The following is a 121896-nucleotide window of genomic DNA, read 5'->3' as shown; positions in this document are numbered from 1 at the left end:
CACACTAACCACCCCATTGATATTATATTAAGAAGGGAAGGACCCCATTGATATTATATTAAGAAGGGAGGGAGGAGAGGTCAGCTCCATGGCCTCACATCCTCGGTGATTCGGGGAAGGGGGGGGGGGGGGGGAGGGGGAAGAGGGGGGGGCGGGCGGGGGATGCCGAGTGAGCCTGTGGGCCAGGCTTATGCGGTCAAGATGGTGCGTACGACATCAAGACGCTGCGTACGACATCAAGACGCTGCGTACGACATCAAGATGCTGCGTATGCCCGTCGAGACGCTGCGTACGCCCTTAATGCGACTGTGGGCCGACAGGCCATGGACGCACGGGATTTTCGGACAGTGCAAGCATGCGGTCCGCCAGCGACGACGGCGTAAAGCAGCAGGGGAAGAGCCGTTGTTTGCCTTCCGCCAGCGTGACAGCCGGGCCGGGGGGGGGGGGGGGGGGGGGGGGGGGGGGGGGGGGGATGTGGTGGAGGAGAGTCGGGCGGGGCAGCAGCCGTTATGGTCGTGCGTGAGGCGAAAAAATTAGTGAGGGGGGGGGATGGGGGGGGGGAGGATTTTATGAAAAATGTGTACAGAAATATGACTACATTTAATGAGGAGTGGATGAGCGAATGTAAAAGTGAAATCGCTAGCGAAATGGTAAAAATCTCGACGTTTTAGCGTCTGGTTTTGGCGGAGTAACGAATCAAAGGCCAAAAATATGATAAGGATATCAAACCATCCTGTTCTTTAGTTTATGATCCAGGTAATAAAGGAAAGCGCCCTATGTAATAGGTGTTAAATAAAGACAAATCTTCCTTTCCACCAAAATTTCTCCTCTTTTCATCCATCACTTTATTTTGAGCATTGTTCACTACCTTGGTATATAATAGGCAAGCCATAACCAATCAAATAAAACTGGAATGAAGGCACTATCTTTGTCTTCTGGGTGAATTCACCGTTAATATTTGGTAATATCCTCAATTAACTGTCGGTCAAACCACATTTTGGAAATATTCCACACCATTTCAGTGACATTCCAAGTTAAGTGAAAAAGGTAGGTAGACATAAAATGCTGGAGTAACTCAGTAGGACAGGCAGCATCACTGGATAGAAGGAATGGGTGACGTTTTGGGTCGAGACCCATCTTCCATGCCCTAAGTGAAAAGATGTTCATTGGATATCTGCACTTCAGCTGCAGCAAGTAATTCAAAGCCAATTCACTTGTTAGCAGATCTCCACAGTGCTGCTCAATGTCATTTGGACATGACACCATCACAAGGGATATCCAACTAGGAGTGGAGTGTGCATTCCCGGTGGTGCGGTAAACCCGTCAGGAGCAGATCACTCGATATTTAAACTTTAATTAAGACTTAATTTAGAGATACAGCACAGAAACCGGCCCTTTATCCCACCGAGCCCGCACCAACCAACTATCACACCACACACTGCATTATCCTACATGCTGGGACAATTTACAATTTCTAGAAGCCAATTAACCTACAAGCCTATATGTCCTTGGATTGTGGGAGGAAACCGGAGCACTGGGAGAAAACCCATGCGGTCACAAACCAAACAGGTCACAAACTCCGTACAGGCGACACCATTAGTCAGGATCTAACCCGGACCTCTGGCACGGTAAAGCAGTAACTTTACTGCTGCACCACTGTGCCACACAATTTATTCAACTCACTTATTGCCTGTACTTTTACTGGGATTTAACATAGAATCTTTTACAATACAAATGTAGAGGTGACTATTTTTGTAAATTTATTGCACAGTATAACAAGAACACCTTCAGCATACAAAAGCATCCTGACATGTAATATACTGTCTCTCCATGTACGACACAGCGAGGCAGTATATTGAGCCTTTGAGCAAACATATTGTGGTCCTGCAGATCTGATTGCCTTGATCAGCAGATGCCTCCGTGGACTAGTTTCTTGTGAATTAACAAAGGCCATGATTGCAATCAGCAAAGATAAAAATAGAAGCCGATGGAAGATTGTCTTTTCATAAAGCAAAGGAAAGAATGTAAAGACAATGAAAAGCAGAAACTGAAAAGCACCAAATGATTTCCTTCAGCTAAGCAGATGGGAGCAATCAGACTGGCGGCAGATGAAGAGTGCATTTGAAGAAAGTGGGAAGTATCTGAAGCAACTGAAACAATTTAATAAACTGTTAACAATATCAACTGGTCATGTTTCCAATAACGGCCTGGCCTGTGTTGGGAATGTAGTTAGACAAACCTGCATCAGAAGAGCTCCAGTCACAGATGCAAAGAAATGATGCCTCCTTTTGCTGAAAATAAAATGATTGTTTTTCTGAGACTGATTCAACCTGGCTTTGAAAATCAGCACCTGATTGGAGAAGAATTCTTCATCATTAAATATCCAACCTGCTGTCTCAACCCGAAACATCACTCATTCCTTCTCTCCAGAGATGCAGCCTGTCCCACAGAGTTACTCCAGCATTTTGTGTCTATCTCCAACCTACTGCCTGTGGATTCAGCGGGATTTAACTTACATAGATACATAGACAATATGTGCAGAAGTAGGCCATTCGGCCCTTCGAGCCAGCACCACCATTCAATATGATCATGGCACAGCATCCACAATCCGTACTCCGTTCTTGCCTTCTCCCCATACCCCTTGATTCTGGTAGCCCTAAGTGCTCCATCTAACTCTCTTTTGAATGCATACAGTGAATCGGCCTCCAGTGCCTTCTGTGGCAGAGAAATCTACAAATTCACACCTCTCTGTGTGAAAAGGTTTTTCCTCATCTCACTTCTAAATGGCCCACCTCTTATTCTTAAACTGTGGCCCTTGGTTCTGGACTCCCCGAACATCAGGAACATGTTTCCTGCATCTAGCATGTCCGATCCCTTAATAATTTTATATGTTTCTATAAGATATCCTCTCATCCTTCTAAATTCCAGCGAATATAAGCCCAGTCGCTCCATTCTTTCATCATATGACAGTCCCGCCATCCCGGGAATTAACCTTGAGAAACCTACGCTGTACTCCCTCAATAGCAAGAATGTCCTTCCTCAAATTAGGAGACCAAAATCGCACAATGCTTTAGGTGTGGTCTCACCAGGACCCTGCACAACTGCAGAAGGACCTCTTTGCTCCCATACTCAACTCCTAATTCAATACCATAATCCCAACCAAACTCATCTCCAAACTCCTGGACCTAGGAGTCAGCACTCCCCTCTGCAACTGGATCCTCGACTTCCTGACCTATAGACCCAAATCAGTGAGGATAGGTGACAAATAATAATTCTCAATACCAGGTGCCCTGCAATGGTTTGTCCTCAGCCCTATACTATCCTTCCTATGGACTCATGACCATAGAAACATAGAAACATAGAAAATAGGTGCAGGAGGAGGCCATTCGGCCCTTCGAGCCAGCTCCACCATTCATTGTGATCATGGCTGATCATCTCCTATCAATAACCCGTGCCTGCCGTCTCCCCTTATCCCTTGACTCCACTAGCCCCTAGAGCTCTATCTAACTCTCTCTTAAATCAATCCAGTGACTTGGCCTCCACTGCCCTCTGTGGCAGGGAATTCTATAAATTCACAACTCTCTGGGTGAAAACGGTTTTTCTCACCTCAATCTTAAATGACCTTCCCTTTATTCTAAGACTGTGGCCCCTGGTTCTGGACTCACCCAACATTGGGAACATTTTTCCTATATCTAGCTTGTCCAGTCCTTTTATAATTTTATATGTTTCTATAAGATATCCCCTCATCCTTCTAAACTCCAGTGAATACAAGCCTTGTCTTTTCAATCTTTCCTCATATTCAGTATTCAGTATTTAATTTAATGTCATTTTAACTTACATATACAGATGAGTACTTACATATACAGATGAAACAAAAAAAAAGTTTCTCAATCAGTTCCTGTCAGTGCAGTTAATAAAAACAGAATAAATACATATAGCTTTAAAAATTAAAATTACCATATCTAAAATAGGCCTAAAAATTGAAATAAAACAGACATTCAGACCGAACAGTGGCTTTGCTTTGACAGGTGCCTAGCTGTCAAAGTATGGGCGAGGTTAGATGTGTTGGTGTATGATATATGGGGAGGGGACACAGTCCGTTAACCAGTCTTATTGCCTGTGGGAAGAAGCTGTGTAGCATCCTGCTGGTTTTGCAGCTGATGCTCCTGTACCTCTTCCCAGATGGCAGAATGGAGAAGATGTGGTGTGATGGATGATAGGGGTCCTTAATAATGGAGTTGGCTTTGTTGATGCTCCACTTCTGATAGATCTCCAACAGGAAAGGGAGTGGGGCACCAATGATCCTACTGGCTGTGTTCACTATCCTGTTGAGTTGGTTTTGCTCATAAGCCTTGCAGCTCCCAAATCAGGAAGTGATGCCGTAGGTCAATATACTCACGATGGTGCCCCTGTAGAAGGTCCTGAGATGAACAGTAGGGAGACCTGCTTTCCTTAGTCTCCGGAGAGGGTGGAGCCGCTGCTGAGCACTTTTGATCACTGCTGTGGTGTTGTCGTTGAGGTCAGGTCATCCGCCAGGTGAAGTCCCAAGAACTTCACACTGCTGACTTCACACAGCAGCACCATCAATATGCAGCGGAGTGTGATGTTGTTTTCCAGCCCTCCTGAAATCGATCACCATTTCCTTTGTCTTTTCCACATTGAGGGTGCGATTGTGAGATCTGCACCACTCCGTAAGCAGCTCCACCTCCATCCTGTATGTCGACTCATTGTTGTCACTGATGAGACACATATGACAGTCCCTCCATCCCAGGGATCAATCTCGTGAACCTGCGCTGCACTGCTTCAATCACAAGGATGTCCTTCCTGAAATTAGGAGACCAAAACTGTACACGATACTCCAGAGGTGGTCTCACCAGAGCCCTATACGACTGCAGAAGAACCTCTTTACTCCTAAACTAAAATCCTCTTGTTACGTCGGCCAACATTCCATTAGCTCTCTTCACTGCCTGCTGTACCTGCATGCCAACTTTCAGTGACAGGTGTACAAGGATGCCCAGGTCTCACTGCACCTCCACCTTACCTAACCTAACCCCATTGAGATAATAATCTGCCCCCTTGTTTTTGCCGCCAACGAGGCCAAATTCTGCTCTAACTCCACTTAAAGATTTGCAGATGGCACCAATGGGTCAGATCTTGAATGATGAGCTGGAGTACAAGAAGGAGATAAGAACATGGTAACATGATGTCAAGGCACCAACCTCACCCTCAATATCATCAAGATGTAGAAACCAGTTATTGACTTCAGGAAGTCATGTATACATGAAGAAAAACATTTTTCACCCAGAGAGTTGTGAATCTGTGGAATTCTCTGCCATTGAAGGTAGTGGAGGCAATCCACTGGATGTATTCAAGAGAGAGTTATATATTGCTCTTAGGGCTAACGGAATCAAGGGATATGGGGAGAAAGCAGGAACTGGGTACTGATTTTGGATGATTAGCTATGATCATATTGAAAGGCGGTGCTGGCTCGAAGGGCTGAATGGCCTACTCCTGCATCTATTTTCTATGTTTCTAAACATTTTTCTATTTGTTAGAGCTTCCTTCTGCCTATCAGGACTAGATGCCGGACTGTTGGTCATGTGCTTTTCATTCTCATTACTCAAGATTTCAGGATGAAAAATAAGTATGAACCTATCTTGCGTCTGTTAATCAACTCTGGAGTAATTTCTTGACAACTTGTCTGGAGATTGAGTTTTTGAATAAGAATGGACTCTCACCTCACTCCCCCACCCACCAGGTGATCCCCACTTCCTTGCCTCCCAGTGTGAGATTTATACAGTCAGTAGTGACCAGTATTATGTCTTTACGTGTGCAGTACATTCTCCGAGTGATGATGAGAATGGAAGTGATCATTTCCTAAATGAAAATAAATGTTAAACTGATGAACACTTTCAAAAGTATGCATTTAAGTGGAGGCCTTAATTGCTTTAGTTCTCAGAGAGGGCATTCAATAATCATTACTCATTCTAAGCACCATAATAGGATTCAGAAACTACTAACATTTGAAGGGTGAGGCCACCTGCTGTCTCATTCCCAACACATTAATAAATATATAGGCACTGGAGTTCTGCATGTGATTTAGCACACTGTAAGCCCAATTACATAACCATCCATGTCATCCGTGTTATGATCTTAATTTCAAACTTCTCAAAGCAGTTTAACACTCAGTAATGTAGACCAAGGTAAACTGGCCTTCAAACAGAGTGGTTAAATGTGCTTCTCGGAAATCCGTGTTCATGGTAAAGTGCGGAAGAAGGGAAGTCAGTGAGATGAAAGGAAGTCAGTGAGATCTTTAGTTTTTAGAGGTACAGCATGGAACCAGGTCCTTTGACGCACTAGGTCCACGCCGACCATCAATCACCCATTTGCACCAGTTCTATGTTATTGCACTTTCTCATCCACTCCGTACACACTAGTGGCAATGTACAAAAGCCAATTAACCTACAAACCTGCACGTCTTTGGGATGTGGGAGGAAATGGGTGCACCAGGTGGTAACCCACCCGATCATAGGGAGAACGTGCAAAAACTCCACACAGACAACAATCGAGGTCAGGATCGAATTCGGGTCTCCGAATGGCTGTACCACTGTGCCATTCTAAAGGGTTGCCTGCGATGAGTTAAATGGAAGTGAGCACCCAGCCTCCCTACAGGTTCTGGAGAAATCCCATGAGAAACCCCTGTTCACTTCAGAAGTGCCTACAAATCAGACAGCAATCTCTTCAGTAGACAACTGCAACATATCTGGACAGTTCCCCACTCAGACAGAGAGGGAATCCTCACACAGACCACTCCACTCCCCACACACACCTCCTGGTGCCCATTTGATACACAAACTTATCACTTTTTTGGTCCCACACTACTAACCTGTTCAGAACATAGAACAGAGAACAATACATCACAGGAACAGGCCCTTCGGCCCACAATGTCCATGCCGAATCTGGAGTCAAGTTACACTGATCTCCTCCACCTGCCCACGATCCATATCCCTCCGTTCCCTACAATCCCCGTGCCTGTCCAAAAGCCACTTCGCTTTTAGTTTCTTGAATATTTTTCACTTGACATTTCTATACGGGGTTACAAACGGATGGACAGAAGGCAGCAGCTTTACAGGCACTGGGAGCCAATATAAATACATCCTTGTCCGGCAAGGAATCTGTGGACATCTGTAGTGTTTCCTCAGATCACAAGGTCATAGGACAATAGCAGGAGTAGGCCACAGAACCCTCAACCTGCCCCACCATTCAATATGGTCGAGGCTGATCTATCCCAAGCCTCAATTGTTAGCCCACTAATCAAGGACTTCCAATTGTTTAAACTGCTTTGTTGACTTAGAAATTCCAAAATGCTTCAGAGAATTGCGAATGAAAATTTATCAATCCTTATTTTGTAAAGATTTGCTTACTAAACCATGGCACATGGAAGGGTGTAGGAAAGAACTGCATATGCTGGTTTAAACCGAAGATGGATACAAAAAGCTGGAGTAACTCAGCAGGACAAGCAGCATCTCTGGAGAGAAGGAATGGGTGACGTTTCGGGTCAAGACCCTTTTTGGACACATGGAAGTTAGATTTAGCTCTTAGGGCTAAAGGAATCGAGGAATATGGGGAAAAAGCAGAAATGGGGTACTGATTTTAGATGATCAACCATGATCATATTGAATGGCGGTACTGGCTCGCAGGGCTGCATGGCCTACTGCACCTATTTTTCTATGTTTCTGTTTCCAAGTACTCAGTGTATGCTATTGTGAGCACTGATTTCTCTCCTGTGATAAGGTGTTTTGCCCGTCTCAGCCTCATTGAGATCTTTCTGTGAGAAATCCGCTCCCATATTACTTTCATGCCAAGGGCTTGCAAAATTCATCTGCAATTGGAAGGGGCTGCACACACCTCCCCTGCATCCACCTATTACTTGAGATAGACACAAGTGCTGGAGTAACTCCGCTGGTCAGGCAGCTTCTCTGGAGGAAGAGGATGGCTGTCGTTTCGGGTCGGGTTGGCTGCTCCACCTATCATCACTTTGTCAACTCCCCACCTCTTTTCCAGCTTTCTTTTCCCACTACAATTAGTGTGAAGAAGGGTCCTGACCAGAATGCCGGCTATAATGTCAGCATCTTCTCGAGATACTGCCTGGCACGCTGGGTCACTCCAGCAATTTGTGGGGTTTTTTTGTAAACTAGTGTCTGCTGTTCCTTGTGTCTGCTAGTGCTTTATCACAAGCTTTGTTTTCAAATTCAGCTGCTGGTGCATAGTGGGTCTGTGTACGCAGAGACGGTGTCAATGCAGGGAAAAGCAACCTCTTCCCCGGTTGGTTTGGAATTGTTTTGGGCACTTTGCCAGCTTGTTCAGACCAGTTACAGGCCGGTGCATGTAATCACTGTAGATAACACGGAACTGAGCATGGATTATTCTGCACCAGACCTGACAGAATTGCCAGGGATTAGGCCCCCCATTCACTGTAATAAAAAGCTGCTCTCGATTCTGAACAAGCTGGAAGTGCACAAGGGAGACTTAAGAATTCCAAAATGCATTAGACGAATTGATAAAATGTAAATTTATCAATCCTTATTTCATAATGACATGCTTACTGAACCAGAACACATGGGAATACTCAGTACGTGCTATTATCGACACTATGACTTCCCCATCTGTGATAATTTTTGATTCTGTGGCTCAGTCTGTGGAAATCTCTGTGAGAAATTCATTCCCAAATCACATTCATGTCAAGGGTTTGCAGAATTCATCTGCAGTTGGTTGGGGCTGACACTACATAGACTCTGTCTCACGACACATGGTTGTGGGGCTGTCAGAGACCACTCTAGAACACTGCCTGCAACCTTTTGCAAGTGATACTTGGTTCAGTTCAGCCCATTACAGGTGCACCTCACCAGCCCACTTTATCAGCTGCTCCCTGCTCCACCACCACCCCAGATTCCCCCTTCCCACACCCCACCGGCAGACTATTGTAGGCACAGAAGATAGACACAAAGTGTCAGGCAGCATCTCCGGAGAAAAGGATGGGTGATGTTTCTTCTTCACAGGGCCGATTTGCTACATTATCCAGTCCTCCCCTATCCATCTTCCTCTCTCAGCTCACTAACAGCCCCCTCTGTCAGACGCACCTCTAAGCCAACAGAGCCAGATAAAGTTCACCACAACCTGATATCCCTGCAGAATAGGCAGGCTTGTTAATGCCAACAGCTGCAGGGCAAAGGCTGGCACAGAATGACCAGCACTGTGATGTCTAGTGGAATTCCTCCCCGACTCCTCCAGGTTAATCTTCAGCGATCACCACAGCTGTCTGCAGTTAAAGAGGACTTGAGCCCCTCAATCCCTAATTCAGGCAGAGACCTTCCTTCTTACAACAGTCTGACGTCGCACCATGGAGACTCCCCTGTGCTAGTCTGCCATCTAGTGAAGATATTAAAAGGTACTCAATAAAATGTACAAAGCGTTGGTTCCGGGACTGAAGCAAACTCACACAGCAACAAACACTCTTATACTAGCCTTAAACCACCACCAACATTAAACAATTAACTACAGTTTCATTGGCTACAATTGACTTGGGTTCTGCTAAGCTTTAATATTTTGAGTGTAGACAAGTATTTAGTTTAGTTTAATTTAGAGACTTAGTAACTTTACAGAACTTTACAAACTTTACAGAAGGATCTGCAGTGGGAGTGCATTGTAGCTGTCAAGGCATCTCTGAGTAACATTGCTGGGGCAAGGGAATTAATACAGATGGTCTAGAAACCTCTAAGGTCAGAGATCTCAGGCACCCACAAATAACATTGTGACAGCTGACTCTCGAGTACAAAAATACCCCAATTATTGATAGACATATATACCATTGGCCATGTTTAATGAGCCAAGTAACAAAATAACAAAATGAAGCTTCCTTCATCTTTATCACAACGGTATGAACTAATTTAAACAGAATATTTCTGGTTTCATACAGGCCAACCAATGTACCCCACTGTTAGCCAATGCAGACGAGAACATGGTCACCCCTGTAGACACCCTGTAGAAACAAGGAATTGCAGATGCTGGTTTACACATAAAGACACAAAGTGCCGTGAGTAGCTCAGCGGGTTAAGCAGCATCTTTAGATAACAGGAATAGGTGACGTTTCAGGTGGGAACCTTCTTCAATCTGAAGAAGAGACCTGACCCGAAACGTCACATATCCATGTTCTCCAAAGATGCTGCTTGACTCACTGAGTTACTCCAGCATCTTGTTTCCTTTCCCTTAGTCTCTGCAAAGATACCCTTTTAATTTCAAAAAGATAACTGTTGCCAATATGCAATAGAACAAGTTTTCTCAAGACCTGGTCTTGTTTTGAATTAATGGCTGCTACTTTCACATAACTTTATAACCCCTGAATAATCCCAATCAATGGGTATCCCTGCATTGGTCCACAACCTGTGTACCTCTTGTGAAGACGTTGATGTGCAAACTTCTTGAACTTTAGTAGTCTGTTTGCTGAAGTAGCTCCAATGTACCTGTCGAGGAGGGGAGTTTGAGGACTTTGGCCATTAGCTACTGAACCTATCCTAAAGAGTTTGTGGCACAGTGGTGAAGAAGCAGACTTGTTGCAAGTGTGTACAGGTGAAAATCAAAATAATTTTAAACCCAAAGAAGGTGTTATCCAAAAGCTGCATTTTCTGAAGTGTGGCAATAATTTGTACACTGACTTTTACAGTAATAACAAAAATAAGGGATTAGAAAGAAATTGGACCCAAACGTAAATGATGGATAGGAGCAATGTTTATTTTGTGAATGAGAAATTGAAGACTACCCATGAACTTATTGATTAGTGGAACAGGTATTCCAGTTTCAATTTCTTATGCCATCATGACCAGATTATGGGATATTTATTTTCATAAATTGATGCCATAGAAACAATATGAGGCCACTTAACCCATTGAGTCGGCTCCGCCATTCAATCATCGTTGATCTTTCTTTCCCTCTCAACCTCAGTCTCCAGCCTTCTCCCTTATTAATCAAGAATCTGTCAATCGCTGTTTTAAAAATACCCAATGACGGCGTCCACAACCGTCTGTGGCAATAAATTCCACAGATTCACTGCCCCCTGACTAGAGAAATTCCACCTCATCTCCTTTCTAAAGATACATAATTTTATTCCGAGGCTGTTGTACTGTTCCTAGACTCCCCCACTAGTGGAAACATCTGCACCAAATCCACTCCAACCAGGCATTTTACTATTCGGTAAGTTTCATTGAGGTTTTCAATGGGAGACTATACCTACTCCTGCTCCTATTTCTTTATGTTCAGCCTAAGAAGATCTAGAGATTCATGTTGCAGGCAATCAAAGCAAAGGGATCCATTTAGACCTGGGAAATGCAATGGTACTCTCCCGACCCAAGGTTGTCTGTAGCCCACTCCAATCTCCTCCCACCAAAACATGCCTATTGGACACCAACAAAAGCCTGAGATGAATGGCTCTGCTTGGGATGACCGACATGTGAGCACCAACAGTCCTTCCAGAGGAGACACAAGAAACTGCAGATGCTGAAATCTTGAACAAAATACAAAGTGCTGGAGGAACTCAGCAGATCAGGGTGAAAGGAATGGACAATGAGTCTGAAGAAGGATCCTGACCCAAAACGTTGTTTGTCCTTTCCTTCCCCAGATGCTCCTTGATCTGCTGAGTTCCTCCAGCACTTTGAGTTTTGCTCACAGAAAGGACCCAGGCCAATTTCCATCATTCCTAATTTTGTGCCTGCCTTGCAACTTACCGCCCTGTCTGGCTTTCAAAATGATCCCCAATTTCTAGTTCATGTGAATTTAATATCAAACCATTCCTTCCTCTGAGCTTGACAGAAAATGGAGAATGGAAGGAATCAAACACCCAGATGAGTTCTCCCTGTTAACAGATGGTTTTCATCCCAGACCATTATTGCATCACTGTCCATGGAAGCTTGCTGTCATTACAATAATATCCACACTTCCAGAGTACTGTAAAGTGTTTGGGATGTCATGAGATTGTGAAAGATGCTGTGAAAGATGATTGTGAAAAAGTCTTTAAAGACCAGTCATTATTTTGGTTCATTGATGTTGAGTGAGGGATATCCACTGCTTGTAGACATATTCTGACCACATTACGTGACATTTAGATGTGGAAAGACATACTCCTCAATTCCTTGCCTTCCTTGGATAAATGATAATGCACCAAACATGTTTAATTTGTTTAAATAAAGTGGGCTGTGGGATGAATATTAACCCAGGATACTTGTTAGAATTTCTGTGAAATTTCTCAAAGTCACTCATTAGTGGGAAAAAATAATCTTTAATACCCAGCTTTTCTTGGATAAAGTACAATGCTACTGATGTTTTCTGCTTTGAAATTTGATCAGTAATTGATGGCTGCTGGTTTTCAATCAATTTGCAATGATCACAGGCTGACCTGCCCTCTCCAATGAGAAGTCTTTAACTCAAATCAGGGTGGAATGGGAAAACTGGGATTGTCGTTGGGAGGTTGTTCTCCCTTTTCCCTTTCCACCTAGCTCCACCTCTAATAGATGAGCTGTTCTTAGCAGCAAAATCAAAACCACCTGCCCCGTGCTATTGTTTGAAGATTTGAACCTGCGGTACACAAGCTGATAAATCATCCCGTTTTATAAACGAGGCAGCATGAGGTTTAAATTCCAGTCGGCACCAGTAGAATTTGACTCAAAGTATATGGAGAGGAGAGAAAAATCAAACAATAATTTAAGGGGTTGGTTCATTGCCATTAACAACAGGCAGTGTTTCGTAGAATATTACACCAACAAATATCTTAAATTGTCACGATCTCAGTATGTCCCAAAGGGCAGTACTGGCAAATAAATTATTTTAAATAGAAGTCACTATTGTACATTGGAAAATGTGACACACAGCAAGATCCCACAAAGGACAATGATGAAATGACTAGGTGATTGGTCAAGTGAGGGACATGGACAAATAACTCACTTGTTCCATTTTTAATGATGCCATGGAGTTTATTCTTATTGACTACCGTGAGGGCAAGTCCATGTTGCATTGAACAGCACCGTCAACAGTACAGCACATCCTCGGTTTCCATGAAGTCTGGCCCCTGGTTAGTGGAGCTGCAAACCCTATGCTGAACGGCAGATTTACGTGAGATTAGGCACGCTGAGCCTAAACTGACTGTCCTCTCAAGGTGGTCTCATAAACAGGGGAGATGTGCAATTGGCATTTCCTTTGGTCGAGTATTCAGAACCACAAAACGGGTAACAATATTCTTCAAGCACAAGTTGATGAATCTCTCGAATTCCCCAGCCAGGATGGCTACGGAGGTTGAGTTGCCAAATGTAATTAAGGAAGAGATTGAGTGACCTTTGGATATTAAGGGATTTAATGTGAGGTTAATGCTGGGGTTAATGCCTCTTGGTAGTTATTAAGTAAAAACTCCATGGCATTGCAGTCAGATCAAGGAACCTGAGGGTGTTTCACAGTTAATAGTGCTGTTCCATGTAACATTAGACCTGCCTTGCTGGTAGTCATGAAGAAAAAACTGGCATTATTCTAAAATAATAGGCGAGTTCATTCCTCATGTCCCTAAACCAACGTCACTTAACCCGAGGTAGAATTTGAGACATCATGATTGTATTGAACGACAGACGGGGTGGCACAGTGGTAGAGTTGCTGCCTTACAGTGCCAGAGACCCAGATTCGATCCTGACTACGGGTACTGTCTGTACGGAGTTTGTACGTTCTCCCTGTGACCACGTGTGTTTTCCGCGGGTGCTCCGATTTTCTCCCATACTCGAAAGACGAACAGGTTTGTTGGTTAATTGACTTTGGGGAAAAATTGTAAATTGTCCCTAGTGTGTAGGATAGTGCTAATGTATAAGGGTTAGGGTCGACACGGACTCGGTGGGCCGAAGGGCCTGTTCCCATGTGGTATCTCTAAACTAAAGAGCAGGTACGTGAGGGGCCAATGGATAAATGGTTCTCTACTGCTTCCACGTCTTGTGTTTCTATGTAATCAACGGAAGAAATCACTAACCACAGCACCGATCGGTCAGGAAATGCGAGGAGATGAGCTCGTGGAGATCTCGTGATGGGGCTCTGATGGTTGCCTGTGACTGTAAGAGTCCTGCACAGGTTGAAGGCAAGGTGCCGCTGCTCTTGCACATTCCAGTCATGGCTTCCTAAGAAGATGCAGCACAGAAACAGGCCCCTTCTGCCCACCTCGTCAATGCCAGCCATGATGCCTGTTTACACTAATCCCATTTGCCCACATTAGGACTATATCTCACTACACGTTTCCTATCCAAGTACATGTTCAAATGCCCTTTTGAACATTGTAATTTCATCTGCTTCTGCTGCCTCCGCTGGCAGCTGGTTCCAGATATACACCACCCTCTGTGCAAATTTGGGTATAATTTGTTCCCTGTGGCAACAGCTCCAAATAATACACGTGCTTAAAATAATGCTTTGCAATTTATTTATTAATTTTACAGACTGAAATAATATTGTTCTTGTACTCATTGTGGTTTGCAAATCCAGACAGAATACTTATTATGCATTTATTAATAACAGTACTGAAGCACTTAGACAGTGAGGGTTGTTTCTATACATGAGAAAACACTTGACAATGCACAGTTATTACCATTGGAAAAGGAGAAATCTATTCATCCTCCCAAGTTTGTTCTGCCTATTAGTAAGCTTACACCTGGTCCGTGCCCCAACCACACCAAGGTACCTTAACACGACATCAAATGTCATCTTCGCAATCCAAAAAATATCATCTCAGCTCATGAAATTGAGAGGTAGGTTTTCAAGGTGGAGTCCCCAGTTCTAGCCAGCCTTTAGTTTCATTCTATGGACTAAAGGTGTAAGGTTTCAGAAGTGAAATCTGTTTCATACCAGACTCATTGTGTATTAAAAATAGGGTCTTAAAGCAAGTAAATAAGAAATAATGCCAGGCTATTTCACCTGTACCTCTGGACTCAGTTTTGTGTAGCAAGCTTTTTGACCTCTGGATTGAAAGCAATCTCGTACAATACTTATCAAAGAAGTATGTACACATTAGCCTATCTGAGTTACATGTAAGAGTTAATCGTCTGAAAGAATCTCTTCATCTTTTGAAGAATCGCAAGAGAAGAAATATTCTTGTGTTACATCAATCACACTGGAGTCACATCAGTTCAGTAGAGAACCAGTATGCAGCAGCTAATTTAATGGAGGACTGAACCACTAACCCAAATTACTCCTGATGAACTGCATTTCCATGAATTTGAGGTCTGGGATCAGTTCTCCAAGATTTATCCTATTTCACGATCAATCAAAGCGACGTGTGACAATTGATTCGCAAATGGCTTTCAGAGAAGCAAACCCGACTCTGTGTATTTAACATGACTTCCATCTCACAGATACGAGGTAATTTAGCAGAAGGTCATTCAGACCATAAGATCCACGCTGACTTCCAGCAGAACAAGCCCATCAGTTCCATTCTCCGTTTATTTCCTTGTAGCTTTGCAACTCTGTCTCCCCCTCACATACCCATCAATTCCCCTCACTGATTCATCCGCCACTTACAAACACTAGGTGTAATATACAATGGCCGGTTCGCCTACCGGAAGGTAGATGGTGGAAATGGAGCACCCAGGGGTAACACATGCAGGGACACTGTACATACTCCTGGTCTCTGGCACTGTGAGGCAGCAGCACTAATGCCCCAGCAAGAGTAAATATATGATGGCTAACAGCACAGGTCTGTCTGAGGGAGACACAAGAGAATGTCGGAAGCTGTGATTAGAAGGTACATGTTGAACATCTACACATATATTAACTCCACACTGGCTGCCAGAGCTTTTGCTGAATTATTAGCCAGTTATTGAGTCTTTTATCGGGTGAGAAAACCGTGCTCTCCTCATTTAAGATGTTCATGATTCTCAAAAACAACCATCAGTGTTATCAGTGTATCTGCATTACTGTTTGGCCAACCTTTTGTCAAATCAAAGTGATGGTCCATAATTCATCACCAAGCACCTTGACTGCCAACAGCAAACAACAGCATCAGGCAGGACCTGGCATTAACTAGAATGCAGAGTGGTCCAACAAAGCACACCAATGATTGCCAGACACGTGTACAAAATGAAATTCCATACCAATTAATCTGGAGTTTTCTTATGCCAATTAGTTTAGAAGAATACGTAGCAGGATGATGCAGTAAATCAGCCCACTGCACATTGCTTAGGCTGTGATCCTGCACAACTGAATGCGTTTCCTAGATCAATATTAAATTAAACATGTCCAGTTGACTCACAACCCCAAGTGACGGCCCAAAGCACTTATCCAAATAATTACACAATAATTACAAATTATTGCACTTTAATCTACAAGCCTGTTTGCAACTGCTGAAAACTGGGCATCTATCTTGTATACAATCTGAATTCTAAGCATCATCAATTTAATCCTGAAACCTTACCAACCATCTACCTCATTGGAGACCTTCAAACTATTTTTAATCAGACTTTATCTTGCACTAAATGTTGTACCCTTTATCCTTTTATCCTGCACTGTGGATGGCTTGATTGTAATCATGTAGAGTCTTTTCTTTGACTGGACAGTACGCAAACAAATATTTAAATGTTAGAGAAATTAAAGCTTATTTTTACATTTAAAATCCTACATAAATTTCACACATTTAAATCAATTTAAAACATATAATTTAAAACAATAAATAATAGTCTCAGCAGCACATGTCTCCAATTCATGGAGGCATACAGCACCAGAACAGCCCATTGGACTATCGTGTCTATGCCAATCGTCATGTACCTAACAAAACTAATCCCCTTTACCAGCATTTGGACTCTAGTCTTTTATGTACTGATGCATCAAGTGTTTGCCTGGTTACATCTTAAATGTAGTGGGATCCTCTGCCTCCACCACCCAGTCAGGGAGTACATTACAAATTACAAATCCCCACTGCTTAGAAGAGTTCATCTCAGATCCTCATCAAAACTCTAAATCCTTACCCGAATCCTATGCCTTCTAGTTCAAGCACCATCCTAATGGATCTCCTTTATATCCTCTCCAGTGCAACATATCGTTCCTATAGTCTGATGACCAGAAGTGTACATCTTATTCCGGCTGTGGCTGAACTAATGTTTTATAACTTTCTGCCAGAGCTTTCCTGATATTATATTCTACACTATCCTGTAAGCCTTCCTCACCACCTTACCAACCTGAACATCCATGTTAACAGGACTGCTGTACTTGCAACATGTTTAGCCATGAAAATATCTAGGTAAGTCACAGCATTATGCCGATGTCTCAGTGGAAGATCTGGCCCTTTCATTCTTGCATCTATCCAGCAATTATGTTGTTGGTCCACTCATCCAATATTATAACCTTAGGAAATCTCAAATTACCTTACAGCCAGCAAGTTTGCTTTAAACAGCATTGACAATATTGAATCAACCAATAGGTGCAGGAATCACAGCAAATATTCCACTGGACAACAAACGTCAATTCACTCAGAAAACAAGTCTAAAGAGTGGAGTTAAAGAAGATACGACTTCTCCCAATAAAAGCCAGAACATTTCTCCAGAAAAATGCAATGAATGGAGGATAGTTATAGACAAATTATTTGCATGAAAGCTCTCAGTCCCCAGCGTGGTTATTAGGCATGATTACCACATCATCTTCACTCTGGCTGTAGAGACATGAAAATGTGACAGCCAAACTTCACATGCAAGCTCACCACGCACAAAGATCTAGCTGATTGGAAACATATCATCTTTTTGTTCTGTGTGTTAATTGAAGGGGAATTGTGGTGGAGGAGATCAGGGTCATTGCATTACTCTTGTTCACTGCAATGATTTGGGATATTTCCAGTTCATCTCAGGAAACAGGCAAGGCCTTGGTTCAGTTTTGCATCCAAAAGAGAAAGCAGCACTCCCTCATTAACACATCTGAAAGTTATCCAGCACTTTGTACTCAAGCCTCTGGAACTGGACTTAAGCCTACAGCCTTCTGATATAAAGCCAAGAATGTTTCTCCTGGTGCCACGGCTGCTGATCCCATCTAGATTTTGACGTTCAAACTGCCTTCGTCCAACTCTGATTTCTGTCAATTTTATACTGAGCTTATTTTGTCTTGCTTTAATATCAAGGATGGGATCTTGAATTTTTTAAGGCTCTATATTTGTTGTTTGAATGCTATTATTTTATGCCTTTTCTGAGAGTTTATTGATCTTGGCATTTTAAATGTAAATCCAGAGCACCATAAACCCTAATGTCATCTCAATTAGGCTTTGAAGCAGGTTAAATAAATCCTTATATTTAATTATCAACTTTTTTGAACCACAACATCCACGCCCTTTCTAACAATACTGGGGTTGGAATTGGACAGCACAATATTGATGGGCATGTCTGTTTCACATGCCTTTTCCCACCATTTTAACAAATGTTTTAAGCAGTTAAAGTAAATGGTTAATCACAAGAGAAAAGACTTTGATAAAGAACACGTCAAAAGTGCACATATTAGAATTAACACAATGTTGTTCGTAATCGAGATTTGTTCGTTGTTAATTAATCTTAGCAATGGAGTGCATTTCTGGTAGAGCTAATGACAGAGGAAATTTCATCAGGCAAGCATACTGTTTACACTCTTGTGCAATGTCACTTGTTTTCTTAGCAGTATATCAGGAAATCCAAATATTCATTGTGGCCTTATTTGATATAATACCCAAAGGATTTTTTTTAAAACATGGTGTTCTGGAAAACTATTCAGAATTGGATAAGGTCCAAGCTTTTTGCAGTAATAAAAAATGCCAGTCTCCTGATTAATGAGACAACATGCAGCATTACCACATAAACCCCAGGATATTCCAGTGCCCCATATTATTCAGAAGGACCATTATTTGATTCATACAACTAAAACACAGGATCTACTTTTGACTATTGGTTGAGTAAATTAGGTGCAGGAATCTTGGTGGTTTGGTGGTTCTTCCCTTCTCCAACATACAACAGTTTGTATTTATGCAGTCCCATTAACATAGTAAGATGGGACATCAGAGGGCACAAAACCACAAAGGCAGGGCAGTTGACTACAAGCTGAAGTTGTTTCAATTAGTGTTTGTGCATGAGAGGGGGAGAGCGAGGGAGAGAGCGAGAGGAAGGGTGGCAGAGGGAGAAGGTGAGAAGTGGGGAGGGAGAGAGAGGTAGGGGACGGGAGGGATGTAAAATCAGATGTGAAAGAGGAAGGAAGATAGATACCTATCAATGTCTTAAATGGTTACACGGTTAGATGGTTGCAGTGCCCAGGGGCTCAGCTGATGTAATGTAACCCATTCAAACCTTGCATCTCTATTGGAGGAGGGTAGTCCACCTGAATAAAATAGCAAGGAAACAGAAAGCCTGAAGGCTACTTTCTTGTAAAAATGTCAAAACATTTACAATTTCCTCAATTTATGTGTATTCTACTGGGATTGTTATGAGGCTACAGTCATTGGGGCAAAGGTTAGAGTCCATTAGGTTGATGCTTACGTTCAGGCACTGTACCTCAGGAAGAAGAGTGCAACAGACATTCACCAAGATGATTTTAAGGATAAAAGTGCTAAGCTGTAATTCCATAGACTAATGTAATAGTTCAACATAGTCGGTGGAGGCTCACTGGTTGGCATGTTTTCTTGCTGTTAATTCTCTTAAATGTTTCGGAAGTTACATCAATTTCACCAGACGTTTTATAAGCTAAATGCCAAATTAAAGTGATGTTTTCAGCACTGATTTCTTATTTTATTTGCAATTAATTCAAATGCACTTGCCAAGGGAATATCATGAGGTACATCAGTCACCAATATTGAAATGTAACGTGCTTATAATTTTACCCCAGCTGAACAAACCTTTTGGACAAAGCTGGCAGTTCAGAGGATAATATAAGATGCAATTGAACACCCAGCCAGGCTTTTCAAACGAGCTGCGATTCCAGCTTCTCCTCCTCTTCTGAGATACTGGGCTGGTCCTCACTGTAGGCCAGTCCCCTTGGCTGACCTGTGCACGGCTACATGTCCATCTCATGAGCAGGCTTGCTGTTCTTGACTCAATGTTCAGTACTGAATTCACTTAAAGGTCACCATGCCCTGAGAGTTCAGCCACACCACTGTCCATTCCCTCCTAAAACAAGAACTTGGCAAGGCTGGCACAATAAGGGGGAGGGTGGGGTGGGGTCAGTTGAACATGATTGACTCAGGGTCCTGATTTGCCATCTGGGCCATGTGCCTTAATACATCCTTTTTCGTTAAGATGCCCAGGAGGCGTCTGTGAAAAGAAGAAAATAAAGAATGTTACAAACCCTGTGATTTCCATCCATGCAGGACTGCATATATTATCTAGGAGGCACAGGGGCACAGCAGCCTTTACATATCGATCACAAATTGTTATTAATTGTAGGTTAATTGTCGCTGTCTGAAAATGGTGACCACAATCTAGGTCATGACCTTTTCTCCCTGCTACAATCGGCAGAAGTTACAGAAGCCTGAAGTTCCACACCACCCGGTTCTGGAACAGCTCCTTTACTACAACTATCAGGTGTTTTAACCAACCTGCACAACTTGAAGAAGGGTTTCGGCCCGAAACGTTGCCTATTTCCTTCGCTCCATAGATGCTGCTGCACCCACTGGGTTTCTCCAGCATTTTTGTGTACCTGCACAACCTTAACCTATCTTGGCAACAGAACACTACATTCCCCTTTTGCACTACCATGGATGTGTTTTTTTTTTCTAATTATGTATTTGTACTTTTTGCAGTCTTCTTTCATTGAAAAAAAAATTGTGATTAATTTATGTATAACATGTGTGTTTGTCTACTGTCTGCTTCACCTCTCCTCCACTCTTAGCTGTTATGTCAAATGGTTACTAATTTTAATGATCATAATGAGCCAACCATATTGCATGCTTATTCACCCACCATGACTTTTGTAAGATATTCTTACATCACCTTTTGGAGAAACACTTTGTACCTGTCAAGGGAACAACTTGTACCTATTGCCTCAAGCAACCTGAAACATTATTTTGCAAAATTTGGCTGATAAATCCCCACTTTTATCTGAAGTCACACAAGCTACTCTAAGAGAGTGGAGCAGGTCTCATTCCCACCACCAATCAAGTGACCATCAAACCAAAAAGTTAAAGTGGAATTAACTAAATGTTTCCACAACTCCATTATACGGGAAACACGTGTTTTTAACTGCAAGAGTATTATATCACAGCAGATTAAAGGTATGATAAAATGAAAACATAAGATGTTTCCAAATAGATTAAAATGCAGAATGTAATTGCAGTTATTTAATAAGCCCAAATAACCTAGACTAGGGTGCCTTGGAAGGTCAGAAGCAATATCCCCTGCACCCTGTAGCTCCCTGAAATGTCTGGCCCTCCAAATGTATGGCTGACATCAACAACTTGCTTTCTGCGCAATAAAACTTCTGACGAAAGTGAAATGGCTTCATAATATGGCATTGGTCTCATGCTAGGAAAGGTGAGCAAAAGTCAGTTCAGCATGATAAGCATCTTGGGGAGGCGGGAGGTGGAGATGGACAGACGGAATTAGACCCAAGCAGTTTAAGAAATGGCTGCTGAATTCAGAACATGTTGGGCCAAAACTGGAGATCTCGGAGAGCTGCAGGAATCGACATGGATTTGAAAATAAAGACAAGCACTTTAAAAAAAATGTTTTAATAATTGTTCAACTTGGAACCGATCGATCGATCGTAGCTATCCCTCGAGGTCGAGGATGATGGTCTATGTTCCGTTGTTTTTATGGACTGTCACGTGGCTTATGAGTCCAATCCTGGCTTTGAAAGTTCTTCAGGCATTCAGGCAGGTAATTCCAGATGGCAGATCGGGCTTTGGTTGTTGCTGCCTCTCTTTCCGTTTTCTTCTCTTTTCTTCTAATTCTGTGCATCTGTTGGCTTCGAAGGTCGCTGTTCCTTTTTGGATGATGGTTCACCAGAGTTTCCTGTCCTTGGCATTGGTTTCCCAATTGTTGATGTCGATTTCACATTTCTTCATGTTGGATTCTAAGACGTTTTTAAATCTCTTGTCCGCCTCTTTTATGTTTGCCTTCTTTAAGCTGGGAGTAGAAGGTTTGCTTTGGTAGACACTCGTCTTCAATCCGAACAACAAGACTGACCCAACTTAGTTGGTTCTTGATGACGACGGCTTTGATGCTAGATGTTTTTGTTTCATTCAGCACGCTGATGTTGGTTCTTCTGTCTTCCCAGCTGATATTTAAGCTGCTTCGAAGACATCGTTGATGGAACTTTTCAAGTGTTTTCAGATGCCATCGGTATGGTGTCCAGGTTTCTGATGCATACAGGAGCGTTGGAATCACCACTGCCTTGTACACTAACATTTTGGTGTCTGTTCGGATGTCACGGTTTTGAAAGACTCTCGTTCGAAGATGTCCAAAAGCTGTTCCTGCACACTTAAGATGATGTTGGATCTCGTCATGAAGGTCGACAATGGAGTTGAGGTGACTTCCAAAGTACGGAAAATGATCCACATTTTCCAGAGTTGATTCACCAAGGTTCTTTCCGATTTGTCTCAGTTGGTGACGATTGGTAGATAACCTAAGTCTTCTTGGAGTTGATGGTAAGTCCAAGTTTTGTGTATGTGTTGATGAAGGCAGTCAGGATCTGTTGCTGATGAGTTTCTGAGAGAGCTGCAACACAGTTGGTGTCTGCTTATTCGAACTCGATGAGGGAGCTCATAGATGTCTTAGTTTTGGATGAGAAGAGCAAGATTGAAATGTTTGCCATCTGTTCTGTAGACAATTTCGATTCCTGGGGGTAGGTCTTCCTTGATGATGTAGATGGTTGTCCCAATGAAGATGGTGAACAGTGTTGGGGCAATCACGCATCTCTGTTTCGCTCCTGATCTAACTTGAAACAGTTCACAGTTGTTGCTGGCCATGACTGTGGCAAGCATGTCATCGTGGAGGAGTCTCAGGATTCAAATGTACTTTTCAGGACATCCATAGATGAATAGGACGTCCCATAAGAGTTCCCTTGATACCGAGTTGAAGGCCTTAGTGAGGTCGATGAATGCCATGTACAAAGGTTGATGTTGTTCACAACATTTTTCTTGTAGTTGACGCATTGTGAAGATCATGTCGGCTGTTTCACGTGATGGTCTAAAAACGGCTTGTGTCTCCTCCGGAAGGATCTTCTCGGCAAAAGGCTCGAGTCGATTGTTCATGATGCGGGCGAGGACCTTGGCTGCCGTTGCTAACAGGGAAATTCCACGATAGTTTCCGCAGTCAGATCGATCACCTTTCCTTTTGTAGATGGTAATGATTGCTGAGTCTCTAAAGTCTCCTGGTGCGTCTTCATTTGTCCAGATCTTGATTAGAAGTTGATACAGTTGGTAACTTACCTGCTTCTGTCCAAAGTTGCGATTGAATCAAGTATTCACCGCTTCCATGCCGGTTCTTGACAAGGAGCTTCCAGCCATCACGTGGCCTGCCTCCATCGCCCTTCCCCGATCACCAAAGCTCTTGAAAAGTTTTGTGCTGCTCAAAGAACGAAGACGCCTGTGCATGTGTTTGTTTAACGTGCACTTGATGTTGCATTCAAAGAAGCACACGGCCCTTCACAAATCAATCAATTAACTCCAATGGCAAGAGAACCAAGATGATTGGAGCTGATAGATCTGTTGCAGCCTTCATCCGTCTTCACAGCCGTTGAGTTCAAGATAACTTTGGTCCGCCGTTGAGGTCTTGTAGGTTGGATCGTTCTTAGTCTGGACCCTCGTCCTCCACCGTACCGCCATATGGGTGGCCCGACCAGAAGCTGGTGCTTCCCACTTCATTGCTCTCGGAATCATGGGGGCACGCAAGCCTCGTCACCTTGACAAGGTAAATGATCCTAAGAGGGTTTGGAACCAACATAGATGGGGTGGGTTGAGGCAATGTTTTGGATAGCCTCATGTTTACAGAGGGTGGAGCGCGGAATCACTGCCAGAGGTGCATTTGTGTCATCAGGTCAGTGTTGGAGAGCAGGAAAGTGTTTTGGGATACCATATTTCTCAGGCCTCACAGAGGTTCTACATGGACTGGGATTATGCCCTAGATTCTTGAATCCTTTCCTGAAGAGGCAACTGTCAAGAATTAACAATTGCCAGATTCATACATTCACAAGAGGCTTTCTGTGCAGTACAGGAATCTAGAAATAAAGAATATGGAATATAGAACATAAAAAGAGGAGCAGGAGAAGGTCAGGCAGCCCTCCAGCCCGCCCACTATTCACCAGTGCATGGCTGATCCAGTCTTAGCCTGAAAACCACTTTCCCATTCTGACTTTCTTTTAAGTTCAAATATGTGTCAATCTCTGTCTTGATTATATTCAACATCAGTGGGAAGAGAATTCTCCAGATTTCTTCCTTCCAAAGCTCACATTGTTCCGCATTATATTCCTTTTGTCAAGTTCCGGCCCCCCTACTCAACCTGTCTATATAATGTTGCATGCTCTTTGTGTCCTCCTTACAACTTGCTAACTCATCAATCTTCATATCATCAGCAAATTTGGCTAGAGCACACTGGGTTATTTCATCCATTGCATCAACATAAGTGATAAATGGGTGAGGTACCAACCCTGATTCCTAGCAGCACCGTCTCCCAGTTACTGATTGCCAAATCAAAATGAACACACATATCTCAGCTTTATGCTTTCTGTTCATTAGCAAGTCTCTCTTCCATGACAAAACATAATCTCCAATCCCATATGTTCTTGACACAAACAGAGAATGCCATGGCACCACACTTTGCAACACCTTAACCTAGATACAAATAACAAAGGCATCAATGAGCAGTCACTTTTAGAAGGACGCTGTGTAGATTCAAACAGGCACCAGTTCACAGACTAACCAGAGGAACACTATGCGTTAAGGATCTGAACTCTAGTGCTCTACCAGAGCAGAAAAAGGTGTTTAATGCAAGTGTACCCAGTTGCACCTAACAACTTCTCAGCCCTCTTTTGACGATCTGTTCCGCTATCCTCCCTGAAGATGAGTCTTTATGTTCTTTACCAAGTCTTTTTCGGGAAAACTTTCTGTGAGACTTGGCCTTAAATTCTCCCAAATGAAGCACCTTGAAATATTTAAGAAAATTGAAGGCATTACATAATTTCAAGCTGTTGAACTTCACAGTCGACTACATTGCCATTTAAAAAATGTGTTTGGAAGCCCTTTCTCAAGGGGACAGTCATTATAAACATGTGGTGAACATAAAGACATTTGAGGCTGCGATTGTTTTGTGGGTGCATTGTGTGCAAAGGCAGTGAGATGATTGACAAAGCTGACTACATGCTATTCATCACCAGACACTTACCCACTACGAGTGACCAGACACTGTCGCAGGCCAAGCTTGCGGAAGATGTCCACCACCGTCTCCATGGGCGTGTGGTCCGTTACCGTGAACGGGCTGAGGTTGAGGATTCTCCGCAGTTTGAGGGGGGAAGGGCTGTTGCCTGGCAACGAGGGAGGTTCTTCCATGAAGTACACAATGGAGTTGCTGACCACACCATCTTGTATTTTTCTTGCATTTTCTGATGGAGAGGGGAAACATCAACATTTGAAACTATCAAAGTCTTGCGATTATTCTTTGGGTTCCCGACACCCCACCCTCACCCACACCTCAAATCTCTTCCTTTCTTTCCAGAATTTCATTCTGGGGAATTTTTCTAATGGGCCTGAGGACCGTCGGAGAGACCGAGGGCATCTAAGGCTGTAGCTACATTGAGGCATTCACACCCAAGGCACAGGCATAAAGTAGATGGGTGACCACCAGGAAGGTTAAAGGGAGTAGGGAGAGAGTGCAGGAGTTCATAAGTTATAGGAGCAGAATTGGACTTGGGTAGAGTGGATGTGGAGAGGATGTTTCCACTAGTGGGAGAGTCTCGGGACATTCTTTCAGGAAGAGATGAGGAGGAATTTCTTTAGTCAGTGGGTGGTGAATCTGTGGATTTCTTTGCCACAGAAGGCTTTGGAGGCCAAGTCGGGGATATATTTAGAGCAGAGATAGATAGATTCTTGATTAGTACCGGTGTCAGAGGTTATGGGGAGACAGGAGAATGGGGTTAGGAGGGAGAGATAGATCAGTCATGATTGAATGGCAGAGTAGACTTAATGAGCCGAATGGCCTCATTCCTTTCCTATCATTAATGAACGTGGCCATACGACCCATCGAGACTACTACGGCATTCAATTATGGCTGATCTATCTTTCTTTCTCAACCCCATTCTCAAGCCTCAAGCCTTCTCCTCGTAACCTTTGTCACCTTTACTAATCAAATACCTGTCAATCTCCGCTTTAAAAATACCCAAAGAGGGGCTTCCACAACTGTCTGGACAACAAACTCCACATATTCACCACCCTCCAATTCTTTTCACCCCTATTTGTATTTTGTCACAATCAGTTGATACTGAGCAAGGCACAAAATTAAATATCCATATCAGAATTGAATGTCATCCACAAATGATGTTGCCATGCTGCCAACTTCCAAGATCAAATCATTTATGCAGATAATGAATGCCAGATGTTGGCTTATTTACAAATCCCATGTAAATATTTCTGACATGTAATTGCCTCGTAAACGGGATATTCTCATGTTGTCGGCTCGTTAGAACCCACGTGTAGCTTCTTTTGAAGTTGCCAGTCACTTTTGCTTATTTTCTGAGTTGGAATTTAGCAAATAACTTTACTGAATTGAAATAGGGTGCAAAGATTTGCAGGCTTATTAATACTCTGACAGACATTGATGAAAACAGTCCCTTTGTGGGCTCCATCCATTTTTATACTTTACAGTCCTGGTGAACAGGAGGGGTTTATAGAGGAGGGGGTTTATCAGGATCCTATAGACATGATACCCCACACTCAAGAGAAGCTGTCAGGCTTCACATTTCCATGACTTCTCACAGAGCAGGAGACTATTTATTGGAGCTATCAAAGCATTCACATTAATCCCCCACAAGCCATCGCCTATCAACTTTCCCCCGATTCACCTGCGACCTACCAACCCTAAGGGCCATTTACAGCAACCAAATAACCCATTCAACAGCACCTGTTTGGGATGTGGGAGGAAAGCCGAGGACCTGGGGAGAAACACACTTAACCACGGGGAGAACTTGCAAACTCCGCAGACAGCACGGAGGTTGGGATCAAACCCAGTCTCTGGAGCTGTGCCATTCTAATGCACACGATATGCAGCTAAATCGACACGTTAACAGCTCGGGACGCACTTATCGCAAGGATGAGATCTCTCCGTTGGACAAAGCCAATGAGCCGCTCCGTTTCCCTGCTGACGACAACTGGGAAGCCATTGTAGTCTGTGTCCTTGATGAGCGTCTCCATATCCTCCACCGTCATGCTGCCTTGGGTCAGAACCGAGAGCGGAGGCTCGGTGCGTCTCGGCCTCATAACGTCCGTCGCCAGCGTCCTGTGCCTGAACTCGTCCTTTGAATCCAGGAAGGGGTAGCCGTTCAGGTGTATGTGCGCCTCGTAGATACCCACTTTCCCAAAGGCATCTGCCACCCACTTGCTGGTCACTGCTGCGGCCATTAGCGGTACAATGTACTCCAAGCCTCCAGTCAGCTCGAACATGATCACCACCAGAGACACTGTCATCCGAGTCACTCCACCTGCAACGACATCATCAACAATGCTCAAGTTTCAGTCAAAACGTGAAACGGAGGGACAATAGCTTAGATATTGGACGAGGGAAAAGTGCCCTTTTTCAATGCATAAACAACACATGACGTGATTTTGGGCATGTTCTGAAGTGTTTCTACTAATTTATTGTTGAAGTCCCACCTTTGTAAAATTGGACTGGGCATTCTAGTTGTGGTTCACCTGAATGACAGCATCATGTCCTGTCCTGTGCTGCCAGTATAAGTGATCACAATGTGGGCAAGTTAGGCTTCAATCTAATGGTAGGGCTCTGGGTAGTGTTGTGGAGCAGGGGATCTAGGAATGCAGGTGCATAGCTCCCTAAAGGTGGATCGGGTGACCAAAAAGACTTTTGGCACATTGGCCTTAATCTGCCAGAGTATTGAGTATAGAAGTTGGGAGGTCATGTTGCAGTTGTATAAGATGTTGGTGAGGCCACATTTAGAGTATTGTGTTCAGTTCTGGGAACTGTGTTATAGTAAAGATGTTGTCAAGCTGGAAAGGGTACAGAGAAGATTTACGAGGATGTTGCCAGGACTAGAGGGTCTGAGCTTTAGGGAGAGGTTGAGTAGGCTGGGACTCTATACCTTGGAGCGCAGGAGGATGAGGGGTGATCTTATAGAGGTGTATAAGATCATGAGAGGAATAGATCGGGTAGATGCACAGTCTCTTGCCCAGAGTAGGTGAATCAAGGACCAGAGGACATAGGTTTAATGTGAAGGGGAACAGATTTAGTAGGAGTCTGAGGGGTAACATTTTCACACAAATGGTGGTGGGTGTATGGAATAAGCTGCCAGAGGAGGTAGTTGAGGCAGGGATGATCGCAACATTTAAGAAGCAGTTAGACAGGTACATGGATAGGACAGGTTTGGAGGGATATGAAACAAATGTTGGCAGGTGAGACTAGTGTAGCTGGGACATAAAAATGCTGGAGGAACTCAGCGGGTGCAGCAGCATCTATGGAGCGAAGGAAATAGGCGACGTTTCGGGCTGAAACCCTTCTTCAGACTGAGCTGGGACATGTTTCGATGTGGGCAAGTTGGGCCCCTGTGTCACTCTATGACTCGATGACATCTTAGTCTTATTAACAGGAGTGAAACATGCCAAAGTGTTAAACCAAAGGCCTGCTGCCCTCTCATATGGACATTAAAGAGCCAAGTTAGTTCTTCTGGGATCTTGGCCAACATTTATCATTCATTCAGCATTATTAAAATACATTATCTAGCTATTTTTCTCTTAACTTTGTGTGCAATCTTGCTACATAGTTAATAACTGAGAAAACTAATAATGCTTCAAAGACCAATGGCCATAAGATGTTTTTTTGTACGATGTCCCCAAAACATCAAAAGAGCATTCATAAGAATATTCTCAGAATTTATAGTAATTTATGATATTTGTTCTCTTCCCCCACTCCCAGATTTTACCCATTTAACTTCTACTTCAACTTTCCACTAAACTCTCTACAGCGCTTCCCAAGGTCCATTCCATTCGCCCCCCAAAATAATATTTGGTAAGAATGCCTTATACAATCCAAAATCAAAATACAATCCAAGTATTAACAAACACTGAGGTAATTTTTGAAGTACAGCCAATAACCAATTTGTCCACATATGTACTCGATTAGGTGTCACATTACAGGCTATGGCATAAAATGGTAACATACTATGTGGGAGGTACCATAAGAATGATTGTATTAACAGATAAACAGGAAAAACTGTAGACATAAGTAAGTCTTTTTCTGTTGGGCAGAGTTTTACATGTTGCGTGCCACAGGGATAAAGCTGGGGCCTCATTTTGTTTTACAATTTATTGAAGTAAATTGAAGGCACTAAAAGAATGGTCACTAAATTCACTGAGGAGCACAATCTGTAAACAGGGCTGCTTATTTACACAAGATTGAATATCTGTTGGATGTCACTCAATTTCTGTTTACTAGACTGAAACCTGGAAGGGATGTTTGTCTTTTGAGGAAAGGTTTATATTCCAGGCAAACCTATATTCATTGGATTTAGAAGAATGAGAGGGGATTTGAATAAAGTACATAAGATCCTCAAGGGGCTTAACAGAGAGTTAACAGTGACTTAGAGAGGATGTTTCCACGTGGGAGAACCCAAAAATAGGGGTCACTGCTTAAAAATAACCATTACCCATTTAAGGCAAGGCAAGTCAAGTCGTCACTTTTATTGATATAGCACATTTAAAAACAACTCTCGTTGGCCAAAGTGCTTTATATTCGTATAAGAATAGTATACCAATATACGTCAGGAAAGGCTTGGGAGTAGAGATGAGTTTTTAGTCTCGACTTAAAGGAGTCGATGGAGGGGGCAGTTCTGATGGGAAGAGGGACGCTGTTCCACAGTCTAGGAGCTGCAACCGCAAAGGCGCGGTCACCCCTGAGCTTATGCCTAGACCGCGGGATATTCAGCAACTCCAAGTCGGCCGATCTGAGGGACCTGGAGGTGGTGTGGTGGGTGAGCAGACTTTTGATGTAGGTGGGGGCAAGCCCATTAAGGGCTTTGTAGACATAAAGGAGGATCTTGAAATTTATTCGGAACCGCACAGGGAGCCAGTGAAGAGAGGCCAGGATCGGGGTGATGTGGTCCATTTTTTGGGCGCCCGTTAGGAGTCTCGCTGCGGCTTGGACCAGTTGCAGGCGGGAAAGGGAAGAATTGGAGTAATTGTTTTATTTTACCTATCGTCCGAAGCTGAAAGAAGCTAGCTTTCACCACGGCATTGACTTGTTTGTCAAATTTCAGTGCTGAGTCAAATATCACGCCAAGGTTTTTGACGTGAGGTTTGAGTAGTGGGGTAAGGCTTCCAAGGCTGCCTGCTATCATTTTGATTGAGTCCGAGGGGCCGAGAAGAATGACCTCAGACTTACTCTCGTTTAGTTGGAGGAAGTTCTGGGCCATCCAACACTTTATATACCTCGAGGCAGCGGGTAAGGTTAAGCAGATTTGATTGTTTTTTGGGCTTCAGGGGGAGATAGAGTTGTGTATCGTCTGCATTGCAATGGTACAAGGCTAAACTTGCTCTCTCAGAGGAATGAATTTCTTCCTCAAAGGATGAATGTAGCAGGCTCTTTAAATCTTTTAATACAGTTATACAAATTCTTGGTGCAAACGGGAGAAAGGTCAATGGGGATGGGGAGGGGTGGGGGGGGGAATGTGAGCTGAGATTGCAACCAGACCAGCCATGATCTTATTAAATAGGAGACTGACTTAATGGGCCAGGTGGCTTACTCTTGCACCTGATTCATACGAGAGTACTCACCAATAAATGTGCTTTAGAGTATAAATATTAAAGTCATTGGCTGGACTGCGGAATAATGTTTCCCTTCAAGGCTATTCCCTGCGTTTCTTTGTGTCCCCTTCTTATCCATTTTTCAGACGTGGTTCACAACAATTGGCACAGATTCAGAAAAGGATGTTTCACAAAAAGGATGTGATGGCTGTGAAGAACCATCACTGTAAAATAGCTTCAGATCAGGATGTTGGAAGATTGCTTCTAATCATTTGGTTGAGAGAATGCAAGCTTTTCTTTTCATGCTATATTGGACTTCACAATCTATTCAAATAAAATAAATGTTATATTCAGCTGTTCAGAGATCAACTATGGAAGGCGGTTCAAATTCCCACGAGTAATGGCATGGACATTTGAACAAGTACAGGGATAGGAAAGGTTTAGAGGCATATGAGCCAAACACAGGCAAGTGGGCAATGTCAATGGGATATCTTGGCAAGTTGGACCAAATGGCTTGTTTCTGTGCTGTGTGACTCTATGCTGCCTGGTGCTGCCTGACCCACCCAGTTACTTCAGCATTTTGTGTCTATCTTCAGTTTAAACCAGCATCTCCAGTTCCTTCCTACACTCTATGACTCTAATAGACAGTCTATCGGTGTTCACTCACCAAGACAGGCTGCCGCGCCGACCATTGCGTAGAGCCCAGGTGTGACGCAGTCGGCTCCAGGCCTACACCAGCTCTTGAAGATGAACCAGTCATGGTGGTGATAGGCCATTTGCTCCACACCAATGCCAACCATTCTACCAGCTATTGCCCCAACAGCCATACTTGGTATAAACAGTCCCGATGGCATCTGCAGGGACATTGGGGAAAAAACATATCACAATACGCCTTGGTGTAACACACAAACCATTAACAAACATCTCCATTCAGTAATACCACATGGACAAATCAGTTCAACCACCATCCAAGATGCCACCATCAGCAGAGCCAATTTTCACTCCACATGACATCATGATCAACTTGAAATGATCAAAAACTACCCCAAATCATCTCGGCCAGAATACTGAGGTCATAGCATTATAAAGAAGTACAGGACGGAAACAGGGCCCTTCAACCCACTAATAACCTGTATACACTAATGCTATATCAATCGTTACTTTGACTGGATAGCACACAAACAATCTTTACTTTGACTGGATAGCCCATGTGCACATGACAATAACAAAACAAAACTCAACTGAATTAAATGTAGTTGGTGTATTCTGCTGAAAACATAATGGAAGTATATTTTTCACTTCCAGTAGCAGTCCTGTGACTTTAGTATATCAAAGTTTAAGATCCCCTGGGTGGTGGACATGGGGATGAGGTGGGAAAGTGGAGAAGGTGCAGGATCTTCGTAAATGGTCAAGGAGGCCATTTGGCTAACTCATGCTCCTGTCTTCTGCACTGTAATGTCCTTACTTGATTCATTCACTGCCTCGTCAAGAAAACAAAGGAAACGTAGCTATACATGCTACTTAGCAATTGCAAATAGTGTTGCTCTAGGGAGAGGTTCAGCAGGCTTGGACTTTGTTCCTTGGAGCGTAGAAGGATGGGGACGTTCCTGGCCAAAGGGTGTGAAGAAGGATTTTGACTCAAAACGTCACCTATTCCTTTTCTTCAGAGATGCTGCCTGACCTGGTGAGTTATCCCAGCATATCTGAGAACTATATTCTGCACATTCCCCTTTTCTGTAACTATTATGCTTCAGTTAGTTTTGATTGTATTTATGTATATACCATTATCTGATCTGAGTGGATAGTTTTTCACAATATTTCGGTACTCGTGACAATTATAAACCTAAAGCTAATGGTTCACCTCTGGTCTGATAGGTTTGATTGGTGAATTCTCCCTGTGCCTGTGAGGATGTTAGCATGAAGTCGGCTCACTAACAGTGGCCGTGTGGCCGTCCTTACCTTCATTCCAAACGTGAATATGGTGATGATGATTTTGAACACAAGGGCGAGAGCCAGCTGCCATATCGCAGCGTAGACCCCAGGGCCGGCTGGACGGTCAGGTATATCGTCCACGGGCCGGGTCATGTTGGGGTCATTGATATAGTCGCAGAGCTGCGAAGATTCCAGCGCCCCGCAGTCGTTGAAGAGCTCAGAGATGAGCTCGCTGGTGCTGCGCCGCGTGTACTGGTTGGGAAAAGCAAAGATGGCGGTGATGGCCGTCACGGCGATCACCTCCAGCACTGGGTACCGGCCCAGGTTCGTGCTCTTGCGCTTCCTGCACCAGGCGATGTTCCCTCGGATGAAGAGCGTCCCCCACAGACCGCCAAAAACCCCCAGGAGGATGAAGGGCACCAGCTCCGCCATGTACCACGGCGTGTGGTACTCCACGTAGAACAGCACCAGCCGACTGTTCCCAAACGGGTTGATTGAGCGGAGAGTGAAAGCGGCCACCAGCGCAGCGAAGAACGACCTCCAGAGAGTCTTCAGTGGGAAGTAGTAACTGACCTGGAAGACAACAGGAGAATCCACCATCACTTACTCTGATTCAACAAGGACCTTGGCGGGGCATGGAGCAGAGAAGTTGTGGTACTCCCCAGCAACTCCCCCCCACCCCAAACAGGCCTTTCAGCCCTGCTCGCCCATGCTGACAAACATGTCACCTCTATACGAGTTCCCACTTACCTGCATTTGTCCATATCCCTCTAAACCATTCCTATCCATGTACCTGTCTAAATGCCTCTTAAATGTTCTTATAGTACCTGCCTCAACTACCTCCTCGGGCAGCTTGTTCCAAATGCCCATGTAAAAGTTGCCCCTCAGGTTCCTATTAAATCTTTCCACTCTCACCCATGTCCCCTGGTTCTTGATTCCCCTATTCTGGGTAAAAGACACCGTATATTTAGCAAATCTATTCCCTTCATGATTTTACGCACACAATTTCCTCTTGCACATTCATGTTATGGGAATTATTGATGTCACTTATTGCCAGGAAACCTGCTGGGCCATTCCAAAGAACCCTCAAGTTTCAGCAGCACTAATGAGTCAGACTGGACAAGGATGGCCGATTTTCATTCCCGAGGTTGATTTAACCAGATGTGATTTTACATCAATCCTGAAATATCAATGCCAGAAACACTCAACCAGTTAGGCAGCATCTGTAGAGAGAGAAACAGAGCTAACCTCTCAGACCAAAGACTTTGCATCAGAACTGAAACGTTGATTCTGTTTCTCTGTCACAAATGCTGCCTCACCTGTATGGTGCATAACATGAGATTTTTAGGCCACTGCTATGAAAAAATGTTGGAAGTATTTTCTGCTTTTATTTCACATATGCAAGAAGAGAGAGCTTAACTCTGCTCAATTTAGAAGCGGGAACACCGGATTCCCAACGGATGCAAATGCGGCCACTGGATGCCACCTGTCTGGAGTAGGGCTGAAACGCATAACCTTCTGTCACCGTTTCACCTCTCAGTCAAGACTCTTTCTGAACTTACTTGGTTGTTATTGATGAAGTTCATTGATAACCATTCAACATTGCGTAAGATTTAGCCCGGGGGTAGCCTCAGTTAGAGTAGGAATATACTTTACCTCTTCCAAGCTGAAAAGCACACCGCCAATGGGTGCGCCAAAGGCAACCGAGACTCCGGCGGCAGCTGCAGCCGACAGCACCTGGAAGGTGGACAAATACTCTGGTTATAAACTTCCTGTCGGCTTCCATGTCACAATAAACATACAATAGAAACCCTTCCCCTTCCATCTTTTTAACCACTTGCTTCCCAAATCACACTAGCAATTCCATCCATCTAAAGTCCAGTTTGGTTTAGTTTAGAGATACAGCATGGAAACTGGCCCTTCGGCCCACCTAGTCCGCATTGACCAATGATTCCCGCACACTAGCACAACGCTACACACACTAGGGACAATTTTACATTGATACCAAGCCAATTAACCTACAAACCTGTACATCTTTGGAATGTGTGAGGAAACTGAAGATCTCGGAGAAAACCCATGCAGGTCATGGGGAGAACGTGCAAACTCTGTACTCTGTACAGACAAGCACCCGTGGTCAGGATCGAACCCAGGCTCAGTATGGCAGTAGCTTTACCGTTATGCCACCGTGCCGTCCTAAACAACGTGATCTTCACTGCAAGACAACTTGAAGAGAAAGATCAACTTCTATAAGCGGCTTTTTTTTTTACCTCCTTAAAGCCTTTGACCAGATGGTGAACTCACCTAAAATTCAGTCGCACACAGAAATATGTCTCCATCTTACAATGGAACCAACCTCAATGAAGACCAGTGACAAGCAATGATGCATCATTGCCCTGAGATTTCTCTCAAGCCTTTTGAGGTGCTGCAGCTCACCTCCAACAAACCTCCTGCAGGAGGAGAGCCAACCTTCAAAACTAATGGGGATCTATGCAACCCTGACCAACATCTATTGCACCTCAGCAGTGGAGCTGCAGTTTGCAGTGGTTGTATTTGCATTTACCCAAAGACAACATACCAAGGCCAACATTATCACCACTGAGGCCTATGAGATGCCGTGTTTTACACTTGAAAGTCCGCAAGACAAAAGGGTCCTCTATAACCTGCCCTGGCTGCTCCACTGCCCTCCAACAACCAACGTTCATGGCACCCTAGAAAACATGGATCACCTCTATATCTTGGAAACCCTCTTGATGAAAGCAGACATCAGTACTGGAATTCACCCTTACTCTCAATGCATCCGCATAACGTTAGGTCAATTGTAGAAAAGGATGTTTGAAGATTAACACCTTGGACCTTGAATGAAACTCATTGTCCACAAGACAGCAGTGATCCATTCCAAAATACTTCTGAGACGCTCAGGCAGCATCTTGAGATATTGGTGAGATACCACCAATGCTGCCTCCATAAAATCTCCATATACACCAGAAGGACAAGTGAACCAGCATCAATGCCCTTTCTAGTATTGACTCAGCTATAGAGCCACATCATTCGCATGCCCGACATGCGATTCTCAAAACCGACACTCGATCCCGAGATCTATCATGGGAAGTGATTGGCAGGAGCTCAGAGGAAAAGGTTCAAGGTCCCACTCACTGCTGAGGATCACTGCCCCAGGGCTGCTCAGTGAGTGAAGAAGGAGCATTCGGGACAATATTGGGAACCTCGACTCCTTGTATCAGGAGCACACAGAATCCACGAGTTACCTATCCTATTATCATCACATCAGCCACCTGCTGCCTCATCTGTGGATGAATCTGCGTTCCCTGCATTAGCCGCAAGACCCACTAAAGCAGAGTGGAAGTGAGTCATCGTTGATCTTCAAAGAGGGTCAAAGAAGAGGGAGTTATCAACTGGCAAAGGACTGTAGTTTGTAAGTTCAACTCCATTTGGGATTGGAATCCCAGGCCCCACCAGTTATTTTTAAGCCACAATACTCTACAGCAATGTCACTTACTTCTCTCCTCTTTCCTTCATTCTTACTGTACTTTGAAAACAAGCAGCAGAAGAGGTTGCCACAACAACAAGCCACGTGCACCAGTGGTCCTTCCTTCCCAAGGCTGAGGCCAGAGGAGACGGCCAACACTAAGGTTACTGTTTTAATCAGTAAAGTCCACTTGCCCAGGTAGCCCCTGATAATGAAGCCACTGAGGATAGTTTTAATCTAGAAAAATAAAATTCAAGCCAAATGAAAGGTTATTTGAGATACATACATCCTTCAGTGAAACACTGGTCAGACCAGAAGAATACTTTACTAAATAAATAATTTGTTAAAATTGTTAAACTTCTCAACTATAGCAGTAGCATGACAGAATATATTATTATACCGAGACACTACGCATGCCTTAACAGTCCTTCGTTTCTTCAGTTTGCAGCTCTGGATTCCTTGTCAACCTCTCACTTATTTCAGTTCACAATTAATGGCTGTGCCCCAAACTAAATCTGGAATTCCCTCCCCAATGCTCTCTTCCTCCCTCCCTGACACCCCCTCCATACCTGACGCTCTCTCACTGTATAACACTCCTTCTTTGCCTGGTGCTTTTTTGTTCTAGACAATCTCCTTCCCTCCCTGATGCTTCTTCTCTCCCCAATTCTTCCTCCCTTTCCATCTGATCCTCCTTTGTGACTCAGCCTAAAATCTCCCACTTTGACCAGGTATATGTCACCTGTCCTAATGTCTTTTGTGTGGCTCAGTATCAACAAGTTTGTCTCTTTAGCCTCCTGTGAGCAGCTTGGCGAGTTGAATGACATTAAAAAGTACAATTTAGAGACAACTTGTTCAACAAAATAAAAGGGGGAAGTTATAAAACAAGTGCGGCGAGTTTGCAGGGAACTACCGAGGTGGATGTTTACAGAGCTGAAAAGTTTACTCCATTGGCCTCTCTCTTGAAAGTCCCTGTCCTGCTGAGTTTTACCAGCATTTTATGCTTTCCTGTGTAATTTCCAGAAGCAATCACAACTTCTGCTGGTAAAGATAAGGTGCATTTTATTACACCAAAGGGGAATGGATGGAGATTATGATAATCAGGAATGCATTGATTTAAAGATGGTGGGAACAGATTATTTCCATGAACTAAACAGGAAATTGAACGGAAGGGGAAAAGAGGATGGGAGTGGGGTGGGCTGCAGAGGGGCCAGGCCACGGAGAGGCAGTTGAGCCGCCAAGAACAAAGAAGGACAAGTTGGGGGGGGCGAGTGGGGGAGGGGGGGGGGGAATGCCAAGAACAAAGTGGGACCATCGGGACTCTAGTGGGTACTTTTGTTATGTAGTCGGTGCCATATACGTGGCGGTTCTTTGCATACTTTGTATATTGTATGCAAAACAAAGAATTTCATTGAACCTAGTTACATGTGACAATAAAGTATTATCTAATTAATTGGAAAAGTATTTCAAAATTGCACCAGACATGATGGGCTGAACAATTTCTTTCTACACTGCATAACACCAATTTTATAAAGGAATGGGATGAGTCATTGTAAAAGTTATGAAGCACGCTTCAGGCTGGGCGCAGTGGGTTGGCTCACCTGATGAAAACATTTCTTAGGAATGCCACACCAGCTCACCACTCACTGCCTGCTGCCCTGTGCAGAGGGGGAGCTTCCGGGGCACAAGAGTGGCCAGTCCTGGGTCACTCGACCAACACTTTCAGAACGTGCTTCCTGAAACACAGATTTAAAGTCTGTTGTTGTGGCATTGCCTTCCTTGGGATTGGGAAATGTGGCCGCTTTCATCTCTTTCAGCAATCCATGATGACGAGGGATTCTTACCCTAGTCTCCTCAACAAAGCCTGTGACTACCTCTGCTCCATTATTTAGCTGGCTCCTCTCCCCTTCCCCCATCCCAAACTCCAGACCTCTCTGCCAATCATCGTGGACCATTCACAAGTGTTCCCCCCCCATCCATAATTTTATCAGAAGCCAGGGGGCATAGATGCAATATTATATGTAACTTGTGTAGGAAGGAACTGCAAATGTTGATTTAAACCGAAGATAGACACAAAAAACTGGAGTAACTCAATGGGTCAGGCAGCGTCTCTGGAGAAAAGAAACCGGTGACGTTTTGGGTTGAGACCCTTCAGACCATGTATTGAGGAATCCATTCAAGAGGGTTTATTGCATGGCGTTTTGAGACAGTAGAGGGCAGCAGAGAACACTCTATACTACCCAAGTCACAGGGACATGGAGTTATACAGCAGACACAGCCATGCTGACAAGCTGCACAACCAAGCGCCAGACCCAGATCCCTCCAAACATTTCTTATCCCTGTACCTGTCCAAGTGTCTTTTAAATGTTGTAATTGTACCCGCCAGTACCACTACCAACTCATCCTAGATATGTACCACTCTCTATGTGGGAAAAGTTGTCCCTCAAGACCCTTTTAAATCTTTCCCCCTTCACATTAAACCTATGCCCTTTAGCTTCAGATGCCCCTACTCTTGGGTAAAGACTGTGGATAAACTGAGAGAGGAACAAAAGACAGATCATATCCAGCCCCTGTAGATGATTAAAACCAGTTCATTAGAACAGGACAAGTTGCCAATCTATCTGTTGTTATTCCTGCACAAGGGGTTCCTGACCATAAGTGGCTTATTGTGTGAGACCCTGAGAAGCGCTCTGCTGCTTCCTAAAGGCGAGAGAGCAAAATGGTGAGTTTAGTTTAGTTTAGAGATACAGTCCACATGGGCCATCGATCACCCGTACACTAGTTCCATGTTATCCTAGTTTTGCATCCTACACATTAGGGGCAATTTATAGAAGTCAACTAACCTACAAATGTGCACGCCGTTGGAATGTGGGAGGAAACCGGAGCACCCAGAAAAATCCCATGTGGTCACGGGGATAACGCCCAAACTCTGTGCAGACAGCACCCGTAGCACGATCAAACCCAGGTCTCTGGCACTGTAAGGCAGCAACTCTATTGCTACGCCACTGTGCCACACAATAGCAGTGAGCTATCTCAACTTTGTACAGGATCATCTCTGGGCCCTGTTGAAATGAAGGACCTTTGTCTCACTACAATACAAAGCATTAAAACCTATGCCATCATCTTGCTGAAGACATTCAGCCAGTGTACAGTGCGCCACCAATTGCTTATCGTTAGTTCTGAGGTAGTACTGTTTATATTCACTAACACAGAGAGTAGAATGTAAAGGGTGCCTGCAGTGAACAGCTTTAACTTCTTGTGACTGGCACCTACCTCAGGAATTCCAGAGCCACAAGCATAGGGGGCAAACACCTTGACCAGCGACACTCCCAGGAAAGCAAAGGTCAAGGCCCACAGAACGTACAAGAAATAGTTCAGAATGTATGCGCTGGCTCCCTAGGGAAATAAAAACACATTACAGTGCTGTTAAATGTTGTAGAATAGTATAGCATGGATGCAGACCCTTCCTGCCCATTGAGTCTGTGCCAACCGTCAAGCACCCATTCACACTAATCCCCTCCCCTTTCCTTCACAGTGTCACTGAGTAATACAAATGCAAAGAGTAGGAGTACTGCTGCAACTGTGTGCAGACTGGGATACTGCATGGGAATTACCAGCTCTTGCTTGGTAGGAGACATGCCCATAAACCTTCATCGTTGTTCTAACCTTGGCAACCACCGCCAGTGAGGTCTTTGTCCCCTCTGCAAACGTGGCTTCAGCAGGACAAAGTAAGAATACCCTTAGTGAAATGTGGGTCACTCATAAACTTTTCGCGCTGAGGTTTCAGTAGATCCATGGACCTTTGTGGTCTAATATGAAGTGTTGTGAGCACTTCTACCCCGCCCCTCTTCCCTTATCCACGTCTGTGAGGTGTCTGCTCGGTCTCCTAGTCATGCTGCCTCATAATATTCAAGCACTTAGGTAGCCAGCAACTGGTTTGTGTCTGCTCCGTCTCCTAGTCATGCTGCCTCATAATATTCAAGCACTTAGGCAGCCAGCAACTGGTTTGTGTCGAAGTATAAAGTCAGCAAAATGATCTTCAGCACCTGACGAATCACTCCCAGTTTATCGTAGTTGATGTTTGCAACTGCCTGAAGAAATCATCACAGTTAGAAAATGGAGCATATGACAGACACCAGCTTCTAAACACCAATGAGATCCAAGTTAATTCCAGAAACTTCAAGGGGGAAATGAAAAAGGACATACTACAGCTAAGAGTCCATGAAAGAAGTTTAGCAGCGGGCATAGAGAGGTGCAGAAACAAATTCTACTGGCATGTGTTGGGGGAAATGATTAGAGGCCAACCAGAGGCTAAAAAGAAGCAGAGGGCACAGCTGAGGTAGCAAATCAGTCTTTAACAAAGGGAAGATGGTGCTGGAGTCTCAACAAGTGAAGATGTATTTGAGATTCTGAATGAGATAAAATTGGTAAAGAAGTACCAGAAAGATTAGTTGCACTTAATGTGGATAAATCACCTGATCCAGATGAGATACATCCTAGGCTGCTGAGGAAAATAAGGGAGGAAATTGCACAGGCCCTGGCCATTATCTTCCAAACTTCTACGAGTGCCTGAGGACTGGAAAATTGCAAATGTTACACCCTTGTTCAAAATAAACACAGGGATCAACCCAGTAACTATAGACCAGTTTACCTTTAATGGTGGGGAAACTTGCAGAAGCAGTAAATAAGTCACATGGTTTGCTTGTCTTCATTGCTCGGGACACTGAACATAAGAGTCCGGAAGTCATGATGCAGCTCTATAGGACTTTGGTTAGGCCACATTTGGAGTATTGCATGCAGTTCTTGTTTCCCCATAACTGGAAAGATGTGGAGGCTTTGGAGAGGGTGCAGAGGAGGTTCACCAGAATGCTGCATGGATTAGAAGGTTTCTGCTACAGGGAGAGATTGAATAGACTTAAGATTGTTTTCTCTGGAACATTGTAGGTTGAGGGGAGACTTCATGGAAATAAATACAATTATGTGAGGCAAATGTGGTAGACAGTCTGAACCCTGTTCCCCAAGGTGCAAATGTCCAACATTACAGGGCATAGCTATAAGGTGAGAGATGTGTGGGGTTCTTTTTGTACAGAGCGTGGGGGCCTGGAATGCATTGTCAGATAAGATAGTGGCATTTAAGACGCTTTTAAATAGGCACAAGGTAGTGAGGGACCAGAGGGTTATGGATCATGTGCAGGCATATGAGTTCTGTTTACCAAGGCATCATGTTTGGCACAAATAGAGTGGGTCGAAGGGCCCGTTCCTTTGCTGTACTGTTCTATGTTCTATGTTAATCAACAAACAGGGACAAATGTAGCAAATATGAATTTTACTTAAAGAAGAACTTCCAAAGATATTTGATTAAGTACCACAAAATAAGCTTGTCTTCAAGACTGAATGTTGTATAAATAAAGTATAAACAAGGAATAAATGTTGTAATAGCATTGACACAAAATTGGCGAAGTAACGGGTAATTTCTCAGGTCAGTACTGGGACCACTGCTTTCCCTGATAAATATTAATAGCTTGAACTTTTGGCATCAATTCCAAATTTGGAGACAAAAAATTGTGACAAGAAAAGGAATAGGCCTCAAGTATATATTGTCACATTAGTGAAATGGGTTGAGAAGAGAAGAGTTAACAATTTGAACTGTTGAAAAGAAAAACAAGAAGAGATAACTGAGGATGCAATTTTATTAAAAAAAACGAAAAGAGATCTGGGGATGCATAATTTGATGAAAGTAACGAGGAAAACCTCGGATTCTATTTTAAAAATCAAGAAGTAAATGCAAGGAAGTCACGACGATCCTTCATAAAACGTTGATTTGGCCACAGCCAGAGTATCATGACCCATTCTGGGCACGATATTTTATGAAAAATATACAGGCTTTGGTGAAGGTCAGAAAAGAGTTATCAAAATGATTCCAGGAATGATGAGAAATTGGGTTGTTTTCCTTCGAATAAGGAGATCTCACTGAAGGATTTGAAATCATAATGCATACTGACTGAGCATGCAGCTAGAGTGAAGAGGTGGCACACATAGAATGAAGGTAATTAGCCGAAGAACTAGAAGTGACATGACAAAATCCCTTTCACCCAGTGAATGGTTAGTCAGAAATGAACTGCCAGGAGTAGTAATGGAGGTGGATTCAACCGAAGCAGTCAAAAGGGAGATAATATGTATGTAATACAAATTAAATTGCAGCAATTAATTATTTTTTGAGAGGAAGGAGGGAAGTGAGATTAACTGGATGGTTCTTACATAGAACCAGTATGGACAAATGGCCTCCCTCCATGCTACTACAATTCTTTGATCAAGTGAACCTGCAACTAACCTGGAAGTAGCGGTAATGGGTAAGGGGTGGAGGTTGGTGAGAGTGTTCGATCTCGCCGCACATTGTATGTCCAGCAATGCAAGTCTAAAAAAGGATAGCATCACTGACTTGTGTTATTATCTGCCTTCTCTGTATACAACTGCCAATCATCAACCATGCGGTTAACACCTTCACCAATATGCAATCAGGAACGATGCGGCCCAAAGGTATGCTTGCATCACATGCTGTTTGGGATCTCAAGGGACACTGGTAGAACTCATATAAAGGCCTCCCACGATTCTAGTATTTCACTCAATGCATTTGTGCCTTGTGGGTTGTTATAATATTCTTAGGTCTCTACAACTGGTTTGTTTTGGATTGTGTACTTAAAGCCCCGTCCTTTAGAAATTGACAGCCCAAGTCCTGCAAGGCTGGGTTCTCGGCCCACAGAATAATAAATGATGTTCCCACTGCACACGTCCTCTAGCTCATTATTGATAAGCACTAGCAGACACCTGGGAAGAGATTACTTTCTAAGAACCCCAGTTCGTAAATGTTTTGTAATGGGGTAGAACACAAAGAAAAACAACTAAAAACTGCGTTTGGAGCTGGAATCAACTTCTTTCATTCTTGCAAGATGTAACGCTGCTTTGCAACATTTCACTAAGTTACATCTCAAGAAATGTTCCTGGCTGATGATGCACCTAAATGTTAAACTCCATTGAGGAGAGGCCTGAACAAATGGATAATCCAAAGGGGAATGTTCTGTTACAACCTTGAATAAAGTTGTGGAGATAACTACGTTCAAATTAATTAGCCGCAGTGACATGGCGTCCTGCAGTCTGTTAGCAACAAGCGCCAAATGGAATTCCGTGATTTCTTACATCTGATCGGTTGGCCAAAAGCTCTGACCACGTCTTCCACTGAGGACATTTATCTCTGTCCTCAAAGGTTGTCTCGTTGGAAGTCCAGCAGCACTGCTCGTGACTGAACCAAAATCCGGCCAAGCACACCCCTTCCTTCAGGTCCGTCATCCAGTCGACAGCCAGATCAATCACTCCAGCCAGTGTCCCTAAATAGGCAGAGCAGAAGCCAGCATGGGAGAACACTGTGTTTACTGTTCATGTTGGGGACGTCAAGCAATGGAGGACAAACTGTCGGGAGAACACTGTTGCTAACTGTTACATCATCCGTTCGGGGGACGTCAAAAATCCCACCTTTATGATGAGAAAAAAACACATCCCATGATGGAGGACAAACAGGTGTGTCGCCTATTTCCTTCGCTCTATAGATGCTGCTGCACCCGCTGAGTTTCTCCAGCTTTTTTGTGTACCTTCGTGAATATAACAATGTTACAAAATTTTGAGATTTAAAAAATCAAGTCTGCAATTTATCCCATCAGATAGATAAAAGCATAAAAGGAAGAACTACCCCTCTCACTGCTAATGTTATGGCCATTTTCATACTCGGAAATTAGCATCTTGTTCCCTATTGCTTTTCCATTGACTTAACACAAAAGCTGTGATTTTCAGTGGGCATTTTGTATCACTTGGCGGAGAGGGATTTCTTAAGGCTGCTAGTTGATGAAGAAAAATCGATCGGACTTCCGCTCCTGGTTTAAAAAAAATATATATCGCTGGACAATTTAATGGTTGGATTAAAGCATGCGACTTCAGGTACGTAATATGAGGGAAATTTCACATATATATCCATGTGTTACATCCCGATTCGGCCATGTCAGTGCTAGGAAATTAAAAAAAATACGACAACTCTCATCGCATTATATTGAGAGTAAATTCTCTTTTGTCTAGATTAATTTATTTTGGGATATTGCTAAATATCCCCAACAGTTTTTAATTATTGTGCAAAAAATAATAAATTTGAGAGTGTAAAAAATTTGGCATATAAATTCATGGATTTAAAAATCATGTTATATTGTGAATTCTTGTGTGAACGGGATTAGTTTGTTATTTGGATACTTAGGCTATTTTTTTTTAAATTAGCCTTTCTTAAGAAATGGATAGATGTTTAGATCTAGTCCCTGAATTTAGATGAATTTAATTGATGAGATTAATTGAATTGATTTGATGGAACTGATGAATATGAATTTCTTGTTGGGTATTTACTATTTGTTTTAGCATTTAACTTTATCATTTTTTTTAATAAAACTGCAAATAATAACTTGTTTCTGTTAATGCTGTTCAGTGTTTTTTCTCTTTACATTTTAAACAAATGTCTCCGAAGAAGAAATGCAAAATTGTCAATCTAAATGCCCAGCAAAAGAAACTGATTTAGACAGCATTCGCAGAGATTTTCCGAATTTGGACTATTCCAAATGTGATGATCTACGGGACATTCTTAATGGGAAAGTAGTGGGCAGAAAGGCATGTCGTGCGTGGTTTGAAGAGCAAAAACTTGCAGTTTACAATGCCAAAATTAAAAAGTTGAAGAAAAACAAGGTGTACAGAGTTGCTTATTGGTTACAATCTGAGGAGTATGATGATGCTACTGATTATGATATGCCAATGTATCGGATAGCAACTGATCTTCTCCATAAAGACTTGGTCTATTTCTAGAAATTGTGATTTCTTTACCTTTCTGTTACGGACACAGCATATAATAGTCAAGTCAAGTCAAGTTAATACAATAATATTAAAGTTCTGATCTTGAGAATATCACATTTTTGAATTTTCAAGGTAGTCTGGGTGTTTATTATTATTTCCGTCACACAGTCAATCTTGTAATTAGCTACAATTAGGTAACTAACTAATTATATGCTTTACTTTCAGGTCATCCAAGTAAGATGTTTCATATTTGTTTCAGAATGCTTCAATCTCTAATGTGAAAATTTCATTCAGTTCTCTTAATTTTTAAGAAAGTTATGGGTTTTTATGTCAATCGACTGTCCTTAATCACAGCTTTTGTGTTAAGTCAATGGAAAAGCAATTGGGAACAAGATGCTAATTTGCGAGTATGAAAATGACCATAACATTTTTAATACTGAAGATATGAAAGTGAATTAGGTATCAAATTAAAGTTATTTTTATGCTTTATCTGATGGGATAAATTGCAGGCTTGATTTTTAAAATCTCAAAATTTTATAATGTTCCTATGAAGAGGAGGGGGAGGGAGTGCTCAGGAATGAGGGGAAAAGAGCCATGCCTGCGCAATTAGGGGCTATGGGTGAGTGGTGGTATATTGGGTTGGGTGAACGGGTTGCATTGGGGGAACGGGTGAGTAGTGAAATATTGCGTTGGGGAATGGGTTAAGTTGGGGGACCAGGCCTCCCGTGTGACTGGGACCCAACGGGTCCCACTTAGTCTAGTTACCTTCTAAATGTGAGTAGTAAAGCCAGCTTTATTTAATATTGCCATGTGAGACATTGTGCTCTTCTTGATAGATAGCCTAGTATTCCTTCAGCATTTTGACTGTGCTCTGCACCTGCCCAACACATTATGGAAAATACTCCAAAATAAAACACTCTGTCATGTTGTCCCTGCCCGATCCCATTCAATAATTTGACACCAGCTCCTGGAGGTGACATACACTGCACGAATAACAGTAAATCCGAGATGTTGTACCTGCCAGAAGTCCAATGAGCAACATCACCACCCATCCTGACCACGCGTCCAACAGGCCTTTGATACATTCCCATATCGACTCTTTACTTTTGCTCTTGATCTGAAAGTAAAGGTAGAGCAATTATAGAATGGATTTGAATTGGTCTTATTGTAGCCATTAAACTTTTATTGTCAATTATAGCAGTAAGTGTAGCAGTAGGATACTCGGCCCCTCAAGTCTGTTCTGCCACTTAATAAGACCAGGGCTCAGCCAATTGTAACCTCAATTCCACATGCTCATCAATATGCCAGAACTTTCACCCTCTGGTTGATTAAGATTGTATTTAGCACTGCTTTAAAGCGTTCAAGTAGTCTGCTTTCACCCCACTTTGAGGAAGATTCATTAACTCTCTGAAAGTAATGATTTTACCTTATTTCTATCTTAAATGGGTGACACCCTATATTTAAACAGTGACCCTTTGCTCTAGATTATCCCAAAGTAGGAAATGTCATCTTCATATCCATCCCAGTGAGGCGGCGAGGTTCGGCGGTCCCGGTGCGGCGGCGACGTTTTGGTGGCGATAGTCGGAGGAATCGAGGAGGTAGCAAGGGTCGGCGTTATCGGTGAGGGGTCGATAGTCAGATTTACCGGTGAGACAGCGAGGATCAGCGTTATCGGTGGGTGGGTGAAGGTTGGCGGCAGCGGCCACGTGGAGGTCGGCGATGGTGATCTGGGCATGAGATCGGTCAGGAAGGCGGAGAGTGCTGGTGCTGCTCCTCGTGGCAAAGATGGCGTCGCGAGACTCGGCCTGGCGGTGTTCGGGCAGGCGGCACGGGTCAGTGTTGGGGCCCGGGGGCCTGCAGGCTTTCGAGTCGCGGAGTGTCGGTGGCAGGAACAGCCTGGAGGTGGGCGAGTTTAAGGTCCTTGGTGGAGTCCAGGTGGGCCAGGAATCGTTTATTGAAGGCGTGCATCTGTCGGTGGATGAAGTAGAGCTGGGGATCCGTTGCAGGTCTGGGTGAGTGAAGCCCGAAGTTTCGGGAGAGTCAAAGCGAGGTCCTGTTGGTGCCGGCACATCGCAGCCAGAGTAGATCGTACAGCATGGAAGGAGAACTGCCGTGTAAGGTGGCAGATAGCAGGTCAGTATCTATAGTCCAGGTTGGGTCCGAACTGGGAGGTAGGGAAGTGGAGCTGGAAACCATGAGGTACAAGATGGAGGCGCAGGCAAGTCCCGAGATAGCAAACGTGGCTGTGGTAACGGGTCTGGGTTAAGATGTGGTCGTAGAGTTGGAGGGAAGGGGGAGGGGCAGTGAGGGAGGGGGGGGCAGTGAGAGAGAGGCGGTTGTTAAATTGTCTTCGGAGAGAGGAGGAGAACTTCTTCAAAGTAGGCATACCTTGAGGAGATTTCGCAGTAGAGTAGACAAAATGTTTAGAGCTGTCGTGAGTTTCTCAAAAACCCTTATCAATGCGAACTAGGAAACACTCTTGAGAGAAAACAAAGTGTTTCAAATATTCACAGCACCCATAGCATTCTTATATTCCCACAGCATAATGGTTGCTTGTGGATTTCACTTCTGAAACAATTCACCATTGATCAATGTTTAAACTCCGGACCCTTGACATCGGAAAACAATTCCTCCATTTACCTAACAAATGGATGCAAATCCTACGCCCAGTTCACCATTAATCATGTTCAACCTCCTGTTTCCTGTCATTAGGAGACAATTCCGCAATTTACCTAACAAATAGGTGCAATAATGGGCATCTCTATTACCCGTTCATGTGGAATTTACACCCGATCAATCTATTTATCGCCTTCCACTAACATCCTCTTCACTGTGTTGCCATTTTTCCCTATGGAGCTTTCACAGTACATAAGCTCTTGGGTTAAACATATTCCAAATTACTCATCTTTCTTATAATTTTCTGAATTTCCTACATCAAGAGTTATAGCTGCCTGCTATGCGTTGCCAGAGACAGTGCTGGAAGCAGATACAATAGAGGCATTTTAGAGGCTTATAGACAAACGCATTAAAATGCAGGGAAAGGAAGATCAATCAAGTGCAGGCAGAAGCAGTAAGTTAAAGTAGGCATGATGTTCAGCTCAGATATCGCGGGCTGTTTCTGTGATGTACTGTTCCATGTTCTATGTAACTGTTTTCCAACCACAGACTTTAACCAAATCTGGCCTGGCAAACTGAAAATTGGATTTACCACCTGGAATGGGAACATCTAAGTATTACACTTGCATTCTACATCACACCCTGTGCATTCCAATACCCAGGAACACTTCTCACCAAGGTTAAACTCTCCTGAATTTCAACCATCCAGTTTATTGCCCTGTCCAGATTGCACTCCCGAGGGCTACATCCACTCTGATTGCACTCAGGATTCAAGATCGTACGGTGACTGGATTCACTTTGCAAGAGTCTCCACACACTGAGTTTATCCTTCCCAGCAGTATATTCATCTACAACCTCAGGATATCTCAAAACACCTTCCTTCCATCCTGATGAGTCACGATTATGAAGGAAGCGCAGTCAGCAATTTTGGCCAGGTAATCTCCTCTGTTTAATGATGTGATTAAGCAAGACAAATAGGTTAAAGAGATCACTTGAAGAGCAAGTGTAAGCCAGAGTACTAAACATCACTTGTGGAGCAACTGTTAGCCAGGACTAATCAAGAATCTATCAATCTCCGCCTTAAAAATATCCATTGGCTTGGCCTCTACAGCAGTCTATGGCAATGAATTCCACATATTCACCACCCTCTGACTAAGGAAATCCCTTCTCATATCCTTTCTAAAGGTACATCCTTTTATTCTGAGGCTGTGGCCTCTTGTCCTATCCTCTCTGCAGTCACGCTATCCAGGCCTTTCACTATTCGATAAGTTTCAATGAGGTCCCCCTCATCCTTCTAAACTCCTCATTATCAATACAAGGTATAAACTTTGCAAAACACGCATTAACCGAGCTGTTTTCTCACGTGGTACCCAGGTTGCTCTCTGAGATTCTGGATCACAAACAAAAGCTGTGTATATCTCAAACTGGTATAAGCATCAGACCTCAGTCACCTGATTTTGGATCCACTCACCTCCTGATAACAACACTTCTGAACTGCCCTTTCTCCAAGCCTCCGCGTTTGAAAAGCAATGGAAATTATAAACCACTTATGCTTTCAGCACATTCTTCAGTTGAATACTCTTCCAACCATGAGGAAGGAGTGAAAGATCTCAATTCAGCATTGTAATTATTTTAATATATTTGTGATGCTAGGAATGATTTGAATACAAAGGACTCAGTTCAATGATTTCAGGTACATCACCCTGTTTAAAGTTAGGGTGGATCTATGAAGTGAGTGTAATATTATACTATACAGTCACAACTACTATCAAAACTTTCACCCTCAGAAGTCTTGAAGTAATCCTGGAGCACATGAGATGGCAGCTTGGGTAATGTTCGTTTCCAGGTAATTCAGGGTAATCTCTTAAAGGGGGTACAGAAAGAAAATGCTGATAATGCTCCCTCCCCTCTCAACTGCTGCCACTTTCAATGTGGTGCATGTTGACGACTCTGGGAGAGGAGGTCACAACGGCGGTGGTGGGGGGAGGGTGTGCAAGATACCGACAGGAGATGGTGGTGGCGGCGGTCAAGCAGGGGGTGTGAACAGAATGGCGGGTGAGAGGGGAGATGTCAGTGGCAAAGGTCTGAAGAAAGCGCAGTCCCCAGGGGCTGCAACATGATCCTCAACAACAGCCGCGTCAACTGGACTGTGCGGTGCGTGAAGCAGGGCTCACTGGCTCACCTAGCGAGTCAGGGGTGGTGCCAGATGCTGGGGCTGTAAGCGGATACCTTCTTCCAGTGTGCACAAAGGCACATTGACATGAATACTTAATGGAAAACAGTACAAAACAGCTCAATTCTTCCTGTTTAGATCACGGGCAACGCACTGAACTCACCAGCGTGCTGTTGCTCAGGGAATGAAGGATTCCAGCTTCAACATGCAGTCTTATAGACAATAGACAATAGGTGCAGTAGTAGGCCATAAGCCCCTTCAAGCCAGCACCACCATTCAATGTGATCATGGCTGATCATCCACAATCAGTACTACGTTCCTGCCTTCTCCCCATATCCCCTGACTTCGCTAGCTTCAAGAGCCCTTTCTAGCTCTCTCTTGAAAGTTTCCAGAGAACCGGCCTCCACCGCCCTCTGAGGCAGAGAATTCCACAGACTCACAACTCTCTGTGTGAAAAAGTGTTTCCTCATCTCCGTTCTAAACGGCTTACCCCTTATTCCTGGGAAGTAATGGGTGGAATATGGAACAAACAAAACGCAGTCTGTTTGAAAGACATTTGCCCAAAACAAAAATTCACCTCTTCCATTACAACAACACCTAACTGTAAAATGTTCCATCTATAATATGCACATCAGGAAGTTCTTTGACAGCACTTTCCAAACCACAAGGTCTAATGCCTCAAATGTTAATGGCAATAAACACATGGATGGCGTCTCCTGTACATGTAAAGTCCTCAGGCTTTCTCCATACTATGGAACGATGGAATATTATACCTCACTTACTCTAGCAACATTTAAGACTGATACATCTGTTTATCATGACAATAGTCAACTGAACTATAATACAAAGTTGCAAACATTAGCAAAGTGACACGGTGTCTTCAGTATTAGTAATCCCACCAACCTTAACACAACAGCTATCTTCACACTCACATACATGTATTTCACACAGGCAAGCTGCCTTTGGACTGTGACAGCACCCTAAAATGGATGCCATCCTAAAACTTGTTCCCCACAGCATAATCATGGAAGTGGTTCAAGATGGCTTCTCAATTAGGGATAGACCGTGGTGAATTTGGTGGAGAAATAGCATCAAACCAGGAAACATTTGCTGGCCCAACCATCAATGGCTCTGGGGCCTCCTAATGGACATTCAGGTGCTGAAGCTTCTGCCAACATTTCACTGCAGACAGGTGGATGGATGGATGCAGTAATCCACATGATGTTCAGCGCAGGGACGGGAACTTAGGCATTTTATCCTGAATTCCACTTGTCGAGGTACAAGGCTACACAATTGGTCTTTACCCTTTTGTCGTGAATGAATAGAAGGTTGGCGAGAGACCCAATCATGTTAAAAAGAGTTCTGATGTTGAGAGGCTTTTAGATAGAATCTTGGCAAAAACATTTACTCCTTTATTTAATCAACAACTTAAAATTTCTCAAGGATTGGCAATGTAGAATATTTTAATGTTGAGTTTGATCATCTAAGGTTTATTTTTTAAATGTTTAATATTTTTCAATGTTTCGGTATGTTTCAGAGACATTGATTGCATTTTATGTTACGGGTGATCTGAAATGTCTTCCTCTTTACCATAGTGTCTGAGCCTGTGACAGCATCATATTTATTTCCTGTGCCTCTTCCTGCATCTCCTCTGCTACTGGATTGAGCAATGGCAGAGTTCCCAAGTCCACATCTTCCACCCTAACAGCAATTAACAGATCATCTTTTGCATTTTCCTCCAGTTCCAAAAAGATTGCACCACAAAATATATATTCCCCTCACATGGCCTCACTCTATGAGATATTCCACAGATGTTGCCTGATTTACTGAGTTCCTAGGTGTAAATATCACCAACACTTGGTCTAACCCCATTGATGCCACAGCTAAGAAAGCACACCAACACCTCTATGTCTTCAAAATACAAAGGAAATTTGGTACATCTCCACCAATGAGTATAGAAGTTGGGAGGTCATGTTGCTGTTGCATAAGACGTTAGTAAGGCCACATTTAGAGTATTGTGTTCAGTTCTGGGCAAAATGTTATAGGAAAGATGTTGGCAAGCTGGAGAGGGTACAGAAAAGATTTACAAAGATGTTGCCGGGGCTAGAGGGTCTGAGCTATAGGGAGAGGTTGAGTTGGCTGGGACTCCATTCCGCGCAGGAGGATGAGGGGAGATCTTATAGAGGTGTATAAAATCATGAGAGGAATAAATCGGGTAGATGCACAGAATCTCTTGCCCAGGGTAGGTGAATCGAGGACATAGGTTTAAGGTGAAGGGGAAAAGATTTAATAGGAAACCAAGGGGTGCCTTTTTCACACAAAGGGCGGTGGGTGTGTGGAACAAGCTGCCAGAAGAGGTAGTCGAGGCAGGACTATCCCAACATTTAAGAAATAGTTAGATACATGGATAGTACAGGTTTGGAGGGATATGGACCAAACGCGTGCAGGTGGGACTAGTGTAGCTGGGATATGTTGGCCGGTGTGGGCAATAGGGCCGAAAGGCTTGTTTCCACACTGTATCACTCTAACTTACCAATTTCTACAGATGCCTCTAGCAAAGCATCGTATCTGGATGTATGTCAGCTTAATAAGCCAACTGCTCTTTCCAAGACTGCAAGAAATTGCAGTCGTGGATGTAATCCAATCCATCAGGCAACGCAGCCTCCCCCCCCACCCCCCACGACTACATCCAAACTTCATGCTATCTCAGGAAAGCTGACAACGTAATCATGGAATACTTATTCTCTCCCTCCCCTCTACCATCAAGCAGAAGATATAAAAGCTTGTGAACACATACTGCCGTATCATGAAGAGCTTCTTCCCCACTGTTATCAGGCTCTTGTGCAGACCTCTCTTATGCTAACCATGTATTCTTGATCTCCCATCCTCCTCGTTCTTGCACTGGCTTTTTATCTGTACGTTTTCTGTTGTTATAACATTTTTATATCTGCACTTGTTCTGTAGTTGTAACACTATATACTGCACTCCTTTTTGTTTCTTTTTTTGCACCACCTGTTGTACTCAGGTATGGTATGATCTGCGGGTATACCACACAAAACAATGTTTTTCACTGTATCTTGGTAGACATGACAGTAATAAACAAATACAAAGAGCCCAAGGTATTGGAACAAGCGTGTTAACATCAATGTATGTTTGTGTGAGATTGTATGTGTGCTTTGTGTGTGTGTGTTTGGGTGTGCTTTTGTGTGTGTACATTTGTGTGTTTTTGCTTGTGTGTTTTGTGTGCGTGTTTCAGTGCGTGTTTGTATGTGCGCATATTTGTGTGTGTGCGTGTTTGTGTGTGCGTGGTTATGTACGCGTGTTTGTGTGTGCGTGCGTGCACTGTGTGCGTCCATTTCCAGCATTTTCATTTTTAAGTGTGACCCAGTAACCCTTGAATTCTCCCACGTCCCACAAACAAATACTGAAAGCTTTGTGAATACCTTTCTATGTCTGTCGGTGTCACGGGACTTTTCTCTCAACCAATCAATGGTATGAAAGTCCTCATACATGCCAACCTCTGGGATTGATTCATCCAAGAAGTCCATTAAATTCCCTGAGCCATTCATCTCGTCTCCTGTTGCCATACCCAATCCTGTCAAAAGAAAAGCAAACATTCAAATAGATAAGAATATATTTCAAAAATGTACAGTACTTAGTCATTGAGTTTCAGCAGATAACATCGTTAATATATAGCTAATGTCACAATTCTACAAATAGCTTTAACAGTAAACGTTGTACAAAGTGTAACAACTTATTTTCATAATAGTCCAGCAACGTCCTTTGGGATAATGTACTCAGTTAAAGGCACAATATAAGTTCCAAATATTGTTGTTGTATATTTTGCACTGAGACCTGTGATTAGGTATTCTCTGGACATTATGTACACTCTCTAATCATATAATCCGTGGATGTTAGAACTCAATGCTGTGAACAGCACACCAATGTAGTCCATGGACTGCACGCTGTATGCTCTGTAAACAGCACTCTCTCTCCCCGCACTCTCTCTCCCCGCACTCTCTCTCCCCGCTGCGACCGCACTCTCGTCACTGCTTTTCCCCGCTGCCCGCTGGTGCTCTCTCCCCGCTCGCCGTACCGCAATCTCCACCACCTTCCTCTGTCTTCCTCACTGCAGTGTTTGAACCTCACCTTCCTGCAGGAATGCAAACCTCCGTCCACAGCGCCTCTCCTCCACAACCATGATCACCGGGACCTTGGTGTCAAGTGTAATCACATTAAATGACCGAGGCAGCAAAGATTTGCTTTCCCTTTAAAATGTTACCCTGAAGTCTGTTCCGTCCATCGGCGATGCACGGCACGGGGGCCACGTACAACTTGCAGTAAAGTTACAATGGGTCGTGACCACAGCTCAGGCACTCAAGCAAGAGCGCTTCCAATGAGCCACAGCTGACATCTGAAGGACAGCGACGGTATTGCAACAGAATGCAGTGGACGGTGTTAAAATAGCACATTCCATACACAGTAACCGATAGCAGTACGTAGTATACGGTATACTTTATAGAATACATTGCAACAGCAAGCAGTGACTATCCATTCCGTAGTCGGTATTGTTACAGTGTGCACTGTAAACAATGATCAGTTTAAAATCCAAACGGTACAATGACGGCATTCTCTGCGGGCAGAAATGAATTGTGTAGAAATTGCACTCTGTGTCTAGTACAGTAACTGTCCACTCCAGGCAGCATTGTAACAGTGTGCATTGAAGATAAAGCTATAAATTAGACTAGGCAGCTGTCACTTATACCTGGCAGGAAGCAAGTTATCCTCGTCTGAAGAAGGGTCTCGACCTGAAACGTCACCCATTCCTTCTATCCAGAGATGCTGCCTTTCCCGCTGAGTTACTCCAGCTTTTTGTGTCTATCATCCTTGTGTTGGATTAGTCATCCTCCTGACAAGATGCTTGGAACTCTCCTCCTGGAAACAGCCCCAACCCAGATAATGTTGGATTATGATATTCCAAGAGGATCAGTCCATCTCTCATGGGAACTTCGATTCTCCTTTGACCTTGTCCATTGCATCCGGGATTGGGAACTATATGCTGATGACCAGAGGGAATGGACTCCATGTTACGGTGAGCTGGATGTTCAAAAGACACCCACTTACCCCCACTGGGGAGGTCCTGAGATGCCTGAGTAGCCCACCCCTTCAAGACAGGAGGTCCTCCAATTGTAGAAAAAAAAGGAATTGCGGATGCTAGTTCACAACAAATAGACACAAAATGCTGGAGTAATTCAGCAGGTCAGGCAACATCCCTGAAGAACATGGATAGGTGACGTTTCGGGTCGGGGCGTTTCTTCAGACTGAAATGACCCACTGAGTTACTCCAGCACTTTGTGTCTTTTTGATCCTCCAGTTGTCCCTTGCAGATGAAGGTGCAGCCACCACCTTGGTCTTTGGGCTAGCTGTTGTTGACTGTTCTCTCAGGGCGGATGCATTGACAGACAGCAACACACTGCTGGAAGTGTCAGGCTACTATAGCAAAAAAAATGTGCAGTGGGGAACTGCAGTTGCTGGTTTAAACCATAGACACAAAAAGCTGGAGTAACTCAGCGGGACAGGCAGCATCTCTGGAGAGAAGGAATGGGTGATGTTTCGGCTTGAAACCCTTCTTCAGACCGTTTAGGGATAAGGGAAACAAGTGAACCATCCAATTTCCCTCTACTAACACTCTAAGTCCTCAGCCTTAATAACTTCTCCTTCGAATCCTCCCACTTCCTCCAAGTCCAAGGTGTAGCTATGGGCAAACGCATGGGTCCCAGTTATGCCTGCACTATCCCAGAACTCTATCTCCTTTACATTGAAGACTGCATTGGTGCTACGTCCTGCACCCATGCAGAATTCATGGACCATTAACTTCACCACCAATTTCCATCCTGCACTCAAATTTACTTGGGCAACCTCCGACACATCCCTCCCCTTTCTTGATCTCACAGTCTCCATCACAGGAAATAGACTGACTGACGTCTATTACAAACCCACTGACTCACACAACTATCTCGACTACACTATCTGTGAAAATTCTATTCCTTATTCCTCCGTCTATGCCGCATCTGTGCCCAAGATGAGGTGTTCCATACCAGGACATCCGAGATGTCCTCATTCTTTAGGGAATGGGGGTTACCATATAGATGGGGATTTACCCCCCATCTCCCATCATAGATGAGGCCCTCACTCGTGTCTCCTCGGTGCCCCACAGTTCCGCCCTTGCTCCCCCTCCCCCTAGTCCTTACCTTTCACGCCATCAGCCGTCGCATACGACGCATAATCCTTCTAAATTTCCGCCACCTCCAACGGGATCCCACAACTAGCCACGTTTTCTCAGCTTCACCCCTTTCCGCCTGCCGCAGCACCGTTCCCTCTGCAATTCCCTGGTAAACTCAGCCCTTCCCACCCAAACCCCCTCCCCAGGTACCTTGATCTGCAGCCGCAGAAGATGCAACCTGTCCCTATACCTCCACCCTCCACTCTGTCCAGGGACCCCGACAGTCCTTTCAGGTGAGGCAGAGGTTCACTTGGACCTCCTCCAACCTCATCTACTGTATCCGTTGTTCAAGATGTGGACTCTTAAACATCGACAAGACCAAACATAGACTGGGCAAACATAGACTGGGTGACTGCCTGAACATATCTGATCTCCCAGTTGCTAAACACTTTAATTCTCCTTCCCATTCCCACAGACCTTTCTATTCAAGGTCTCCTCCACTGTCAGAGTGAGGCTAAATGCAAATTGGAGGAACAGCATCTCATGTTTCGCTTGGGCAGCTTACAGCCCAGTGGTATGAATAGTGATTTCTCTAACTTCAGGTAGCCCTGGAATTCCCAATCTCTGTATCCCTCTCCCAGAAGTCGCACTAGCTTCACGTTTTCACCTAACAAACAGCTAACAATGGCCTGTTTCCTTTATCATTGTTACATTTTTGCATATCTTTCATTCACTGTTCTTTATCTCTACATCATCGCCTATATCTCTTGTTTCCCTTATCCCTAACCAGTCTGACGAAGGGTCTCAACCCGAATCATCACCCATTACTTCTCTCCAGAGATGTTACCTGTCCCGCTGAGTTACTACAGCTTTTTGCGTCTACAATAGAGAGAGAGTTTAGGTCTGTTATGGCTCGAAGGGCCGAATGGCCTACTCCTGCACCTAATTTCTATGTTACTTGGGCTGTCAATGATGTTACATGTTTAAGCTTTGGAGCGAGCATTGGAGTGATTATTTCAGACTGGTTGTTTAAGAAACAACTGCAGATGCTAGAAAAATCAAAGGTCGACAAAAATGCTGGAGAAACTCAGCGGGTGAGGCAGCATCTATGGAGCAAAGGAATAGGTGACGTTTCAGGTCAAGACTTTCATATGAAGAAAGACTGGATAGACTCGGCTTGGACTCGCTAGAATTTAGAAGATTGAGGGGGGATCTTATAAAAACTTACAAAATTCTTAAGGGGTTGGACAGGCTAGATGCAAGAAGATTGTTCCCGATGTTGGGGAAGTCCAGAACAAGGGGTCACAGTTTAAGGATAAGGGGGGAATCTTTTAGGACCGAGATGAGAAAAACATTTTTCACACAGAAAGTGGTGAATCTCTGGAATTCTCTGCCACAGAAGGTAGTTGAGGCCAGTTCATTGGCTATATTTAAGAGGGAGTTAGATGTGGCCCTTGTGGCTAAAGGGATCAGGCGGTATGGAGAGAAGGCAGGTACAGGATACTGAGTTGGATGATCAGCCATGATCATATTGAATGGCGGTGCATGCTCGAAGGGCCGAATGGCCTACTCCTGCACCTATTTTCTATGTTTCTAAGAACCTTTTTCAGACTGGTTACTAGCTCTTCCCAAGAGGACGAGAAAAATTAGAGGAATTTGGGACAACCCCATTAGACATTTGTGCGCTGGTATTACTGATAATATTGTTATGACCTGCATTTTCCTAGAAAATTGCCACATTCGTCTGATGGGTATTCACTGGTTCACTCTTGCCAAGTGTGTCCATGCATGACACTGGGCCACTTCCAATCTCTCAGAGCCTATTTCATTCTTACTTATTTTGAGATACATTCCCTCCTATGTATTCCCTGCTTCCCTTCACGATTTGACAAGTGGAGCTAGTGGTCAATAACACCAGCGGAATATGCACATCACAACAATATTAACAGCAATACCATCATCCAAATACTTAATGGGGTTGTCCTAAATTCCTCTAAATTTTCCCCTCCTTTTATGAAGAGCTAATAATCAGTCTGAAATAATCACTCCGATCCTCACCTAAGCTCAAACCTGTAACAACATTGAGAGCTCAAGTAACAGACTTGAACATCTCTCTGCTATTGTAGCCAGACACTTAGCTATTAACCAGGCTGAGATAAGTGGGTGGTCCCTCTCCTTGGTGGTGTGAGTTGTGTAAGAAGAATGTTCGGATGCTGTAATCAGGTGTTAAAGATGTAATAATCCCAACCACTGCCAGTAAATGGAAAGAGCTGACTATCTAACCACAGGCACCTCCCTGTCTGGCTCTGCACCTTTCCCAGCCCAGCAACAAGTTCCAGTGCCTTGTGTGTCTCTGACATATTTTGCACTATCAATGGCTGCCATACCTTTGGCTGTATCTGTTCATGAGTTCCAAAATTCATTTCCTGCATCTCTCTACCTCTCTTCTCTGCGTTCCTTTAAGCATCCCTTCATCTGCTAAGAATGAATTCCTAATCTTTTGCACTTTTTTTAAAAGCTGCCCTTTCTCTGCAGCTGTAACACTATTTTCTGCACTATTTATTTTCTTTGCACTACCTTCTGTACTTGAGTATTGTATGATTTGCCCAGATAATATGCAAACCAAGGTTTAGTTTAAAGATACAGCACAGAAACAGGTTCTTTCACCAACTGAGTCCATGCTGACCATCCATCACCCATTCACACAAATATTATGTTATTCCACTTTCTCACCCGCTTCTTGCACATGAGTGGCAATTTACACAGCCAATTAACCTACAAACCCACAAATCTTTGGAAACCGGAAGACCCAGAGGGAGCCCATGTGTTCACAGGAAGAACTTGCAAAGATCAGGATCGAAGCCATGTCTTTGGTACTGTGACAATAACAACCTCTCAATGTCTCTCAGTCTAACCTTTTACTCTAGTGTCTCCACTTGGCAAATCATGGAGGGAAGCAGGGAATACCAAGGGGGGAATGTATCTCCTCCTTCCCCTCGCTCAGCCAGATTGAGCGGCTGTGACAGGCACTTGGAAATGTGACGACACAGAGTGTCTGCAATACAAGCTGTGAGAGAAGTTCAAACCCATCAAGGGGTGGAGGCCTCAGCTTCATACTTGCAGTTCAATGTGGGCCAGGCATATACATACATGGGAGGGGGGGGCAGCACGGTGGCGTAGCGGTAGAATTACTACAGGTTGTAGGTTCTCCGTGTGATCTGAGTGGGTTTTCTCCGAGATCTTCGGTTTCCTCCCACACTCCAAAGACGTCCAAGTTTGTAGTTTAATTGGCTTGGTATAAATGTAAAAAATTGTCCCTAGTGTGTAGGATAGTGCTAGTGTTTAGTTTAGTTGGAGATACAGTGTAGAAATAAGGCCTTTGCCTATTAGTGTTAATGTGCGGGGATCACTGGTCGATGCGGACTCAGTGGGCCGAAAGGCCTGTTACCGTACTGTATCTCTATACTAAACTAAACATACTTAGATCTCTAATTCTTCCCTACTTCATAAGAATCAGCCTGACTGCAATGTTGCCATGGATCCGCCAACATTAAAGCTGCATAATACCTGCAGGATGAGACATTTCAAATGTTGCCATGTAACAGTCAATGGCTCTCAGCCTCAAGCATCTTTTGGTCATGCAAGTTTCTAAATAGTAATCGATATATCAAAACAAAACAAACTGGAAATCTGAAATAAAGGCTCAGAATGCTGGAAATACTCAATGGTTCAGGCAGCACCCGCAGAAAGAGAAGCAGCATTTCAAGTTGCAGATCCTTCGTCAGAACTGGGAAAATTTAGATGTTTTCTTGGTCCTCTATTACTGTCATGTTCTTTGTTCTCCCAGTCCCCACCTCGCCTTCTCCTCTGCAATTTAAGGCATATTCGGTTTCTAAAGTTACTAGATTTGTTTCTCCTGCTTCACTCACTGAAAAATGTAAGCATTTGCTATTTTTATTTTTTAATAATTATTTCAGGCTGGATTTGACTTGGAATATCCAAATGAATCAAAGGAATTACTTCAATTTCTCTTGCAGGTAACATTTGTAACCAAATGCTTAAAATAAATAGTGCAATAAGTGGCTCCAGCAAACCGGGGGGGGGGGGGGGGGGGGGGGGGGGGGGGTGTGTGTGTGTGTGTGTGTGTGTGTGTGTTCCTGTCAGGTCCTAAAGATGTGCTACTTAGGTTAATTGCAAAAAGAATCAAAGAGGCGTTGACAGGTTTATGTGAGAGAGAAGAAATTACAGGCATACAGGGAAATCGGATTAATGGAATTGCTCCCCATAGGAGCGGGCTTGGACCCAATGGGCCAAATATCCTTCCTCGGTGTTCTTATAAGATAGGAAAATACCAAAGATATAAAACTCTGTTGAGTACAGGAAGCTGGCAGCAAGTATCAGAAAAGGACTAAGACATTCATCACTCAAGCCTGACTCGATACAATTCCTTGTAACAAAAGATTAATTGTGCTCGATAGTCAGCAACTATTCCAATGTCATTATTAGCAAACAATCTATATTTGATTTAGGCATTAATTTTACCAGAGCTGTAATTCAAACACTTGCAATCAATTCACTACTTGCAACTGCAAAGAAAATTCATTTTTGCAGCCACACTCGGTGGTTTTAATGCTGCCATTCTTTGTTCAGGCTTCCTAGGGTGACGACTTCTCCCAAGTGAGCATGTCTGACAAAGAGCCATTGTGCGCTGGTAGGATATGTGGCTGCAGCCGAGAAATCTACTCCATATCAGCAAGCTGGCCCAAGTGGCTTCATGCAAACCACCCAACCAGATGCTTAATGAAGCAGGTGGAGTGTTTACTTCTCATTCTACGCACTACGGGGCATCTGAATAAAAAGGCCGCACGCATTAGGCGTGCACCTCAAGGCACTCTGCCACTAGTTTTTATGAAGTGCTGTGATGCAGGAAATACAGCAACTAATTTCCTCACAGCAAGGCCCCACATAGAGCAAGTTGTTAACAACCAGAATAACTGTTTTGTGAGGGATTGGTTAGGAGTAAAGTCCAAGCTTCTTCCAACAGTGCCACAGCATCTTTCAGCTCCATGTGCATCTAATTACACATTTCAGCGCTAGTTTCACAGTGCAGCTCACTTGCTTTCAACGTTGTGCCCTGTCCTTGTGAGTTGGACATATATTCCTTGGCTGCATATACCAGGCCCGCTTCTCTCAAATTAAGATGTTCACGGGAGAAAGAAGGTGGTTTAACCTTTGGATTTTATTGCATGTGGTAAATGTGGTTCAGAGAATAGTCTGGATATACAGTATATGTTCTGTGTGTTGGATAGGAACATCCCAAAGCACTGTGCAACAGTTAAGGTGTTTTTGAAGTGCTCACTGCTGTAATGTAGCAAACATGTTGACCGATTTTCATGTATCAAGGCTGGGGACCGCCACAACACAATATATGTCATTTGTAAGACTGGAATAATGTTACAGCTACAATGCACTTAAAGAGGTTAAAGATGCTCTGTAAGTTTAAATTATTGTCAAAGTCCATCTTGTCATGACAAAAATATAGTATCAAATTCACCCATGACTGCACGAAGACTGTGCTCAAATAGATTATCCATGGAAGCTGGCATTCAGAACACATTCTATAGTTTTTGTAGAAACTGCATAGCTGCTTTCGACAACTTGTAGAAGAATGATATGGTGGTTGAAATGACGTGCTATTTTCCTCTCCCCATCCCAATAACCTGAGATGTTTCCTCAGAAATATTGCCTGAAATGTTCGAGAAGCCTGGGATCAAAGAGTGGTGTGTGCTGCCACATAAGCTGCCATGTGCTCAAAGGAGGAACTATGCAAGAAGTCTAGGCCTGGTTCCTTAAGCTAAGCTTCGTGGACATTCTGCACTGGCAGTGTATCCATCTTCCACCTTTGTGGGCAGCACAGCTCAGTCACTCTACTACAGCAATGAGGTCCATCAACATCATGCAAATCACCTCACCTTATTACCAGAGGTCAAGTCATGATCAGAGAAGACAACAGTGGAAACTTTTCCCGTCATATTTTAATCTTCATTTTGTGAAGCAGGAAAGCTGCTAATCTTATGAAGAATGGGCTATCTGTTACTCAAGAGGTTAACTCCTTGCTGTGAGAGTGGCAAGACTATCGGCAACACCTATTCAAGAAAGCGGCTCACCACTGCTTCCTTGAGGGCCACTTAAGACAAGCAACAAATGCAGGCCTTCCCAAGGACACCCACATCATGAATGAACATGAAAGAAGTCTAGGTCTAGGCTTGGCACACAGCAGACAACTTGTGAATAGTAATGTACCACCAATAGTTGCAGTGAATGCAAAATGTGCAAACTGTAAAGCATGCTGGTGCAGGGTGTTAATTCATGAATTTTGACAATGTTGAGTTTCTTCTACAGTTTTTGTTTCAGATTCCAACATCTGCAGTCTCTCGTTTCTCTGTAATACATGCTGCCATTTTGTTGGTGTCCACCTTCAGTGGCTACGCTCACCTCCATCGCATCTTGCAGTTGCAGATTCCCATTCTACATCTATATGCGATGCCACCGGTTACAGTAGCACTTAATGTCCGCTCTGAATATTCTTGAAATGTGGACACAGTTAAAAATCAATCACGTTGGGCTGGAGCCATATTGTTGGTCGCATTGGGTGGATCCTTCCTTGAAGGGCATTAGTGAACCAAAGGGTTTGGACAAAATTGAACGTAAATTGGGAAAAGCCTCCAGACCCTGACAATCAAACTATTGCCAACACCAATTCAAGAAAGCAATCTTGAAAGACTTAAGAAAGTTGAGGGAAAATGAAGGCAAGTGATATATCCAGGCGTTTCAGGTCTGAGACCCTTCATCAGAACTGAATTGTTAACTTTGTTTCTCTCTCCACAGATGCTGCCTGACCTGCTGAGTATTTCTAGCATTTCATGTTTTAAATAACAATTAGGTCCACCATTACTGATCCTCAAATTTTATTCCAGATTAGATAGAAACATAAACATAGGAAATAGGTGCAGGAGAAGGCATTCGACCCTTCGAGCCAGCACCGCCATTGATTGTGATCATGGTTGATCATCCCCTATCAATAACCCATGCCTGCCTTCTCCCCATATCCCTTGACTCCACTAGAGCTCTATCTAACTCTCTCTTAAATCCATCCAGTGGTTTGGCCTCCACTGCCCTCTGTGGCAAGGAATTCCATAAATTCACAACTCTCTGGGTGAAAAAGTTTTTTCTCACCTCAGTCTTAAATGACCTCCCCTTTATTCAAAGACTGTGGCCCCTGGTTCTGGACTCGCCCAACATTGGTTTGATTAATTTTTTTAAAAATCTTCAATAGTGTGATTTCAACTCATGTCTCCGTATGATCACCAAGAAATGGAACCCTTACCTTGGGACTTGCAATGGAAAAATACAAGAACTTTGGGTCATGAATTGGTTCTGTCACAAACCAAGCATCATATATGACACAATATCTGCTCCACAATATTGGCTCATTTCTTTAATAAAACTAGAGGGCAGAACAGATAATAAAATACCGATTAAACAGCAAAGATGCAGAAATGTCCAACACAATACCACAAATGGAATCCATAAATAAACAGAGACATTAAAATGCAAGAATTTCCATAACTTTTTAACAGCATTGCCTTTCATAGAGCATCCCTAAACTCGCTCATTTTCTGTTCTTATTTTTAACCCCTGCAAATAATTATCGAGCACAAGAATCTATATTACTAAAACTCTGATCTTGACTGCTTTTGGCCCACTGTGCTGCGATTTCCAACAGAACGCCGCCACCTACAGCCATCATTTTTGGCCACCTCGCTCAGAGCCCCCCTCCGCCTTACGGGTGCGGAGGATTTTTCCCATCGATGACAAATCGGAGAGATATTAATGTTTTTTTTTTAATTCACCATTCTCTCTGCTGCCCCTGCTGGAGGGAGGGGGGACTATAAAATCAGGAAGTGGTGTGCCTCCCTCAGTCTCTGCAAGATGGATGAAGCCAAGGGTCACCTCTCTCTGAGCTCAGAATAACACTGAACAAATGTCTACACAGCTGTGAGTCCCCATAATGTGGTTTGAAAATGAAAATATGGTTTGTTTGAAGTAAAAAGGCACTGCCTGCAAATGGTTGTTTGGGTGCTTTGGCTTCAAGTCGAAAGGCACTACTTACTGCAAATGGTGGCTTGGGTGCTTTGCTTGAAGTTGAAAGGCACTACTTACTGCAAATGGTGGCTTGGGTGCTTTGGCTTGAGGTTGAAAGGCACTACTCACTGCAAATGGTGGGTTGGGTGCATTGCTTGAAGTTGAAAGGCACTACTTACAGCAAATGGTGGCTTGGGTGCTTTGGCTTGAAATTGAAAGGCACTACTTACTGCAAATAGTGGCATGAAGTTGAAACGCACTACTTACTGCAAATGATGGTGTGGGTGCATTGGCTTGAAGTTGAAAGGCACTACTTACTGCAAATGGTGGCATGAAGTTGAAAGGCACTACTTACTGCAAATGGTGGCGTGGGTGCATTGGCTTGAAGTTGAAAGGCACTACTTACTGCAAATGGTGGCGTGGGTGCTTTGGCTTGAAGTTGAAAGGCACTACTTACTACAAATGGTGGCTTGGGTGCTTTAGCTTGATGTTGAAAGGCACTACTTACTGCAAATGGTGGCTTGGGTGCTTTGGCTTGAAGTTGAAAGGCACTACTTACTGCAAATGGCGGCTTGGGTGCTTTGGCTTGAAGTTAAAAGGCACTACTGCAAATGCACTTACTTCCTGTTTGCACTGTATATTGATTTTAGATAAAACGCTACCGCTTACGGCTGTGATTTTTGGCCATCTTACTCAGCCCCCCCCTCCGCTGAGCAGGTGCAGAGAATTCTTCCCATCAATGAAAAATAAAAGTGTTATTAGTGTTTAAGAAATGTTGAGAATCTCTCTCCTGTCAATCACGCCATGAAAGCCATACCTTTTCCAGTGGGAGGGGGAGGGGTTATAAAACCCGAAAGTGTTGGTGTGGCTCAGTCTCTGCATGATGGGGGAGGGAGAGGTCACGACTCTGTCTGAGCTGTGAATCAACTGAACACGCTGAATGTCTACTGAACTGTGAGTTTGGTGTTTTGTGTGGTTTTATGGTGGTTTCACCCTGCATGAAATGCTATGAAACTGCATTTGAATTTGGTGGCCTTGCACCCTGCTTGAAGTGGAATGAAACTGAACTTGAATTCGGTGGCCTTGCACCCTGCTTGATGTGGTAGGAACATAGATTTGAATTTGGTGGCCTTGCACCTGCTCATTGTGGTAAGAAACTGCACTTGAATTTGGTGGCCTTGCAGCCTGCTTGAAATGGAATTTCAAGGAATAGTCATGAGTCAACTGCCAGCCCACCAGCCGTGAATGAGCTACCAGCAGATCAGGCTTGAGGGACTGAGCTGCCACCCCTAGAACCCATACCAGCACTCCAGAAAGCCCCCCCACTGGCCACCAATATTGGAATTGGTGGAGAGGTGGAACATTGCGTCGGGGGACCAGCCCTCCCGTGTGAACATGGGACCCAACGGGTCCCACTTAGTCTAGTATCTTAATAAATTTCTAAGTCATTGCAAGTAATTGCAATTGGGATTGTGTAGATTTTGTATAAAACCAAGCAAAATATAGAATTGTTCGAGGATGTAACTAGTAGCGTAGATAGGGGAGAACCAGTGGATGTGGTGTATCTGGACTTCCAGAAGGCTTTCGACAAGGTCCCACATAAGAGATTAGTATACAAACTTAAAGCACAAGGCATTGGGGGTTCAGTATTGATGTGGATAGAGAACTGGCTGGCAAACAGGAAGCAAAGAGTAGGAGTAAACGGGTCCTTTTCACAATGGCAGGCAGTGACTAGTGGGGTAGCGCAAGGCTCAGTGCTGGGACCCCAGCTATTTACAATATATATTAATGATCTGGATGAGGGAATTGAAGGCAATATCTCCAAGTTTGCGGATGACACTAAGCTGGGGGGCAGTGTTAGCTGTGAGGAGGATGCTAGGAGACTGCAAGGTGACTTGGATAGGCTGGGTGAGTGGGCAAATGTTTGGCAGATGCAGTATAATGTGGATAAATGTGAGGTTATCCATTTTGGTGGCAAAAACGGGGAAGCAGACTATTATCTAAATGGTGGCCGATTGGGAAAGGGGGAGATGCAGCGAGACTGGATGTCATGGTACACCAGTCATTGAAGGTAGGCATGCAGGTGCAGCAGGCAGTAAAGAAAGCGAATGGTATGTTAGCTTTCATTGCAAAAGGATTTGAGTATAGGAGCAGGGAGGTTCTACTGCAGTTGTACAGGGTCTTGGTGAGACCACACCTGGAGTATTGCGTACAGTTTTGGTCTCCAAATCTGAGGAAGGACATTATTGCCATAGAGGGAGTGCAGAGACGGTTCACCAGACTGATTCCTGGGATGTCAGGACTGTCTTACGAAGAAAGACTGGATAGACTTGGTTTATACTCTCTAGAATTTAGGAGATTGAGAGGGGATCTTATAGAAACTTACAAAATTCTTAAGGGGTTGGACAGGCTAGATGCAGGAAGATTGTTCCCGATGTTAGGGAAGTCCAGGACAAGGGGTCACAGCTTAAGGATAAGGGGGAAATCCTTTAAAACCGAGATGAGAAGAACTTTTTTCACACAGAGAGTGGTGAATCTCTGGAACTCTCTGCCACAGAGGGTAGTTGAGGCCAATTCATTGGCTATATTTAAGAGGGAGTTAGATGTGGCCCTTGTGGCTAAGGGGATCAGGGGGTATGGAGAGAAGGCAGGTACGATGATCAGCCATGATCATATTGAATGGCGGTGCAGGCTCCAAGGGCCGAATGGCCTACTCCTGCACCTAATTTCTATGTTTCTAAAAATAGAATAAAATCTTATGGAGATGCTGGAAATATTCATGACAGAGACAGTCTCCGTGGAAAGAGAAGCAGGTCAATGATTATTTCAGGTCAATGATCTTCCATCAGAATTGGAAAACATTAAAGATATAACAGATGTAGGCAGCAGAGTCGTGCAGCTAGTAGAGCTTGTCACCCACAGTTTCACCAATTTGGGTACAATCCTGACTGGCTGTTTAGAGTTTGCGCATTCTCCCTATGGTTTTACCCCACATCCCTGGGATGTGCAGTTTGGTAGACAAATTGGATACTAAAAATTGCTCCTGGTGTGTAGTGGGCGAGTGGTAGAATCAAGGGGGGGGGGGGGGGGGTGGGGGGGGGGGAGGGGGGGATTATTAGGAATGTAGATAGAAAAACAAGGTCAGTACAGGCTTGATGTAGTCAGCATTATGCTGCATGACTGTCAGTATGTGGGAAATATAAGGGGTGATGGGATGGGAGACAAGGCAATAGTAAGGGTAACATCCTGATTGTGGGAACTGGGGTGTCTGAGAGCAGACATGGAGGAGGCCCCTGTTACAAAATCCCTGTCTGCGAATAAAGAGAGACAGTAGTAACCTTCCTGATGAAGGATCTAGACCTGAAGATGTAACTGTTTTTCCCTCCACAGATGCTGCTTGACCTGCTGAAATTTTCCAGCACTTGGTTTTCATTTCTTAATTCCATCATCTGCAGATTTTCACTTTTCAGCAATGACCCTCCTTCCATCTTTAGTCAAGAGACAGAGTTGTTAACTATTATTACATTTATTTTCTAATATTACATTTTATTTGAGGTTCCTCCACATGTAGCAAGACCTGGAAAACATTCATGCAGAGTCTGAAAGGTGGCAAGTAACATTCATGCCACTAAAATACCAGGCTATGCCTTTCTCAATCAAGAGAGATTCTAACCACATACTCTCTAGCATTGCCATTGCCAAGCTCCAATCCATTGACACCTTAGGGAAGAGGGTCAGTATTCACTGGAAACCAGCCAGTCGCATAAATACCTAGCCTATGAGAACAGGTCAGAGGATATCCCATTGCGAGTCAGAGGTTCTCCCATCAGAGGTTCTCCCATCAGAGGTTCTCAAGTCTTTCTGCCATCTGCAAAGTGCATCAGCTGTGCGATGGAATACTCAGTGGAAATTCTTGTCTGCACAAGTCCAACCCCAACTACATTCGGGAACTACATCCTCTACAACTATGTCTACTTGAATAATACCCTATCTATCAGCCTAAACATTCCTTCCTCCACCACTGGTGCAATAGGCCAGGGTATACCATCTACAAATGTAATTTCTCCCTAATGCAGTACGTCCCAAAACTGTTGACCTCTACCATCAAGGAGGACAAGGACCTGCTGTCATGGGAACACCACAACCTGCAGTACCTCTCCATTCCTCACGCCATCTTGGACTGCAGAGATTCAAGATGGGATAATTAGAGATGGAAATAAACTGCATGTCCTCAAAAACTAATAAGAAAAGTAGAAAAGCAAGATTTTTATTTCCCTTTTTCTAACAGGCTGGAAATCCACACACAACCAAATCCTTGCCAAAATGTTCTCTCCACCTTGATGCTGGTCCCAGGAGAGCTTTGGCGTTGATTGACAAGAATGTTGAACACATCCTGTAAATTGGGTAGCATTCGTGGAAAGAAAAGCTGAGTTAGTGCCCGAGGTCAAAGACCCTTGGTCAGGAGAAAACTCCACCACCAGTTTTATTGAAGGCTCATTAGCCTCAAATACTAACTGCTTCATTTCCCCACAGATGCTGCCTGAGTATTTCCAGAATTCTGTTTTTACTTGATTTACCGCACCCACAGTGTCTGAATGCATCTATGCAGCATACTGATTAGTAACTTCGAAAGATGGTCCAGTTACTGTCCTACCTTCATAACGATAAAAGCAGTTCAGACAATCTTAATTCATCCTTCCACATTAACTTTAGAATCAACCCATTGCTCACTTGGCTGCTTCATAAGATCATGTGATAGGAGTAGAAATAGGCCATTCGGCCCATCAAGTCTACTCCACCATTCAATCATAGTCATAGATTGGTACAATGTGGAAACAGGCCCTTCAGCCCAACTCGCCCACACCGACAACAATTTCGCAGCTACACTAGTCCCACTTGCCTGCGCATGCTCCATATCCCTCCAAACCTGTCCTATCCATTTACCTGTCTAACTGTTTCTTAAACGATGGGATAGTCCCAGCCTCAACTACCTCCTTGGGCAGCTTGTTCCATACACCCACCACCCTTTATGTGAAAAAGTTACCCCTCGGATTCCTATTAAATCTTTTTCCCTTCACCTTGAACCTATGTCCTCTGGTCCTTGATTCCCCAACTCTGGGCAAAAGACTGTGCATCTATCTGATCTATTCCTCCATGATTTCGTACACCTCTACAAGATCTCCCGTCATCCTCCTGTGCTCCTACACAAACTCTCCCAATAGCTCACACCCTCTACCCCAGGCAGATCTTTTCTGAACCCTTTCAAGCTTGACAATATATTTCCTATAACATGGTGCTCAGAACTGAACACAATATTCTAAATGCGGTCTCACCAACGTCTTATACAACTGAAACATGACCTCCCAACTTCTATACTTAATACTCTGAAGAAGGCCAAAGTGCCAAAAGCCTTTTTGACCACCTTATCTACTGCGATACGACCTTCAAGGAACAATGCACCCGTACTCCTAGGTCCCTCTGCTCTACAACACTACCCAGAGGCCTACCATTTACTGTGTAGGTCCTGCCCTTGTTCGAAGCCCCAACACCTCACACTTTTCTGTATTAAATTCCATCAACCATTCCTCTGCCCACCTGGCCAATCGATCCAGATCCTGCTGCAATCTTTCACAACCATCTTCACTATCTGCAAAACCAATAACATTTGTATCATCAGCAAACTTGCTAATCTTGCCTGTTTGTTCTCATCCAAATCATTGATGTAGATAACAATAACAGGCCCAACACCGAACCCTGAGGCACACCACACAATAACAGGCCTCCAGTCCGAGGAACAACCTTCCACCATCACCCTCTGCTTCCTTCCATGGGGCCAATTTGCTATCCATTCACCTACCTCTCCTTTGATCCGATGCGATCTAACCTTCCAGAGCAGCCTACCATGCGGAACCTTGTCGAACGCCTTACTGAAGTCCATGTGCACAACATCTACAGCTCTGCCCTCATCAACATTTTTGGTCACGTCTTCAAAAAAATCAAAGATTTGTTAGACACGACCACCCACGTACAAAACCATGCTGGGAAAACCTATCCCTCAGAACACTCTCCAGTAACCTGCCAACTACAGATGTTAAGCTCACCGGCCTATAGTTCCCAGCATTTTCCCTGCAGCCCTTTTTGAATAGAGGAACAACATTTGCCACCCTCCAGTCTTCCAGCACCTCTTGTGTATTTAGGGACGACTCGTAAATTTCAACCAGGGCTCCCACAATTTCCACTTTAGTTTCCCACAATGTCCTCGGATATATCTGATCAGGCCCTGGAGATTTGTCTATCTTCAAACACGACAGTACCTTCAGTATTTCTTCGATAGTAACCCTGACTGTTCTCAAGACACTTCCAGTAACTGCCCCCATTTCCTCCGTCCTGCTGCCTTTCTCCTCAGTAAATACAGATGAGAAATACCTATTGAGGACCTTGCCCATCTCCTGTGGCTCCATACAGAGGTGACCACTTTGATTCCTGAGAGGTCCCACTCTCTCTCTAGTTACCCTTTTCCCACATGTATTTATAAAATCTTTTGGGATTGTCCTTAATGCTACCCGCCAGAGATATCTCCTGGCCCTCCTTTTGCCCTTCTGATTTCCTTTTTTAGTTTACTCATTAGTTCCCGAAGCTCCTCCAGGGATGCACTTGATCCCAGCAGCCTATACCTGTCCCATGCATCCTTCTTGTTTTTGACTAATGTCTCAATTTCCCTCGTCAGCCATGCTTCCTTACATTTGCCTGCTTTGGCCTTCACTCTAACGGGGATGTCCACCTGAGCTTTCTTCAGTACACTTTTAAAAACATCCTACTTGGCCGATGTTCCTTTCCCCTCAAATAACCTGTTCCAGTCAACTTGAGCGAGGCCTTCTCTCATACCCTCAAAGGTGACCTTACTCCAGTTGAGCATTTTAACACGTGGACCCTCTCCGTCCCTATCCATAACTATCTTAAAAAGAATTGAACTGTGGTCACTGGTCCTCCACACACACTTCATTAACTTGCCCTTCCCCATTTCCCAATACTAGATCCAGCGTTGCCCTCTCACACGTGGCGGCCTCCACATACTGCTTGAGAAAACTCACCTGAACACTTTTGAGGAATTGCATCCCATCTAAACCCTTCACAGTAAATTTACAGACTATATTGGGAAAGTTAAAATCCCCTACTACAACAACCTTATTTGACCTGCAGCTGTCTGCAATCTCCCGGCACATTTGTCCTCCTAATTCCCGTTGACTATTCGGGGGTCTGTAGTAAACCCCCAACAAGGTGATCATCCCTTCCTTGTTCCTCAGCTCCACCCATAAAGCCTCACTAGACGAATCGGCCCGAATATCTCCTCTGAACGCAGCAGTGATATCCTCCTTAACCAACAATGCAACCCCCCCCCCCCCCCCCCCTTCTCTTTTTCCTTCACCCCTGTCTCTCCTGAAGTTCCTGTACCCTGGAACATTGAGCTGCCAGTCCTGTCCGTCCCTTAACCAGGTTTCAGTCATGGCTGATCTCTCTCTCCCTCCTAATCCCATTCTCCTGCCTTCTACCAATAACCTCTGACACCCTTCTTAAATGACTAGTCAGTTTCTCCTTAAAATTCCTTCCAAACAATGAACAAGTTCGTCAGAAGGATAAACTTCCAGATACATGTCTTTAGACCTGATGCTTTGCTCCACACACTTACAATATTATCTCTTTCCTACCATTTATGACTTGCACTCATCTGGTAGCACACCTCCTAGATCTTGCCTTCTCAGGCCCAAATCCTTCAAGACATTTCTCACAATTCAAGCCATTACTTATGGTAGAGTTGGTGAAGCACTGTCGACCTTTGTCTCCGCTACATTCACCTTCAATTCTTTGGTGATTTGGTTTACCAATCCATAGCACTTTACCGATTGGATGGCCTTGTTAATTGCTCCCTACCACTAAGTTTCCAACTAGAAAGCAACCGCTGAATAAGGTTCCCTACTTTCCAGCCATTTTCAGAGCAGTATCAAGCAAGTAGGTTGGTCACTGCTGGCTTGGCTGTAGACATCCTATGCAGAAGCTCAAAAACTGAACTTGCAGAAGAGATTAAACCCTGAACCTCCCTTCCTCGCTCCTTTTAAAAACATTTCAATGTAAACATGTTCCATTTAAAGCGTGGAAGCAGTATTTAGCTCATCTCCCCTGTTTCGTACAATATTCAAAGCATTGAGTTCATGTTAACTCCCAGTGCAAACCCATTCGGCAAGTCTAACCCAATCGCTCTCACACACCACTCATTCTCCCCCAATTCTTCTACTACTCCCCTATACACCAGAGACAATTTACAGCAGCCAATTAAGCCACCAGCCAGCACATCCTTGGGATGTAGAAGCAAACGAATGCACCCATGAGGAACACACACATCCACAGGGAGAACGTGCAAACTCCACACAGACAACACCCAAGATCAGGTCCTTGGCAATGCTAGGCAGCAGCGTTACCTACTGCACCACACTCCCAGTAGAGCACTTGTGACATTCAGTCTTCCAATTCCCCTATTACAGACTCTCTTTATTCTCTCCACCCCTCTCTCTTCTTGAAGCCCATTCATTTTCAAACTTCCACCATTCCTGCTGAAAGGTCATCCACCCGTAACACTGACTCAGTTCCTCTCTCCGCAGATGCTGCTTGACCTTCCCAATTCGCCAGTAGTTTCTAATGTTTATATCATATATATTAGTTGGGATTTCCTTCCCCACCCCCTCCACAAGCACACAGGAAACTGATCTTCATTTACTGCCACCCCCAGTAAGCACCTTTCCACTGCATCAATGAACAGCTTTGTTGAATATCTTGTTTTAATTTCTCGCTGCTTGTGCAGTGACAACTCATACTCTCATTATGTCAGAAAATAATAACTGGTCAGAACACATAAATTAACTGTTGAGGAATCATATATTAATTAGTCAGAAATCATATATGCACTTGTCACAACGCTTAAACGGAGGTACGAGGAATGGAAGGAAGGGGGGGGGGGGGGGGGGGGGGGAGATAGTAATCACACAATACCCTTGAGAACCTGCAGTCTCCTGCTGTCTTTCCTGTCCAGTATCCCTTCACTGCAATCAGCCATCTGCTGCCACACAGTGCGGCCTCTCGCAGAGGACATTCACTGTGGCGCATTATAACCGCTTGCTCTTAGCTAAATCTCCTTACATATGCAAATCGCTGGTGTTCCAGCTCCATTTCATTCCATCACCACTCAATAGACTAGTGAGTGGTATCGCATAAGCAGTCTCTATCAGCATTCATTATCTGTTCAACTGGCGGCTGTGGCATAGAACCGCCCCGGCCTGTGCCACACATCTCTTCCTACCTGTTCTCTTGCACAATCTACTGCAGACTGACAGCCTCTGCTGCCATCCTTTCCAGGGAACAGCTGAGAAAAGCAGTGATGTCACCAACAGGAAAGAGTAATGGTCACATGACTAGGTGCTAGGATGTCAGATCCAGGAATAGGACTGGATATTGTGTTCAAGGGATTTTGTCAGACTGCCACACTACAACTCCCATTTCTAAAATAAAGGCTGAGAGAAAAAAAAAACATTGTGTAAAGATGAAAATGACTTTAAAAAAAACAAGTTGGGAAACATCTCTTTCCAGCCATCAGCCTGTGCTAAAGTTAAATTAGTTGATAATTAATATCAAATTACTCTGAAGAAGTGTCTCAATCCGAAACGTCACCCATTCCTTCTCTCAGAGATGCTGCCTGTCCCGCTGAGTTACTCCATCATTTTGTGTCTATCTTAGTTAATAATTAATTAGGATTGATAAATGTCCATATCATAATTATACTTCATGGAAACAGGCCTTTCGGTCCAACTCATTCATGCCAACCAAATTGCTTAACTGAGTTAGTCCCACCTGCCTGTGCCTGGCCCAAATCCCTCCAAATCTTTTGTCTCCATATGCCTGCCTAAATATCTTTTAAATGCTGTTATTGTACCGGCTTCTACTACTTCGTCTGGCAATGATGTTCCATGTATGCACCACCCTCGTGTAAAAAAATTTACTCTCAGGTGCCTATTAAAACTTTCCCTCCCACCTTAAACCCATGCCCTCTGGTTCTGGATTCTCCAAACTTGGGGGAAACTGTGGTTATCCACCTTCTATATGCCACTAATAATTTTAATATACCTCCTTAAGGTCACCCCTCAACTTCCTACCTTCCAGGGGAAAAAGACCCAGTATATCCAGCCTCGCCTTGTAGCTCCAGCCTTGCAGAATGATAATAGCCCAAAACAAGTTTTTTTGTTTAGTTCTGTACTGTGGAACAAAGAAAAAAATTCAAGAACTTCACCCAAACACAGATTACCCAAACTAAAGAAGTGTTAAAAATTGAAAACAATCGTAACTACATGATCAGGTCAGGTTAGCTAGCCAGAACATGGATCACAGTTTTGTGGCTTGTGTTGTACCGGGCAATCGGACCCCGGGACGGTGCGTCGAACCTCTGCGTCGTTGTAGCTCCCATCTCGGCCTCTCCCGAAGCTGCGAGCTCTCGATATAAAGTCCGCAGGCCGCAGTTGGAGTGATCCCGAGGCAAGGGATCAGCTCAGATGTTAAGTCCGCGCCCGCGGTGGGGCTCAAAGTCAGTCCGAGAAGACCTCCAGCTCCACGTTGTTAGGCAGCAGAGCAACCGGAGATGCAATCCGGAAAACAATCGAATCTCTGGCAAGGCAAGAAACTTGTTTTAGCTTTGCCAAGGATCACCTGGTTACCAGTATGCAAAGGTTTCCCCATCCTGAAAGAGGTTGCATGCAACTTCATGTGTCCTACTCCCAATCAGACTCCACTGTGCCACAGTCTAATCAAACACAAATTCATTCTATTCTCACGTTCTAGACATCTGCTACTTGCAGTGCCCTCCGTTATGTTTGAGACAAAGACCCATCATTTATTTATTTGTCTCTGTGCTCCACAATTTGAGATCTGTAATAGAAAAAATTACATGTGGTTAAAGTGCACATTGTCAGATTTTATTAAAGGCCATTTTGGTTTCACCATGTAGAAATTAAAGCTGTGTTTAGACAGTCCCCCACATTTCAGAGCGTCATAATGTTTGGGACACATGGCTTCACAGGTGTTTGTAATTGCTCAGGTGTGTTTAATTGCAGGTATAAGAGAGCTCTTAGCACCTAGTCTTTCATCCAGTCTTTCCATCCCCTTTGGAAACTTTTATTGCTCTTTATCAACATGAGGACAAAAGTTGTGGCAATGAAAGTCAAAGAAGCCATTATGAGACAAAGAAACAAGAATAAAACTGTTAGAGACAACAGTCAGGCTTACTGTTTGGAACATCATTAAGAAGAACATCATCAATCAACTGGTACACAAAAATGCTGGAGAAATGCAGCTGGTGCAGCAGCATCTATGGAGCGAAGGAAATAGGCAACATTTTGGGCCAAAACCCTTCTTGCCCACTCTAACATATCAAGAGTGATGAGGTGAGAAGGAACTGTCCAAGATCCAAAGCATACCACTTCATCTATGAAACACGGTGGTGGGGGTGTTATGGCCTGGGCATGTATGGCTGCTGAAGGTACTGGCTCACTTATCTTCATTGATGATACAACTGCTGCTGATGGTAGTAGCATAATGGATTCTGAAGTGTATAGACATATCCTATCTGTTCAAGTTCAAACAAATACCTCAAAACTCATTGGCCGGTGGTTCATTCTACAGCAAGACAATGATCCCAAACATACTGTCAATTACCCGATCCGAACCCAATTGAGCATGACTTTTATATGCTGAAGAGAAAACTGAAGGGGACTAGCCCCCAAAACAAGCATAAGCTAAAGATGGCTGCAATACAGGCCTGGCAGAGCATCACCAGAGAAGTCACCCAGCAACTGGTGATGTCCATGAATCGCAGACTTCAAGCAGTCATTGCATACAAAGGGTATGCAACAAAATACTAAACATGACTACTTTCAATTACATGACATTGCTGTGTCCCATACATTATGGTGCCATGAAATGGGGGGAACTATGTATAAACACGGCTGTAATTTCTACATGGTGAATCCAAAATGTATAAAAATGGCCTTTATTAAAATCTGACAATGTGCACTTTAACCACATGTGATTTTTTTTCTATTACAAATCTCACATTGTGGAGTACAGAGGCAAATAAATAAATGATGGGTCTTTGGCCCAAACATTATGGAGGGCACTGTTTAACATAATTCATTGATTCAGTGGTCCAGGCTGGTTCAAGAGGAAATGACAAGTTAATCAATTCATGTGGGTTTTAAAGGCAGAAAAGGATGGGAAGTTTCCTTCCCAGAACAAAATGAGTGAATTAGTTGCTATTTTCTGGCAGCCCAACAGCATTGTGGTCATTTACTGATACCAGGTTCTGATTACCGATTTTGGTTTAGAAAAGCTGAAGGTCCTGGTGGGATTTGAATTCCCGTTCATCAAAATTAATAGTTTGGAGTAGGGTAACTGAACTTTTTCACAACACTGGGATTGTCTGGCTTTGCCGCATGTAATTTGTCCCGACTGTTGACCCCTGCTAACTGGTCACATGGGGACCAGAGAATAATAAATGTTAGCAGTGCAGTAAACTGTCGTTATAATGAACCGTTGGGGGGGAAATCATGTCCATTATTCACGACTGTCCTCAATAATCAAGTAAAGGATTATCAATGTACCAGTAGTAGAAACAAATAACTGCAGATGCTAGTTAATATACAAAAAGACACAAAGGACTGTAGCAATTCAGCAGGTTAGGCAGCATCTCTGGAAAACATGGATAGGTGACATTTCAAGTTGGGATCCTCTTTAGACTCAGTTGGTCTGGAACTGGGGCTAGAATCGAGACGAGTTGAGGGCCCCAGGCTGCTGTCGGTCAGGGAAGAGGTGAGGATCAGCAGAGTCATTGATCGCTGCCCTATGGGCAGCTGGAGTGCAGGTCAGGGTCGGCAGTGGTGGTGGCAGGCGTGGCCTGGGAAGCTGCGTGGGCCGACGGTGGCGGTAGTCCAGACTGGAATGCGATGCAGGTCGGAGCTGACGTCGGCCTGGATACATGTGACAATAAAGTACCATCATTCAGAGGCTGGTGGAGACTCACTCTTTAATGAAAAGAAAGTTGAAGAGTAAAAAAGGTGGATCAATGGGTTTAAATATGAAATTCACGCAGAGAGTTAAGCCGTTAGGATCAATATTTACACAACTTCGGTTTGGCTTCAGTTGACAGTGGAAAATACATTTTGGAAACACTTTATAAAATAACATGAGATTCAATGCGTATATATCACAGATTAAACAGGACATTGGCAGAGATGTACAGTTTATATTAATATTCCAAGATACTACTTTTGTTTGATGAGAGAAATCAAAGGGAAATACTAACAGATAGAGCATGGATTTAGAGTGAGTTGGCATTTCTCACTATACAGTCCGGACTGATTGCATCCTAGATTGAGGAGGGAATCCAAGATGGAAATTGCAGAATATCTGGCTACATTTTCCAATCCTCCTTGGACACGAGGACAGTGTCCCCAGTTCACTAAACTCAGAAATAACTGCATGCAAATATAGGCCAGTCAGCCTAACATAGGAGGTGAGCCATTTTGGAGATAATTACATGGGACACCATTTGCGAAACATTTGTGTTCATTGTATTACTGGCATCAAACTTCATAAAGATATTTCATTGGATGTGGAGTAGAAGGTGAGGACATGGGGTACCCTATCCTTGCTCTGAGTGGAAGGATGAGAGCAGTGATGCAGGAGAAACCTGTTTCTTGGTCATTGTTGCTTTGCCAAGGGGCCTTTTGAAATAGAAGGACAATGGAAGGAAATCACAAACTAGAGAAAGGAGCATCAACTTCTGCAATCGTGACAAGAAGCCACAGACAATCCCAGAAGTGCAGTGATGTGTTGCAAGATCCACAATCTGATGATTTTGAGTGAACCAGTCACAAACAGTTTTGCCAATTGCTGAGATGCCAAAATGGCAGCAGAAAACAATGGTCAGGAGTACGAGGAAGTCTCCTTCCAACCACCAGCCCGGCAGGGTAGAGAATATTCTTCCACCGCCAGATGCCCCTTACCGGGGCAAAACAATGTGAAAACCTGTCTTCAAATTACTACCTCATGTTGTTGTTTGCCTTAACAAGCCTTTTTCCGCAATGGTAATTACTTTTGAGTTCAATCTAAACAAGTTGATAGAGAACAATTGGTCTGATGGGTTGACCACCACAGAATCAATTGGACCACACCACCAGCAGCATGGCAGCAAAGGGACAAGGGGAGGGGAGGGGGAATCTGAATTAGCGGAAGATGCAAGGATATGGAAGAGCAAGCACCAGCTTCAAACTACAGAAAAGTCATCAAGGAGCGTAGAGATGAGGAGCTCTTTCATGTGTTATAAACCTACGATTTTCTTTTTAGAGGAAATACATGCTCGTAAAATAAAAGCATCCATTGTCTACGTCTTTTCTGATTAATCTTTGGAATTCTAATTCAATTATTTTCAAATCCTCCCCATACAAGCAGCTATTGTTCACTTGTTAGACTTGATGATGGGTTTACAGCCTTTGGGAATATTAGAAATGTTCTTGGCTTCATTTGCCAGCCATGCATTATAATTATATTGGATAGTATCAGAAACATGAGCCTTATCCAGTTTGCCCAGCCTCAACCCAATGCTGTTGAGATCAATTATAAAATCCTGATTGCCAACTCATGTGCTGCTCTGATCTGGAGGAGGTCAAAGTTATTGGAGCTTTTGGCAAGAATGGAGTGACAGGATATGGGTCAGAGAATAAAGAAAGTTCAGAGCGTTCAAGCAAACAACATGCGTGTGCTTAAAGAAAAAACAAAATATCAGGAAGATAGAACACAAGGTAAACAGAAATATAACAATAAATTTGAGTTTTATATGCTGGTACGAACAGATTAGGCTATTGTGCTGAAAATCGCTGTAATTCTGTTATCTTTTCCAAACTCTAAGATTAATAATCTATTTTAGTTGAGTAAGAATATCAAAAGATATAGAGTAGTGGGGATAAAGAGATCTGAACACAGACCAACTGATTCAATTGAATCACCTACTCGTGTCACTACTCCCATCTGTTCACCATGATCTCCCGGGATGCACCCGCAGAGCCGAACAACAACAGACCAGGCGGGTCGCCGTGAACATAGCCCTAGTGGGCTGCCAGCGGCCGCAGGCCTAGTTTGCCGCTGCAAGGAAGGACCCAGTGAGCCACTGCCTCAGAAGCCACCAAGCTCAGCCCTGGAGACCGGAGAGTCGATGAGGAGGGATCCGATCCGCTGGCATCGACAGACGTGACGAGCGGGCAAATAATAGAGGGACCAGGCTATTGGCTCCAGTGCCTTCAAGGTCGGCTGCCGGAGGTGCCCCTGGGACACAGAGGTGGTCAGGTGAGGAGCACACACGCACACGCACACGCACACACACACACCAATACTCATTTAAATCTTTCCCACCCATCAATACATCCAATTAGTTCAAATGGCAATTGCACCCGCATCAGACAGCTTTAACAAATTCTACGTGAATACCTTCAGGAATACTTGCAAGTCAAAACACAATTGGTGACACATTGTGTTAATACGATGTTAATGCAGACATTTAACAAGAGCTTAACAGTGAGACCCCCATTGTCTTGTGGAAAGCAGAGATTTTAATAGATTTTTTTCTCCAAATTTCAAAATCCGGATTACAAAATATGGGGGGATTGTCCTCCACCTCTCAAAACATGGGGGTGGAGGGGGTGTGTGTGTGTGCCGTCTCCCCCCTCCCCTGGGATTTCCACCCATGGAGCCAGTCAAGGGCAACGGAGGAGGCCCTGCAGCAGCCTGGGGCTTACTTGAATCACGGGCTCTCCAGTACATCCAGCATGTTAACCGGAATTTGGAGTTTAGCCTTTTTCTTTTTAAATGGCATCAAAATATGGTGACTTGTGCAAGAACACTGTGTGGTACATACATGACAATAAAGAACCATTGAACCATTGAAGAAGCATGAGTTCTGTTTGAAACATGGAGTTCTGTTTGAAGCAAAATAGTAAGATTAAACGAGAACTTACCAGTTTGAAGTTTGATCTGTATTTTATGAGGAGTTACGATGAGGGATTTCGTGAAGAACCCCGCTTCCACGCATGCGTGTCATTCTTCAAAGCAGCGGTGTGAGGTCACAGGAACCTATAATGATCTAACATAGTAAGATTATCAAAGAGATACCAGTGTTTGATATGATCATAAGAGGGTGGGAGCGGAGGGCACGAAATCCCTCATCGTAACTCCTCATAAAATACAGATCAAACTTCAAACTGGTAAGTTCTCGTTTAATCTTACTATTTTACTTCGGAGTCACGTGAGTGACTTCGTGAAGATTTCAAAGCTCTGTGATCTCATGCCGTGGAACGAGTCCATGCTTCACAACTGCCTTGGGTATTGGGAGAGAGCATCATTAGTAATTTTAAAACACAATTATACAAAGAGTTGTGTGGTATAATGAAAAAATTATATAACATTTTTTAAGATTTGAGAATCATAGCCCTGTAACCTTTCGGGCAATTATTTTGTTGGACATAAAATGTTTTCTTAATACAAATGATGGCTTCAAAAAATAACTGTTTTATTATAAACCCTTTGGAAAACTCTTGTTTGAATGACCATCCCGTCATTCTGAGGATTTGGTCTGTGGGTACCTGTACAATTTTTGCTGCGGATGTTGCTGCAGCCCTGGTGGAATGAGAGTTAAAACATTAGTGTCATTTTTAGGACCTATTTGAGCCACCTTAATATAGTTTGAGTCGTAACCCTTTCATGCGGTTTCTTGTAAGAGATAAACAACTCCATTTCCTGACCTCGAATGTTCTTAGTATATTCTATGTATTGTTAGATGTGTCTTGCTATACACAGTCGTTTGCCATATGGGTGTACCATAAATTCAAACACTTGACCCAAGGAAACCGATCTGTTTTCTTTTATTAAATCCTGTATGACAACACCAGTTTCTCGGTGAGATGATCAGGGAGTCCAGGCGCAGTTTGCTTAATGGCTGGACTTGTTGTGCGGTAAATAACACCATGAGCATAACCATCTTCCTGGTCTGTTACTGAAGTGACAACGCTGTTATGAGCTACAAGCTCCTCAGCATATTGAGAAACGACACCCACGTCCCAGATTTCGGAGTACCTGGTTTTCTTACCAGGGGTGCGTTCCCACCTTGTGCCGCTCCGTTCCTTGTGATAGGTAATTGGAGAGTGCACTTGTGGCACTATTGATGGCACTGTAGCTCCATCGATTATCATAATGGAGGCTTGTTAAAATTCCAATACGGCCAGAAAGTTCTTGGCCTTTGGTCGAGGTTGTTGTCCAAGCAGTATATGCCCCATTTCTTGATGTGTCCAAGGTACTGCTTCCGTGTTGACAGTCTTAGTGCAGATGAGATGAGATTCATCGCCCTGTCTGACAGCCGAAAGCCGTGTAGTGGGTCTTTTAGACTCTACAAATCAATAAATCCATAGTCTTATGGCATGGATGACTGCCTCCAGTCACTGGATAAATCCATAATTTTTTTTTTTTTTTTTTTTTTTTTTTTTTTTTTCTCTATGTTCATTAGGGAACATGGTTGTAACACCATCCCCTGTATGACCGAATACCATGATTTTGAAGGTCAGTCGGGTACTCTGAGAATTCCAGATGCCGAGTGTAGTTGAATTTTCCCTAGTACCCCATTGATGGGGCCGAACGGGGGAAATACATCACCCTATGGCTTTGTTTACATAACAATGCGAAGCTAGTTTTAGAATTGTTTGGTTTAGGTAAGGACAAAATGCCCTTCTGGTGTATGTTGTACTGTGGTTATTGGGATGAGTCAATCCTATCAGATAACCCTGAATACTGCTGAGATTATATGAATCTGTAGCGATTATATACCATACATAACTGTAGCGTTGCAACCTCCCCTACCATCGTAGGTCCCTATTTTAACAGAAGAAAAAACCCCACCCACCTACCTCCATGGTTACCGGTGGTTGAGTTATTTCCTTGGTTTTTTGAAAAGGAGGTTCTGGTTTGATATCTCTTGTTCGGAGTTATGTGGGAGGTTGAGTCTTCCGCATCTTCCAGGGTAATATTGATTTCTGGCACTGCCACTGGTATGAGCCACATTTTTTATGGCCTTGCCTGTGTGGCTGGTATCATGCTCCAAAATAGGCCCTTGCGCTGGCCTTGATGAGCCCCAGTGTCTTGGCTTTGTCCACACACGGTTCTTTATTTGCAAATGGTAGCATATTTTGGGGTCCCAGTGCTGGCTGAATGGCCGCCTTCCACGTGTAGTTCAGGTCATATTGCATATTACTAAACAGAGCTGGTGCGTCTTGATGGTCTTTTGGTTACCTACGTTTAGTCCAGGGTGCGGGTGTATGCTATGATGATGCCTTCCGTCAATCCCTTTACCAAATGCATTGGTTTACACTGGGCACCTGTAATGCCTCACCGTTGCCAGGTGGCAGATGTCTGGCGAGTGTCTGTAAATTTTCCTTGTTGGCGTTTGTGGCCAGACATATAGTAATACTATTGCCATCCTGGATCCAAGTCTACCCATGTTTGACTTGGTTAAAGTAATCAGCCACCATGTCCAGCAGAGTCCCTGCTGTGTTAGGATCATGGGATGCTGTATTACCAGGCTCTGGCCCATCAGGGTCCTGCCTACTCTTTTTTAGAGTTAGAGATCTCTAGGGTCCCGCACGGGGTACCCATGTGGGGCTTAACTGCTGCCCACTTGTCTTTTGTTCTGCGGACTCCTCTTGCAAGTCAACCCAGAACTGACCCACAGTGCTCCCCTCTGATGGGGTAGAAGCATTGTGCAGCCCTCAAAGAGGTACTGCTGTGGGTTTATCACGTTGGAGCAAGGCTCCATACACCGCTTCTTCCCGCTCCAGCCCTCTCGGGCGCTGGTTGCCGGCGGTTTTATGCAAAGTCGGACCCCCTGAGTCCACTACCTTGCTTGATTTGTGTCTAGCCTTACCGCTCGGCCGCCTGGATCTGGCCGGTGCGGGGCCGACATCGGGCACAGCTGATCCCACTATGGATGATCCAAGTGCCGCTGGCTGCTGCTGGCTGCCCGTTGTTCCACGGTCCTCCTTCTCCAGCTTTGTCCTTCCTTCCGTGGAGTGGATATGGCCGGTGTGGAGGATAACTGGCACAGCTGATTCCATCTATTTCTTTAACCCGGCTTCAACGCTCTCAGCGCTCCTGGCTGCTCCTTTATCTTAGACCCCTGGGACCGACCCCCGTACTGACGGTACTGGCCCCTAGTGGTCGTTGCAGCCGGTCAACCCCACTCTAATGCCCTCAATTCTGGGCACTCTTACTTATATGGTCCTTAGATAAGGGACATATAAGACATTAAACTGATAATAACAGCTACTATAGTTTTTATTTAATATATGGTCCCTAGATAAGGGACGTATCAGATATTAAACTGATAAGAACAGATACTACACTTGATCTTAGCCAAAAGGCCGAGAAGCGATTACTGTAACTAAAACCCCGCTGGGACCGACCCTGGTACTCACATTACTGGTCCCTTGTGGTAGATTGCAGCCAGTCAACTGCACTGCAAAGTCCTTGGCCTCGGCGCTGGCCGTTACTGCTGCTGCTGAGAAATGAATTTTCTCACCGTGCTGGAGCGAAGTTGGGCACAGATGTTTTCCCCCTCCGGGAATCGATGTGCCCATGTTGCTCCTACCGCTGCCGGCTGCCGCTGCCGCTCCTGCCGCTGCCGCTCCTGCCGCTGCTGCTCCTGCCACTGCCAGTGCTCCTGCCGCTGCCAGCACCTTACATGGACCCAGTCCATGTCTGCACCTAAAGGTAAGTGGAAGGAAACGCAGAGTCTCCTACCTGCTGTTCCCGACTTTTCATTCTCCGTTGTTCCCTGCGTGTCGGGTTTGAACCGCTCGGACCGACCCCGGTGTTTAAGGGGCTGGTCCTTCTCCGTTAATTTTAAAAGTGCCAGAGCCCTAATACAACCCACTGTTTTGTGGGTTGTTGGCTCTGTTTTTCCCTTCACCCCGTATGGGGTGAAGTTGGCACTCGCTCCCGTTCTGGGAGACAGTGGTGCCGACTTCCGTTGCTGGCTGACTGCTGCTGTAGAAACGGCAGCTCGTCAGCCTTCCTGGAAAGAATAAGAAAGGTAAGGAATTCTCCTACCTGTTCCACAGCCCCAGGCCCATGTAGCATCAGTCTTTGGGGCTGTGTCGGCTCCGGAGTGCTCCCACGTCGTTCCCTGTGTGTTGGGTTTGAGCCGCTCGGACCGACCCCGGAGTTCACGGCCCTGGTCCTTCGCGGCAGTTCCGCAGCCGGTAAAACCCGGCTGTACCTGGGGACCCCTTGGACCAACCCCGGTGCTTACCTTTTGAAGAAGGTTTTCGGCCCGGACGTCCAGTTCCTAGCTCCATTAGTGCCGCTGCACTCGCTGAGCGTTTCGAGCCCTGCTGTGTACCCCAGGTACTTACAGCGCTGGTCCCTGCTCTCTGTCCTGCTGCCTCCGCGCTGGCCGCTAGCGACTGCTCCAAGCCAGTCTCGCTTGAGACTGGCATACGGGACCTCTTTGCTTTGCTTCCCGCCCGGCCGAGAAGTGAATTTTGCCGGTGCGGGAGCAAAGTCGGGCACAGGTTGTTCCCCTCCAGGGAAACTCGTGCCGTTGCTGCTGCCGGCTGCTCGCCCTCCACGGGTCTCCCCCGCCAGCTTTCCGCAGCCACCTGAAAGGTAAGTAGAAAAAGGGAACGCAGAGTCTCTTACCTGCTGTTCCCGACTTTCAAATTCTCCCGCTTGGGGAACGCCGTTCCCCTCTGTGTGACTCGTTGCAATGCGTGTAGCGATATGACACGCATGCGTGGAAGCGGGGTTCTTCACGAAGTCACTCACGTGACTCCGAAGTAAAATTTGACAGCTCTATCAGTGTCTGGCCAAGACATTGCACTTAATCTAGTCCACAAAGCCAGACTAATTGGGGATTCACCCAAGGTCTCTTATGTACGAATGTATCACTTTCTAAAATAACTTAGTCTATGAAATACTTTGGAAAACTCAAAAGATGCAATAATGTATCTTATAAATCAATTGATATTCAACTGGTAGTATCGGAGATGTTACAGGACTATTGATCTGGAACCCTGAACTAATAACCCAGAGAATATAAATTAAAATCTGAATCTGACCAGACCCATCCGAGAATCTAAATCAGTTTAAAAACGAAATGGAGGGCAATTAAGCTGGTACTAGTTAGCATTAGTTAGCAGTAGCATTAGATTAACAAATGCTCACAAAAATTTAAATGGTTCACTAACGAGAGCGAAGCTTCCTAATATTTCAGGCAACATCAGCATGGTAGGTTCTGGATCCCAAAAAAGGATGGAGTAACTCAGCAAGTCAGGCAACATCCCTGGAGAACATGGATAGGTGACGTTTCAGATTGGGACCCCTTTTCAGACCACCTTCTGAAGAGGCCCTGAAGTAAAGCACAGAATGCTGGAAACACTCAGTCGGTCTGCCAGGCTTCACTTGGAAAGAGGAACAGAGTTAACTATTCAGGTCAATGACCTACCATCAACATTTTCACTACCCGATTTGCTGGAATTCATTTTATTTCTTATTTTCTGCATCTGCAGAATTTGCTCTGAAATGGTTTGATAGAACAAATCATTGGTTCAACCACACGGGGCTAGGAATGGCCTTAGAAGGGGGAACCACAGCCTAAGGAAAACTCTTTCATTCCTAGTGAATTGTATTAATAATCAAAAGGTACAGGAGTTTGCAAAGCCATAAGATGAAAGGCTGTGTTACTGTGAAATGGGAGTACACCGTGAATCTGAGGTAACCATGCACAAATATTAGGAATAAATTTAGACTCACCTTTAAGACGGGATGCAAATACAGGATGGTCCGACTTTCCCTTGTGGAACCACGTTTTTACCTTGGAGAGTAGACTCCCACGCAAAGCAAACATGTTTAACGGGTTTACAGATTCCCACACTCATCCAGTTGAGTAAGGTAGTACCAAGAGGATGGACATATCTGGTGGCTAATGTCATGTGGATAAAGAAGAATATTTGGAGTTCATCTGATCTCAAGAAATGGACCAGAGATCATCATTCATGAGGAGTGCTATCATAAATGGAACTATGCATTATGCATTTAATTATATCTCCAACACTGGAATAATCATCCCAGAATGGACAACTGTTTTTTTTATTGGATAAAGCAATTTGAAGCAGTACACCGGAAATATCCAAAATCTTTTACACCCAGCATCTCAGGAGAAAATGAAGACACAATTAAACGTCATCATTAGCTATATTTTGTATCTGGAATAATATTAGCACCAACTATTTTTTAATCCACTTACCTATATGTTTCATAAAAACAGCATGCATAGCATGACGCAAACCAACCTCCCTTCCGTTGAGTCCATCTATACTTCATGCTTCCTGGGCAAGGCCACAAGCATAATCTAAGATCAGTCTCAGCCCAGTCACTTTCTCCTGACAGTTTATTCCAAGCTGTTATCTGTCAACTAAACTGTCCTCTCACCAACTAGTGAGCAGTCCTGACCTTCTATCTACCTCATCTGAGAACTTCGAACTATCTTTAATCAGATTTTACTGGACCTTATGTTGCACTAAACATAATATCCTTCATTCTGTATCTGCACACTGTGGACAGTTTGATTGTAATCATGTCTAGTTTTATCGTTGACTGAATAGCATGCATCAAAAGGCTTTTCACTGTACCTTTGTTCATGTGACAATAATAAACTCAAATATCTGTCCATCCTCAACTCTGTATTCCTGCCTACCACAGGAACCGTCCTTCCAGCCACAGACACTCCCTTCCTCTTGCTTATCATCCATTGATCTCTGCTTAAAAATCTTGTAAAGATTGTTTCCAATGCTCTTTCAAGAAGAAAGTTCAGAAGATTCATGATCCTCAGGGAAAAATCGCAACTGAGCTCTCCGTCTTTAATGCATTTGGCTAAACAAAACCTCAAAGACATGTAGACTTGAACCTCTTTGAGAAAACCCCAAAATATCTCAGCAGCAAGAGGAATACAAAAATAACACTTCAAATAAACTTTATTATCAAAGCAAGATATGTGAACAGCAGTTGAGCAAATGCAGAACTAGAGACCATGGTTAAGGCAGGAGTAAAAAGGGGAAAATGTCTATAAAGGGTGCTGCAGGCTGGAAAGATTAAATGTTAGGGGGTGATCATGATGCAAGGCAAATAGATGACAATGGAGTAAATAAAGAACTAAAGTTCAGAAGAGGCAGCAGGGAAATTCTGATGATGGAAATATTCCCATGTACTGGGAAGATAGTGAGAGGAAGGTTGGCTGATCCTGGGGCACAGCCTTATATCAACAGAAACACCACACTCTGCCCATATTTCCTCCATCACCAGCATCTGATGTCTGAGACATGGGATGAATGGTTAGAATAAAGTGCAGTTCAACTTGAACAGAGAGATTTATTAGCGTGGAGCGCTAGATGACAATCTTAAAAAACAACTGTCTCCAGATAGTCTTGCATATTGTCATAACCTCTCCTAAATGAATTTTTAAAAATCATATTAAGAGCTGACTTTTGCAAAGTCAACATTTAAATTGGAGTTTTATGTATATTTTCCAAAGTAAAATACGTAGAACCTTCACCACCAACAGTGAGCTGATACAATCACCTTGAGTGGGTACAAATGAGAATGGCGCACAATGTACACTGGCAGATTATAGATCAAATAGTGGGAAGGAGGCAGGTGATAATACAAACAAAAGCTGGACAAAGATGCAAGAACTCTGAAGGGGCACTCCAATTATCCCAATGTACACCGAGATACCAACAGTCCGAAGGAAAAAGTGGGTGAAGGATTTCCATGACATTTACAAGAGAATTTTCTAGAGCAGACTAACAGCACAATTAAATGAGTTAAGAGGGAGAGGGGAAGGGGGGGGGGGGGGGGGGCAAAAGATTCCATGACAATAGATTGACGAGTAAGAGAAAAACAGTCCATGACATTAAGGAAATAAATAATTCTAGTCTGGTCAATTGCTGGTCAGACAACATGCTCTATTTATTAAAATAGGGAAAGTCACCCCATGAGTTGCAATGTTGCATTGCCTCAGTACAAGCTTTAAGGCAGATACTCTGCCAAAAAATCAATTGCTTAAACCACTTTTCCTTGCGCTGTATAAAAGACAGATTTTATTTTCTAGAGTCAAAAGTAATAATGACCATTTTGGGGCTTTTTACGTTCTTCCAAGTAACCGATCGGGTACATCTTGGTGCGAGACCTCGTTTTGATGCGTCTTCCACAACAATTGGCACGGTGGCACATCGGTAGAGTTACTGCCTAACAGCGAATGCAGTGCTGGAGACCCGGGTTCGATCCCGACCACAGGTGCTGTCTTTACAGAGTTTGTACGTTCTCCCTGTGACCTGCGTGGGGTTTTCTCCAAGATCTTTGGTTTCTTCCCACACTCCAAAGACGTACAGGTTTGTAGGTTAATTGGCTTGGTAAATGTAAAAATTGTCCCTAGTGGGTGTAGGATAGTGTTAATATGCGGGGATTGCTGGTCGGCGCGGACCAAGGGGGGCCAAAGGGCCTGTTTCCACGCTGTATCTCTAAACTAAACTAAAATCAGTGTTGTGTGACTGGCAACTTTCATCGCAAGGCCTCCTTCAGCCAGGATGGGTAGACTTGGACCAAGATGGGTAGACTTGGACCAAGATGTCCTGGGGATTTGCACCCTCAGGTATTCCAGGAACAACAGTTGTGCCAGTGCAGCCCTGGTCAGTATTTAAATAATCTTTGTCTTCAGTACACCAAACCCCACCCTCCATCTCCCCAGTCCAACACCAACTCCAATCAAAAATCAAACTGCTGGAAGAACTCAGTGAGTTAAGCAACATCTGTGAAAACAAAGGGATTGTCAATGCAGGTTCTCAACTCGAAAAGGTGACCATCCCTTTGCCTCCACAGATGCTGCTTGACCAGTTGAATTCTTCCAACAAAGTTTATTTACTTCTGCTGCTTTTCGTCTCCTACCCATTCCAATTAAGTCCATTGAAACGCTGGTCACAATTTCCCCCCCAACCCCCCACCCCCCCCCCCCCCCCCCCCCCCCCAAAAGTCCAATTGGTGATCCTCCCCTCCCCTTCTGTCAGTCGCCCGGCCCTTCCCCCCAATGTGCTCCCTCAACATCAGACTTCCAATACAACCCCAGCACCAACTTCCATATGCTCAGGTTTCAACCATGGGTTCAAAACCCGTTGTAGTTTGGGAAAAAAAGGAATCTTGGGAGGAGGGGGGGAGGGGATGGAGGTAGGGGTGAGAGGAGCACATTCTCCACTTCAGGTGCAAGATTTTACTGGTTGACCAATATCCAAACAACCATTGTTAATGCCTTGGGTAGACACAAATATGGAGAAACCAGCGGGTGAGGCAGCATCGAAGGGAGACAAAAATGCCTAGAATGTAGACATTAATGCCTTAGTATGGCTGGAACTTCTAGATAGGTATAATTAATTTATGCATATGCACAGTTGTTGTTCCTTGTTCAAGGAGGATACAATGATAGGAATGGACAATCCCAGGAAAGGATACAACGATGGAGATATTGGATTAAAAATATCTAGCCTAGAACCTTATCTCAAGTACTTTTATGGTGTGATTTGCCAATGGATGTAATGACAGGCAGTAAATATTATGCCAAATAAACATTTTGCATAAAATGTGTAAATAATGGTAGCACTAATAATTGCAAAGTGAAAAGGCTGTTTTGGTTTTTATCCAAGTTGTGCTCTGCAAGTAAAATTCACTGCACCCTCTCCACAATCACTGATAAAGGATTTTTTATTTTAATAGTAAAAATATTGAAAGATGTTACTACTGAATTTTTTTATACAATAAACAGTTGTGGTAAAGATTACAATGTTACAACATAGTGTAAAAGGCACAGTGGAATATAAAACGCTGAAGAAATACATGCGGCTTGAAACATATTAAAGTAACATTAATAATTAGCGCACAGTATTTTCACATCAGGTAACAGAAACAAAGCCAGCTTAAGATTTCATTCCAGTGCACCCAAAAATACTGCAGAACTTTATAGTCTTAAAATACACCTAAAACTGAGACTTTTCCTTCAAGGAAAATATTTTTTAAATAAGAAACCTATATTACAATGGATATGATTAAGCTGACCTTGTTTCTATCTTCCAGCCTTTTAAGCTCACATACATCAGAGTGCACAGAAACTGAAAAACAGTATACAACAGCTTAGTTAGATCTTTTACATCATACCATTCCTTCAGAGATGTTAATTCCACAACAAGGATAAAAAAGAGCCTTGCTGCTTTTCTAGAATTATAATATATATCTATATATATATATATATATATAAAGATATATATACATATATATATATATATATATATTTATAAGTATATAGTATTTTTTTTCCTTTTTTCTTTTTACAAATTGTGTATAAGAATAACCCTTGCAACAAGTGTTTAATAAAAATCACTTAACTGGTTCTTTCTAGTAACTTCACATAAGTAAAATTGAGACCGATAAATACTTCATAGTTAAAATAGAGTAAAGTGTCATACATCATCCGCTGGCAGAGGAGGTATGTTGATTCGAGCTCGAGTGAAAAATGCCATCTTCTCTCTGTGGTACAAAACAAAAGTCTAGGTCACATTTAAAGCTCAAGATGTTTGCAGTGTAAGGATGGGTCCATAATTCAATACTATACGTGGTGCAGGGGTGCAGTGAGCATCAGATACAGTACTACTGTGATGTGAGGCCAGTCAGAAACTCAGGAAAGAAAACAACCAATCCAAAAAAAGACACAAAATGCAAAGCAACTCAGCGGGCCAGCCTGCATCTTTGGTGAACATGGATAGATGCCATTTTGGGTCAGCAACCTACGTTAGACTGATTGGCATCCATTCAGATGTTATCTAAATGAATGTCAACCCATTCAGATAATGAGACCAAGAATTTAGGGACCCAGGGTCAAAAGGAACAAGAAATTCTCTTCATACCATGACTCAAATCTATCTCCCAATGTCTCGTCTCTTCCACCTATATATGGGACACCTCTTGTGGCCTCCACATTTTTGACAATGTCCAATTCCCTGGACCCAACTGCCTCATCTTTACGATGAATGTCCAGTCTCTATACCACTTCATCCCCTAGCAGAAAGGTTCTAGAGCCCTCGTCTTCTTTCTGGGACAAAGACCCATCCAGTTCCTTTCCACTAACTCTCTCATCCACTTGACAGATCGTGTTCTTCCCCATCAATGATGTGGATGGGCAGTTTACCAGGGAGTACAAATACCTGGGAGTGTACCTGGACAGTAAACTGGACTGGCCCAGGAACGCTCAGGCACTGTAGAAGAAGGGACAGAGACGCCTGGATTATTGAGAAGACTCCGCTCCTTCAACATCTGCAGGAAGATGCTCCAGATGTTCTACCAATCAGTGGTTGCCAGTGCCATCTTTTTCGCTGCCGTGTGCTGGGGCCGCAGGGAGAAGGCTGCGGCCGCCAATAGGATCAACAAACATCAGGAAGGCTGGCTACTTCCTCTGGGTGGAGTTGGATTCATGGGAGGCGATCTTGGAGGGGAGGATGCTCCTTAAACTGCGGAGCATCCTGGACAATACAGCTCACCCCCTCCAAGACACCCGAGGAGTACCTTCAGCAACAGATTGGTTCCACCAAGATGCAGGACAGAACGCCACAGGAGATCCTTCTTCCCTGTGGCTATTAAACTACAACTCCTCCACCTTCTGTCATGGGTACTACTACTTCTCACTAGAATTTAGATAATTGGGGGGGATCTTATAGAAACTTACAAGATTCTTAAGGGGTTAGACAGGTTAGATGCAAGTAGATTGTTCTCAATGTAGGGGAAGTCCAGAACAAGGGGTCACAGTTTAAGGATAAGAGGGAAGTCTTTTAGGACCGAGATGATAAAAAAAAAATTCACACAGAGAGTGGTGAATCTGTGGAATTCTCTGCCACAGAAAGTAGTTGAGGCCAGTTCATTGGCTATATTTAACAGGGAGTCAGATGTGGCCCTTGTGGCTAAAGGGATCAGGGGGTATGGAGAGAAGGTAGGTACAGGATACTGAGTTTGATGATCAGCCATGATCATATTGAATGGCCGTGCAGGCTCGAAGGGCCGAATGGCCTACTCCTGCACCTATTTTCTATGTTTCTATATGGGGTAGACTGACTCTCCTTCCCCCACCTCAATCTTTGCACATCCCCAAAGTCTTTCCACTTGTCACTTTAATTTCATGTTTCATGTATTTTGTGTTTTTTTATGACTGTTGGCAAATTAATTTCCCTCCTGGGATAAATAAAGTTGTATCGTATCGTATCAAACAATTCCTCCCACTTTCTACAAATGAAAGGTGTAGCCACGGGCACTTGCATGTCTTTATGTTGGCTGCATAGTGCACTGAAAGGATGTTTTGCTTCCTTTAACTGAACTTTAGTCAACCCCATTGAGACCAAAACCTTTGCCATTTCAGGAACTGTTAGTGATGCCTCGATGTAATAAATATTGTACCACAAATGCACACATAACCATTCACTAAAATGTGCTCCTTCGTACCTGAAAGACTGAACCTGCAAAGGTTCCTTCTGGCTTTGTCCTCGCAGTTGATATACTTCTTTTGCTGCTTTTTTCAACATTTTTTCAGCCGCTTGCTCTTGGCGCTGTTCCGACTTTGTTTGCTTTGCCTGCAAACAATTGTAAAAGAGAATGCACTTATTTCACTGCAAGTAAACACACTGTAATGCTGCATTTGAAATGGAATCCAATTTTAATGCCAGCTACAATAGCTTTGGCTCGGCTACACAGTTTTTTTTTTCTCTTTCTTTTTCTTTCTCGTTTATCATATTGTTTACCATGTACTATGTTTACATATTCTGTTGTGCTGCAGTAAGTAAGGATGTAATTGTTCTATCTGGGACATATGACAATAAAACACTCTTGACTCTGGATGATGCATACCAGGCCCATTGCAGACAATCCTGCCATACTCCTACATATTGTGAAAGGGTACGTGGTTTTTATTAGGTTTTACAGTGGCCTGCCCAAGAATCGGCAATCTTCACCCCTCATTTGTTTCCCCAATTACACTTGTCACGACCTTCGAACTCTCAAGGTCAATGCATACCTGTAGACATTAACTTTCAGCTATTTTGTCCACATTTCATTCTACCCAGAAAATAAGTAATGAAGTACAACATGTCATGCTGTTCTCGTGTTTGACATCCTTTTACAGTACAATGTTTAAGAGAGGCAACAAACCTAAATTAAAAAGATAAAATGACAAGAACACTTCTGCAAAGAAGACAGACAAGTTAATGTTTCATCACTACAAAGCCACCTCTATCGCCGTTTGATCTAGACTGCCATACATAGAACATAGAATACAGCACAGGAACAGGATCTTCTGTCCACAATGCCCGTGCTGAACATGATGCCAAGATAAACTAATCTACTCTGACTGCATATGATCTATATCCCCCCATTCGCTGCATTTCTATGTGTCTACCTAAAAGCCACTTAAAGACCACTCTCATATCTGTTTCCACCACCAGCCCTGGCAGCATGTCCAAGGCACCCACCATTCTCTGGGTATAAAAACTGCCTTGCACATCTCCTTTAAACTTCTCACTTCTGACTTTGAAGCTATGCCCTCTAGTCTTGTCCACCTTGGGATAAAGGTTCTGGCTGTCTAACCCATCTACACCTCTCATAAGTTAATATACTTCTATCAGATCTCCTCTCAACTTCTGACACTCGCTCCAGAAAAAATAATCCACATTTATCCAATCTGTCCTTATAGTTAATACCTCTATTCCAGGCAGAATTCCATTTACATCCAAGCTGTTTATATTTATCACAAAATACAGAGGCCCCAGCATAGATTCCTGCGGAAAACCACTTGTCACAGACCTCCAGCCAGAATAACACCGCTGAACTCCTCCCTCTGCTTTCTAGGGGCAATCCAGTTTAGTTTAGTTTATAGATACAGTGTGGAAACAGGCCCTTCAGCTCACCACCAGTTCTATCCTACACAGTTGAGACAATTTACCGAAGCCACTTAATCTACAAACCTTCGGGATTTTGGAATTTGGGAGGAAACCAGAACACCTGGAGAAAACCCACGTCGTCACATGGAAAAAGTACAAACTCCGTACAGACAGCACCCAAATTCAAGATCGAACGGGGTCTCTGGCGCAGTAAGGCAGCAACTCTACCGCTGCGTCACTGTGCTGTTCTGAATCCATTTCAAGAAATGACAATAAGCAAGGCCCATTGTACTGATGAAGCAATTTCCACACACCTGTCTCTCTGCTTCCTTCAATAGGTTGCGGAATCGCTCGTCTCTTAAGATCCACTGAGGCAGGTCGACCTGCCCCCGACTCCTGCTCTCCTCCAGCCGCTGCTTCAGCTCCCGCAGTGCGTTCAGTTCTTCATCCAGTCGCTGCTGCCTTGTCCTGGATGCCTGGAGATCCAGCTCCAAGTCCAGGGATGTCCGTGTGGGATGTTCAACTAGTGGGGTTTTGAAGGATGGCTGAAAAGTGCCAACAAAAATTCAGTAGAATTTTCCAAGAATTGAATCATATTATTAATGAGCATTTTAAAATCAAAATTTAAACTCCCGAACAATGTTGCAAGTTACAAATATCGTCCATCAATACTCTCAATTATCCTAAATCTACTTCAAATTACTATTGTTTGACAAATGGCTGTCTCGGAAACTTTATAATTCATATTGGTTGAAGCTCAGCATGTTGCCAAGGAAAACGGATTATTTAAGCAAACAGACGTATGTTTTATTAATGGGAGCATTCACGAAATCAAAGACACTATTCTATTATTCAGCCTGTTGGTTAGATTGCATCTGACAAATTACACCCACAGGGGATGATATAGTGGCCTTGGTGGTCCATTAGGCAGCAGTGATCATTGGAGAGATACCACTTCCATGGTCACCACAAAACCCCCCAAAATACACAGACAGGATCCGCTAGCCACATTAGTGCCCTCTCCCAGGCCAACAACCTCAGCACTGAGGTTCTAGTTACAACCAGTTGACTAAAATCAGCTGGCCAGAGCGACCACCTGCCTGAGGACAGACTGATAGAACAGGCACTCTTTTCCGATCTCTGTCATGGCAAGGGACTGCCAAATGGCCAGAGGAAATGGTTCATAGAGATTCTCAAAGCCTTCTTGAAAAAGTGTTATAGCCCTGTCTCACGGTGCGAGTCCACCCACGAGTGATCCTGAGTGAAAGAAAAAAATCAAACTCGTGGTTGTCTACAGGATTCCAAGTTTATGTTCACGAGTTTAAACGAGTTCCCACGTGTATGTCTAAGTTTTCTGTTTACTTCTCATTTCTGCGATGTACCAAGTTCCTCTCCCGAGTTACTCTTAAGCCAACAACGACTATCGACGTGTGGAAAAATCATCACATGGTAAAAATGATGCCATGCAGTTTTATTTTACACTATAAAAAGACCCAGCCTCAAGAACGATCTCGACCCGAAACATCACCTATTTCTTTTCTCCAGAAATGCTGCATGACCAGCTGAGTTATGTCCCTGTCCCACTTAGGAAACCTGAACGGAAACCTCTGGAGACATTGCGCCCCCACCCAAGGTTTCCGTGCGGTTCCCGGTGGTTTTTGTCAGTCTCCCTAATGGTCGAAAGTGGTTTCCACTTCTTCTATGTTCCAGTGATTATTTAAAAAAAAACGTCTGTGACTAAAAATAGGTTGCCATTTTAAAAATCAGTAATTTTTAACAGGTTGCAATGCTAGTTGAAGGTGGTTGCCGGAGGTTGCAGGTGGTTGCCGGAGGTTGCAGGTAGTGGAAGGTAAGACCTTCCACTACCTGCAACCTCCGGCAACCACCTTCAACTAGCATGCTGCCTGACCTGCTGAGTTACTCCAGCATTTTGTGTGTATCTTCAGTGTAAACAGGTATCTGCAGTTCATTTTGACACTCCGTAAACTAACCAAAGTTGCTCACATTTTTTTCTATGAACCTGAATTTTTGAAAAGAGTATCTGAAGCGTTTAGCTCGGGGCAGAAGGTTGCATCTGCAAAGAAACTTGCCCTCATACATCATAGACTGGTAGCTGAATCCCCCCAACCCCCCTCCCTCATTTTTAGTCAGTATTTCCTGACTGCTGACCTTTGCAAATTCTAGCCAGTTCACATGCATGGAAACAAAGCAAAACAGAGACACAAGAGAGTGTGAACACTGTCACAGACTCTGCCCATTACAAAAGCAAAGTACGTTTTTCTCTTGAGGATTAGTTTAGTATAGAGATACAGGGCGGAAGCAGGTCTTTCGGTCAAGCAAGTCCGTGCCGTCCAGCCATCCCCGCACACTAACACTATCCTACACACGCTAGAGACAATTTACAATTACACCAAACCAAGTAACCTACAAACCTGTATGTCTTTGGAGTGTGGGAGGAAACTGGAGCTCCCGGGGAAAATGTACAAACCACAATCATGGGGAGGACATACAAACCCCATACAGACAGCACCGGTAGTCAAGATTGAACCCGGGTCTCTGGAGCTGTAAGGCAGCAACTCCACCGCTGGCCACAGTGCCAGTATTTTGGATTTCCCATCATCAGCTGCCTGAGATCAGCACTGTGATGAATATTTTATTTATTTTATTGCCACGTAAATCGAGGTACAGTGAGAACTTTTTGTTTGTTTCGTGCTTCAGTCAGCAGAAAGACTATACATGATTAGAAGTGGGCCGTCCACAGTGCACAGATACAAGATGTATAGTTTAGTTTTGTTTATTGTCACGGAATCAAGGGATATGTGGAGAAGGCAGGCACAGGTTACTGATTGTGGATGATCACAATGAATGGCGGTGCTGGCTCGAAGGGCCAAATGGCCTCCTCCTGCACCTATTTTCTATGTTTCTATGTAAATTAACTCTGCAATGTGGCTTTCCCCACACTGCATGGTTCATTCCTTTTGCCACTGTTTCTCAAATCCCCGATGAGTGCATTTTGCTCCTTCACTGAAAATATTCCATTAAGATCTGACTAATCTTCTACATTTCACTTCTGGCACTCAGGCCAAACCCACGAGTTACTCACAAGTCACTACGGTAAACTCACGGGCTACTACGGTATTACAACAAGTTTAAAAGTTTCAAATTTTTCCTTCAAGAGTAAATTTGACACGTGTTAATAAGTTTCCCGAGTACCTGCCATTAGCGTTACGAGTCGCTAAGTTACGTCCACGAGTTCCGACGTTAATTCTACGTGATTACCACGAGTTTGATTTGTTTTTAACTCGGGATCACTCATGGGTGGACTTGCACTGTGAGACAGGGGTTTAACTCCTCCATTGACCTGGCTAGCATCTTACAATGGAGAAGGTAATCAAGGTCATGCTTGAGTATCTTTGATGGGAGCATGTGAAAGCCCAGAGGGGGAGGACACCACTAACCAAACACCCCACCCACCTGCCCCATCAAGCACTTCCTTTTCCATCTGCAATGGAGTCTGCTAGTCCCATGTTGGCCTCATCAACCACCTCAGAGTGCGCAGAACTAGAAGGGAAGCAAGTCAATCTTGCCTCAAGTGTCAGCTAAAATAGCGATCTAGCAAAACATTCAAGAGAGAACCACACAATCACATTTTAAAGAATCTCAGTTATCCTAATAGTTTGAAAGAACTGATCTACTTTAGAGGAACAACGGGATAAAGGCAATCGAGCACAAGTCTGCAAAATGATGGACGTGTTAACTTGTAGGTATTTCCATAGCTATAGGTAGCAGAGGACTAGAAACACACATTTTAGTTGCACGGAGCCAAAGGAATACTGAACTGTTGGCAGTGACACCTTCAGGATGGAACATTAAACTGAAGTCCCATTCACCAGATCAAGTGGCTGTCAAAGTTCGTTTGATGTTTATCAGCAGGACGGCTAGCTCTCAGTAACATAATCAAATTTACCCGTTTACCTTAAAAGTAGATGCATTACTGGGGATCATTACCATCAGCAGCCTGACATCCTTGACTCATGAAAATAAAGTTTCAGTTCCCACCTGCTGGCACTTGCTGTGCTGTCATGGGGGTAAAGGCAATGTAGGATTAGGCCGTAGAGTTAAAGCCAACTGAGTCCTGTGCTCCAATTGGCAGGGGTGGTGGAGGAAAGGACTATCATCCATTTGAGACTATCACCACCAGTGACAGCGGAGGGAATGTATATGCGTATTTAAAAAAAACGATATAATGCAATGATTCTGTCCTGAAAGTGACAATTGCCCCAAATTATCCAGACTGTTTACCTGCTTATATCGCAGCGTGCATCTCTCCAATGAATTCCGGATAAACGGTGATCTTTTTGGAAGTGTTGAACTGTCACTGTCACTTCGGTACAGCTGTAACAGGAACAAAGTTATAGACAACAACACCTTTCAGACTTAATACACCAGTAAAGGATCATTTTTGATTTCATTCATGAACTTTGATCATTTTTCCAGCAGCTAACTGCACTCCTCTAGTGTTATATTGTGATGTGGAAATGAGAGAACCAGGTTACATATCCTCATTCCTTGAAGGAGAGGAATTTCAAGTGGTTATGAGTTAATTAATTGAAATGCTCATATTGGTGCATGCCCTGACAATGGAATTGAAGTGATAGTGTGCAAATATCTATATGACCCTGACCATCCCTAGTTCCGTAACCTTCTCCAGTCTTGAATTCTTCCAAGCTTTTTCTCCACCTTTAGTAAATTATGACTTAGGGATGACTTTAAACAATCTCCACAGACCTATTCGCTGAGCAGTCATCCTGCCTCATTGGTCTGCTAGCTGTCTGCTACCCAATGGACACCATCCTCCAATGTAACTGGATACCAAATAGACTCACCTGTGTGATCAAGGAACAAATAACTTCATAGTCATGCTAAAAAATATTGAAGGTGGATTAAATAGGAAATGAGTACGAATTTATTTCCTCGTGATATTTGTATTTCCTCTGTTGTTTCCCTTCAAGTTAACCCTCTATTCAAGGAGACTCTCGGACAGTCCGGGAGAGATTTGCTTACTCCCCCACAACGAGTAGTGGTAGCATAACTTTTCAGGCTACAGTTGGTGAATGGTGCATTCTTGGTATTACAGCAGGGGTAGGCTACTTACCCTACAGACATACTGACTCCGTGCGCCTGGTGAAAATGTCTGTGAGCGGACAATGGTGCTACTACGAACAAAAGGAGATCCACGTGATCGACGGCTGCTTCTTTCTTTTGATCGAATCATAACCTCTTCTGGAAAAGGTTCTTCAGTGTTGGTCTCCTTATCAACCTGCAAGGAATGAAAACAACAGGTCACCCAGTTTTACCTTGACAACAATGGTGGAGTACAAAGTGGTACTGATTTTATTTTGCTGCTCTGACTGTAACCATCGGCGAGACAAAATAGTAAACTTTGTCATTCAGATCATGGCCGCAGAGATGCGAAGGGTCAATGTGTAGTAGTGTGTAAAGTTCGACCATAACAAACTGGATCAGGTGCAGATAAACTGGTGCCTCCTACCTTTTCTTTGGCTGACCTTTCACCTCAAGGTGTCACTTTCCTCTATTAGCCCCACATCCTTCACTTCCCTTCACACCAAAAATCCTATCAATCTCAGCAACTTCACCTTCACAGCCTTTTCGGGTAGAAAAGCCCAAAGATTCCGGTTAAAGAAATTTCTTCCCATTTGTCCAGAGTAGCCAAACCCCTTTGAGAAAGACCCCTGTTTCTAATTACTACACCAAGTGGAAACATTATCCCTCTATCTACCCTGCAAAGCTCCAGAAGACTTTTTTTTTTGTACATTTCTATTCTCCAGAGACCATAGGTCCAGACTGCTTAATTTTTCCTCCCATGACATACCACAACACAATCTGTAGAACCTATGATTCATGTTCTCGGTTCCAAGGGTATCCTCCCTTAAATGCAGATACCCAAATATTATATTGCACATATGTCTCATCAGGGGCTTTGCAATCGGAGCAAGACATCTCATAGAGTCCTGTTGCAGGGTTTTGACCTGAAATCGTTTGGGAAGGTAGATGAACTAAAGGCTTTAGTTACACATCATCAGCGAGCCTGGCACCAGACACCCTAACAAGGCCCTCTACTTCAAGCTCAATCATGCCAGAATGTTTGCAAAAGGACAGAGAAAATGTTTCAAGTAAGTTCTCAAATTCTCCTTCAAAAAATGTAACAATCTCACTAATTCAGGAAATCTTGGCCCAATGGAGAAAGAGCGTCTCAAACCAGGTCTAGCACTTCCTGCCCACCTGTGGCAGAGACCAGAAGGCCGCACATTGGCTTCATCAGCTCCTTCAGAATGCACAGAGATAGAGAGAAAGAAAGGTCACAAGGATTGTCTGCATAACAGCAGCCATCTATAACAGGAATTAAACTGCCTCTTTCCATTTCCTCCAATCATTTCTTCAATTGGTCCTCCAGTTCACTAGAGCAATGAAAGGACAAACAATGGTGATTAGCGCTGTCGCATATTTGGATCTAACAACATCCTGTATTGTATAATGCCTTAACATAGTACAACACCCCAAGCTATCATCAATCAAAACTTGACACAAGAGGAAATAAATTAGTTAGGCGATCAGAAGTTGGAGGATTTTAATGTGTGTGAAAGGAACAGTGATGGAGACATAGATAGGTTGATGGAGGGGATTCTAGAGTTAAGGGCTTTACAGCGAAAGCATGGCACTAATGTCACTGAGATTGAGAACTCTTAAGAGGCTGGAATTGGCCAAGCTGGCCATCCGCGAGTCAAGGCGCCAGACGGTGGAGGGATCTACCCGAGCCGACTGATTGCTCCTTTTCCAGGGATACGTCCGTGCCCGGGTGCGGATGGAAAGGGAATACGCCCTGTCTATGGGCACCCTGAGGGAGTTCCGCGACCGCTGGGCACCGAGGGGGGTTGAATGTATCCTGGACAAGGATTGCAATATAGTTATTTAGCAGTTGCTTAGCATATTTGTTTCGTCTTGTATTATGGTGGTGTTTTGTTTTGTTGTATTGTAAATACTATTGTAATATTTGAATAAATATTTTTGATTAAAAAAAAATTTAAAAAAAAGAGGCTGGAATTGGAAGATTCACTGACTGGATGACGTTAGGTGAGGGGAAAATACAATAATATTAAAGTTCTGATCTTGAGAATATCACATTTTTGAATTTTCGAGGCAATCTGGGTGTTTATTACTATTTCTGTCACAACGGTCAATTTTGTAATGATCTACAATTAGATAACTAACTAATTATATGCTTTAATTTCAGGTCATCCAAGTAAGATGTATCATATTTGTTTCAGAATGCTTCAATCTATAATAACTGAAAATCTCATTCAGTTCTCTTATTTTTTAAGAAAGTTATGGGCTTTTATGTCAATTGACTGTCCTCGATCACAGCTTTTGTGTTAAGTTAATGGAAAAGCAATAGGGAACAAGATGCTAATTTCCGAGTATGAAAATGACCATAACTTATTTAATACTGAAGATATGAAAGTGAATTAGGTACCAAATTAAAGTTATTTTTATGCTTTATCTGATAAGAATAAATTACAGGCTTGATTTTTTAAAATTCAAAATTTTGTAACATTCCTAATCTAAACAGATTCACTGGATATTAAGTTTGAGACTAATTAATGCTCTGCATGCAAGACATTTTGAAACGTTACCAAGTGCCGACCTCAGATCCTACCTTAAAAATAGGTACACCATTCCAAGTTCACTGTTGTAAAATTGTAGTGGTCTTACATGGACCTTTTGAAGTCGAAAAGCAGATAAAATGAATAGACTTATTCCTGGTCTAAGAAGAATGCCTACCTTCATTCGTGGAACTCTCATTTTGATGGAAGCAAACTGGCTCACTTTATCCACCAGCTCATGCAACTGGCCCACATTTCCATCCACACAGCTTAACTGCTCCACCTGAGGATACTGCGGGCTGAGTTGGGCACTATTGCTGCACCCACTATCAACCGACTCCGCCTGCCAGCTCCTGGAGAAAGGAAAATCACCACCACCATCAACATCCACTTGTAGACATTAGCACATTTCAACTAGTTACAAAATAACCTGTTAGTTTAGTTTAGTTTAGTTTAGTTTAGAGATGCAGTGCAGAAACAGGCTCTTCGGCCCACTGAGTCCGCATCGACCAGCGATTCCCGCACACTAACACCATCTTACACACACTGGGGACAATTTTACATTGATACCAAGCCAATTAACCTCCAAACATCTACATCTTTGGAGTGTGGGAGGAAACCCAAGATCTCGGAGAAAATCTATGCTGATCATGAGGAGAACGTACAAACTCCGTACAGACAGCACCTGTAGTCAGGATCTAACCCGGGTCTCTGGCACTACTGCTATGCCACTGTGGTGTGAATAAGCCAGTAGCACCGTTAAACTGAGGAAGTCTAGCTGGAATTGGTTATTAGTACATTATTAGTAATTATTTACTGAGAATAGATCAAGGTACAGTAAACGCCCGGTTATCTGACACATGCTACAGTAACCACCACTTCAGAGATGGCATCAGGACAACATTGTACAGCGACAAAGGCCCCAGGTCAGTTAACCATAACTCATTAACCTGTGTTGTCCATTCTAGCATATGACAGATCATTTTTTCTGTGTTCTTGTTCACCATGTAACATCCTGATTGATGCCATAACAATAGTCATTGATCATACATGGCAAATTATCAAATCTCAATCTATCACTCTACAAACTACCAATAACTAAAAATGGTGTGGAATCTCAGACACTACAAGATAAATATTTCTCCCAAGCACGCCACGCACATTATGCCTCATATTACCAGCCAACTGTATTCTAGAGAGCTAATTTCTTAAATTTGTATTCTAGAGAGCTAATTTCTCATTTGAATTTGAATAAATAAGCAGCATTTAATTCCACTGTCTCGTTAGCATAGCTATTCTGTAGGTTAATCACTCACTCACTAAAATGTTAATGCAGATTAATTTTGAATTTACCCACTTCCACTGCAATCTCTCTCCTCTGGTTGTGATTTTGTGGGCAAACTGAACTGGCTTGTTAGGGTCAACAAAAACCAGTCCCTTACAACTGTAAAAACAGCACCCCCATCATCAGACTCTGTACGCAATTCCATAGTTGCTTAATAACTATCTATCTTTAACATTGACCACCACTGTTAAGTGGTTATCAAACTAAAATGATCAGTCTTAAATTCTGTATAGATGCTGTTTGACTGCCCGAGAGTTTTTAGTAATTCCTAACTTTAAATAAAGTACCTTTCTGACACTGCTTGCAGTTTCTCTTCCTTCATTTCCTCCTCCTTACATTCCAGCTTCACCCTCTCCTCTGCTAACTGTTTCTCCACTGCTTCCAACTGGGCAGTAGTTCGTGCTAACAGCATCGACACCTTCAGCAGAAGAAAACAAATATGTTAACACACAGGTAATTTCCATCGCGAAAGCAGAACTGAGATCAAGGGGGTGTGACCCTTGCCATGCTGTGAGAACGGAGAGGTTGAGAAGGAGTTTCTTCCCAGAGGCCATTAGGACTGTAAACTCCTACCTCACCAGGGACTAACTTTACTGTACCATTCTACAGTTTTTTTTTTATTGCTGTTTTTTTCCTTTTCCCATTCCTCCCACAATGTGTAAAATGTAAAAGAATACAGGTATGTGATTCTGTTCCATTCTGTTTGTAGTTTGTTTGTTTGTTTTTTGCACAAAGTCCGCGAGCATTGCCACTTTTCATTTCACTGCACATCTCGTATGTGTATGTGACGAATAAACTTGACTTGACCATTTATCTGCATCAATTTTCACATTTGCAGGTCCAATGCAGTATATGAACAATTATTGTGGACACAAAATGCTGGAATAACTCAACAGGGCAGGCAGCATTCTCTCCAGAGATGTTGACTGTCGCGTTGAGTTACTCCAGGATTTTGTGTCTATCTTCAGTTTAAACCAGCATCTGCAGTTCCTTCCTAAACAATGATTGTATGATTGTAAGCACAGCAACCAATACACACAGCAAAGCCAAAATGGGCAAATGCCAAAAAGGAATGCAGGGAACCTACCAGGCCAGAAAGTATCTATGGAGATACACACGGAAATAACAAGAGTCAGTTCTGAGAAAAGGTCACAGATCTAAAACCTTTCAGTCCATTTCTCCCTCTATGGGCACTACCTGGCTCGCTGAGCATTTCCAGCATTTTCAATTTAGTTACACTCAATATGGTTATTGTTAACAAAACACAAATTGCTGGAGTAACACAGGATCAGACAGCATCTCTGGAAGACTTGGATAGATGATAATTCAGGTCAGACCCTTCTTGAGAGTTATTGTAGAGGGGGGGGGGGGGGAGAGAAAGTTGGAAAAGAGGTGGAGTTGAGACAAAGTCTGGTAAGTGATAGGTGGATACAGGTGGAACAAAGATTAGGGATATAAAAGGAGACAATGGGTTGGCTTGTAGGTTAGTGCACAAATCCTTGAAACAAATCAATGTGTACTCAGTAATACCTTGGTTTGACTGTCAGATGGATTTCCAACAGCTGTGGGGCCGCTGAACTGGCTGCTATTCCGCTCAAGTTTTACCCCCATGCCACTAAAGATGAGCAGCTGATACCACTGAAGCAACATTTCACTCGGTCTTTCAAAGTCAGCTAGACTTATCTGAAGGACTCCCTGGTCAAAAGAAAGACATCAAAGGAATTATAACAATGGCAAGTTATAAAAGCACACTATTTGCAAGCCTCATTCTTAGTTGTTCCATTCAGCGACATTTTTACGTCATTGTGGACAAAGCAGTTACATACCTGGGAGTTTATCCTCCAGCATGAATATTCCCTCACTCTACTCCATGGCTACAGTGTGTACTACCTACAGGATGCACTGAAGGAAATCGCCAAGCTTTGGTTTGTAGCTCCAAGCTTTGGTTAGGACAGAAGCAAAAGGTAGAAGGGAGATAAGAAAATCAAACCTGAAAGCTTTGTGCTGTAATGCGAGGAGCATTCGTAATAAGGTGGATGAATTGAATGTGCAGTTAGTAGTTAAGGAATATGATATAGTTGGAATTACGGAGACATGGCCCCAGGCTGACCAAGGCTGGGAGCTAAACACGCAGTGGTATTCAATACAGACTAGACGCAGGAAGATTGTTTCCGATGTTGGGGAAGTCCAGAACAAGGGGTCACAATTTAAGGATAAGGGGGAAATCTTTTAGGACCGAGATGAGGAAAACATTTTTCACACAGAGAGTGGTGAATCTCTGGAATTCTCTGCCATAGAAGGTAGTTGAGACCAGTTCGTTGGCTATATTTAAGAGGGAGTTAGATGTGGCCCTTGTGGCTAAAGGGATCAGGGGGTATGGAGAGAAGGCAGGTACAGGATACTGAGTTGGATGATCAGCCATGATCATATTGAATGGCGGTGCAGGCTTGAAGGGCCGAATGGCCTACTCCTGCACCTATTTTCTATGTTTCTATGTTATAGCAGTTCATTTGGAAAGCAGTGACAGGATCGGTCAAAGTCAGCATGGATTTATGAAGGGGAAATCATGCTTGACTAATCTTCTGGAATTTTTTGAGGCTGTAACAAGTAGAATGGATAAGGGAGAGCCAGTGGATGTGGTGTATCTGGACTTTCAAAAAGCCTTTGACAAGGTCCCACACAAGAGAATAGTGTGCAAAATTAGAGCACATGATATTGGGGATAGGCATGGACAGAGAACTGGTTGGAGACAGCAAGCAAAGAGTAGGAATTAACAGGACCTTTTCAGAATAGCAGGCAGTGACTAGTGGGGTGCCGCATGGTTAGGTGTTGGGACCCCAGTTATTTACAATATACATAAACAATTTAGACGAGGAAATTAAATGTGACATCTCCAAATTTGCGGATTACGCAAAGCTGGGTGGCAGTGTGAGCTGCGAAGAGGATGCTATGAGGCTGCAGGGTGACTTGGATAGGTTGGGTGAGTGGGTAGATGCATAGCAGATGCAGTATAATGTGGATAAATGTGAGGTTATCCACATTGGTGGCAAGAACAGAAAGGCAGATTATTATCTGAATGGTGTCAGATTAGGAAAAGGGGAGGTGCAATGAGACCTGGGTGTGCTTGTAAAGTAAACATGCAGGCACAGCAGACAGTGAAGATGGCATGTTGTCCTTCATTGCGAGAGAAATATAGATTAGGAGCAAGGGGGTCCTACTACAGTTGGACAGGGTCCTGGTGAGACTGCAGCTGGAGTAGTATGTTCAATTTTGGTCTCCTAATTTGAGGAAGGTCATTATTGCTATTGAGGGAGTGCAGCGTAGGTTCACCAGGTTAATTCCCAGGATGATGGGACTAACATATGATGAAAGAATGGGTCGACTGGATTCATATTCACTGGAATTTAGAAGGATGAGAGGGTATCTTATAAAACATATGAAACATATGAAATTCTTAAAGGATTGGAGAGGCTAGATGCAGGAAAAATGTTCCAGATGTTGGGAGAGTCCAGAACCACAGTTTAAGAATAAGGGGTAGACCATTTAGGACTGAGATGAGGGAAATAAAAATGTCACCCAGAGAGTTGTGAATCTGTGGAATTCTCTGCCACAGAAGGCAGTGGAAGCCAATTCACTGGATGTTTTCAAGTTTGGAGGGTTATGGTATGAGTGCAGGCAGGTGGGACTAAGGGAAAAAAAGTTGTTCGGCACGGACTTGTAGGGCTGAGATGGCCTGTTTCCGTGCTGTAATTGTTATATGGTTATATGGTTAAGTTAGCTTTAGCTCTTTGATTGAAAGGAATTAAGCAATATGGGGAAAAACCATAACCATCAGCAGCAATCTAATAGTGTCTGAATACAGCAATAGGATTGCATGTGGAAAGAATCTGCCTGGCTCTTCAAACTTAAAGTTTGAGACTTCGCATCAGGTTTACACAAGTTCAATATCAACACAAAACCAAGATCATTTCACAGTTGCTCCAAACTTGCAGTGCGAATGAGGATGTCAGACAGCAAGTAGTCGGTACCCACCAATAGCTCCTCCTGTATCTGCTGGTCAATGGCACAGACATCCAACTGCAGAGTCTTTAACTTCAACATACTGGGCAGAATTGGAACTTGGAACGATTCATTGAATGTGGTGACTGGCTGGAAATCTACGGCCTTGGAGCAGAAAGTAAATGTTGTGCCAGGGTCAAGTGGGAGCAACGAAATCTTGATGTATCTGTAACATTAACACAATTCACAATTTGACATTTAGAGTTTCAAAGACAACACCATTAGCTTTTTGTCACCCAATCTTTCTCCCCTTTCTCAGTTGCTCTCTCAAGGCCCATAAAGTTTTCAGTTCATTTCCATTAGCTCTGAACGTTTCACCCTTACATCCAGCAATGAAAATGCTGGTTTAACTCAGCGGGTCAGGCAGCATCTTTGGAGAAATGGAATACGTGATATTTATGTCAAGACCGAGGGAGAGAGAGAGGGAATGCAACGGTTGCTTTAAATTAGAGAGGCCAGTGTTCATACTGCTGGGTTGCAAGCTGCCCAAGCAAAATATTGAGGTGCTGCTCCTCCAATTTGCATGTGGCCTCACTCTTACAGTGGAGGAGGCCCAGGACAGGAAGGTCAGTATGGGAATGGGAAGGGAGGTTAAAATGTTTGGCAACCGGGATATAGTCTGAAGGCGGGATGAGCGAAGGTGTTCAACGAAACGATCGCCCAGTCTGCGAACTGGAGCATTGCTGAATAGACAACTGACTGGAAGAGTTCTGAAACACAGTGAGACTGCAAACTGTGAGAACTGGTGCACCATTCAATTGCCTGGTGTGCAAATGTCCTCTGCTCAGAAGTTCCATTAAAATCCATTTGAGAGTGGATAAAAAAATGGATGCACAATCAACATTGGCTCTGATTAATACAAACAGAATGGCCAGCTTTATAAACACAACAGTGATAGAACATGGGCCTCAAGACTCACAGGTTTGTTGCTCTAGTTTTCAACTTACATTCTGTTCCCATCTTTCACTTGTAGAGCAGCAAGGTTCCTCATCTGCAGCACGTGAATGAGCAAGCTTTCATCACGGTCATCGTACCTGCGGATCCAAAGATTATGTAAGTGTGTTTGGCAAAGAAGGCATTTGTATTTATATAGTATATTTGGCAACTAGTGGAGTCAAAGAAGTGATGTCATTAGGGTGCTTATTTGCAAACTGATCCATAAACAATTTAATAACCAGATCATCTGTTTTCATCTAATTGTGGGATGTAGGCACCATTGTTGAAGCTGGTATTTACTGCCCACTCCAGTCAGTAATGCAGATGAGAAGTATCAGGGGTTAGTCACAAAACAAAATGACAAATCTCGTTCCCTAAAGGGTAATAATAAATCAGTCAGACACTTACACAAGTCCCATTTTTATCTGTGGCAAATCGAATGTTGTGGAACTATTATTGTACAGAGCTTCTTCAGTATCCTCCGGCCTGCAAATAAAAACATTTGAACATTAATACACAATATTATAAAGTACAAATTTACACACTTAGAGTAATGACTATTTACATTTGTGTCCTTGCACTGTGAACTGCTCTTTGAAGATGTGCAACAACCCCGAACTCAGTGGCAACACTCTTACCTTACTTTAACCTGACATGATCTTGTGCATCTCGAGTGAATTTCTTGACCCTTTTTGGTGTCAAGCAGGGTCTCCTCATTCTAATGATGTAGCTGAAATCTCTCAGCTCTGCACCCAATTCAGTAAATCTTTTCCGCATCTCTCTTAAACCACACAATCTTCCTAAAATATGGTGACCGAAACTAGGCACATTGACTCGTGCAGCATGATCAGACTTTAGGAAAGGCTCATTTTGTTATTAAGCATTGGGGAAAAAACGTGAATCTTTATCTTACTTGATACATGAAGGAGATAGAATTCTGACCCCCTTTTTTGAGATTTTTACTGAACGCCTGATATTTGTCTTTGCACAGAATCTATTTCACCAACATTCAAGAAGATGGGTTGAGATGATAGTGCAGAGATGGTGGCCCTGAAAGTTGCTCAAATTATCAATATTCTAACTGAACGCTCCAAGATTTAAGGGTGGGAGAACAGGGGGAGAGCAGAGAGGAATGGGGCAGAGGAAAAGGGAAGAGTGAAGAGAGGGGAGCACGGGGAGTGTGAGAAGCGGAGAGTGGGCTGAGATTGAATGAGAAAGAAAGGGAAAATGTGGAGGGAGAGACAGAGAGGGTGAAAAAGCCGAGTCAAACAGTACAAAAGAAACAGAGATAAGGGGAAAGAGGGGGAAAGAAGATATAAAGAAAACAAAGACAATGAGAGGGGGCATGTTGAGAAAGGGAGTACATATTATAATTATAAATCCCAATTAAATGAATTAGAGGCCAATGTTCTAAGTGCTCGAGATGAAGCCAGTGACAAGTCAAGGTGCAAGATAATTTGCAAAATGTGAGAACATTTCTTGGCGAGATTGTCACAGGAAATATTTCACCTTGACACTTCCATAAGAAATCAAAATTCAGGGCAAAACATTTGTAAAGCCCCATGAGTATATGCAAGTAATACCAGCCATATACACTTGGTCCAGTCCTTCCCTCTCATTCCTTTCCCCAGTTTTCAGATAAATATTATCACCTTTTATTTAATGCTTCAAAGACTCCACTGTCTGTAGCGAGAGAATCATCTGATAACCCTGTAGAGACTCTTCTCATCCTTCTGCCTGCTTTGGTGGCACTGTCTGTACGCAGAGTTACCACTGGAGTAGAGAAAGGAGGCACAGCATGTTAACGCAGTCTCGGCAAAAACACATGGCAGCTCAAATCTTTTTCATTTGGTTATCAAGAAGCCACATCATCAGTGACGATGTCGGCACCAGAACGTGGGGATCCGTGCATCAATAAAACATGTCTACGTGGCCTGCCCCAACTGTAGTAACATGTCAAGTCACATGTACTTCAGAGAGCATCCATGAAGAAAGTTGTGACTTCAGCTGGGCCAGAATGTATGAGTTAATGTCAAATCCACAGATTTTCACACACTATAACTATAACCCCCCACACTATACTGATTTGCCTGATCTGATGTAGACAAAACTCAGCTGGTGAGGCAGCATCTATGGAGAGAAGAAATAGGCAATGTTTCGGGTCGAGGCCCTTCTTCAGGGATTGTTTCCAGTGTTTTTGGTTTTATTCCGTGCTCGCAGCAATGGCAGGGTGTTTGTTTTCAAGCTTGTCTGTCTTCTTTCAAATGCCCCCCCCCCCCCTTCCCGGTCCTACATTCGACCACCACATTAACCAACTGTTCTGTAGGAACTGATCAAAATCAGGCCTCACTGCTCACAGAGTTGTGCAAGACCGCCACAAGGTGGCAACAAACCTGCAGGTATGGCAAAGGACACTAAATGTTGGAGTAACTTAGCGGGTCAGGCAGTATCTCTTGAGGACATGGATACGTGATATTCCGGGTCAGGACCCTTCTTCAGACCATTTGTCTACCCAGTCAAACGCTTAGCTATCTGGCATCTGACTTGACAAGTGCTGGTTAATGGAATGAAGTGGTTAATCTGACCATATCAGCCCCAGGTTCTCCCCCAACAGTGTCACAATCTTGGTCATGGTTTGCTCCCGGTGGTGATCTCACTGCCCCAGGTGTTCCACGTTCAATGCTGCTTCCTAGAGAGTTAAAGATGTGCCAGGAATGTATAAATGTGATCAAATCTGTTTCAATGGTTTCCCTTGTGAACTTCCAGTCACAGAGACAAGATATGTATCCTAATGAGTCTGTTTTCTGACCATACACTCATTTCATAGACACTTTTGGTACACATAACTTGGACACTTCCACTTATTACTTAAAGCAAATTAGTACAGATGCAGAAGATTCTAAAGAAGAAGCAGAGATTCAATTCATTACTTCCAGTTTGGTAAACTGCATTTAATGTTCAGTGTGGCGTTTCCTATCCACAGCGTAAACCCAATGCAGACACGAGAGACTGCAAATGCTGGAACCTTGAACGAAAAACAAAGTGCTGGAGGATCTCAGCGGGTTAGGCATCATCTGTGAAGAGAATTAGGCAGACAAAGTTTTCACGTCAGGATCCTTCGTCAGTCTGATCTGTCAAAGGTCACTAAGGGTGACTATGGGCTTCCAATTGTCTGCCACTTCAATTCTCCATCACACTCTGACCATGCAGTTTTTGGCCTCCTAACTGTCCCAGTTTCAAAGCAAGTTCAAAAAACACCACCTCATCTTCTAAAATGTTGACACAGTACATCATCTGCATTTTTTTTGATCTGCCATTCTAAACCTGTCTGTCATTTCCAGAATCATTGTTTGTCCCTCCTGGTATTTTAAATTTTAATCTTCTCTTTCTATTTACACCTCATCCAGACGTTCAGAGGATGAACCAAATATAAATCCTCTTTAGCCGGAACCACTACCACTTGTGTCTTTCAATCTTCTCCTATTATTCACCCTTTTATCCTCCGACCCTCACCACTTTCCCTGAAACTGACTGAGCTTAAATAACCTCTGCTGGAAGGCAGCTAGTTGCATAGTCATGATCCCATAATATATTTATACTGTGTCCCTCCACAGATACCATCCAATTTACAGAGTAAAAAGATGAGAATCCAAGGATACAACAAATTACAGTCAGTATGATAACACAACATGGGATCTGAAGGAGGGTTTCGGCCCGAAACGTTGCCTATTTCCTTCGCTCCATAGATGCCGCCTCACCCGCTGAGTTTCTACAGCACTTTTGTCTACCTTCGATTTTCCAGCATCTGCTGTTCCTTCTTAAACAACCTGGGATCTTTGAGTTTAGGAGATTTGTGAAACAGGCAATATTAAATTTGTCTTTCTGGATCTTTGGTCATCAGCTCCAATGAGCCAACTTTGTCATCAAAGGTTTTAACATTCCGTTGCTCCCACAAGCTATGAGACTGCAGCCATCAAGTTAGAAGTAGAAATTAGAGATGCAACATCCATCTCCACATTCACTACTGGAAAAACCTGAGAAGGAAATCGGAGGAAGCCTGGAGATACTGGAATATTCCCTCTACCTCCAAGGGTGAAATTTTACTGTGGCGGGAATCACGAGTTGGCATGAGGGCCGCAGTCACTAGAGGGCCCAAAACAGGAGCTGTTAATTCAAAGGATTTAATTCAATGAATAAGCTAATGTATTGCCCAACAAGGAAAGTCCACATCAAATAAAAATACAATTCAAATAAAAATATCGGGGGTGGCACAGTGGCGCAGCCGTACTTTGTACGCTCTCCCTGTGACCCTATGGGTTTTCTCCGGGTGTTACGGATTCCTCCAACATTCCAAAGACATGCAGGTTTGTAGGTTAATTGGTTTTGGTAAAAATGTAAATTGTCCCGAGTGTGTAGGATAGTGCTATCGCTCGTCGTTGTGGGCCCCGGTGTGCTAAAGGGCCCGTTTCCACGCTGTATCCCTAAAGTCTGAAGTAAAGTCTAAACTCAATATTCAAACAGTTATGGCAAAATCTAATTTAGACCAAAGGATGAGAGTTGAAAGCAACTTAAAAATGTTACCTTACCCTGTACTGGTGGCCTCATTCTGGGGCCCAGCTCTTGTGATACCTTGATATCTCCCAAGGCACCTCCAGATGCGGCCTCCTGCAAATCTTGACAGACAGCCTGGGCTTGTATTCGGAGACTGTTCGAGCCTGATCTACCGACCAGCTCCTCAAATTCTTCATTCATCTGGGCCAGTGGAGAATCACGAGAAGCGGACAAGTACGGGGTGTCGAGCGGGGAGCTTGGCGGGGAGAGGGAAGAAAGCGAAGACCTTGAGGAGAGCGATGCCAGGGACTGCGGGGGATCTAGCGATCTCCTCGGCTTGTTCGAGTTAGACATTCCAAAATGGTCGATAAATGAAGGGTCCTTCGTTATTGTATCGAGCGGAAGTAGATCAAACTGCAGGTAGCATCCCACATCCAGCGATGGGTCAGTCTCATATTGTGGAAGCCCATAAATATCAGTGAAGCTGACTGAGCTTAAAGAGCCTCTGCTGGAAGCCAGTGATCCACAGCTGGATGCAAGCGAGCCTCTGCTACTGCCAGATGAGACCGTGAGAGAACTAGCTGTTAAGCTGCAACAAGAAGAATATCATTTAGTTATCCATTGGATAATAACTTATTCAACATCCCTTCACTCTGCTGAGGAATTCAGGGATTAGTCATTTGCATCAAGACACATCTAATGTAATTTAGCACAGAGTAACTGGATGCTATAATTAACATTGCAAGAATTGAGCAGTTAGGACATGCAACTTGACGTATTTTTGCCCTCCCCGATTTACGGCCTGCATCGTGCAGCTGGAGGTATTACCCTGTTGACCCAACCAGATGATACAGGGATAGACACAAAAAGCTGGAGTAACTCAGCGAGACAGGCAGCATCAGGCACATGTCTGCCAACAAGTCTACCTGAACTGCTTCATTGGCTGAAGTCGGAGAGCAATTTAGGTTTAACTCTCATTGTTGTATATCTGAATGTACAAAGGCCAGATCAGGTAAGGGTAGGTTTCCTCCCATAAAGGGAGTCAGTTTTGTTTTTGCAAGACAATCCAACAACTGTTCCTGACTCCAAATTCTTATCTTGTACTGTGCTTTCAAATGACCCAGGAGGCAGCAATTCGGCACATCGGCTCCTTTCCAGTTGCCAGAGCAGCAATCCCACTACAATAAAATCAAGAACCCGCACTCTGATTGTTTGGAAATCTTATGGGTCAACATCTGTTTCACTATGCACCTTTTCAAAAAAGTGAATTAAAAATGCGTAGGGATATTAATAGAAATAACATCCAACAGTTTGGAAAAACTGCCTGTCTGGCACCAAAGTTTGGAGGCTGCCGGATTATTGGAGTTCACTCTAGAACTTCCCCCCTCTAAAATATATAACAGTATAGCAGAGTTACAGGTCCTTCAGCCCAACATGATGCCAAATTCAATCTGCTCTGCCTGCATGTGACCCATTTTGCTCATTTCCCTTCATATCCGTGTGCCTATTTAGGTCTGTTAAATGCCACTATCATATCTGCTTCCATCACCTCACCTGTCTGTACATTCCGTGCACCAATCATTCTCTGTAAAAAAAACTTGCATCTGTAAAAAAAAACTAACATCTCCTTTAAACATTGCCCTTCCCTTGCCCTCCCTTTAGTCTTTGACATTTCCATGCTGGAAAAAAGTTTGATTGTAACCAAGGTCTATTTTATGTACTTCAATCAGGACTCCCCTCCACTGACACTCCAGAGAAAACCAATCCAAGTTTGTCCAATATCTCCTTATCGCTAATACCCTCGAATCCAGACAGCTTTCTGGTAAATCTCTTTTGCACCCTTCCCTAAGCCTCCACATCCATCCTGTAATGGAGTGACCAGAAATACATACAATACTCCAAATGTGGCCTAACCAATGTCCTATTTTCCTGTATCCTCACAACTTATTTTCTCTCACATACTAGTTTAGTTTAGTTTAGAGATACAGAGTGGAAACAGGCCCTTCAGCCCACTGAGTCTGCGCCAACCAGCGATCCCACACACTAGCACTATTCTACACACTAGGGTCAATTTACAATTTTTACCAAAGTCAATTAACATACAAACCTGCACGTCTTTGGAGATGTGGAAGGAGATCGGAGCACCCAGGGGAAAACCCACGTGTGCACGGGGAGAACGTACAAACTCCATACAGACAGTTAGGATCAAACCCAGATCTCTGGCGCTCTAAGACAGCAACTCTACTGCTGTGCCACAGTGCCACCAACATATGCCCATCAACGTCCCTTAGATTCTTCCCTTGTCATTAAACTGTAGTACAGCAAGAAGCACCTTGCAGCAACCAGTTAATCTGCTAGCATGGCTCTGGGTGTGGGGGGAAACTTGATGGGTCAGGGAGGGAATGCGCCAACTCTGCACAAATTGTGCTGGAACATAGACCCCCCCCCCGCCCCTGTGAAGTAGCAGCAGGAACTGCTGAACCACCGTGTCACCCAGAATTTCCAGCTGTTTCAGTTATTAAAGTGCTTCTGGATTTCGCATTCTGTATTTATTCCGGACCATAACCAATACTTGTGTAGTCAAAAGATATGGATAACATGTACATATATCTCACTGCACAAGGAGAAACACCATAATATGGTCATTACTAAATAGATCCATCCACAGTATATCAAGCAAGAATTGCATGACACAGCAACTAACCTCTTCAACTGGGAGTGCAAGTACGTGGTTAAACGTGTAGCTTCCTCCAGCTGTTTCAGCAAACAGCTTCTCTTATCTTGCAATAGCAGCCTACAAAACAAAATAGAATTAAAAGTTGCTTTGAAATTGAGAACCTTAACAGATAATTTCCCTGACCAAACGTACATCCATCATGCTAACCCTTCACTTAGTTGACAGAATGTTCCTTCTGACAACGTCTCCTGAAGGAGACAAAGATTTTAAAAGCATGATTCTCACAGCACTGGCCTTGCAGCGTGGTTAGGGGAGAGGAGGTTTAGAATATTCTGATGAAGTAAGCTGAGAGAACACCCCTCTTTTTCTTTGTCAAACTGTTGAATATTTTGACCACGTAGGAGTCACCAAGCCTGCTCCCAGTCAAGGTTTGCATCATATTGGAAACCGAGAGGTGTGGGCAATGGGAGGCCGCATGCAAGTATATGACTTGCAAATTCTCACGCATGCAGCATGTGCTCAGCTCAGAGGCTGCTTGCCCACGGACTCTCTGCAGGAGGCCACTACACTAAATTACACAGCAGCAACTTGCAACATCAAGACTGAAGTGAAACATCATGTGTGGACAGGCTGCCAGGATAAAGAAAGGAATATTTCACATTCCACCGTTCATATCTGATACCATTTAAATATCCCAAATATCAGCGTTCACAGGCTAGATTTCCCAAAGATAAAACCAAGTGAAAACATTTGCTTTAAAACAGGAAGGGAAAATCGAGATTGGACGGGATGCCCTCATACTGTGCAGCCAGTTGGAAATCTAGATTTGTCAAATAGCATTTCTGATCAGTAACCAAAGAACACATATAATTACTGGTTGAGATCCCATTATAAGGTATATCCTTGGCATATCTTTACCCATGCATGAATGGCAAGAAAATGTGAATGTGAGACAGAGCTCCAAGTCACTAAATGTTAATACTTCAGCAGGAAAAAAGGCTGCTTGATCTAATTCTCTGCTGTCAAGGATAGAATTATTGTTGATCCTCAAGGTACTCCTTCCAGCCTTTCTGCTTGGTAAATTAACCCCCACTCTTGGATCTCAGTGGTGAGAGTTGTTGAAGATTCAGGCCGCTGATGTCTTTCAGAGCAGCAAAAATATGTAGGAAGGAACTGCAAATGCTAGTTTACACCGAAGAAGGACAATCTGAATAAGGGTCACGACCTGAAACATCACCTATTCCTTTTCTCCACAGATGCTGCCTGACCAGCTGAATTACTCCAGCATTTTGTGTCCTTCAGCAAAAATAATAACCACATCACGGTTATTACGTTGTTGGATCTCTTGACTTCTTCCTTCACCATCTATTTTCTAGGTCGGATTTTCTGTTGGACCTCGACTTTGATGTATCTGTAGATCAGTTTCTTTCCCTTTGAGCAGAGTTCACAATCTAAGATTTCCTTGTGTTTGTGGTTAGTAAATTCCAGGATCTCCTGATCATCATCATAAAACCAGAACAGGTATCTTCTGGTTGAGATTTCATGGATGGTGGGCATTAGGGCTGTCCAGATATGGGGATCCTCCATGGTTCCTGTTGGTTGGAATTATCTGGCTGTCTGCAAGACTCTCTCACTTCATTCACCATCATCTTCTCTGCATCTGTAGTCTCTGAAGATAACGATCCCAAACCTGGTTAAAAAGGTCATAAGTTAATGGCAGCCACGATCTTTGCCACCATATGTACTTCTGAGGCTTGGGCTACCTACAGGACTCCAAACTTCAGCAATGATTTTATTGAACGACAGAACTGAGACAAGTTGTTGAATTATTTTATCCTTCTTTCTTATATTCTTTGCAAACGATTGAAAAGTTGTTATTTTTCACCAACGCTTGGGCGACAATAACTCAAGATGGAAGAGGAACGTTTACAATGGCACTGTGAACCTTGAGTCAATAGCAGCAGAACATCGCAAGTCAGGTACCTGCCCACCTCATCTTTGCCAGAGCCTGTGGTCTCATCAACCAGCCCAGAACCAAGGTAGAACCAAGTCACCCGAAGAGCTAAGAAGTGTAGAAAATAACTGCAGATGGTGGTTTAAATCGAAGGTAGAGTCAAAATGCTGGAGTAACTCTGCAGGACAGGCAGCATCTCTGGAGAGAAGGAATGGGTGACTTTTCGGGTCGAGACCCTTCTTCAGACTGATGTCAGGGGAGTGTGTGGGGCAGAGGTAGAATGTAGTCGGAGATAGTAAGACTGGTGGGAGGACTGGGAACGGGAGGGGAGAGAGGGAAAGCAAGGGCTATTTGAAACTAGAGAAGTCAATGTTCGCCGAGTCTGTGCTTGGTCTCGCCGATATACAGAAGTTGACACCTGGAACAGCGGATACAGTAGATGAGATTGGAGGAGGTGCAAGTGAACCTCTGCCTCACCTGAAAAGACAGTCTGGGTCCTTGGATGGAGTCGAGGGGGGAGGTAAAGGGACAGGTGTTGCATCTCCTGTGGTTGCAGGGGAAAGTACCTGGGGAGGGGGTGGTTTGGATGGGGAGTTGACCAGGGAGTTTTGGAGGGAACGGTCTCTGCAGAAAGCAGAAAGGGGTGGAAATGGGAAGATGTAGCCAGTAGTGGGATCCCGTTGGAGGTGGCGAAAGTGTTCGAGAATTATATGCTGTATGCGACGGCTGATGGGGTGGAAGGTGAGGACAAGGGGGACTCTGTTCTAGTTGCGAATGGGGGGAGGGGGAGCAAGAGCGGAGCTGCGGGATATCGAGAAGACCCTAGTGAGAGCCTTATCTATAATAGAATAGAACAGAATAGAATGCAATTTAGTGTCATTCAAACCTAGGTTTGAACGAAATATCATTTCTACAGTTTAACATTACAACACAATCCAAGACCCACACTTAACACAGTTTTACATAAACATCCATCACAGTGAGTCTCCAACATCTCCTCACTGTGATGGAAGGTAAAGTCTTTATCTCTTCCCTTTGTTCCTTCTCCCGTGGTCCAGCAGTCCCACTGCATTGTCGAGGCGAACTGGGGCTCCGATGTTAAAGCCCTCGGCGGGCGATGGTAAGTCCTGGGGCCGTTTAAGCCACGCCGGGCGATGTTAGGCCCCGGCTCCATGCCCTTAAACCCGCGATTCTAGCGGGAGAAGTCGCCGTTGCGGAGCTCGGAAAAAGCGGTCTCCCACCAGGGACCTGCGAGCTCCCGATGTTCCCGTCCACCGGGTCTGCGGCCGGTGCCTCCGAACTCCAAAAGCCGGGTCGCAGCCGCGCGCCACCACAGCTCTTCCCGCTCCGAAGTTGGCCAGCTCCGCGATGTCAGTTCCGCAGGCTCTGCAACTGGAGCCCTCAGGTTAGTCCCGGCCGGAGGTCGCCACCGGCTCCACGATGTTAGGCCCAAAGACATCCGAGACCCGACAAGGAATAGTCGGGTCCCCGCACAGGGAAGAGATTCAAACGGTTTCCCCACAGCCCCCCCCACCCCCCACATATACACAGCTAAAAAAAATAATAAAAACTAACTCAAGACATACATTTAACAAGACAAAAATAAAAAAAGACAGACGACTGTAGTCGAGCCGCTGCCGTTAGGCGCCGCCACTAACCGAGGTAACGGAAGAGGGGAACCCGTTTCCTCATTCTTGGCTCAAATATAGGTAGCCTGTAGATTATACAAAGCCTTTCAAAGATCCCTTGCGGAGACTGAGCAGAGCAAACAAAGGATAAGTGTTAAATAAAACCATTTCATCAGATCAGTGGCCCTAGCAACCTTTATGTTACCATTGAAAGGAACAATAGGGACAGTCTCTACACGGTAACTCTAACTCACCTCAGCTGATAACAGAGAAAAAAAAAGCAGGCAAGATTATCAGAAAGTAACAGAAAATGGAAGATGGTGACCAGAGCACTCCCTTCAGGGGCGCCGTACGCTGGCAGTCTGTTTGTTTTTTCATCTTTTTTTTAATTTTTAGTGTTTGTTAAAAGTTTGTTTTAATGTTCTCCGGTTTGTCTTATGTGGGGAGAGGTGGAGGGGATTGGGGGAAACTTTTTTTCAAGTTCTTACCTTGCCGGAGATGTGATTAATTTTCGGATCGCATTCTCTGGGCGCTCTGCGACCTTCCATCGATGGAGCTGGAGGCCTCCTCGTGAGCCCCACCGCGGGGCATGGACTTAACATCCGAGCTGATCCCTTGCCTGCGGACTTTCCATCAAGAGCTTGCAGTCTTGGGAGAGGCCGAGTCGGGAAGCTCCAACGACACAGAAGGTTCGACCAGCCCCGACACAAGGTTCGATCGCCCGGCGCGGGGGAGCTGACATCTCCCCGATGCAGGAGCTGATAGCCTTGACGCGGAGGGCCCAAATGCCGCCGGCTACGGGAGTCAAGATCGTCCCGTCAACGGAGGCATCGAGGCCCCCGACAGCGGGAGAACAAAGGGAAGGGACTTTATTTCGCCCTCCATCACAGTGAGGAATCTGTAGGAGTCACTGTGGTGGATGTTCATGTTAAAATGTGTTTTGGGTGTTCCGTTGCTTTTTATTTGTATGACTGACTTGGCAAATGAAATTCCTCCTATGTTGCAAAACATACCTGCCAAATAAAATACTATTCTGATTCTGATTCAGCAATTCTTCTCAAGTAATGCCATATTTGTAATGCAGTGAATAGAGCAGATAATTTACAGGAAGCAAGCACTCAAAATACTGATGTGATAAATGTTGATTGGGACACCAGAAAAAAACCCTTATCTACAGCACATCTCCTGTGTGGCCCAAGTTTTGTACTCGAGTACTTCAAAAGTGGGGTTTGAAGCCATAACCTGACAATGTACAAGAAGATCCTGCCACCTCACGTAATGCATACAGTAGACAGTCTCCTGCACAAGTGGAAACCATGGAGCAAAACAACAACCTGTGATATCACACAATAGAATGTGCTGCAATGGAGGTCCACTTGACCACAGAAAGAAGCGTGTCCACAGGCAGAATGCGGGCAAGAATAATAGTGACCATTCAGCAACAGATAGCACTGCCCAGTTTAATGAAGCCTTGGGAACAACATAAAGGTGGTTTACATTATACTTGCTGGATATGAAATGTGCTGCAAATGAACCAAAGAACCACGAACCTTTCAGCAAACTGCTGGCAAGGAATGGCTTGTGCGCAATGGATGTCATCCTCCAGTCGCTGGCGTTCGGTCTCGAGGCGAGCCAGTGCCTCGGGCAGGCGCTTCTGTTGACTGATGAGCTGCAGTTCCTGGAGCAATGCCTCCTTCTCTCGGATCAGCTGGAGCCGGTCCCAATCAGCTTCCGCCCTTCCCGGCCACGCCTCGTTGTCCAGCTGAGCGAGCTGCAGCTGTATATTGGAAACTCTGTGAAGCGGGACGGGAGGAGAGATGAAGGGCAACATGATCAGTGCACCATCACAGGCCACGTGCAGGAGCACCCTGGCTGCTTCAGGATTGTTATGCAGATTTGCAGGCCAGGTCAACTCAAACTGGGTGTTTAAGAAGGAACTGCAGATGCTGGAAAATCGAAGGTACACAAAAATGCTAGAGAAACTCAGCAGATGCAGCAGCATCTATCCCCCATCAGTCTGAAGAAGGGTTTCGGCCGAAACATTGCCTATTTCCTTCGCTCCATAGATGCTGCTGCATCTGCTGAGTTTTCTCCAACAACTTAAACTGGGAGCAGATTATTACTGACTTTACACAAGACCCACAGCGGTAGAGTTGCTGCCTTATCGCGCCAGAGACCCAGGTTCGATCCTGACCACGGGTGCTGTCTGTATGGAGCTTGTATGTTCTCCCTGTGTGGGTTTTCTCCGAGTGCTCCTGTTTCCTCCTGCACTCCAAAGACGTACAGGCTTGTAGGCTAATTGGCTTGGTAAAAAATGGCAAATCCATTCCACCCTCTCTCATGTGCCAGTTGTGTGAAAGGGATGTACACAAGATGGGCATACATAATCTGGGGAGGACCTGAAGAGTATTTACAAAATGGCAACAAAAAAATCAAGATCTATCGCATTTAGTGTTGAACTTTAACATAGAATAAAGTAGGTATTTGAAGGAGCAGATAATTGGGGTCACTGAGTT

At 43.8% G+C, this 121896-nt stretch overlaps 2 protein-coding genes and 1 pseudogene across 5 annotated transcripts in view; all 3 read right to left on the bottom strand.

The window, feature by feature from the left end:
* Positions 1–14478: 14478 nt before the first annotated feature.
* Positions 14479–74860, bottom strand: LOC129702855 (H(+)/Cl(-) exchange transporter 4). Of its 4 annotated transcripts, none has more exons than XM_055644890.1 (12): positions 73752–74860; positions 53478–53629; positions 46263–46362; positions 43566–43753; positions 39645–39767; positions 36405–36611; positions 34547–34627; positions 32918–33463; positions 31626–31812; positions 27289–27687; positions 25380–25596; positions 14479–20312 (listed from the first exon to the last, which is right to left on the bottom strand). In XM_055644890.1, the coding sequence occupies exons 2-12, from the start codon at positions 53619–53621 to the stop codon at positions 20222–20224; spliced, it is 2283 nt and encodes a 760-aa protein (XP_055500865.1). In that variant the 5' UTR covers positions 53622–53629; positions 73752–74860; the 3' UTR covers positions 14479–20221. The 4 variants fall into 4 exon arrangements, with proteins under 4 accessions (XP_055500865.1, XP_055500864.1, XP_055500867.1 ...); XM_055644889.1 differs by lacking the exon at positions 73752–74860 and adding an exon at positions 54317–54767; XM_055644892.1 differs by lacking the exon at positions 73752–74860 and adding an exon at positions 54184–54253.
* An 8937-nt stretch (positions 74861–83797) lies between these two features.
* Positions 83798–83964, bottom strand: LOC129703136 (U2 spliceosomal RNA; annotated as a pseudogene).
* Positions 83965–90967: 7003 nt separating this feature from the next.
* wwc3 (WWC family member 3) overlaps positions 90968–121896 on the bottom strand; it is a 166401-nt gene continuing 135472 nt past the window's right edge. The window contains exons 9-23 of the mRNA XM_055644886.1: positions 120931–121173; positions 115826–115915; positions 113157–113710; positions 110223–110343; positions 108979–109056; positions 108582–108668; positions 107608–107800; positions 105106–105270; positions 103863–103993; positions 102409–102583; positions 99704–99868; positions 98851–98943; positions 94863–95093; positions 93119–93246; positions 90968–91159 (exon numbers count right to left, since the gene is read on the bottom strand). Of these exons, the coding sequence (XP_055500861.1) occupies positions 91093–91159; positions 93119–93246; positions 94863–95093; positions 98851–98943; positions 99704–99868; positions 102409–102583; positions 103863–103993; positions 105106–105270; positions 107608–107800; positions 108582–108668; positions 108979–109056; positions 110223–110343; positions 113157–113710; positions 115826–115915; positions 120931–121173 (2521 nt within the window). The 3' untranslated portion in view covers positions 90968–91092. The remainder of the gene's footprint in view (positions 91160–93118; positions 93247–94862; positions 95094–98850; positions 98944–99703; positions 99869–102408; positions 102584–103862; positions 103994–105105; positions 105271–107607; positions 107801–108581; positions 108669–108978; positions 109057–110222; positions 110344–113156; positions 113711–115825; positions 115916–120930; positions 121174–121896) is intronic.

The sequence above is a fragment of the Leucoraja erinacea genome, chromosome 13, assembly GCF_028641065.1.
Source record: "Leucoraja erinacea ecotype New England chromosome 13, Leri_hhj_1, whole genome shotgun sequence".
In the NCBI taxonomy this organism is placed as follows: domain Eukaryota; kingdom Metazoa; phylum Chordata; class Chondrichthyes; order Rajiformes; family Rajidae; genus Leucoraja; species Leucoraja erinaceus.
Note: the sequence above shows the minus strand (reverse complement) of the source record. Positions and strands in the feature narration are given on the sequence as shown.

Coding starts and splice junctions, on each gene's coding strand:
- LOC129702855 (XM_055644892.1), bottom strand. CDS start 54,235: ATGGTTGTGGAGGAGAGGCGCTGTGGACGGAGGTTTGCATTCCTGCAG. Junction 33,464..34,546: donor TGCTTTTCAGCTTGGAAGAG/GTAAAGTATATT, acceptor GTTGTCTTCCAG/GTCAGTTACTACTTCCCACT. Junction 25,597..27,288: donor AGATCTCATCCTTGCGATAA/GTGCGTCCCGAG, acceptor CCTCTCCATCAG/AAAATGCAAGAAAAATACAA.